Source organism: Heloderma suspectum, chromosome 1, assembly GCF_057233095.1.
Source record: "Heloderma suspectum isolate Gila_16-S chromosome 1, 16-S_ref, whole genome shotgun sequence".
Classification (NCBI taxonomy): Eukaryota; Metazoa; Chordata; class Lepidosauria; order Squamata; family Helodermatidae; genus Heloderma; species Heloderma suspectum.
Window position 1 is genome coordinate 977,814 of NC_139458.1, and position 141,283 is coordinate 1,119,096.

The following is a 141,283-nucleotide window of genomic DNA, read 5'->3' on the forward strand; positions in this document are numbered from 1 at the left end:
TGCCCTTGGAAAAGTTTCTGGAAGGGACCCCCCTCTGCAGCACCTGGAGCCTGGGGAGAGCAGCAGGGCTGCCGAAGTGGCTGCTGCTGTGGCTGCTGGAGGAGGAGGTAGGAGGAGCGGCTTCTTTGCCGGCGGGAGGGGCCCCGCTGCTTGGAGGAGGGACGGGGGGTGCAGGACAGCACGGCGGACGCCCAGGGGGCCTGGGGTGCCCTGGGGCGCCCCTGGAGCCGTGTGAGGTGGGGCTGGAGCCGGTGAGCCTGCTGATGGGCAGCACCGGGAGGCAGGGGCCGGGGCTGCTTCTGCCGCTGCCGGCGGTAACGAGGCAGCTGGGGCTGTGCCGGCCCTGGCTGCAGCGGGAGCCGAGCGAGGGGCTGATCCTGGAGGAGCAGCTGAGGGGCTTGGAGAGCGGAGCGTGGAGGGGCAGCTGGCGGGCTTGCAGCGGTCCGGGAGGCGCGCTGCCTACCTCGCGCTGTATGAGCGGGCGCGGCCGTGGGCGGAGGGCGCCGAGAGAGGGGAGCGGCTGCAGAAGCTGGTGGGCCAGATGGCCGCCCTGCAGGAGCGCCTGGCGGAGCTGGAGGGGATGACGGAGGCGGAGCGGCGGGCCCACGGGCTGCAGGGTTTCAGGCGGGAGACGTCTGTGCTCTGGCGGTCCCTGCGCGACCTGGAGCGGCGCTGCGACACCCTCGCGCTCCGCTTCGGCGTGCGGCGCCACTGGGGGGCAGAGGGGGACGCCTGGGTGCAGTGGAGGGCCCCGGGTGGGAGACAGAGAGGGCCTGGTCCTGTCAGAGGGCGGCACCAGCCTCGCGGCGGTGGCGCAGCCTCGGTCCCGGGGAAATGGTGTGAGGGACAGGTACGGCCCACGAAGGCGCTTACCCTGGGAGAGCAGCTCAGGGGACGGCAGCAGCGAGCAGAGCAGCCGCAGCAGCAGCCCGGAGCACGGCAGTGGGGAGCCGGGCGAAGAGTTCATGGGCGGCCGCGTCGACGCAGACTTCCTCCGCCAGCAGTTCGGGACGGACTTTGGGTCGTCGGTGGAGGACACAGACATGAGCCGGGGCCTGCCGGCGCCCCACTCCTCCTCCGGAGGCAGCGGGGGCGGCTCGCGCAAGTTCCGGATCCTCCAGCGGTGGACGGAAGCTCTCCACACACTGCTGGCCAGGGTCCACGAGCTCTTGGTGCCGGCAACTTTTGACCAACATGACCTGCTGCGCCTCTGGGGCTACGTGGTCGCCCGCATCGCCCTCCCCATGGTGCCGACCAACGACCTGTCTAAGTACAGCCAGAGCAAAGTCTGGGACTTCTTCACCCAGACCTTTCGCCCTCTATGGGATACCCTAGCCGGACGTTGCTGAGGGCTCATGGAGAACCAACTCGCCCTCATGCACTCCCTGGTGCTGGCTGCGCTGCGCCGCCTCCTGGTGGGGCGCAGGCCTCGTGGCGCGCCCGTTGACTTCCCGGCCTGGCTGGAGGCGGGCAGCCTGGTGCGCACATTCCAGGATATCCACCGGACATGGGTCGTCGCCCCGAGCGACGTGCCAGTACTCCTCCTGGCCAGGACTGAGGACTGGTCCTCCTTCGTGCCACAGGCGGACTTCCGTGAGTGGCTGGAGACCGTCATCGGCCTCATGCGACAGCGGCAGCGCATCGAGAAGCAGCGGCAGGTGGACGAGGGAGCAACGGCCGGCCGCGCGGCAGAGCGGAGGTCAATGGCAGCGGCGCCGGGCAGAGCGGCGGCAGAGCGTGGCAGTCGAGGGCGACATGACGCGGAGCGTCCAGTGACGGCACGGGTGGCGCGACCGACGGGGACAGTGCCGCGGGCGGCCCAATCGGAGGTGCCGCCCATGGCGGCCGGTGAGTCTCTGGGCTCCGGGGAGCGGGAGGATGACCTGGGAGGTCCAGGCGGCAGCGGCGGAGAGTGCGGCGGGCCGGTGGGCCCTTTCAAAGCCCCGGGAAGGCCGCCCTCAGCCACGGGTTCGAGGAAACGAGGGGAGACGCGCCTCGGCAGCGCTGGCTCTGCAGCGGAGGAGGACTCAGCCAAGAAGCGGCCCAGGAAGGGTCCTGGGCAGGCCTCCGGGTCAGGAGCGAGCAGCGGGGCCGGAGTCACAGGGGCACGGCAAGTGGGACGGGCTGCCTCAGACATGGAATAGGAGCAGGAGGGGGGGCTCCAGGGAGAGGCCGGTCTGTCCCCAGGTACTGCCGTACCTGTCGCTGTGCCTCCCGCAGGAGCTCGGAACGGCGGCAGAGATGGCGGCGCCAGGCGGGACCCCGCGACCCCGAAGGACGAGGCCACGGCCGGGACGGCAGCATTGGCAGCCCAGCGGGAACAGCGGACGGTGGCGAACGGCGGGACGCGCTCCTACGCCTCGGTGGCCAGCAAAGCGCGTGCAGAGTAAAGCGCGTACTTCTACCTGGGGGCGGAGAGGGGCATCACACAGTACAGCGGCCAGCCGCCGGCGTGCTTCCAGTGCGGCTCCTACGGCCACCGGCAGCGGAACTGCACCACGCCGCTGTGCTCGCGGTGCGGCGTCCGTGGACACGCAACGGCCGCCTGCCAGGTCAGCATCCGCTGCAACCTGTGCGAGGAGCCCGGGCACACCTACTTTTGGTGTCCGCGTGCCCAGTACAACTGGGAGGACGAGGAGTGGTGGGGTGTGGCGAGCAGGGCCATCCAGGCGGGGCGGGAGCGTGCAGAGGCACAGGCCTGGCACCAGGCGCAACAGAGACGGCGGGAAGGGGAGGAGCAAAGTGTGGGGCCGGGGGCTCTGGACAGGGCCCGCGCCCAAGAGTCAGAGGACTGGGGGAGCGCTGGCAGCCAGGGGGAGGAGGGCGCCGACTGGCGGACGGTCACCCGCCGGCCGGCGGGAAAAAAAGGGAGGACCCCGGATGCCGGGGTCGCAGGCGCCACGCCACGGGCTACAGGCGAGCGTGAGCTGGAGCACTTCCTGGCAGAGGCCGGACTGGCGGACAAGGCACGCGAGGCCCCTAACGTGCTCGACTTCTTCCCAGTAGGCTGCCGGAAGGGGTACATGGGCAGCTATCCGCCCGTCGGGGACGGCGCCGCCGCACGCTACACGTTCTACCACCCGTGCTTTGCCAGCCGTGTGGACCGGGTACGCGCACCGGAGAGTGTCCACGTACGGCGCTGCGCCGTGACCATCACCCCGTGGTCCGACCACGGGATACTGCGCCTAGAGCTGGCTGTGGGCGAAGTCTTCCCGAGGGGGCGGCCCCTTTGGCGGCTGCGCCCGGAGGCGCTTCAGCGGGAGGAGTGCCACGCGCTGGTAGCGACCACGCTGGTGCGCCTGCTGTCGCTGCGCACGGCGGGCCTGTACCGGGATGCGGCCCCACTGGAGTGGTGGGAGCGAGTCAAGCGAGAGGTGCGGCAGTGGTGCCGGTGGCAGGAGCGGGCGGCCTACTCCGCAGAGATGTGCCACTACCACGAGGCCGTCTACCACTTCCTACAGTGCCACGTGCGTGCCGGGCGCGGCCAGCCTGTCGACACCAAGGTCCTGGCACAGGCGTGGGAGAGCATCGTGCACTACCAGCGTCAGCGCTGGGACCGGCGGCACCGGGCCAAGGTGAGCCGCACGCACGGTGGCAGCGTAGACGTCGACGAGTGGGCGAAGACCAGAGGCGGTGGCGCGAGCCCACCGGCGGCCATCCAGGGGCTGTGCAGGACAGAGGCGGATGGTGTCAGCACGAGCCCAGGAGAGGTGCTCCAGGTCGTTGAGGATTTCTATGGCGCCCTTTTCGCAAAGAAAACCCAGATCGCTGCCAACCAAAGCGAGGCCTTCCTGCACGCCATCGATGCGATGCCTGGCGATGGCGGGTGGCGGGGCTGGCGCAGCCTGTGTGAGGGCCTGAACGAGGAGGACGCACGCGGCCTGGTGGCACCCATCGCCGAGGAAGAGGTGGCGGCGGCCATCGCGCGCGGGCTCAGCTGCTCTGCGCCAGGCCCCGATGGCCTCGGCTGGGCCTTCTACAAGAAATTCCGCGCCTGGCTGGCGCACCCTCTGGCGGAAGTCTTCACGGCGTGCCTGGCACAGGACCGGACTAGTGTGACTTTCGGCGAGGGCACGCTTGTGCTCTTCCCCAAGCGCAGAGACCTGACGCTGCTCAAGAACTGGCGCCCCATCGTGCTGACCAACGTTGACTACCGCGTGCTGGCGGCGGTGCTCAGCGCACGGCTGGCGGCCGTGGCCGGGAAGATCGTGGTGCGTGCGCAGACCAGCGCAGTGCCGGGGCGCGCCATGCTGGACTCGCTCTGCACACTACGCGAAGTCTTCCAGCTAGCGCGCACGGGCCAGGGCTGCTGCTCCAGCTGGACCAGGAGAAGGCCTTCGACAACGTGCACCATGCCTTCCTGTGGGCGGCGCTGCGCTGGAAGGGCGTGCCCGAGACCTTTGTAGGCTACGTGCAGCTGCTGTACCACGGCGCAGCCATCGTCCCGCAGCTGAACAGGCACCGCGGCGCACCGATCCTCATCCACTCGGGCGTACGGCAGGGCTGCCCGCTCAGCGCGCTGCTCTATGTGCTGAGCCTGGACGCGGTGCTGTGTCGGCTGGAACTGGAGAAAGGCTTCACCGGCGTGCGCTTCCACCTGGCCACCCGGATGACAGCGGCCAGGGGGGCGGACTCAGTCAGGCAACTCGGCAAACAATGGCAGAAACTCCTATTCAGGAGTCGGAAATGCAGGCTTGTGCTGACTTAGCAGTAACCTCTGGGAGTGAAGAGGAAGAGGGTGAGGCAAAGGACTTATTAAGGAGGAAAAGCAGACTTTCCTCTGTGTCAGATGAAGGGGTGAGTGAACAATTTTTAGCAGCAGCTTTTGACACAGGTTTTGCTACTTGTGCAGAAAATAAATCCACAGAAGAAGAGGGAGATGGCGAGCAAATCACGCGACGAGACGCTTGAGAGGAGAGAGCTGCATCAACAGACAGAGAGGCCCGACTTGTTTTGCCGGGGGTGACTGCGACGGTGGCACCCCCGAAGAGCGGTGAGATGCCAGGGAAAGGGAAGAGAAAAGAAGCATGGGAGGATAAACAGTGTGGTTTTAAAATGCCTCAGACTGTTGCTAGTGTGGGAAATACAGGAAGCGCGACAGAGACAGAGCTGGAGGGAGGGAATTCTAGTGACAGCAGCCTAGAAAGAGGGCATACACCAGGCACCGTTAAGAAGAAACCCAGAAAAGATTCCTTAAATAAGGATCTCGAATGCTTAGAGGTGGATTTGGAAGAGGGAACACTGGGGATGGGGACATCTGAAGAATTAACAGAAGTAGAGTCAGGTGGACAGTGTGAGATTGAGGCAATAGAAAAGCTGATGGAAGGAATTTCAGAGGGAGAGGGAGAGATTGAAACAATGGAAACGATTGAGGATGGAGACCGGGTAGTGGATCTTCCTGTTATATCTGGGCAGACTACTGTTTCTTGTGATCTTCATTCCTCATCTAGAGATAAAGCAGCTTCTCCGTTGACAGAAGAAGAGGCACGCAAAAGAGTGGCCAGCAGGCAAAAGAAATTTTTGTCGGACATTGAAAAGGGGGCTAGGCCTAAAGCGCGACAGGAAGGGAACAATTGGTTGAGTCAATAAGAGGAGGCACTCGAGCGACAAACTGTAAGTACAGCTATTCTGCACGGAAACACTGCATCCACACCACCGCAGATACACCAATTAGAATTGTCTACGTCGAGTGCAACCCCATCATGAGCTGTGCTCGAGGCAGAGGATGGGCAACCGCGGGTGACGAGTCAGAACCAACCGAAATCTTATGTGGTAGCTGCTAGGGAAGAGGAGGGGGAGAACAAACAGGTAGAGCAAGAGAAACAAAGAGTCCCTGGCACAATCCCTAAGATAAGATGAGGATGAGGATTTCCTAGCTCAGGCAATCGAAGGGGCATCTGAGGAAGGTGACCCACAGAAGAGATACTTGGTTCTCTTTTGTTATGCGGGAAATGACCCGCAAGGAGAAGCAAGGTCGTGCATTGCAAAAAAACTCCTTAGAGACGCCTTGGATATAACCAGAAATGACATTCTGGCTGCTATTCAACTTCAAGGGTTGAGAGAAGTGGGTGTTTGCCTAGCATCAGAGAAAGCATATAGGCGGTTTTGGTTCAACTGCAGAGTAACGCAAAGGGTATTCCCGCAGTTGCTAAAGGATTTTGAGTTAGCGCCCTTGTTTAAGAAGGATACGAAGGTGCTCACCGTGATTTTTCGCACCACAGCTATACCGGCGCACAATGTCGCTCTATGGGTGTCCAAATACGCAACTATCCTAATGGGGCCAGACAAAAAGTATGATGGTGATGGATTTTGGAATGGAAAATATCAATGTATAGTGACTTTCAAGGATCAAGAAGAGCACCAAAATCAAGGGAAAATACCAAAGTATTTTTATTTAGGTTCAGAGCGTGGCATCACTAGGTACAGCGGCCAGCCCGCAGCCTGTTTTCAATGTGGGTCATATGAGCACAGACGCCGTACATGCACAACACACTTATGTGCCAGGTGTGGTAGTAGGGGACACCTAATGGTCAATTGCCATAGGGGTATACGCTGTAATCTCCGTGATGCAGTGGGGCATACCTATTTTTGGTGCCCCAAATCGCTTTATAACATTTTGGATGCACAGAAGTACCCGCATGGCCAAAAGAGGAATGCAAAGGGCGAGTGAGCGACACCAAGCAAATGAGCAAGGATCAGAGCCAGGGCGAGCAATCATATCACCCCTTTCGATAGACCTGGCCCCAGGCACTACCGATATAACTGAGGACAGGAGGAACAGTTTTAGGAAAGAGTAATGAAAGTAGGGACGGCAAACCTCGAAAGAGAACATGTTGAAGGAGAAGGAGAACGGAGGCATTCAAGACGAGGCTGGACAGCCACCTGTCAGGGATGCTCTGACTTGGATTCCTGCATTGAGCAGGGGGTTGGACTCGATGGCCTTGTAGGCCCCTTCCAACCCTACTATTCTATGATTCTATGAAGGTGAAGTGAGGTTAACAACCAGGCAAAATGTACAAGAACTCAATGATAGAGTAATGGAGGAAGTCTACATGTTGGCAAAAGTCAGCCAATTAGAACAAGCAGATTGGCCTATTATAGGCACTGAAAAAGCCAAGAAACAAAGGGCTGTGAAATCAAGGAAAAAGAAGCCAAGCAATGAGGGAATAAGTGAAGGGGTGGAAGGAGTGCCAGACCAGAGTCAGGACATGTTTGTAGTAACAGAAAAAGAACAGAATGTGGAAGCAGACGAAAGCCAAATTCAGGATACAAACAGAAAAAAAGAGAGTCAAACAGAAGGAGAAGGAAACACAGAAACTGGTGTAGATGTATCAAACAAAATACACCTCCGGATTTACCAGAGGAGGTAGAAAAGTTAGGAAATTAATTTTCCCCCCTTACAGGGGAGAGTGTCCAAGAGGTTCTGATAGTAAGTACCATGAAGAAAAATCAAAGAATTAGGGTGGTTGTTGTTTTCAAATTTAGTTGTTTCTTTAACATACAGTTAGTTATTTTGAAATAAATACAGAAACAAATAAATACTCTTTAACTTAGATAAATAGAGTTATTAGGTTATTTTATATATTATAATATAATTTAAAAAGGTCAAAATCAATATTTCTTCTTGGAATGTAAATGGATTAAAATCAAAAAAGAGGCAAGAAGAAATTCTTCCCTTCCTCATTAGAATAGACCATGACATTTGCATACTCCAAGAAACCCATTTCAGTATGAGCAAGAGCGCAGTAAGGCCCAAAGGTCATGGACAGCTGGGCCATCACTATGGTCTTATGGAGAGGAAGATACAGCTGGAGTAGCTGTGTTAAAAGTTGAAAGAGGATTTAACCATCAACCAAGTTATTGAAGGCATACCAGGAAGGCTGTTAGTAGTTGATTTTACAATCCAACAATTGTTACATACAGGAAACATGGAAAATGGGCTTTTTCGGCTATGTGCTTTATATGCGCCAGTTTCTACAGCAGAAAGGAAAACGTTCTGGGGTTACACTGTAATACACGTAGGATCCACATTGTTGCAGGAGATTTTAATAATAGGGCAAAAGTATCAGACAGATTGGTTTATGTTAGGAAAAGTGGAATGCCAAAAAAGACCAAAGAGCATTTTAATCCTTTAACCCCTGAAGAAAAACAATTAGAACAATTTTTTGAACAATTAGAGTTGCTAGATAAAGCTTTGGAAATAGACAACAGCCTGGATTTCCCCCCCGTTTATTGTAGAAAAGCTTATTTAGATAATTATAGGACAATGGATGGGGCAAATTTTACTTTTTATCATTCCCATTTTGCTAGTTGCATAGATAGAATACGAGCACCTAAACCATTAAAAACAGAGCAGTCTAGAATCATCATAACCCCATGGTCTGACCATGGCATCCTAAGTATGCAATTATCTATAGGGCAAGTTTTCCAAAGGGGAAAACCTTTATGGCGACTTCAACTAAAGCTTTTTGATATGGTTGCTTGTAAGACGTTGATAGCATCGTTATTAGCTGGCCATTTAATTCTTTTCGACCTCTACCCAGAGGATCCACCTTTGTGGTGGGAACGACTCAAGAAGATACTTAGGAAGAAATGTTCTAACCATGAATTCAATATTTACCATCGGGAGGTTCAGAATTATCACACTGCTATTTATCGGTTTGTAAGGTGCCACGCTAAAGTAAATGAAGGGCTGCCTTACAATGAAAATACTCTGAAAACATCAAGGGAGGTGATAGCGAATAATTACCAAAAAATCCAAAGAGATAAAAGGAACGCTTCAAAAAATTTTAGGAATAAAGGATCCATTTTGGATGTAGATGAATGGGCCAAAACAAAAACACCAAAACCCTCCATAGAATTTAAAGGGCTGAGAGCGAACATAGAAGAGAAAATAAAATTTCATCCTAAAGAAATGTTATGGGTGATGGAAGATTATTACGAACAACTTTATTCAGCCAAAAATATAACACAAGGAGAGATTAAACATTTCTTACAGTCCATCCCTAAAGAATGTTTCAGTGCTATTTATGATGGTCTAAACTCAGAAGACTCCCAAATGTTAGTGGCGCCAATTACCGAAGATGAAGTGAGTAAGGCTATCGTTAAAGGGAAAAGTACATCTGCCCCGGGGCCTGATGGTCTAGGCTGGAACTTCTATAAGACCTTTAAAAAATGGATAGTTCCCCCTTTAACACAAGTATTTAACTTTTTGTTACTTCAAAAGAATTTAAGTAGCTCTTTCTATGAGGCTGTTTTGATTTTCTTTCCTAAGGAAGGCGATTTGACATTACCAAGCAGTTGGAGGCCGATCACACTCACAAATATCGATTATAGAATTCTAGCCAAAGTCCTCAGTGAATGTTTAACAAAACTAGCAAAGAAAATAGTAATTGGGACTCAAACTAGTGTGGTGCCTGGAAGATCCATGGTGGACTCGCTGTGCCTCTTCCGTGAGATTTTCAATCTTGCTGATAAAGGTCAATGGAGAGGAAAAGTAGTCCAACTCGATCAGGTCAAAGGATTCGATCGTGTCCATCATGCATACTTATGGGAAGTACTAGAATGGCAAGGTATACCAGGAGAGTATATAACCCACTTAAAAACTATGTATAAGTTTGCAAATATAGTACCACAAATTAATGGCCATAGAGGGAAGAAGATCTTTCTTAGATCAGGTGTAAGACAAGGATGCCCCATAAGCCCAATCCTGTACGTTTTAGCAATCAATGCCGTTTTATGTAAAATTGAAATCAATTGGAAAATACAAGGTTTAAAGTTACCTGTATCGCCCACACGATGTAGTCAGGCAAAACATATAGTGCATGCGGACGACATCTCTGTACTTATCCAATGGGACGAAGAGTTAATTAGACTCAAAGAAATTTTTGAATGGTTTGGCAGTGCCTCAGGCGCCTGTTTAAATTTGAAAAAAGTTGTGTCATTTCCCTCCTTTGCTTGGAAAGAAGGTTGCTCATCTAATGCTCCACTGGAAAGAGCATTAGTAAACGAAAGCACAGATTCAGAATGTCAAGAGGATAAATTAGAAGCGGTAAAAATTTTGGGAATATATTTTTCAATCCAGAAGATGGGGTGGGAGAAAAATTGGTATTTATGGGTAGAATTGGTTAAGGAAAAAATTAATATTTGGTCTAAATGGAAACTGCAAACGTATAAAAAAGTTATACATAGAATCATAGAGTGGTAGGGTTGGAAGGGGCCTTCAAGGCCATCGGGTCCAACCCCTGGCTCAATGCAGGAATCCAAGTCAGAGCATCCCTGACAGATGGCTGTCCAGCCTCGTCTTGAACGCCTCCAGTGTGGGAGAGCCCCCCACCTCCCTGGGTAATTGGTTCCATTGTCGTATTGCTCTAACAGTCAGGAGGTTTTTCCTGATGTTCAGCCGGAATCTGGCTTCCTGTCGCTTGAGCCCATTATTCTGTGTCCTGCACTCTGGGATGATGGAGAAGAGATCCTGGCCTTCCTCTCTTTGACAACCTTTCAAGGACTTGAAGAGCGCTATCGTATCTCCCCTCAGTCTTCTCTTCTCAAGGCTAAACATGCCCAGTTCTTTCAGTCTCTCCTCATAGCGCTTTGTTTCCAGTCACCTGATCATCTTTGTTGCCCTCCTCTGAACCCTCTCCAGTTTGTCTGCATCCTTCTTAAAGTGTGGTGGACTGCCCAGGACTGCCCAGCAGCAAAGGAACTGTGGAAAGCGATGTTGAGAGTCCTGCATTGGCCAGATCTGGGAGAACAACACTGGGAGACGATCGTGTCAGGGAAAGAGCCAGAGAATGTCGTCAACGGTCCCTTAAAAGGTGTAAATAGGAAAAGAAAATATAATCAGAAAGGAGTAATAGGCAAAGTGTTTTGGGAAGTGCCTCGGTCTACCGTAAGAATTGTTAATTTGTTTGTGTTATTGGCTTTGACATTACAAAGGCGAAGAGAGATTTCCACCCAGAATCTGGAAAACGTAGACACTTCCGTTAGGTTTGTGGAAAATAAAATAAGAGGGTTTTATAAGTATGAAAAAGGAAAATTACCTCCACAGATATGGAGGAGATTTTGGCCATGGGTAGCTAATGCTATACCACCTATAACGTGAAGAAGTGAGTTGGCTGAAAACTTTTGAATTTTATGTATATTAGGTATTTTAAGATGCATAACACTTTCTTTCTTTCTTTCTTTCTTTCTTTCTTTCTTTCTTTCTTTCTCTCTCTCTCTCTCTCTCTCTCTCTCACTCTGATGGAACAATTGATGGTAAAACAAGAAAACATGACATAATAGAAGATGGATGATAGTTTCTACTCTGTATTAGCGATGAAACCTTGGTTATGTACAATATAACAAACTATAGCGGATGGGTGTAACAAATTTAATGTTGGAATTTTATGAGTAGAATGGTTTTAATAAAAGTAAAACATTCCTAAAAAAAAATAAATTTATAACCCCAACCCTAACCCCCTAACCCTGACCCCAACCCCAAACCTAACCCCCTAACCCTAACCCCCTCATGCTAACCCTAGCCCCCTAACCCAACCCTAACCCCCTGACCCTAACCCAACCCTAACCCTAGTCTCAAACTGCCTTATTCCAGAAGGGAAGGGAATCAAACATTTTCTGTAGCGCATACAGAGTCCTGGGGGCTGTGCTGCCCTCCAGAGCCAACTGTGAAGACAGCTCAAGGCTCCCACGCTGTCGCAGCCACAAGCAGTGTCTTGGGCCTCCTGCCGCCTTGAGCAGTCCAGCTGCTGCTGTTTATGCCCTTGTGAGGGAGACTGTGGCGAAGCTCTCCCAACTCGGTTGTTCTCCTCGCGCAGGCAGCGTGTGCCTGGGTCGAATGCCACTGTGACGCAGCAGCCGTGGCCCTGTGCCAGCTGACCTGATCTGTCAGCCCCTATTGGCCTCGAGCATCTCCCCAAGTTGGTGTTGCCCTGTGTGTTTGCATTGTCTGAGAGCTGGCAGGTAGCCTTGTCCCAGGGGACTGAGGAGGAATAGCTCTCACCACCCAGAGGTGCAAAAACTAATGTCTCTTTCAGATTCTCAGGACCAACAAGGTTGTACAGCCCTCAGAATATGGGAGTGCAGACATCTTGTTGGAAAGTGGCACATCTCACAGTACCCATCCCCAAGCCTTTCTGCAGGTGGGGCATCCCAAGCAGTGATTCTGCTGTGTCTGCTCTCAACTGGCATCTTTCCCATGTTGGGAATGGCCTGTTTGAAGGGGCTGTAAACTGAGTCCTCTTGCTGCCAGGGAGATGGGAAGAATGAGAATGCCTCTCGAGCTCATAATCTAGCGAGGGTCAGCTTAGCTCGGGAAGCTCTGTGTAGGAATAGGCCACATGACCCTTCCCTGGTCCCAGGCAGGCACACACCTCACGTTCCTGTTAGTCTCGTCTTCCTTGGATGCTGCCACTACCAGCTAACAGTGTTGATGGCTCCGCCTGCGTAAAATGCCAAATTCCTCCAGTCCTGGAGCACCTTCGGCCATGAATTCCAATGAATAGAATGAACCCAGAACTCTCACGTGCACACGCACACAAGTTGTTCTTGGCACCACTTGTTGCTAAACGATCAAAAGTGGGTCAGGCCCTAGCTGCATACTGGACTGTGTTCTTTCTCTGAAGATTTTGCCTCAGAGCTTACAAATGTAGCTGTAGAAGAAAAATCTGATGACTGAACTAACATTTCTTTAAAAAAAAAAAACAGGGCTTGTGCCTCACAAAACATTGAGCTTTGGAATTGGGGAAAATAAAGCCATTTTCATAACCTTTCCTAAGGCATCTGTATCAGTGCTGGGTCTGCCTGGCCTACCACCTTCCCTGGATGCTTTCAACAGCTGGTCCATGTTACAGAGTGTTGATGGTTCACTCAATGCTTTCTGCCAGAATGTGCTCAAAGGACTGTAGACATTCCCCTGACAGTTTGCTAACAAAGGCTAACGGCCTTGTAGGAGGTGAGGCATAGAAGACTTGCTTGAGTGGGGCTCAGATTGTCTACTTTCTCCACTCAGTTTTATACGCTCTCTTTTAAAATGGATTTTTAAAAATTTGAAAACGGGAGAGGCTTTGATCAGTTTCCATGTTCCAAGGAATTTGGGATTTGATCTCTATATGCCCACAGAGGTCTTATTAACCCTCTGCTGCCCCTCACCTTCCATTCTCATTCATTTGCACTTTCTAGCTTAATCAAAACCTTTTGAAGAGATCCCAACCCCCAAACCGAAAGCATTCACAGCCTTCACCAACTTGGTGCCCTCCAGATGTTGTGGACTATAACTCCCAGGATTCCTGACCAGTGGCTAGTGGGAGTTGAAGTCTAAAATGTTTGGAGAACACCAGAGTGTGAAAATCTGCTCTCTACAGCAGAGTAGCAGGCTGCTAGTCTTCCCATGCTGTTAAATTCACACCTAGGGGTGGGACAGCTGTGCAAAGATGTTACTGTCCAAACCCTTCCGATGCACTTTTTGGGAGCATGTACAAGATCAGCCCAACCTGGAGTGGCAGAAGTGAGGCTCACTACAGGGGAACTGCACATATGCCAGAGGTGCTACGATTGTGGTCCACGAGGGCTTCTGTCACTTTATTCTGCTGAACTGACTGCATTTTCTGCTACTCCAGGCACCATCTGCTGTCCTCCCTGGAGTTACACTGTTTCTCAGCTAAACTGAGCCATCAGTGCCACACTTAGTTTGATCAGGTCTTAAGAACGTAAGAGCCCTGCTGGATCAGACACAGGGGCCATCTAGTCCAGCATTCTGTTCACACAATGGCCAACCAGCTGTCGACCAGGAACTCACAAGCACAACAGCACCCTCCTGCCCCCCTTTTAAAGCGCCCTCCTGTTTAACCCCCATTTAAAGCCATCCAAATTGGTGGCAATCACTACATCCTGTGGTAGCGAATTCCATAGTTTAACTTAGAGAGCAATCCCATGGCCACTAAATGCTGACAGCCATAAGTTTTTTCGGTTTATGGGAACTGAGCTCGAAGATGGCACTCCAAGAGCAGTTCCCATAAACTGCGCCCCACCCCCTCGTAGCCGGTGTGATTCTCGCTGCAATCAGAAACAGAGCGTGGAGAGGGTGAGGAGGGGGCGGTCCTGGGGGCAGGGAGGGGAGGAGATTGCGGAGGCCGCTTTAGACGGCATCCTATGCGGTCTTGAGGCCTGTTCCCGAAACCATGCCTAGATGGGTGAAACTGCCCGTCTACGCAAAGAAGCAGGGTGGCTGGAGCACGGAGGAGACGGTTCCCTCCGTGCTCCAGCCAACCTCTCTCATTGCTGCCAACTTCTCTTATTGGGGTTGTGCCCTTAAAAACTGAGGTACAAAATATACTTTTAAAGATTACAGAAGCCCCTTACAGATGCTCTTTATTTGTTAAGTATAATAGACAGAATTACACAATCTGAAGTTCTGTGTTTTAAACAGGTGAAAGGACAATCCGTCACAAACACTAGTAGCCACAATGCATGTGACTCACAGTTCCGCTGCGGCTCTGCGCTGCCGCCTGTGCAACCCCCCTTCCTCCTCCTCCTGAAGGGGAAGGGGGTCACTGAGTGGCTACAACAGCAGCCCTGGGAGGGGCCACATGCGACACAGCCTTCTGGCTCCGTTCCGCAGACATGTGCTCCAGCCGTTCTGTGTAAAAGCCGTTGAAGTCCAATCTAGGAAAGAGGAAGAAGACGTATGGGCTGAGAGACCTTGACAAGGGGGTCCCCAACCCTGAGAGACCCCCCAGGCCATCATCTGGTTTCCCCCTGTGGCCCCTCCACTGTCTTCGGGAAGCCCACAAGCAGGACAAGTGGGCATTCGCCCCTCCCCCTCTTGATCCTGCGACTAGAGTTGGCATACAGCCATTCTGACTTGCTTGACGGACCCTGCCCCCACCCCCAAGCGACTCAGGCTCAAAGACGGAGGAGGAAGAATCTCTCCTCACCTGTAGATGATGTTGATCATGCTGTGCTCACAGTCATTGGTGCTGTAAATGCTCAGCTTGTCCAGGAGGTCCAGGAGATGTGCTGAGAAGTTGCTGTCAAACTTGTTTATTGTTGCCTCGAAGCCAGAGGTGACATGCAGCGAATCCGCATGCTCTGCTAAAAGCTGCAGAACCAGAGCACAGAACATTTCTAAAAAGAACAGTCACTCTTGTGCTCCCTGAGTCGCTGAGGCAGGGGAAGTTCTCCCAGGCCAGGGCGCAGAAGGAGCCCTGCCGGGATTTGTTGTGTGTTGCTTCAGGCAGGGTTTCCCAGAAAGGCCATTTTTAAGCCACCAAAGGCAAGAGAGTGCATGAATGCTCTGGAAGAGTCCTGGAACTTGCACCCCCTGATGAGGGCAGCCTACTTGCACAACGCCACCACGGGGAAAGTGGTCTGCACTTGCACAAGATCCTTTCCCTCAAGTGACTGGGCTACGGGGCCAAAGCTCCATTGGCTCTGATATTCCTGACTGATGTGCTACAAATTTTATTTATGAAATTTCTTAATCGCCAATCTGGCTGGTCACCCAGCCACTCTGGGCGAAGTGCAATCATACAACAACTAGTTCCCCTCTACTCAGCACTGGTTAGGCCTCATCGGGAGTACTGTGTCCAGTTCTGGGCACCACACTTTAAGAAGGATGCAGACAAACTGGAGAGGGTTCAGAGGAGGGCAACAAAGATGATCAGGGGATTGGAAACAAAGCCCTCTGAGGAGAGACTGAAAGAACTGGGCATGTTTAGCCTTGAGAAGAGAAGACTGAGGGGAGATATGATAGCACTCTTCAAGTACTTGAAAGGTTATCACAGAGAAGAAGGCCAGGATCTCTTCTTGATCATCCCAGAGTGCAGGACACGGAATAATGGGCTTAAGTGACAGGAAGCCAGATTCCGGCTGAACATCAGGAAAAACCTCCTGACTGTTAGAGCAATACGACAATGGAACCAATTACCTAGAGAGGTGGTGGGCTCTCTCACACTGGAGGCATTCAAGACAAGCCACCTGTCAGGGATGCTCTGACTTGGATTCCTGCATTGAGCAGGGGGTTGGACTCGATGGCCTTGTAGGCCCCTTCCAACCCTACTATTCTATGATTCTATGAACAGTTTAAAATAATAAAATTCCACATTAAAACATTGTATTTCTAAAAATACCCTAACTCACCCCAAATGCCTGCCTGAACAACCATGTTTTCAATGCATGGCAGAAGCGCATTAAAGAGGGGGCATGGCGGAGTTCCCTAGGGAGGGAGTTCCACAGAGTGGGGGCCACCACAGAGAAGGCCCTCTCCCTCGTCCCCACCAGCCTAGCTGTCCTGGCTGATGGGACAGAGAGAAGGCCATCTGAGGCTGATCTCGTTGAGCAGCCTGTCTGGTGCTGCTGGAGGCGCTCCTTGAGATAGGCTGGGCCAGAACCATATAGGGTTTTAAAGGTCAAAACCAACACCTTGAATTTGGCCCAGGAAACAACTGGTAGCCAGTGCAACTCCTTCAGCACCAGAGTGATGTGATCATGCCAGTGGCTGCCTTTAATCAGGTGAGTCGCCGCATTCTGCACCAGCTGCAGCTTCCAAACCATCTTCAAGAGTAACCTCTCATAGAGTGCATTACAGTAGTCTAGACGAGAGGAGACCAGGGGTTGGTATAGCGCTGTCTGGCTCACGGCTGACACCTGAGCCTCCGTGGACTGCTGGGAGTCCAAAATGATCCCCAGGCTGCGGACCTGGTCTTTCAAGGGTAGCCATACCCCATTCAACACCAGGTCAACATCCCCCAGCCTCCTCTTGTCTCCCACCAAAAGTACCTCGGTCTTGTCAGGGTTCAGCTTCAGCTTATTCCTCCCCATCCAGCCACTCACCATCTCCAGACATTTGGACAGGGATTCTACGGCCAACCTCGGTGAAGATTTGAACGAGAGGTAGAGCTGCGTGTCATCCGCATGTTGAGGACACCGCACCCCAAACCTCCTGATGATAGCCCCCAGCGGCTTCACATAGATGTTAAATAGCATCGGGGAGAGGATGGAACCTTGTGGCACCCCACACATGAGTGGCCACGGGTCCGAAACCTCCTCTCCCAGTGCTACCCTCTGGTATCTGCTGGAAAGGAAGGACTGGAACCACGGTAATACGGTGGCTCCAATGCCCATCCTCTCCAGGCGGTCCAGGATACTGTGGTCAACAGTATCAAAAGCCGCTGAGAGTTCAAGGAGAACAAGGAAGGAGCATTCACTCCTATCCAAAGCCCTCCTTGTATCATCCACCAAGGTGACCAAGGCCGTTTCTGTACCATGCCCAGGCCTGAAGCCTGACTGAAGTGGATCTAGACAATCGGCTTCTTCCAAGTGTGCCTTCTACCGCATCGCCACCACCCGCTCAATCACCTTGCCCCAAAACGGCAGATTCGAAACTGGGCAAAAGTTGTTCAGAACTTGGGGATCCAAGGAGGGCTTCTTTAAGAGCGGTCTTATCACTGCCTCGAGGGCTGATGGCATCACTCCCTCCTCAAAGGAGGAGTTCATCACCACCCTGATCCCCTCACCCAGCCTCCCTCTGCAGCTCATAATGAGACAAGATGGGCAGGGATCAAGCAAGCAGGTGGCCAACTTTACAGGTGAAAGCACCTTGTCCACTTCATCAGACCGAAGAAGCTGGGATCGATCCTACAAAACCGGTTTTACAGAGATTGGGCAGCTTCACTGGTTCTACGGGAGGTCTGTGAACAGCAAGGGAAGGAGGGAGGGAGGAGCTTAGAGCCCCCAACATACCCTGTTGGCGAGCTGCTTCCGTGTCGATTCCTCCACCCGCTCCTGCTCCGTTGGGGGGCCCCTCATGGTCCCGTGCTCCACGGTCAGGCGTCCCAGTTCGCTGTCCAACTTCATGCTGTGGGAGAATCGCTGGCGGGCAGGAGAAAAATGGATAAGCACAGAGCAGCCCTCGTCAACCTGGTGCCCTCCACATGTGTTTGGACTACAGCTCCCAGAATTCCTGAGCAGTGGCCACGGTTGCTGTGGCGGATAGGAGCTGTAGGCCAAACAGGAGGGCACCGAGTTGGGGGTGGCTGGCAGAGCTCGTCAAAGTGCACCCACGTGTGCAGGCCTCTTGTACCCGGAGGCCAGGCGAGGAAAGGCGGCCAGCAGCCCTGGGCCCAGCCCTCGGGGCGGGGGATGCAGTCCCACCTGCATGCAGTTGGTGAACATGACACAGACAGACATCATCTTGGAGAAGATCTTCAGCAGCTCCGGATTGGTGAGCATGCAGTCCTTCAGGCAGTTGTCCAGAAAGCTCGTGTGGTGGCTCAAGACATCATCTATGTTGGAGGCCTGTTCAGCAAGAGAAAACACTGTCCAGCACGCCCACCCCACCGTGCAGGGGCCTGCTACACCCGCACCAGCGCTGGCAAACGGCCCTCCAGCCTCTGCCCTGAATGCCTCTGGCTAAGGGGAGCCCTCTGCCTCCAGAGGCAGTCAAGAGGCCTCCGGCGTTTCCGCTCAAGGTGAGCTGAAGCGGCTTCCCTGCCACTCCCGCCCATCAGCCCAGACCTGCCCTCTGGAGCGATGGAGACGGTCCCATGCCGAAGAGCAGACCTGGCACAGCCCAGGAGATGCGCTCAAAGCTGGGCCTCACAGATTTAAGCAGCTGGTAGCCGAGCAAAGTGAGACCGATGCTGGTGCCCCATCAACATGCGCCCCAGGAGCACCTGGGCAAGAAAAGCAGCGCGGCTGTCTGGGGCAAGACCAGGGCCCAGCGGCTGCTGACACCATCAGAGGCAGAAGACCACACAGATTCAACACTGGAGGCGTTCAAGAGGAGGCTGGACAGCCACCTGTCAGGGATGCGCTGACTTGGATTCCTGCACTGAGCGGGGGTTGGACTCGATGGCCTTGTAGGCCCCTTCCAGCCCTACTATTCTATGAAGACGCTTAAGACGAGGGCATCGTGATTGGACACCGCTGTCCTTGGTATTTCAGCTCCTCAACTGGTCGCCAGAGGCAACCAGGAATGCCATCCGGCGGGGCGGGGCGGGGCAGACCGCTCTGTTCCTCCTTTGTCCATTTGCTCAGGTTCTGCATTGGCTGCCGAGCAGGGCAAAGGCTCGAAGCGGTCTGGCCACCCCAGGCCCTCTGAAGCCTCTGATCAGCTGTGAGGTGGGGGAGGCTCCCAAAGGCCCTGCCGCTGCGAAAACCAGCTGCGGGGGACCAGGCCCTGCGGAGCACGGACGAGGCCCGGGGAGGAGTGCAGGCATCGGGGCGGAGTCTGAGGAGGAGGCAGAGCGTGCCACCCTCTACGCCAGCGGCGGGCAACTCTAATTAATTAATCCATTCATTCATTCCATTTCTGTACCACCCAAGGGCCAAAGCTCCCCTCCAGATGATTTGCCTATAACTTCCATGAACCCTCACTGCTGGCCAGGACTGATGGGAGCTGTAGACCAAAACATCTGGAGGGCCACACGTTGCCCCCCCCACTCTGCTCCCTGCTCCCCACTGAGTCGCTGTGCTGTCCAGCCCAGGAATCAAAAGGCTGGTGACCGAGTCACAGGTCGCTCTCTTCCTCCACAGCGCTCTTATGCTGAATATGCAAGGAGGCAAAGCCGCTTATAACAGGACGCAGGACACTGGGCAGAGAACACGCGGAGGGCTCCACACCTCTGCTGCCAGCCTGCTGAACCATTGTGCTGGCCTGCTGTTTACTCACAAGAGGGGCTGGCAAAGGAGGGAAGGAAAGCTGCCTTCACCTTCTTCCATGCCCTCCCATGAGTTAAAAGCAGGCAAGGAAAGATTCTTGCAAGACAGTAACTTTCCTGGGCTTATTTCACTATTGAGTTACCAAGTATAAAGAGGTGCAGTCTTACTTTCATACCTCAAGAAAGTCAGTAAAAGCAACTCTGAAGCGCAAGCCTCCTGGGGAACTGCTTGTGCGACCATGTCTGGGCTGGTGGCCTTCCGAGGACAGCCCCCTGGCAGCCTCAGGGCGAAGGGCACACGAGGCTCGGAAGTCCGGCTCCCTCTGCCGTGACAGGGGGCTCTTTGGCCGTTCCTGGGTGAGAGGATGATGGAGCCAAGCCATCGCGGTCTCCTCAAATGAAAGCTAACGCGGCCAGCTAACACAGGGCGGGTGGGCAGGGGGCCTCCTGCTCAGTAGCGCAAGTTACATTCTGGGCATATGCACAATCTCTAGCGGAAGGCCGCGTTTCATAAGCTCAAATCTATCTAATCTACTTATTTATTGCATTTCTATACAGCCCAAGAGCTGAAGCTCTCTGGACACTCAGCGCAGATGGTGCAGGCAAGAGCTGCTCCCCCCACCCCAGCTGCCTGACTCAGCAGAAGCACCAGGCTGCCCTGAGCGCAGTGCCCAGACTGACCGACTTCAGGTTCTTCTCCAGGACATGCCACGTTGGCTCCATCACCTCAAACATCATGTAGTACTGAATATTCTGCACAAAATTGAGCATGCGCTGACGGAGAGTGAAAGCGCCGGCAAACCTGAAAGAGAGGGATGGGAGCAGACAGCTCAGGGGGGGTGGGGGGCGCAGAGCAGCAAGTGCATCGTAGGATGCCATTGCTGCTGTGGGCAGCAGCTACTGGCCGCAAGAGAGGCTCGGGGGCAGAAGAATGCTCCCCAGGGCGTTGAATGAGCTTCCGCTGTTTATCGGTGCAAACTAAGAGCAGTCTGCAATGTATTCTTGCACTGGAGCTCTGGGGGAACCACCACAGGCCTCCCGCCACTACTTTATGGCTGACAAGTTCTGGGAACAAGACTACAGGGGACTGATTCAAAGCCCCTGGCGGCCATGCTGAGCCTGCACATACACACATACCTGTGGGAGGGATGATTTGGCCCAGATTAGAGCCCTAGTGTCAGGTGTCGGACTGGAGTGAAGCTTTGGATCTGGTAACTAATCCTTTGGGGGGGGGGGTGGAGGTGGGAAAGGGCTGGAGAAGCAGTCACCCAAGACAAGGATTTCAATGTCCTTTCCCATCGCTTTTTTACCCGCTCTCAAGTCTGGCAGGAAAATCAGCTCTTCCTGCTAGCAAGGGGCAGCTTCCTTTCCCCCAGGAGCTGGGAGGATGCCTGGGCAGGAGGGAGCGCCAGGCGACCTCGCCCAGACTCAAACACAAGGCCAGAAGCAGCTTCTTCAGACGGTGGAAACGCTGACTTCTCACTCACCATTTCGAGGAATGAAGCGAGTACTGCTTGGCCGTTTTGCTGCTGATCCAGACGTTGCACAGCTGCCGCTCCACGTGCTTGCAGTAAAACATGTGTCTGAAGAGCATCTGGTACCGTGTTAAGGCCTTCCTACAAGGCAAGCACAAGCTTCCTGAGCTGTATGAGCCACAGACAGAAGGGGCTTCAGCGGGCGGCCAAATGGCATTTTCTGGGCTGGCCTGAGGTGGGCAAGTCAGGGCCCCAAGTGTGTGGTCCACATGCCAGAGGCTGCAGAAGCACTGAGGGACTCCTACGTCTTCCCCCTTCACCATGGCCCAGACCATCAAACGGCCATGGAATTCTATTGACGACAATGCCCCGAGTCTGAATAAGCACAGTGCGGCCTGGCGGGGGGCCCTCCCCTCCGGCCCACCTGTTGATGATGAGAGACAACGGCCATTTCACGATGTAATCGAAGGAAAATGCCTCCAGGCCACTGAGCGCGAGCTCTGTGGGGTCAGCACTGATGACGGCCTTCTCCTGTTTCGTCTCAATGGCCAGAACACGCAAGAGCTGCGTAATGAGGTCATGGGGCATCAGATCAATCTGGAAAGAGACAGTGAGAGGAACGGGAGGAGCCTGAAGCGAAAGCAGAGGCTGGCAAACCGAAGATCTGAAGACAAACGCCATTCATTGTCATTTATTTAATTTATGCCCTGCCTTCCTACCCAGAAATGGTGCTCAAGGCAGCAAATTTACAGTATGCAAACCCTCAGCCAACAAAAATTGCCATGAATAGCCACAAAAATCTTGATGGCTCTTCTGGTTGTGTGGACAAGGGCGAGAAATGCAGTTCTTATAGTGGCTGAAGTGTTTTCATATTGGCCTCTCAGCAGGGGCTGGGTTTTCCATGTTTGGCTGGCCTCGTGGGCAAAGCTGAAGCACCCTGGCTCTGTCTTTCAGCATCTTTTGCAACAGAGCTGGAGGACAAGGACACAGGCTGGCTGTGCCTAAAGAGGGGGGCCCTGACCATTGTGGCACCCACCTCGTGCAGTGCCCTACTAAACGAGACCCAGCAGACTCCCACAGTGCATTCTTCGGGGTGGTTGGCTACACATGGCAATTTAAGGTGGCTTTTGGCCATCTGTCCTCTTGACTTATATTGTTAATGCTGCTCCCTCTATGACTGCTGATTTATGGATCGTTCTTTTGTGGTTTTCTTAGCTTGTTATGTTAAAACAGTTTCCTTTATGATTTTTGTTTTAGAAATTGTCCCTCTTGTATTGTAGGACGATTTATCTTGGAGACATACAGCCTTCAATTCCTTTTTTTAAAGGTAGGGCATACACTTTAAAAACAGACAAATATATACGTTTTGGGTCATAAAATGTCATCATTGATAGCAATTATGTAGGTAGTTTTGAGTTTTCCCACTTATGCAAGACATAATGGTTTAAATCAATATGCCAAGTATAAATTGGTTGTTCCGAATGCCGCTCGTCCCCGCAGAGCCCCAGCCTGCTCCCCAGGAGGGAAGGAGGCTTGCCCACTGCAGCTGTGCATGGCGCCTCTGAGTGGTGGAGACAGACAAGGACTCCTAGTCCCCCTCTGTGCATCAGGCACCTGCTCTTTGGTGCTCTTTCCTGGGTTTTTAGAGCCCCAGGCCTCTGTTTCAGGCGGCAGAGATGGGCTTACCTTTAAGTCATCTTTGAACGGGTCCGTGTTAGCCGTGCTCATTCGCAAGGCTAACTCAAGCAGAGCTTCCAGTCTGGGAGGAATGATGTCATCCACTGGTTTTTTCAGCTCCTCTTCAGTGAGGTCCATGAAGTGGACATAGAAGTCGCCTTGGTCCATAAGGAAGTAATGCTTGATGGACCTGCTCCCCAAACGACACAAATTAACTTGCTGCCACAGGGACACAGGGCACCCAGGAGCCCTCCCCTGCTCCCCCTCCAGCCCACCTCCTCGCCCTCATTTGCAGTCAACAACAGTGGAACACCAGGCAGAACAGAGCCTGTGGAGCAGGAGACACGGCCGCAGCTGATCAGGCTCAGCTTGAAGCTTATACTTTTATGTCTCCTGAAGGAAGCAGCCAATGTCTTGATGCACCAGCTGAATCACAGAATAGGAGGGTTGGAAGGGCCCTATAAGTCCGCCGAGTCCAACCCGCTGCTCACTGCAGGAATCCAAGTCACAGCATCCCCAACAGATGGCTGTCCAGCCTCGTCTTGAAGGCCTCCAATGTGGGAGTGTCCACCACCTCCCTAGGTAATTGGTTCCATTGTCATATTGCTCGAACAGTCAGGAAGTTTTTCCTGATGTTCAGCCGGAATCTGGCTTCCTGTCACTTGAGCCCATTATTCTGTGTCCTGCACTCTGGGATGATCGAGAAGAGATCCTGCCCTTCTTCTCTGTGACAACCTTTCAAGACTTGAAGAGTGCTATCCTATCTCCCCTCAGTCTTCTCTTCTCAAGGCTAAACAGGCCCAGTTCTTTCAGTCTCTCTTCATAGGGCTTTGTTTCCAGTCCCCTGATCATCTTTGTTGCCTTCCTCTGAACCCTCTCCAGTTTGTCTGCATCCTTCTTAAAGTGTGGTGCCCAGAACTGGACACAGTACTCCAGATGAGGTCTAACCAGTGCTGAGTAGAGGGGAACTAGAACTTCCCGGGTTTTGGAAGCTATGCTTCTATGAATGCAGCCCAAAAGAGCATTCGCCTTTTTTATAGCCACGTCACGTTGTTGGCTCATCTTCAGCTTGTGATCGACAACAATTCCAAGATCCTGTGGTTGAGCCACGTATCCCCCATCTTGTAACTGTGCATTTGGTTTCTTTTTCCTAGGTGCAGAACTTGGCATTGATCCCTATGAAATGTCATTCTGTTGTTTTATGCTCAGTGCTCCAGTCTATCCAGATCACTTTAAATTTTGTTTCTTTCTTCCAAAGTATTAGCTATCCTGCCCAATTTTCTGTCATCTGCAAATTTTATCAGCACTCCCTGCACCTCCTTCTCCAAGTCATTAATACAAATGTTGAAGAGCACTGGGCCCAGGACTGAGCCCAGCGGTACCCCGCTCGTTACCTCTCCCCAGTTTGAGAAGGTCCCATTGAGAAGCACTCTTTGAGTCCGATTCTGTGGCCAACTGTGGATCCAACGGATCCTTGTTTCATCTAGGCCACTTTGAGGTGGTTTGCTCATCAGGATATCAGGGGGGACTTTGTCGAAAGCTTTGCTGAAGTCATGGTATATGATGTCTACAGCATTCCCACGGTTTACAAGGGAGGTTACTTGATCAAAAAATGAGATCAGATTCGTCTGGCAAATCCATGTTGGCTTTGAGTAATCACTGCATTGTTTTCAAGGTGCGAACATGCCCAGATCAGGATATCATGGGACACTTTGTCAAAAGCTTTGCTGAAGTCGAGGTATATTATGTCCACAGCATTCCCACAGTCCTGTGGACATAATACACCTCGACTTCAGCAAAGCTGAAGGTCTGAAAATTCAGACCTTTTAGGTGGGCAGTAGTAGAAGCAGAGAGTTGGAAGGGACCTTGAAGGTCTTCTGGTCCAAGCCCCTGCCAATGCAGGCCCTGCAAAGCTCTGCTTCTGTGAAGCCCATGAAATGGACACAGACATCACCCTGGTCCATGAGGAAGGAATGCCTGATGGGCCTCCTCACCACTATCATGCCTCCCCATCAAGTTCTTTCTTCTCCAGGCAAAACAGACCTGGGTCTTCCAACTGTTCCTCAGACAACTTGGTTTCCAGACCCTTCCCCATCTCGCTTGCCTTCCTTTGCCAACTGCCTTATCCAGGCCCTCTCCCTTCCATGGGTTACTGTCATGGGAGGAGGAAGGGGTGAGTGGGGAGGAGCTGGCTGGCCGGCCGGCCCCACTCCTGTCATCATTGCCTTCTGCGTGTGAGGAAGGCGAGCGTCTGCAGCAGGGATGTTGCTCTGCTCATGGAGGCCTCCCCAGGCGATGCAGTTCCCAGAAAGACTGGGGCTCTAAACGGCCTGGGGAGCCTCCACCACAAGAAAACATCCCCCCTCCCCGACATCTGCAGTAGGTATGGGCACAGAGACATGGAAGAGCAACAGCAAGATGAGGCAGTGGGAAATGCTGAGGTGAAGAAAAATGGAGTAGAGGATACTCCTTGGAAAAGGGTGACAATTAGGAGAAGAAGAACCAGACGCCACTCTGCACCAGTGGAAGCAGTGGAGCTGTGGAACCGATTCCAGGTACTTGCAGATGAGACTGGAGGACAGCCTGCAGAGGAAGAATCACAGGGGAACCTGCAAGAGAGTGAGCAAGAGGCTGAAGGTCAGTCAAACAGAGGCGATGAAACCCAGGCCTACAACAAGAAGAGAAGAGTGGTAGTAGTGGGAGATTCCTTGCTGCGTGGGATCGAGACCTAAGTATGTCGCGAAGACCCATGGACTTGCCAGGTATGTTGTCTCCTGGGAGGACAGATTAGAGACGTGACTGAAAGGTTGCCTGCACTCATAAAGCCCACTGACAGGCATCCCTTTCTTCTCATCCATGTGGGAACAAATGATACCGCCAAGCGGAGCTACGAAGAAATCACGTCAGACTTTGAAGCTTTGGAAGGAAACTCAAGAACTTTGGGGCCCAGATAGTTTTCTCATCCATCTTTCCAGTAGTTAGAAGAGGGATAGAAAGGGAACGAAAAATACTCCGGATGAATGACTGGCTACGAATGTGGTGCCGACGAGAGATTTGGATTCTGGGACCACGGCCTATACTTCCTGGAAGATGGGCTGTTGGCAAGGGACGGGTTGCACCTCACAAAGGATGGGAAGAATGTGTTTGGCCATAGCATAAAGAACTTCATCAGGAGGGCTTTAAACTGAATCCTATGGGGAAGGGAGATGTAATGTTGGGGGTAACAACAGACGTAGGCACATGCACTGCAACGGAGAGAACAGCTCTGATAGCGTCCAATAATAGTCTTCAGACACATATAGGAAGAAAGCCAGACTATGAAGCACATGGTCTTCAATGTCTATATACTAATGCCCAGAGTATGGGAAACAAACAGAACGAACTTGAACTCTTAATACACGAGGGAAATTATGACTTGATAGGTATAACTGAGACTTGGTGGGATGACTCTCATGACTGCAATACAGCAATTGAAGGATATAACTTGTTCAAAAAGAACAGGAGGAACAGAAAGGGAAGTGGGGTTGCACTGTATGTGAAAAATACATATCTCTGCACAGAAATACAGGAGGAGGAGCTTGGTAGCCCTGTCGAGAGCATCTGGATCAAAATAAATGGAGCAAAGAATAAAAGGAACCTGGTGGTCGGAGTCTACTACCGGCCACCCAACCAAGGAGAAGACGAGGATGAAACTTTTGAAAAGCAAATAGCCAGCGTTTTAAGGTAGCATGATGTAGTAGTAATGGGGGACTTCAATTTCCCCGATATTTGTTGGGAGACAAATTCTGCAAAACATGGCCCCTCCAGGAAATTCCTGACTTGTGTGGCGGATAACTTCCTCCTACAGAAAGTAGAGGAAGGAACTAGAGGATCGGCTCTCCTTGACTTGATCCTAACCAACAGAGATGACTTAGTGGATAAAGTAGCAGTTGCAGGAACTCTGGGGGAAAGCGACCATGTTGTACTTGAGTTCTTGGTTCTAAGGGAAGCAAAAGCCGAGTGTAGTCAAATGCATACCCTGGATTTTAGGAAAGCTGATTTTCATAAACTCAGAACAATGATCAGTAAGGTCCCATGGCAAGTGACGCTAACAAGAAAAGGAGTCCAAGATGGGTGGGAGCTTTTAAAAAAGGAAATTCTCAGGGCACAATTACAAACAATTCCAACAAGAAGAAAAGTGGAAGACAACAGAAGCCAATACGGCTTCACAAAAAGCTTAGGGATGACCTGAAAACAAAAAAGGACACATAGAGGAAGTGGAAAAAAGGCCAAGTAACAAAGGAAGACTACAGGCAGGTAGCACAGAATTGCAGGGATGGTGTCATCCTAGAGTAATAAAGGAACTGGCAGAAGAACTCTCAGAACCACTGTCTATTCTCTTTGAGAAATCATGGAGGACGGGGGAAGTGCCAGATGACTGGAGGAGGGCTAATGTGGTCCCTATCTTCAAAAAGGGTAAAAAGGAGGAACCTGGGAACTACAGACCAGTCAGTCTGACATCAATCCCTGGGAAAATTCTGGAGCAGTTGATAAAGCAATCCATCTGGAAGCACCTTGACAACAATGCCGTGATTACTCAAAGCCAACATGGATTTGTCAAGTACAAGTCCTGCCAGACGAATCTGACATTTTTTGATCAAGTCACCTCCCTTGTGGATTGTGGGAATGCTGTAGACATCATATACCTCGACTTCAGCAAAGCTTTCGACAAAGTGCCCCATGATCTCCTGATGAGCAAACCACCTCAAAGTGGGCTAGATGAAACAATGATCTGGTGGATCCACAGTTGGCTACAGAATCGGACTCAAAGAGCACTTATCAATGGGACCTTCTCAAACTGGGGAGAGGTAACGAGCGGGGTACTGCAGGGCTCAGTCCTGGGCCCAGTGCTCTTCAACATTATTATTAATGACTTGGAGGAGGAGGTGCAGGGAATGCTGATCAAATTTGCAGATGACACAAAATTGGGTGGGATAGCTAATACTTTGGAAGACAGAAACAAAATTCAAAGTGATCTGGATAGACTGGAGCACTGGGCAGAAACAACAGAATGACATTTCATAGGGATAAATACCAAGTTCTGCACCTAGGAAAAAGAAACCAAATGCACAGTTACAAGATGGGGGATACCTGGCTCAACAACATGACAAGCGAGAAGCATCTCGGAATTGTTGTCGATCACAAGCTGAATATGAGCCAACAATGTGATGTGGCTGCAAAAAAGGCCAATGCTATATTGGGCTGCATTCATAGAAGCATAGCTTCCAAATCCGAGAAGTACTAGTTCCCCTCTACTCCGCACTGGTTAGGCCTCATCTGGAGTACTGTGTCCAGTTCTGGGCACCACACTTTAAGAAGGATGCAGACGAACTGGAGAGGATTCAGAGGAAGGCAACAAAGATGATCAGGGGACTGGAAACAAAGCCCTATGAAGAGAGACTGAAAGAACTGGGCCTGTTTAGCCTTGAGAAGAGAAGACTGAGGGGAGATATGATAGCACTCTTCAAGTACTTGAAAGGTTGTCACAGAGAGGAAAGCCAGGATCTCTTCTCCATCATCCCAGAGTGCAGGACACGGAATAATGGGCTCAAGTGACAGGAAGCCAGATTCCGGCAGAACTTCAGGAAAAACCTCCTGAGTGTTAGAGCAATATGACAATGGAAGCAATTACCTGGGGAGGTGGTGGGCTCTCCCCCGCTGGAGGCGTTCAAGATGAGGCTGGACAGCCGCTTGTCAGGGATGCTCTGACTTGGATTCCTGCAATGAGCAGGGGGTTGGACTCGATGGCTTTGTAGGCCTCTTCCAGCCCTACTAGTCTATGATTCCATGATTCTATGGTAGAGGAAGCCTGCAAAGTGTGAGGCATAACGGCTAGGGAGGGCTCCTGTCCTCTGTCAAAGGTGGCACTCAGAACTGGACACAAGACCCCAGAGGCCTGACCAGCCCAGAAGAGCGTGCAAGCCACACTGCAAACAGCTCTGTCCTCAAGTCTTCCCAGGAACGAAGTAAACCTTAAGCGGGCCACAAGTCCTTTTTCTTCCATTAGGAAATCAAGCAGGACTTTGCTGGCATAGTTATAGGCCTTCTCTATTTGCTCCACATATTCACGCTCCTTCAAAGTATAGATGACCTCCTTTGCCAAAGGGCAAGTCACATCATGGCCACACTCCCGGACGACGTTTAAATATTTCCCTAGAGAAAAGGGAAGGAAAGGACTGTTAAGACTAACACAGATTCAATCCAGACTCTGCACACTACAAGACATGGTCTGATCTGCCTGGCAGCCTGCAGATGCAACCCTTGGGAGCTTGGTCTGTGCGCAAAGGCTTTTAAGAACCTGCAAATAAGATAAATAGTTTCCCCCAAAGGGCGTGTATATCTGCCTGAGCACCAAAGTGGTACAGCGGTTCACCTGCTAGGTGAGGATATGGAGAGGCCCCACTGGATAGGAGTCTCCACTCCTCAGCCATGAAGCCCCCCGGGTGGCCGGGCACTCTCCCTCAGCCTGGCCCGCCTCTCCGGGGCTCTTCCCAGGATAAAAACAAGGTGGGGGAGGGAGACACACATATGCCGCCCAGTGATCCTAGGAGGAAGGTTGGCAGGAACATGGAAAATAAGTAAGCCACCTCCCCATGCCGTATGCTGATCCTCGGAGAAAAACCTGCCCCTCTCCCACCCACACAACCCCCCAACGCCCAGGCAGGGCTCAGCCTGTAGAGGACGAGGAGACTGCTCCTCAGAGGAAGCAGCAAAATGAGGGAAAGCTCCTGGCGGGACACGGGGAGCCCCCTTCTCTCTCTCTCTTGCCGCCGCCCCCTTTTCTGTTCATTGACAGGCAGCTGCTCACCTGTGCTTAGAATCTTGTCTGCAATCTTCTGGAGGAAGGAGGGAATCTGTTGTTGAACAACGGTGTATCTCTGGTCCCAGTATTTATCGTTATAATCCTCCTGGATCTTCTCCTTCTGCAGCTCATGTTCTTCCACCATGAATTCACTGTGGAATTAAAACCAATGAGAGTCTGGGGGAGACAGAGAGTGGCTATGGGGTGGGGAGGTGGCCGCAGGACAGTGGGGGGGCTGGTTCTCCAGCAGGCCTTTAATCTGTTGCTCTGGTTATTAAGTGAACATTTTTAATGCTTAGTATTGTATTGTGTTGCTGTTTTTATTGTTTGTTGTTGCTACCTTACTGTTTGTTTCTCTACGGCGGTAAACTGCCCCAAGCGTGTTCGTTATCACAGAATCATAGAATAGTAGGGTTGGAAGGGGCCTACAAGGCCGTCGAGACCAACCCCCTGCTCAGTGCAGAATGTCAATCAATGCTCAATATCACCAGCGTGGACAATGCTGCCTGGTCTTCCAAAAAGGCTACGCAGGTTCCTCTGACATGGCCTTCCCCCACCTGGTGCCATCCAGGTGTTTTGGGCAACAACTCCCAGCATCCCTGACCACTGGCTCTGTGGGCTGGGGCTGATGGGTGTCAAAGTCCAAAGCATCTGGAAGGTGCCCGGCTGGGGAAGGCTGAACAAGCTCACAAGCTGAGCCAAGAGGGAAAGTGAGCCGGATGGCTCCGCATACCTATAGGGATCATGGATGATGCCTCTATAAATCCACTTCTCCAGAACCTCGAAGTACGGGACGCTGGCAGCCTTAGTTAAGTAGAGGCAGAGCTCCTGGGCTTGGCTGTCCCCGGTGTAGTTGAAGGTCTTGTCATGGAGCAGGCTGAGGGTTGATCCTCCCACACACTCGCCTTTGTCTACGGACGTGGCTGGAACAAAAGGCAAACGGTGGAGGATCCCCTGCCATCATCCACTGCAGCAACAGGCAGATGGACTTTCCATCCCTCCCCTGTACACCTGGACTCACTTGGTGCCCTTTCTCCTGGGACACCCATGTCACCCAACACAGCCATGATAAAACACCCCCTGGGCTCAGCAAGTCTCTGGAGATGCAACAGGGGAAACCATTTTAAACTATGGCTTGAAAAGACCTTTTAGACCCCACTGAAGGTGTCCTAACCACGACCCATTTTGCAGGCAGAACTGAAGCCAGTCAACCTGGTGCTATCAGGGCACAGATATCAATACAAGAATAAAAAACCAAGGTAGCTTCCTTCAGGAAGCCTACAATACACGGCAAACATTTAACAGCTCCATCTTAGTTCCAGCAAGCTACTAGAGACAGAGGTTTGGCCACTGGGTGAGTTTTAAGAATTCAACACAGGTTTGAGACACAGAAGCTGCAGCCAGCCAGCCCAAGGGCTGCTTGGACTCTTTGGGCCTGGAGAAGTGTCACTTTCTTCCCACAACAGAAATCTTCTGGCATCTCTCCTTTCTGTTGATGAAGAGGCAGCCCAGCACCTCTGCCTTCATCATGCTCAAAGCCACGCAGAAAAAGCAGGGCAGGTACTGCCACCCGCCCCTTAGTAACCTCTCCCTGGCAAGTCCAACAGCTCGCTGGACCCCCCCCCCCTTTCTTCCTTCATTATTCACATTTTTCTGGGAGGCCCAGACAGCTTTTACCCACCTCTCCTACCTTTTCATGGAATCCAAGAGTTGGAAGGGGTCTTGGAGATCATCTAGTCCAAACCCCTGCTCATGAACCCACCATCTCGCGAGGCAGAGTCTGTTCCACTGCGGAACAGCCTTCGCCGTAAGAAAGTCTCTCTGAATGTTTAGACAAAATCTACTATCCACACCTTCTCTACATTGCTCCTCTGCAACTTCCCTGCACTGGAATTTCCCCAAATGAACTACCAGTTATACGCATGTGGACAGGGGAGATGCAGCAGACATTGTTTACTTGGACTTCCAAAAGGCTTTTGAAAAACTCCCTCACCAAAGATTCCTGAGCAAACTTAGCAGTCATGGAATAAGAGGAAAGGTGGTTAAAGAACAGAAAGCAGAGATTAAGAATAAATGGCAAATTCTCCCAATGGAGGGAAGTAAATAGTGGGTTCCCACAGGGATCTGGATGGGGACCAATGCTTTTCAACTTGTTCATAAATGATCTGGAATTAAGAGTGAGCAGTGAAGTGGCCACGTTTGCTGATGATACCATTTAGGATGGTTAAAACAAAAAGGGGTAGTGAGGACCTCTAAAAGGATCTCTCCAAACTGGGAGAATGGGCATTTAATTGGCAAATGCTGTTCAATGTAAGCAAGTGTAAAGTGATGCATGTCGGGCCAAAACCCACCAATTTCATGAATACGCTGATGGGATCTGAGCTGAGATACTGGAGGCAACATATAGCCATCAGGACCAGCACCCACGGATAGACTTCTCCTCCCCCATGAATCTATCTAGCCCCCTTTTAAAGCCATCCAAAATAGTGGCCATCATTGTGGTAGCAAACTCCGCAGTCTGACTACGTGCTGTGTGAAGGAGTTCATTTTACCTGTCTTGACCCCCCACCCGTCCTGGTCAACCAGACTTTTAAACGACTTCAGTTCTGGCTCTAGGGGAGCGGAGGCAACTAAATGCGCAGACCGCTGCCCGCCCTGCAGACCTGCGGAGTGTCCAGCCGCCGGCTGGCGTTTGGGCCTCCTGGAGCATTGGGACGAGAGAAGGGCCACTCACCGAGAGAAGCCAGGATCTCCATGGTCCTCATGGTGGGCTGGATGTAGAACCAGAGCTTCTGCAGGGACAGGAGCCCTTGGCGCTGGAGGTGCTCCAGCTGGGTGATCAGGATCATGTACTCTTTGATGAGGGTCCTCATGGCTGCAGCCAGGGCATGATTCACCTGCCCGTACTCAAAAGAGGATTTCTCCTCTATGAACCTGGGAAGACACAGCAGCAGAATGGCTCTGCAAGCTCCGTTCCACAGCTGGGCGTGTCTAGCCCCTGAACGAAGGTACCGGCAGGAAAGGCGTGAAGGGAGACGGTCATCTTGAAAATGCAGTTCAAAATGGGAGAGGGAAGGCAGGGAGAGGGAGACCCCCTGGCAAGGCTGTCTCCTGTGCAAGCCTCACACTGCTGATGTGCCACACAGAAATCCAAGAGAAACACACAGGGGAAACACATTCGCCAACCAACCCGAATGGCAGGACCCGAAAGGCCTTGAGCCGCTAGCCAGCCATTCTGGGGCAGCCCCTGGCTGTCCTGGTGCCGCCACCAGGTGGGGCAAGCTCCAGCTGCCCACCACAAGGCACTCAAGGGGCAAACCACACCTGTGTCACGCACAGCTGCGGGTGCACAAGAAACCCCGCTTGGTTCACGCTTCAACGCGAAATGACCAAATCTGCACTTCCCGAGGCTGAACGTCAACCAGAACGTAGTTAGATGTCGGAATCCACACTTTTAAAAAGTTTGCTAAGCAGTTTGCAAAAGCAACAGGTGTACAAAAAATGCATACATTTGAAGCAGTGCATATACAAATGTGTATGTTTGGGGAAATATGCACAAAACCACTGTACTCAAAGGGAAAACTGCTTGCAAAAATGTGTACATTTGAGAAGTGCACAAAAATGCATCCATTTGAAAAAAAAAGTAGAAAAATTGGTATATTTTGGAAAACGTTCATGGAAGTGTATGAATATCTGTGCAGACCAAAATGTATTGCACAATCTGACGAGGACAGAAAGAATGTAAGCACTGGAGAAATGAGAACCAGGGCAAAATCAACAGGTTTGCTTGCCCGTACACACAGCTCACCCAGGGTAAACCCAGAGTGCTGGCTGGTACCTGGTCACTATGGAGTAACTTGCAGCCACAGGGAGGATCCTGGTGACCAGCTCTTTGACTGACATGTCCAAGTTTGGGTCCACTAAAAAAGCGCGGTTTTCTCTGCCCACCAGCGGCTGTGCAGTGATGTATCTGCCATCCACCCCAATCAAAACATACAGCAAGTCCTCCACGACTGCAGACTCCTGAGCTGCCAGCGGTAACGTTCCTAGTGGGGAAACCCAAGAGGGAAAAAACACACACAATATTTTGGGGGCAATCACACACAAAAAGGGTTGGAGGTTCTTCTGGGAGACCAATTTCGGGACCAAAGGGCAGGCTGCAATTTTAAATAACAGCAGTCTTCCCGCTGTCTGCATTTGTATGAGCAATGCAATGTGCACAGGTGCAGCCATGCCCACGGTCCTCGCTGGCCAAAATCTGCATGCTGCCAGCTCAGGCAGCGATCTTCACTGCCAGTGAAGGGCCCCGGTGCGACACGGAGACCCGCTGCTGCTGAGCTGCAGGTCAGACTGCACACAAAAAACCCAGTTTGTGAGACAGACCATCCAGTCTTTTCTTGTGATGCCCACCTATAGTAATACCCACCTATAGCCACAGTTGTATCTGTGCTTAAAGTGGAGCTGGTGAGAAAGTCCCCAATAAGAGCTGGTCTCTCATATACCCAGGCAGGAAATGATGGAATGGGCTGTCCAGAATGCTTCTTGTTCTGCTTTTCTCTGAGTGTCTTTCGCACAAGTTCCACAGGCTGCCAAATGAAAGAGAGACACATGTGACCCACGAGTGAAATGCATGCCCTGAACCCACATGCAGCAAAGGGAGGAGACAGACAGGCCGTCTCTCACTGCAGGATGAAACCTTTGCAGCAGCAAGTTCCCTGGAAGGCAAAAACTGACTTCTGCCCAAATCCAGACAGGGCAGCGGAATCCTCATTCAGCAGAAGCAGAAGGGCCGCACCCACCCCATACGCACTGCCCTCACAGTCCAGTGTCCTCAAGTGTTTCACACAGAAGCGAAGAGCTGGAAGGAAGCACGCAATGTGCCCTAAACCTCCACTCCCACCAGATCAGTCTGCCTGATCCAGATTGCCACAAGGGGAGGGGGTCAAGCAACAGAAGGGAGGAGATCTATAGCCGAATCAAAGGGAGAGACATGAACACTTAAGTCCATTGTCTGCCCAAACAACTGAGAAACTGAATGAGAGAATCCTCAAGATATAAAAGAGGGAGATATGCAAGATATGGGGACACCAACTCGTACAACTCGTATATGCTAAGTTATGAATGTTGCATTGTATGCCGTTAAGGCAATAAAATGAGTTCAGGTTTGATAAGTATTATTACATATATGTCAATTTTCGCAAAATTTCCATTTCAGCAGAGGGGGAGGAAGAACGAAACCCCCATGGCTTCAAAATTTCTTGACATTTTACATCTCCAGGGAGAGGCATGATGCAACTACCCACTGGGACCATAAATGTCAACCCCACACACACTCGGGGGGAGGATGGAATCAGAAATGCTTCCGGTGCAAATCAAAAGGCCTGAGAGAAGAGATACCTGCTGTGTGCTGGAGCTGGTTGTCACTGTGCCCAGCTGCTTCCGTAACTCCTCAAGCTCCTGAACAGTCATTTTGGGAGTCGCCGAAGGGATGGAGAAAGTGATGCTGCTGCTGTTAGCAGCAGAGTTTGCAGCAAGTTCTGCCCTTTCCTTGGCATTTTGCTGCAAATACTGGAGGGTCTGGAAAAAAGCCCCAACAAAAAGCAGAACTGAGAAACTGCAGCCGAGGCCCCAAAGATGCTCTCCCACATGGAAGATTTCCTCCACGAACCAACATGGCTCAGGGCCTGAGGTCCCCTTCTGCGTCCAGGCACTCATTTGCAAAGTGTGTGTTGCGGGCAGGAAGGACGGGGGGGGGGGGGGGAGGCGAGATGTTGCACACAGCCTACAAGCTCCAAGTACCCTGAGCCCTCTTAAGTGTCACTGTGTGCCAAGAGTAGCTGCCCGTGCCAGGGCTTTCGTTCCGTTGGCCCTGCAGACTCTCTGGCTTCCAGTGAAAACGGGCTGTGAGACGGCATCTCCAGCTCAAAGGATTTCAGGCAGGTGCAAGGCTGGGGAAGAGGTCTTTATATCTGAGACCCTGGGGAGCACTGGCAGTGGGCTGGACACCAATGGTTTGCATGTTCCCACCAACACACAAATGCTGGTGGGAACACGTTCCCCCCCTGCCTCCCCCGGATGCGTTTCCTGTGGAATCCAGTGCAATTCCATTCTATCCCTGTTCCCGCCACCCTGCAGACCCTGCAGTGCCTCCATGAACAGAACGCTGGGCTAGATGGATTTTGGTCTGATATAGCACGGCTCATCCTATGTTCTTAAATATAGAATGTCTCTGAGCATATGCAGAATGCTTTGCTTTCACCATGGAGGGAGCAATCCTATGGCCGCTAGGCAGCGGCTAGACGGCCATAGGATATCGTGTTATCCGGGAACTGACCTTCCCCAACTTCCGTGCTCTCTTGGAGGCAGCGTGGAACATCCCCGGCCTCCGCACTCACAAGAGGAGCGCGGAGCAGCTGAAAAGGGGCGTGGCTGGGGGCGTTCTGGGGAAGGCGGAAACGCCTGTACAACACATCGTATGTGTCAGACTGCAGCCTCCTTCCCCGCTCTGTGCTCCCGCGGCTAGACAGCCTCAATCCGCTGTCCAGCCAAAAAGGCAGGACGGGAGAAGCACGGAGGGAACAATCCCCTCCGTGCTTCTCCTGCCGTGCTTTGGATAGGCGTCACCTCTGAGTTTGGAAGCGGCAGCCTATCTGGATAGGATTGTGCCCTAAGCACTTATATTCCGCCCCATCAATCCACAATCCCTCCTCATTCTACCATCATCCAGCAATTCTTCATAAACACAGATGTCTTCATAAAAATAGATGTCTCCTCTACCTCCTCCTTGTTATGCACAAACTCTCACTGTATCTTCCTCCCTAAAACTTCATTTGTGCCAAGACTTCGCCAGGATTCAGCCAAGGAATCTGTTTTCAAAACTAGGACTAAGTTATGGAGAAACTGTAAGCATGTACTAAGTGCCTTTCCCTTACCACTGAAGCTAGAGCTCATGCAAAATGAAAAAACAAATATAAATGACAAAACATGCATAGGACTGGAGTAAAAAGGTAGTCAGTTCATTAGACTGGAATTGGGTGTGCAGAGTATTAAGCCTGCAATACCATGCACATAACTCAGAACTTATTTCTGAATAAACATGCAGAAGATCAAAAGGAACCTGTGCTGGAATCCTGTGCACATTTTCCTGGGGGTAAGCCTCATTAAACACAATGGGGCTTACTTCTAAGTAGGCATACATAGGATTGTATGTTGTTGTTGTTCAGTCGTTCAGTCGTGTCCGACTCTTCGTGACCCCATGGACCATAGCACGCCAGGCCTTCCTGTCCTGCGCTCTCTCCCGGAGCGTGCTCAAGTTCATATTCATTGCATCCGTGATGCTATCTAGCCATCTCATCCTCTGCCGTCCCCTTCTCCTTTGGCCTTCAGTCTTTCCCAGCATCAGGGTCTTTTCCAGAGAGTTTTCTCTTCGCATTAGGTGGCCAAAATATTGGAGCTTCAGCTTCAGTATCTGTCCTTCCAATGAGCACTCAGGGTTGATTTCCTTTAGGATGGACTGATTTGACCTCCTTGCAGTCCAGGGGACTCGTAAGAGTCTTCTCCAGCACCACAGTTCGAAAGCATCAATTCTTCGGCGCTCAGCCTTCCTTATAGTCCAGCTCTCACAGCCATACATTACTACTGGGAAAACCATAGCTTTGATTAGACGGACCTTTGTCGGCAAGGTGATGTCTCTGCTTCTTACTATGCTGTCTAGGTTTGCCATAGCTTTCCTCCCAAGGAGCAAGCGTCTTTTAATTTCAGGGCTACAGTCACCATCTGCGGTGATCTTGGAGCCCAAGAAAGTAAAATCTGTCACTGCTTCCATTTCTTCCCCTTCTATATGCCAGGAAGTGATGGGGCCAGATGCCATGATCTTCGTTTTTTTAATGTTGAGTTTCAAACCAGCTTTTGCACTCTCCTCTTTCACCCTCAACAAGAGGCTCTTGAGATCCTCTTCGCTTTCTGCCATTAGGGTGGTATCGTCTGCATATCGGAGGTTGTTGATAATTCTCCCGGCAATCTTAATTCCGACCTCTGATTCATCCAACCCGGCATTTCTCATGATGTACTCTGCATATAAGTTAAATAAGCAGGGTGACAATATGCAGCCTTGTCGTACTCCTTTCCCAATTTTGAACCAATCGGTTGTTCCATGTCTGGTTCTTACTGTTGCTTCTTGACCCTCGTACAGGTTTCTCAGCAGACAGGTAAGGTGGTCTGGTACTCCCATCACTTTAAGAATTTGCCACAGTTTGTTGTGATCCACACAATCAAAGGCTTTAGCGTAGTCAATGAAGCAGAAATAGACATTTTTCTGGAATTCTCTTGCTTTCTCCATGATGCAGCGAATGTTGGCGATTTGATCTCTAGTTCCTCTGCCTCTTCGAAACCCAGCTTGTACTTCCGGTAGTTCTCGGTTTGCATACTGCTGAAGCCTAGCTTGTAGGATTTTGAGCATCACCTTGCTGGCATGTGAAATGAGCGCAATTGTGCGGTAGTTTGAACACTCTTTGGCGTTGCCCTTCTTTGGAATTGGAATGTAAACTGACCTTTTCCAGTCTTGTGGCCACTGTTGAGTGTTCCAGATTTGTTGGCATATTGAATGCAGCACTTTAACAGCATCATCTTTTAGGATTTTAAATAGCTCGGCTGGAATACTGTCATCTCCGCTAGCTTTGTTGTTACTAATGCTTCCTAAGGCCCACTTGACTTCACTCTCGAGGATGTCCGGCTCAAGTTCAGTGACCGCACTATCATGGCTATCAGGGACATTCAGATCTTTCCTGTATAGTTCTTCTGTGTATTCTTGCCACCTCTTCTTAATCTCATCTGCTTCTGTTAGGTCCCTGCCTTCTTTGTCCTTTATCATGCCCGTCTTTGCACAAAACGTTCCCTTGAGATCTCCAATTTTCTTGAAGAGATCTCTAGTCTTTCCCATTCTGTTGTTTTCCTCGATTTCTTTGCATTGTTCATTTAAGAAGGCCTTCTTGTCTCTCCTTGCTATTCTCTGGAACTCTGCATTCAGTTGGGTATATCTTCCCCTTTCTCCCTTGCTTTTCGCTTCCCTTCTTTCCTCAGCTACTTGTAAAGCCTCATCAGACAGCCACTTTGCTTTCTTGCATTTCCTTTTCTTTGGGATGGATTTCGTTGCTGCCTCCTGAACAATGTTACGGACCTCCGTCCATAGTTCCTCAGGCACTCTGTCTATCAGGTCTAATCCCTGAAATCTATTCCTCACCTCCACTGTATATTCATCAGGGATATGATTTAGGTCATACCTGAACGGTTTAGTGGTTTTCCCGACGTTCTTCAATTTAAGCCGAAATTTTGCAAGAAGCAGCTCATGATCTGAGCCACAGTCAGCTCCAGGTCTTGTTTTTGCTGACTGTATGGAGCTTCTCCATCTTTGGCTGCAAAGGACATAATCAATCTGATTTCGATATTGACCATCTGGTGACGTCCATGTGTAGAGTCGCCTCTTATGCTGTTGGAAAAGAGTGTTTGCTATGATCAGCGTGTTCTCTTGGCAAAACTCTATTAGCTTTTGTCCTGCTTCATTTTGTACACCAAGGCCATGCCTGCCTGTTATCCCGGTGATTTCTTGACTTCCTACTTTAGCATTCCAATCCCCTATGATGAAGAGGACATCTTTTTTTGGTGTTAGTTCTAGAAGGTGTTGTAGGTCTTCATAGAACCGATCAACCTCAGCTTCTTCGGCATCAGTGGTTGGGGCATAGACTTGAATTACTGTGATGTTGAATGGTTTGCCTTGGATTCGTACTGAGATCATTCTATCATTTTTAAGATTGTACCCCAGTACTGCTTTTCCCACCCTTTTGTTGACTATGAGTGCTACTCCATTTCTTCTAAGGGATTCTTGCCCACAATAGTAGATATGATGGTCACCTGAATTAAATTCGCCCATGCCTGTCCATTTTAGTTCGCTGATTCCCAAGATGTCGATGTTCAATCTTGCCATCTCATGTTTGACCACCTCCAGCTTACCTTGATTCATTGATCTGACATTCCAGGTTCCTAAACAATATTGTTCTTTGCAGCATCGGATTTTCTTTTCACCACCAGACACATCCACAGCTGAGTGTCCTTTCGGGTTTGGCCCAGCCGCTTCACTCTTTCTGGCGCTACTTAGAAATACCCTCTGCTCTTCCCCAGTAGCATATTGGACACCTTCTGACCTGAGGGGCTCATCTTCCGGCGTCATCTCTTTTAGCCTTGTGATACGTTCCATGGGGTTTTCTTGGCAAGAATACTGGAGTGGGTTGCCATTTCCTTCTCCAGTGGACCACATTTTGTCAGAACTCTCTGCCATGACCTGTCCGTCTTGGGTGGCCCTGCACGGCATAGCTTATGGCTTCACTGAGTTACGCAAGCCCCTTCGCCACAACAAGGCAGTGATCCATGAAGGGGGATGATTGTATGAGTGAGCAGTATTTCTCTCCCCTGCACTTCCAGCCCACCCCTCTTATTTTTATTAAAGCTTTCTGTTCATAGGCACATAGGAAGCTGCCTTATATTGAGTCAGAATGTTGGTCCATTTAGCCCCGTACTGTAGACACCGATTGGAAGCATCTCTCCATGGTTTCAGGCAGTATTCTTTCCTAGTCCTACCTGGAGATAATGGGGATTGAACCTGGGACCTTGTGCATGCCATGCATGTGCTCTACCACTGAGCTAGAGCCCTTCCTATTGCTAGTTAATGACAACTGACAAAAAACAACAACCCCAGATGTGTTCCTCTGCAACTCTGATAACCCACTTTTCTCAAAGACTTGGAGGAGGAGGAGAAAAACCAACTCTCATCTGTTTGTATGAAGTCAAATACAGTTAAAAACTTCTCTTGCCTACCAAAGAGAATTCTCTTTGAGATTTCCCCAAGGTATGTTCTGGGTGGAATAAAGAAAAGATAGAAAGACAAGGAGAGAGGAGAGAAAAAGAGGTAAAGAAGAATGGTGATTGGAAATGGAAGTGAGAGAGAAAGAATTCCCCAAGCCAAGTGTCTCCTTTCAGAGAGGCAGCACTTCAGAGGAATTTAGGAGGCTGTGCAGGGTTTGTAAGGCCTGCACAAATTAACTATATGAAGTGAGGTGGCTGACAGCTTTTTCTTTCTTTTTCAAACTGTAAAACCTATTGAAAACAATGCCGTGATGACTCAAAGCCAACATGGATTTGTCAAAAACAAGTCCTGCCAGACGAATCTGATCTCATTTTTTGATCAAGTCACCTCCCTTGTGGACCGTGGGAATGCTGTGGACATAATATACCTCGACTTCAGCAAAGTTTCGACAAAGTGCCCCACGATATCCTGATGAGCAAACTAGCTCAAAGTGGGCTAGATGAAACAATGATCCGGTGGATCCATAGTTGGCTACAGAATCGGACTCAAAGAGTGCTTCTCAATGGGACCTTCTCAAACTGGGGAGAGGTAACGAGTGGGGTACCGCAGGGCTGTCCTGGGCCCAGTGCTCTTCCACATTTGTATTAATGACTTGGAGGAGGAGGTGCAGGGAATGCTGATCAGATTTGCAGATGACACAAAATTGGGTGGGATAGCTAATACTTTGGAAGACAGAAACAAAATTTAAAGTGATCTGGATAGACTGGAGCACTGGGCAGAAAACAACAGAATGACATTTCATAGGGATCAATGCCAAGTTCTGCACCTAGGAAAAAGAAACCAAATGCGCAGTTACAAGATGGGGGATATGTGGCTCAACAACACAACAAGTGAGAAGGATCTTGGAATTGTTGTCAATCACAAGCTGAATATGAGTCAACAATGTGATGTGGCTGCAAAAAACGCAAATGCTCTTTTGGGCTGCATTCATAGAAGGATAGCTTCCAAATCCCGGGAAGTACTAGTTCCCCTCTACTCAGCACTGGTTAGGCCTCAGCTGGAGTACTGTGTCCAGTTCTGGGCACCACACTTTAAGAAGGAGGCAGACAAACTGGAGAGGGTTCAGAGGAGGGCAACAAAGATTGTTTCCCGCCTCCCAGCTGGGCAGAGCAGAGCAAGCTGCTCCAGCTGGTCCAGGGACTACAGAAGCAAGCAAGCTCCCAGAGAGCGAACGACCAGAGCGAGCGAACAGAGGGAGCAAACAGAAGTTGGCCAAGGGAGTTCGGCAGGGGAGGTCAAGGGGGAGGCACCTAACATTTTTTCATTTTTTCCCATTTTTTATTTTATTTTATTTTTTAACTAACTTTTTTTCATTTATTTGTCATGTAACACACACTTCCACACCAGTGGGACTCTGCTTTTAACCTCTACTGAGTAGAGGAGCAGGCACAGGCTAGTCTAGAACAATCACAAAGCTAGACACAAAAAGGGAAAAGAGGCTATGGAAGGACAAGACTCTCCAGTGATGGTGACCTGCAAGGTGTGTGTAATGTTTGTTTTCTTGCCTGAGAACAACATGGCCTACAGCTGCAACAAGTGCAAGTTGATCACGCTGCTGGAGGAAAAAGTAAGTGGACTGGAGCGGCGACTGTCGACCCTCCGGGGAATAAGAGAACACGAAGAGTTCTTGGACAGAATGGGGGAACTACAGCAGCAAAGGGAAGACCAGAAGCTTGAGGAGCAACAGCAAGATGAGGCAGTGGGGAATGCTGAGGTGAAGAAAAATGGAGTAGAGGATACTCCTTGGAAAAGGGTGACAGTTAGGAGAAGAAGAACTAGACGCCACTCTGCACCATTGGAAGCAGTGGAGCTGTGGAACCGATTCCAGGTACTTGTGGATGAGACTGCAGCACAGCCTGCAGAGGAAGAATCACAGGGGAACCTACATGAGAGTGAGCAAGAGGCTGAAGGTCAGTCAAACAGAGGTGAGGAAACCCAGGCCTACAACAAGAAGAGAAGAGTGGTAGTAGTGGGAGACTCCTTGCTGCATGGGATCGAGACCCAAGTATGGTGCGAAGACCCGTAGACTCGCCAGGTATGTTGTCTCCCGGGAGCACAGATTAGAGACGTGACTGAAAGGTTGCCTGCACTCATAAAGCCCACTGACAGGGATTCCTTTCTTCTCATCCATGTGGGAACAAATGATACCGCCAAGCGGAGCTACAAAGAGATCACGTCAGACTTTGAAGATTTGGGAAGGAAACTCAAGAACTTTGGGGCCCAGATAGTTTTCTCATCCATCCTTCCAGTAGTTAGAAGAGGGATAGAAAGAGAACGAAAAATACTCCAGGTGAATGACTGGCTACGAATGTGGTGCCGATGAAAGGTTTGGATTCTGGGACCACGGCCTATACTTCCTGGAAGATGGGCTGTTGGCAAGGGACGGGTTGCACCTCACAAAGGATGGAAAGAATGTGTTTGGCCACAGCATGAACTTCATCAGGAGGGCTTTAAACTGAATCCTATGGGGAAGGGAGATGTAATGTTGAGGGTAACAATGGACGTGGGTGCATGCACTGCAACGGAGAGAACAGCTGTGATAGCGCCCAATAATAGTCTTCAGACGCATGTAGGAAGAAAGCCAGACTATGAAGCACATGGTCTTCGATGTCTATATACTAATGCCCAGAGTATGGGAAACAAACAGAACGAACTTGAACTCTTAATACACGAGGGAAATTATGACTTGATAGGTGTAACTGAGACTTGGTGGGATGACTCTCATGACTGCAATACAGCAATTGAAGGATATAACTTGTTCAAAAAGAACAGGAGGAACAGAAAGGGAAGTGGGGCTGCACTGTATGTGAAAAATACATATCTTTGCACTGAAATACAGGAGGATGAGCTCGGTAGCCCCATCGAGAGCATCTGGGTCGAAATAAATGGAGCAAAGAATAAAAGGAACCTGGTAGTCGGAATCTACTACCGGCCACCCAACCAAGGAGAAGACGAAGATGAAACTTTTGAAAAGCAAATAGCCAATGTTTTAAGGAAGCATGATGTAGTAGTAATGGGGGACTTCAATTTCCCCGATATTTGTTGGGAGACAAATTCTGCAAAACACGGCCCCTCCAGGAAATTCCTGACTTGTGTGGCGGATAACTTCCTCCTACAGAAAGCAGAGGAAGGAACTAGAGGATTTGGCTATCCTTGACTTGATCCTAACCAACACAGATGACTTAGTGGATAAAGTAGCAGTTACAGGAACTCTGGGGGAAGCGACCATGTTGTACTTGAGTTCTTGGTTCTAAGGGAAGCAAAAGCTGAGTGTAGTCAAATGCGTACCCTGGATTTTAGGAAAGCTGATTTTAATAAACTCAGAACAATGATCAGTAACATCCCATGGCAAGCGACGCTAACGAGAAAAGGAGTCCAAGATGGGTGGGAGCTTTTAAAAAAGGAAATTCTCACGGCACAATTACAAACCATTCCAAGAAGAAGAAAAGGTGGAAGACAACAGAAGAAGCCAATATGGCTTCACAAAAAGCTTAGGGATGACCTGAAAACAAAAAAGGACACATACAGGAAGTGGAAAGAAGGCCAAGTAACAAAGGAAGAGTACAGGCAGGTAGCACAGAATTGCAGGGATGGTGTCAGGAAGGCTAAAGCTGAGAACGACCTGAGGTTAGCGAGGGATACTAAAAACAACAAAAAGGATTTCTTCAGCTACATGCACAGTAAAAGGCAGAGAAAAGAAATGGTTGTTCAGCTATTAAATAAGGATGGCAAAACGATAACAGATGACAAAGAAAAGGCAGAGGTGCTCAATTCTTGGAATTGTTGTCGATCACAAGCTGAAGATGAGCCAACAATGTGATGTGGCTGCAAAAAAGGCCAATGCTATATTGGGCTGCATTCATAGAAGAATCGCTTCCAAATCCCCCGAAGTACTAGTTCCCCTCTACTCAGCACTGGTTAGGCCTCATCTGGAGTACTGTGTCCAGTTCTGGGCACCACACTTTAAGAAGGATGCAGACAAACTGGAGAGGGTTCAGAGGAGGGCAACAAAGATGATCAGGGGACTGGAAACAAAGCCCTATGAAGAGAGACTGAAAGAACTGGGCATGTTTAGCCTTGAGAAGAGAAGACTGAGGAGAGATATGATAGCACTCTTCAAGTACTTGAAAGGTTGTCCCAGAGAGGAAGGCCAGGATCTCTTCTCCATCATGCCAGAGTGCAGGACACGGAATAATGGGCTCAAGTTATAGGAAGCCAGATTCCGGCTGAACATCAGGAAAAACATCCTGACTCTTAGAGCAATACGACAATGGAACTAATTACCTAGGGAGGTGGTGGGCTCTACCACACCAGAGGAGTTCAAGACGAGGCTGGACAGCCATCTGTCAGGGATGCTCCGACTTGGATTCCTGCATTGAGCAGGGGGTTGGACTCGATGGCCTTGTAGGCCCCTTCCAACCCTACTATTCTATGATGCTATGATTCTAAAAGCCCCAGCATTTCCTCGATCATGATGTCACATAGTCCTAACCTTCCTTTTGGAATAATCTTGATGCCTGCAGCTATTTACAAGAAGTGAAGGGGGAGAAAGCCGTTTGTGGAGACTGACTGAATCTTTTGCTGCGCCGAAGCTACTTTTCTGCAGAAGCCAAAGGTTCCAGTTTGGGGCAGTAAACTGAGATGCTGTGTGAAATATCCGTATTTCACATGGAGTTCTTCCTGGCCTTCCCTCTTCTTCACAAAGTCATTGCAAGCAAGCCCCCAGCAATGGGCATGTAAGAGCAAAAAAGTAGAGGGAGAGAGGAAAAACAATGAGGGAAGGAAAGGTGGCAGTCAGTGGTGGCCAGTGACTCCAGTTCTGGAGGGGCAGTTATTCCATTCAGGGTTTTAGTTACAAGCAGCCAAAACTCCAAAGGTGATATCCAAGGTGCTGAACTCATTTTGGGGATAAGGTTCAGCACCTCAGATAGCACCTTTAGAGTTTTGGCTGCTTGTAACAAAAACCCTGAATGGAATAACTGTCCCTCTGGAATTGGGGTCACCAGCCGCCACTGGTGGCAGTCTAACTGCAAGGCTACTGTGCTCAGGGGGAAGAAGCTCACTTGTATTACCAGAAATGATGGCAATTGGGGCTGCTCAGAAGACCCGGGGTCCAGGTGGCCCCCCTAGAACTCCCATGTGTCCATTGCAACCTCACCACTTGCTCAGGTTATACTTGAAGTTGGGATTTTTTTTGCCCCATTGTGTGTCACCTTACACTTCTTGCACTGAGCCACCTTTGCCAACTGGATGCCCATTCTGCCGGCTTGGAGAGGTCCTTTTGGGGCTCCTCACAATCCTGTTTGGTTTAAAGCACCAGCAAATGTGCACACCAACAGTGTGCCACCTCACTGCTCACCCTGGATTATTTATACAAAAGTCCAAAAGCCCTACTAAGAGGGCGAACCAGGCGGAGGGCCCCCAAAGGGGAAGGCTGTTGCTGGTGGGCTTCTTCCCGGGACAAGTGTGGCATATGCCTTGGTTCAGAGATTCTCTCAAACTATATTGTCAGTATGCTGGCAACCACTGATCACCTGTCTACTGTGTGTACAGTCAGATTTCTCAGTACTTTACTCTTGATATGAGTGATACAGAATCCTTTTTCTTAAGACACACTCTCTCAGACAAGATTTGTCTTTTTGTCTTTTACTACAAAGTATTTGTATAACAGTACTAAATACAAGAGCTTATGCATGCATAAACCCAAATGCACGAAACATCTAACATCATTCTTAAACCAGGCTTCTAAGCAACGTCAAGTAAATTTGCTAGTTCCCAATGATAATACCAAGCTTACCAGGTTGATTCTACAGGCAACGTGTTGGGGAAAGCTGATCCTAAAGGACAGCTTCCACTACAGCGTGTTCTGAGCCTCCTTTATATACTTTTTGGATGCTATAAAATATGTCCAAACTATTTTTTACTACAGTTTGGAATTCTTGGATAAGAAATATAAAGATAACCTTTCTACTCTAAATCTTCGTATGTCTAAATAAGTGTATCGCATTTTGACATTTCTTATCAAGATTAATGTCCACACCAACATACTTATCGAAACATTTTAGCTTTTTCCAACACATTACAGGTATGTTTTTGACACAAACAGATTTACTTGACATCCTCCTGTCTTGTGAGCTTGATTTTCTTACATATTTATGGCCTCCAGTGAGGCCTCTTGGTCACTTATCTGATGGCCCACCTGACCTAATAACCTTATGAGATTCGACTACGTTAAAGTCATAAACCTAAATTTAACACTGACGCCTCCTCACCTGGATTCCTTTCTAAACAGTAAGCGGATCTAATGATCTATTTCTAATAGGCTGGTACAACTGCCTCTCATCTGGCAAACCTCAGAGACAAGGCATTTTAGTCACTCTTGGGTGAGAAGCCCACCCTGAGCGGCGTGAGGCGCTGGCGCCCCCCCCCCCACCCTGAGCGGCGTGAGGCGCTGGCGCCCCCCCCCCACCCTGAGCGGCGTGAGGCGCTGGCGCCCCCCCCCCACCCTGAGCGGCGTGAGGCGCTGGCGCCCCCCCCCCACCCTGAGCGGCGTGAGGCGCTGGCGCCCCCCCCCCCACCCTGAGCGGCGTGAGGCGCTGGCGCCCCCCCCCCCACCCTGAGCGGCGTGAGGCGCTGGCGCCCCCCCCCCACCCTGAGCGGCGTGAGGCGCTGGCGCCCCCCCCCCACCCTGAGCGGCGTGAGGCGCTGGCGCCCCCCCCCCACCCTGAGCGGCGTGAGGCGCTGGCGCCCCCCCCCCACCCTGAGCGGCGTGAGGCGCTGGCGCCCCCCCCCCACCCTGAGCGGCGTGAGGCGCTGGCGCCCCCCCCCCACCCTGAGCGGCGTGAGGCGCTGGCGCCCCCCCCCCACCCTGAGCGGCGTGAGGCGCTGGCGCCCCCCCCCCACCCTGAGCGGCGTGAGGCGCTGGCGCCCCCCCCCCACCCTGAGCGGCGTGAGGCGCTGGCGCCCCCCCCCCACCCTGAGCGGCGTGAGGCGCTGGCGCCCCCCCCCCACCCTGAGCGGCGTGAGGCGCTGGCGCCCCCTTCTTAACTCCAGAACGGCCTTGGAGGCGTTTGCTTATGGAGCTTCCCGCCAAGCACGGAAGGCCGCGCCGCGCCGCCCCGCCCCGCGCGGGCGCCCACCTCCTTGTCCTCCGCGAGCTTGGCCAGCAGGTGCACCAGCGGGTCCAGGTGCCGCGTGTTCCTGGATTTCAGCTCGTCGTACTTGTTTAGGAAGTCCTCCGGAGTCCGAGAGAATTCTGCGATCTTGACCTGCGAAGCGCAGCGCGGCGCGGCGTTAGGGGGCGGGCGGGGCCCCGGCCACGGCTCCCCGCTGGGGCGCCGGGGCGCACGCCTGCGCCGCTGCGGCCTCCCGCGCCCCGGATCGGGCCGGGCGGCCGCCCCCCCCGCCCCCGCCCCCGCCCCCGCCCCCGCCCCGGGCGCTACCTTGGCGGCGAGGGCGGAGGCGGTGGTGGTGAGGTAGGGCGCGCGGTTCTTCTGGAGCAGCTCGGTGTAGCCCTCGGCCCCCTCGCCGCCGCCGCCCCGCACCCGCAGCAGGCTCAGCAGCTCGCTCACGTCGTGGTGGATGCGGAACTCGCTCATCGCGCCGCTGCCGGGGCTGCGGGCCGGCGGGGCGGGGCGGGGCTGCGGGCCGGCGGGGCGGAGGGGCGGGGCGGAGGGGCGGGGCGGGGCCCCCTGCGCCGCCGCGCCCCGCCCACGCGCCCGGCCGGCCGGCGCGGAAGCGGAAGCGGGCGGCGCGGCGCGATGGCGGCGGGAGCGCCCTTCCGCTTCCTCCCGGCGCGGCGGCGCCTCCCCGCCGACCACCCCTTCTTCGAGGTGGGCGCGACCCCCGGCGAGGCGGCCCGCGGCCCCGCCCGAGGCGGGCGCGGCGAGCGCTGCTGACGCCTCCTCTTCTCCCCTAGGACGGCGACGTCCACCGGCACCTGCGCCTGCGGGACGCGCTGGCGAGCGCCGCGGAGGGCCCCGCCCGGCCCCGGTAAGGCCCCCGGCGCCCCCCCGCCCCCGCGGCGGCGCTGCCTGAGAGCCCCGGGCGGGCCCAGAAGGCGCCGCAGCCTCCGGCGCTGCGCGCGCGCCCGCGGCCTTCCCGCGCCGGCCCCCGGGGAGGACGTTCCGGCGGCCCGCGCGCCCGGGAGCCCTCCCGCCGGCGACGGACCCCGCCCCCCGGCAGCCCCCCCGCGGTCCGGACGGAAGCAGCAAAGGGCGGGCGGGGCGGAAGGGCGCGCCAAAGAGGCGCGGGGCCCGGCTCAGCCTCGAGCCGCGGCCGGCTTCCTTTGCTTCCTTTCAGCACCTCCGAGGTTTTCTGCCATGCCGCTGGGTGCCGCCAGGCTTTTGACACCTTGGAGGGCTACGAGCATCACTACAGCATGCTGCACAGGAACGTTTGTTCTGCTTGCCAGCGACCCTTCCCTTCAGCCCATTTGCTCGATGTCCACATTCTGGAGTGGCACGACTCCCTCTTCCAGATAATGGCGGAGAAGCACACCATGGTAAGCTGCGGCGAGGCCCGGCATGGGCAGCCCACCGTTCAGCCACTCAGCTCAAACATGGCTCTGAGGCTGTTCAGAATTGCGGCTTACTCTGACGTAGGCAAGAACGTCACCATCATAACCGCCCAGATAAGTTGCAGTTTCATGTGGATGACCTGCACAGTTTCATGTGGATGACCTGCAGCCTTGGCCCAGTAGTACAAAGGAGCTCGTGTCTGCTTATTTATTTATTTATTTATTAAATTTCTTAATTGCCCACCTAGTGATGTACAATGGTACAATTTAAAACAGTAAAATTATACATTAAAACATTATTTAAAAATACCCTAAACCACCCCAAATGCCTGCCTGAACAACCACGTTTTCAAGCATGGCAGAAGCTCATTAAAGAGGGGGCATGGCGGAGTTCCCTAGGGAGGGAGTTCCACAGAGTGGGGGCCACCACAGAAAAGGCCCTCTCCCTCGTCCCCACCAGTCTAGCTTTCCTGGCTGATGGGACAGAGGGAACGCCATCTGAGGCTGATCTTGTTAAGCGGCCTGTCTGGTGCTGCTGGAGGCGCTCCTTGAGATAGGCTGGGCCGGAACCATATAGGGTTTTAAAGGCCAAAACAAAACACCTTGAACTTGGCCCGGGAAACAACTGGTAGCGAGTGCAACTCCTTCAGCACCGGAGTGATGTGATCACGCCGGCAACTGCCTTTAATCAGGAGAGCCGCCGCATTCTGCACCAGCTGCAGCTTCCGAACTATCTTCAAGGGTAACCCCATGTAGAGCGCATTACAGTAGTCTAGACAAGAGGAGACCAGGCCATGCACTATCGATGATAGGAGATGGTCGGGAAGGTAGGGGCGCAGCCGCCATATCATATGGAGTTGGTACAACGCTGTCTGGCTCACAGCTAACACCTGAGCCTCCGTGGACAACTGGGAGTCCAAAATGATCCCCAGGCTGCGGACCTGGTCTTTCAAGGGTAGCCATACCCCATTCAATACCAGGTCAACATCCCCCAGCCTCCTCTTGTCTCCCACCAGAAGTACCTCGGTCTTGTCAGGGTTCAGCTTCAGCTTATTCCTCCCCATCCAGCCACTCACCATCTCCAGACATTTGGACAGGGATTCTACGGCCAACCTCGGTGAAGATTTGAACGAGAGGTAGAGCTGCGTGTCATCTGCATGTTGAGGACACTGCACCCCAAACCTCCTGATGATAGCCCCCAGCGGCTTCACAGAGATGTTAAATAGCATCGGGGAGAGGATGGAACTCTGTGGCATCCCACAAGTGAGCGGCCATGGGTCCGAAACCTCCTCTCCCAGTGCTACCCTCTGGTACCTGCTGGAGAGGAAGGACCAGAACGACCATAATACGATGTCTCCAATGCCCATCCTCTCCCGGTGGTCCAAGAGGATACCATGGGGAATGGTATCAGAAGCCGCTGAGAGATTGAGGAGAACAAGGAAGGAGCGTTTACCCCTATCCAAAGCCCTCCTCATCCACCAAAGCGACCAAGGCCGTTTCTGTCCCATGCCCAAGCCTGAAGCCCAACTGAAATGGATCTAGACAATCGGCTTCTTCCAAGTGTGCCTTCAACAGCATCGCCACCACCCGCTCAATGATCGTGCCCCAAAATGGCAGATTCAAGACTGGGCAAAAGTTGTTCAGAACTTGGGGATCCAAGGAGGGCTTCTTTAAGAGTGGTCTTATCATTGCTTCCTTGAGGGCTGATGGCATCACTCCCTCCTCAAGGGAGACATTAACCACCACCCTGATCCCCTCACCCAATCTCTCTCTGCAGCTCATAATGAGCCAAAATGGGCAAGGATCAAGTAAGCAGGTGGTCGGCCTTACAGATGAAAGCACCTTGTCCACTTCGTCAGGAGGAAGAAGCTGGAACCGATCCCACAAAACCGGTTTGCCGCAGGCCACCTCTCGCTCACTAACTTTATCCATGGCGCACGGAATAACACTCCTAATTCAATCAATTTTATCTGCAAAGTGCCTTGCCGAGGCCTCACGGGAGGCCTGCTTCATTGCTCTCTCTCTCTCTCTCTCTCTCTCTGTGCACTGAATGTAATAAAATTGCCTTCAACTTTAGCTGAGTCCTGACAAGGTGGAGGCACGGTGGGTAGGTGGATCTTATGTCCAAGAATTAGGTGTATGTCGTGCTTTAGATGGGGCCGCACTCCCCCTGAAACAGCCAGTGTGTAGCTTGAGGGTACTCCTGTATTCAGCACTGCCACTTGAGGCTCGGGTGGCCTCAGTGCCTTTAACCAGCTTTGGCTAGTTAGCCAGCTATGACTGTTCTGGAGCAGGGACATAAGAACATAAGAAGAGCCCTGCTGGATCAGACCAAGGGTCCATCTAGGCCAGCATTCTGTTCACACAGTGGCCAACCAGCTGTTGACCAGGAACCCACAAGCAGGACACAAGTGCAACAGTGCCCTGCCACCCATGTTCCCCAGCAACTGATGTAAATAGGCATCCTACCTATGATAGTCTGGCTATGGTGATCCATGTTCCGGTAACCTCCTAGTTGGACCACTATAATGTGTTTTACTTAGGGCTGCCTTTGAAGACGACCTGGAATCTTAGAATAGTGCAGAATGTGGCTGCCAGAATTTTGGCTGGTACAGCCAGATGATAGTGTAATATACTGATGCTTAAGGAATTATACTGGCTGCCTATTTGCTTCTGAGCCCAGTTCAAGGTGCTGGTGCTGACCTTTAAAGCCCTAAATGGCTTGGGGCCCAAATACCTGAAGGAGTGTCGCTTCCTATATCAAGTGAAGACACTCCTTCAGGTATTTGGGTCCCAAGCCATTTGGATTCCTGCACTGAGCAGGGGGTTGGACTCGATGGCCTTGTAGGCCCCTTCCAACCCTACTATTCTATGATTCTATTCTAACCTGCCATTTCTGAAGAAGGCTTTTCTCCAGGTTCCTTTGTTAGGGAATGCTGGTTGTATAGGAACTAGGCAAAGGGCCTTTTTTGTGGTGGCGCCCCAGCTCTGGAATGGCCTGTCCTTTGAAGCTCATCTGACACCAACATTGTCATTTCAGTGCCAGGTTCAACCTTATTTGCCCGGACATTGTAAGTTTTATGCTGGCTTGTTTACTTTGCTCTGCTGTTCTTATGGTTTTGATTTGCTTTTATTCTGATGTTTTATGATTTTATTGTACTGTGGCATATGTGATTTTTGTGCCTCTTATATACTTGTAAAGGGTGAAAGGTGGGTTAAAACTAATTTAAATAAATAAACTCAGTCCCACTCGTAGGTTCTCCTCACCCAGTGTTGTTTTGTTGGACTCCCTCAGAGGCCATTCCTAGCCCTGCTGCTTGAGTTTCTTCTCGCTGGAGTTGCAGAGCTTGAGCCTGAGGCCTTATACAGGCAAAGCCTGCTTCCTACATACCATGAGACTGTGGCCCCTCCTCATGAAAGACACCCAGCACTGACCATGCCGCCTTGCTCTTTCTCATCCCCTTTTCTAGTACCAGTGTTTGGTAGAGAGCTGTCCACAGAGGTTCAGGAGCAGCAAAGACCGCAGAGATCACTTAGTCAGAGTTCACCGGTACCCATCTGATTTTCGCTTTGATAGACCCCTGAAATCGAAAAGGTAAATACTTGAGTAGTTGTAGCAGCATGGACATGAATGATGAGTTGTTTTGGCAATTCTGTGTGGAGATATAGACAAGTCTTGCATACATTTGTCAGAACAGCAGCTCCTCGCTGCTGCTACGCCTGCTTTGTGCCTTTATCCTGTCCACATTCCTCCAAGTAGGTCAGGGCAGCAGACAGGGTTCTCCCCACCCCCATTTTGTCCTTGCAACAACCCTGTGAGGTGGGTTAGCCTGGCCCATGTTAATTTCATGGCTGAGTAGGGATTTGAAACCAGGCCAAAGTCCAACAATAACCACTGTAGCACACTGGCTTATGTCTGCATATTCTTATAAGATGGGACTGGGCAACTTGTGGCCCTCCAGATGTCCCACCATCCCTCAGTATTAGCTGTGCTGGCTGGTGCTGATGGGAGTGGCAGGCCAAAACATCTGAAGGGCCGCAGGTTGCCCACCTGTGCTGTAAAAAATGGAAAGGCAGTTTTTAGGAGAAGCTAAAAAGGAAGTGCCGGGACTGCCGGGATGTGCAAGAAGGAAGGGAGGCTTTTGGTGCCTTTTCAGAATGTTTTTGTTAAGTGTTTCCAGTACTCTCACCCTGGGCTATGTTTCTGCAATAGCACAAAAGAAATGAGGCCTCTGTCCAGGGAGAGCAGCGTGCCCATGGATATGAACGTGGAGGACTGTGAAAAGTCGGCAGTGGACGCCATGGAAGTAGGGCCTAGTGAGAGTGCAGTGGAGAGCATCCCCCTGCCTGGGATGGAGAGCGCTTTGGACTGCCCAGCATCTGAGAGACAACTCTCTAGATCCAGGTGGGTGCCTTTTGCCCGCTCAGACAAGTCAGGACCACCTGCCTGTCTCAAAATCTCACTGTGCCATCCCATTGCTGCTGCCTCATGGGAACTCATAGACTTGTTTCTCTCTTGACGAATAGAATCTATGATTCTATGATTCTCTGTCCAAAATTAGAATACTTTCTTGCAGTGATGGGCACAAGGTTATGTGCATCGTGAGTCTGCTATTTGCACAGTGTGCCTTTGTTTCAGAGCAAACTGTCAAGAGCAAATTGATATCACTTAACCAGTGATCCTGTCCAAAAATCTTGAGAATAGCTACTTCTCATCTTTCACAGAAAGCTGTACAAATGCCACTGTAGGGGACAAATGCTGGGGAGCTAGCTGCCCATTAGTTGGCTTACACTGGTGCATCATGGCAGTAGCATGAGCTGTCTGCCTTCTGCCCCCCAGCCCAGCCCACGAGGAGCTGAAGCCCACATATATAATGCTGTTCATTTCAGAGCAGTTGGTCCTAGCCTTGCACTCTGCCCATCACAACCACATTTTAAAAGAAACGATTTTCCTCTTTGTAGGTGTGTGCATGCCCTGGTGGGGGGAGGGGGCTTCCACACACACCCCATGCCTATTAATTTCATTATGATGTGCAGCTGGGCTTCACAGTAAAAGCCAAGAACTGCTCAGCCTCTACTCAGCACCGGTTAGGCCTCATCTGGAGTACTGTGTCCAGTTCTGGGTAACACACTTTAAGAAGGATGCAGACAAACTGGAGAGGGTTCAGAGGAGGACAACAAAGATGATCAGGGGACTGGAAACAAAGCCATTGAGGAGAAACCGAAAGAACTGGGCATGTTTAGCCTTGAGAAGAGACGACTGAGGGGAGACAGGATAGCGCTCTTCAAGTTCTCGAAAGGCTGTCACAGAGAGGAAGGCCAGGATCTCTTCTCAATTATCCCAGAATGCAGGACACGGAATAATGGGCTCAAGTGACAGGAAGCCAGATTCCGGCTGAACATCAGGAAAAACGTCCTGACTGTTAGAGCAATACGACAATGGAACCAATTACCCAGGGAGGTGGGGGGCTCTCCCACACTGGAGGCGTTCAAGACGAGGCTGGACAGCCACCTGTCAGGGATGCTCTGACTTGGATTCCTGCGCTGAGCAGGGGGTTGGACTCGATGGCCTTGGAGGCCCCTTCCAACCCTACAGTTGTATGATTCTAGCCTCTTCAATATTGTTCACACACATTTGCATAATATTGTTAGTGAACTTTTATAACGGAGTAGAATTCAACTTGTGAAACAACAAAAGTGTGAACTATCGTAAAACCTCTTTGGTAGAGAGTGAGATTTATCAATAACTGCCTCATCTGGGCTTAATTGGCATAATTTAATGTTTTGAATGCTTGGCCACATTTACCTAGCCAATTCATCAGCGTATTTTTGTTTTTTACCAATTAAATTACCAACCCTACAATGTCATAGATACTTATGGTAGCAGAAGTTCAATCCACAAGTATCAGAAATCGCTTAAGGAAAGGGCTGCATCCCCTGTTGAGCTGATCTGCTCCAACAGGAAGTAGTAACCGTTTTTAAACATTGCTCGGCCTGCACCCACGGGGCATGCACCCTCACATGGGTAGTCTGAAATGGTGATACTCCAATTAACGTTCTTTGGACATCTGAGAAACTCTAGCAATGCTGTGCAGCTTCTAATCCAACAGGGCTTGTTTGCGTTGTCTTCCAGAATCCCTCCCACCGTTTGTTTTGGGCAAGGGGCCACCCGTGGCTTCAAAGGCAGAAAAAAGAAGGCCTGAGAGGAGCAGTGTGCAGCCCATCAGGAACCCTTGGAGAGAAGTAACAAAGTACATGAGGACTACTGCAGAGAGAGATTTGCCTGGGGCAGGGGGCGTGGACTGTCCTTTGACCCTGAACAGAGGCAAAGCGGGCCCCAGTCTGGGAATGAGCCCCTTCCCTCCCTAATGGAGGCATGTGAATAGGGCACATGGGAGTAAGCCCCTTTGAGCTCAGTGGGACTTACTTCTGAGTAGGCATCTAAGTGATGATTCTGTAGGTCTCCTACCCATGGTTGCTACATTTCCTGTCAGACTAATCAACTTCAAACGTTCCTGAAAACAAGGAACAGCTGATGAACATAAGAGGCAAATTCCCATAGGATACATACAGACAGAGGGAGGGAAAGGGGGTTCTGTTCCCCTCTGAACTGAATGGAGAGAACTGTTATTTAAAATATTTTTGTATTGCCCAAAAGCAGATTGTTGTTGTTGTTCAGTCGTGTCCGACTCTTCGTGACCCCACGGACCATGGCACGCCAGGCCTTCCTGTCCTGCGCTCTCTCCCAGAGTGCGCTCAAGTCCATATTCATTACATCGGTGATGCTATCTAGCCATCTCATCCTCTGCCATCCCCAGGCTAAAACTTGTTCAATTAAATCAGCAGAAGCTAACAAAATGCCTGGGTAAATAAAGATGTTTTCCCCAGTGACTGAAGGATAGCAGTGTTGGTACCAGCTGAGCCTGTTTGGAAAGGAGTCGCTAAGCACCGTCAGTGTCCCTGGTGCTTTACACCAGGGGTGGGCAGACTTCAAGCTTTAGTATCTCCCTCCCCCCAAGCCAGTACAGCAGAGGTGGGCAATTTGTGGCCCCCAAGATGCTTTGTTCTACAATTCCCATCAGCCCCAGCCAGCATAGCCAATGATGGATGATGGGAGTTGTAGGCCAAAACACTTGGAGGGCCACAGGTTGCCCACCCCTGGTGGTTGTTGTTCAGTCGTTAAGTCGTGTCCGACTCTTCGTGACCTCATGGACCATAGCACGCCAGGCCTTCCTGTCCTCCGCTCTCTCCCGGAGCATGCTCAAGTTCATATTCGTTGCATTGGTGATGCTATCTAGCCATCTCATCCTCTGCCGTCCCCTTCTCCTTTTGCCTTCAAGCTTTCCCAGCATCAGGGTCTTTTCCAGGGAGTTCTCTCTTTGCATTAGGTGGCCAAAATATTGGAGCTTCAGCTTCAGTATCTGTCCTTCCAATGAGCACTCAGGGTTGATTTCCTTTAGGATTGACTGATTTGACCTCCTTGCACTCCAGGGGACTCGTAAGAGTCTTCTCCAGCACCAGAGTTCGAAGGCAGCAATTCTTCGGCACTCAGCCTTCCTTATAGTCCAGCTCTCGCAGCCATACGTCGCTACTGGGAAAACCATAGCTTCGATTATGCGGACCTTTGTCGGCAAGGTGATGTCTCTGCTTACTATGCTGTCTAGGTTCGCCATAGCTTTCCTCCCAAGGAGCAAGCGTCTTTTAATTTCATGGCTACAGTCACCGTCTGCGGTGATCTTGGAGCCCAAGAAAATAAAATCTGTCACTGCTTCCATTTCCTCCCCTTCTATATGCCAGGAAGGGATGGGGCCAGATGCCATGATCTTCTTTTTTTTAATGTTGAGTTTCAAACCAGCTTTTGCACTCTCCACTGTCACCCTCAACAAGAGGCTCTTTAGATCCTCTTCGCTTTCTGCCATTAGGGTGGTATTGTCTGCATATCTGAGGTTGTTGATAATTATCCCGGCAATCTTACTTCCGACCTGTGATTCATCCAACCCGGCATTTGTCATGATGTACTCTGCATATAAGTTAAATAAGCAAGGCGACAATATGCAGCCTTGTCGTACTCCTTTCCCAATTTGGAACCAATCAGTTGTTCCATGTCTGGTTCTTACTGTTGCTTCTTGACCCTCATACAGGTTTCTCAAGAGACAGGTAAGGTGGTCTGGTACTCCCATCTCTTTAAGAATTTGCCACAGTTTGTTGTGATCCACACAATCAAAGGCTTTAGCGTAGTCAATTAAGCCGAAACAGACGTTTTTCTGGAATTCTCTTTCTCCATGATCCAGCGAATGTTGGCAATTTGATCTCTAGTTCCTCTGCCTCTTCGGAACCCAGCTTGTACTTCCGGTAGTTCTCGGTTCACATACTGCTAAAGCCTAGCTTGTAGGATTTTGAGCATCACCTTGCTGGCATGTGAAATGAGCGCAATTGTACGGTAGTTTGAACACTCTTTGGCATTGCCCTTCTTTGGAATTGGAATGTAAACTGACCTTTTCCAGTCTTGTGGCCACTGCTGAATCTGTTTCCCGCCTCCCAGCTGACCAGAGCAGAGCAAGCTGCTCCAGCTGGTCCAGGGGCTACAGAAGCACACAAGCTCCCAGAGAGCGAGCAAAGAGCAAGCGAACAGGAGTTGGCCATGGGAGTTCAGCAGGGGAGGTCAAGGGGGAGGCACCTAACTTTTTTTTTTTTAATTTTTAATTTTTTTAACTAACTTTTTTCCATTTATTTGTCTTGTAACACACACTTTCACACCAGTGGGCCTCTGCTTTTAACCTCCACTGAGTAGAGGAGCAGGCACAGGCTAGTCTAGAACAATCACAAAGCTAGACACAAAAAGCTACTTCAATGTTGGAATGGTTTCAACCATTCTTGTTGGAATGGTTGAAACCATTCCAACAAGAAGAAAAGGTGGAAGACAACAGAAGAAGCCAATGTGGCTTCACAAAATGCTTAGGGATGACGGGAAAACAAAAAAGGACACATATAGGAAGTGGAAAGAAGGCCAAGTAACAAAGGAAGAGTACAGGCAGGTAGCCCAGAATTGCAGGGATGGCGTCAGGAAGGCTAAAGCTGAGAACGAGCTGAGGTTAGCAAGGGATGCTAAAAACAACAAAAAGGCATTCTTCAGCTACGTGCATAGTAAAAGGCAGAGGAAAGAAATGGTGGTTCAGCTATTAAATAAGGATGGCAAAACGATAATAGATGACAAAGAAAAGGCAGAGGTGCTCAATTCCTACTTTGGCTCAGTCTTCTCCCAAAAGAGGGTCTATGACCCCCCTGGCAAAGGCAAAGTACAGGCTGAAGGGGCAGGATTGCAGCTTGAGATTGATAGGCATATGGAACACCTAATGACTTGGAATGAGTTCAAATCTCCAGGGCCAGATGAACTACATCCTAGAGTAATAAAGGAACTGTCAGAAGAGCTCTCAGAACCGCTGTGAATTCTCTTTGAGAAATCATGGAGGACGGGGGAAGTGCCAGATGACTGGAGGAGGGCTAATGACTGGAGGAGGGCTAATGTTGTCCCTCTCTTCAAAAAGGGTAAAAAGGAGGAACCTGGGAACTACAGACCAGTCAGTCTGACATCAATCCCTGGGAAAATTCTGGAGCAGATCATAAAGCAATCCATCTGGAAGCACTTTGACAACAATGCCGTGATTACTCAAAGCCAACATGGATTTGTCAAGAACAAGTCCTGCCAGACGAATCTGATCTCATTTTTTGATCAAGTCACCTCCCTTGTGGATTGTGGGAATGCTGTAGACATCATATACCTCGACTTCAGCAAAGCTTTTGACAAAGTGCCCCATGATAACCTGATGGGCAAACTAGCTCAAAGTGGCCTAGATGAAACAATGATCCGGTGGATCCACAGTTGGCTACAGAATCGGACTCAAAGAGTGCTTCTCAATGGGACCTTCTCAAACTGGGGAGAGGTAACGAGTGGGGTACCGCAGCGCTCAGTCCTGGGCCCAGCGCTCTTCAACATTGTTATTAATGACTTGGAGGAGGTGGTGCAGGGAATGCTGATCAGATTTGCAGATGACACAAAATTGGGCAGGATAGCTAATACTTTGGAAGACAGAGACAAAATTCAAAGTGATCTGGATAGACTGGAACGCTGGGCAGAAAACAACAGAATGACATTTAATAGGGACAAATGCCAAGTTCTGCACCTAGGAGAAAGAAATCAAATGCACAGTTACAAGATGGGGGATACGTGGCTCAACCACACGACAAGCGAGAAGGATCTTGGAATTGTTGTCGATCACAAGCTGAAGATGAGCCAACCATGTGATGTGCCTGCAAAAAAGGCGAATGCTCTTTTGGGCTGCATTCATAGAAGCATAGCTTCCAAATCCCGGGAAGTACTAGTTCCCCTCTACTCAGCACTGGTAAGGCCTCATCTGGAGTACTGTGTCCAGTTCTGGGTACCACACTTTAAGAAGGATGCAGACAAACTGGAGAGGGTTCAGAGGAGGGCAACAAAGATGATCAGGGGACTGGAAACAAAGCCCTATGAAGAGAGACTGAAAGAACTGGGCATGTTTAGCCTTGAGAAGAGAAGACTGAGGGGAGAGATGATAGCACTCTTCAAGTACTTGAAAGGTTGTCACAGAGAAGAAGGCCAGGATCTCTTCTTGATTATCCCAGAGTGCAGGACACGGAATAATGGGCTCAAGTTACAGGAAGCCAGATTCCGACTGAACATCAGGAAAAACTTCCTGAGTGTCAGAGCAATACGGCAATGGAACCAATTACCTGGGGAGGTGGTGGGCTCTCCCACACTGGAGGCCTTCAAGACGAGGCTGGACAGCCATTTGTCAGGGATGCTCTGACTTGGATTCCTGCATTGAGTGGGGGGTTGGACTCAATGGGCTTGTAGGCCCCTTCCAACCCTACTATTCTATGATTCTATGTTCCAAATTTGTTGGCATATTGAGTTCAAGTGCCAAATTTGTTGGCATATTGAGACTTCAACAGCATCATCTTTTAGGATTTTAAATAGCTCAGCTGGAAGACTGTCATCTCCGCTAGCTTTGTTGTTACTAATGCTTCCTAAGGCCCATTTGACTTCAGTCTCGAGGATGTCCGGCTCAGGTTCAGTGACCACACTATCATGGCTATCAGGGACATTCAGATCTTTCCTGTATAGTTCTTCTGTGTATTCTTTCCACCTCTTCTTAATCTCATCTGCTTCTGTTAGGTCCCTGCCTTCTTTGTCCTTTATCATGCCCGTCTTTGCACAAAACGTTCCCTTGAGATCTCCGATTTTCTTGAAAAGATCTCTAGTCTTTCCCATTCTATTGTTTTCCTCAGTTTCTTTGCAGTGTTCATTTAAGAAGGCCTTCTTGTCTCTCCTTGCTATTCTCTGGAACTCTGCATTCAGTTGGATATATCTTCCCCTTTCTCCTTTGCTTTTCGCTTCCCTTCTTTCCTCAGCTACTTGTAAAGCCTCATCAGACAGCCACTTGGCTTTCTTGCATTTCTTTCTTTGGGATGGATTGAGTTGCTGCCTCCTGAACAATGTTACGGACCTCCGTCCATAGTTTCTCAGGCACTCTGTCTATCAGGTCTAATCCCTGAAATCTATTCCTCACCTCCACTGTATATTTATAAGGGATATGATTTAGGTCGTACCTGAATGGTTTAGTGGTTTTCCCTACGTTCTTCAATTTAAGCTGAAATTTTGCAACAAGAAGCTCATGATCTGAGCCACAGTCAGCTCCAGGTCTTGTTTTTCTGACTGTATAGAGCTTCTCCATCTTTGGCTGCAAAGGACATAATCAATCTGATTTCGATATTGACCATCTGGTGATGTTCATGTGTAGAGTCGCCTCTTGTGCTGTTGGAAAAGAGTGTTTGCTACGATCAGCGTGTTCTCTTGACAGAACTCTATTAGCCTTTGTCCTGCTTCATTTTATACACCAAGCCATGCTTGCCTGTTATCCCAGTTATTTCTTGACTTCCTACTTTAGCATTCCAATCCCCTATGATGAAGAGGATGTCTTTTTTTGGTGTTAGTTCTAGAAGGTGTTGTAGGTCTTCATAGAACCGATCAACCTCAGCTTCTTCGGCATCAGTGGTTGGGGCATAGACTTGAATTACTGTGATGTGGAATGGTTTGCCTTGGATTCATACTGAGATCATTTGATCGTTTTTGAGATTGTACCCCAGTACTGCTTTTCCCACACTTTTGTTGACTATGAGTGCTACCTCATTTCTTCTCAGGGATTCTTGCCCACAGTAGTAGATATGATGGTCACCTGAATTAACTTCGCCCATGCTTGCCCATTTTAGTTCACTGATTCCCAAGATGTCGATGTTCAGTCTTGCCATCTCATGTTTGACCACCTCCAGCTTACCTTGATTCATTGATCTGACATTCCAGGTTCCTAAACAATATTGTTCTTTACAGCATCGGATTTTCTTTTCACCACCAGACACATCCACAGCTGAGTGTCCTTTCGGCTTTGGCCCAGCCGCTTCACTCTTTCTGGCGCTACTTGGAAATACCCTCTGCTCTTCCCCAGTAGTATATTGGACACCTTCTGACCTGAGGGGCTCATCTTCCGGCGTCATCTCTTTTAGCCTTGTGATACGTTCCATGGGGTTTTCTTGGCAAGAATACTGGAGTGGGTTGCCATTTCCTTCTCCAGTGGACCACATTTTGTCAGAACTCTCCGCCATGACCTGTCCCTCTTGGGTGGCCCTGCATGGCATAGCTTATGGCTTCACTGAGTTACACAAGCCCCTTCGCCACAACAAGGCAGTGATCCATGAAGGGGTCCCACCCCTGGACCACAGCACAATGTGTGTATCAAACACCCTCGAGCAGTAGAAAACAGCAGTTTGCACATAAAGAGTGAGTGTATTCAATTGGTGAAAAGAACAGTGAAACCAGAAAGGCCAGGAGACAATATGCAGTACCCATTTTACCACACCATCTTAAACTTCTGTGGGCTCCTCGATCCCCAAGAGTCCTGGACCCCAGGCATTCTGGCTGGCTGCAAGTGAGTGGAGGGATGCGGGGGTGTGGAAATGTGGGCTCCACCAAGACCAGCCCTCACTCCTCAAAGCCTCTCCACAGAGGGCCAAATAGTTTCAGGCTTCAAGTTCTGAAAAACTGCTGCCCGCTCTCCTGCATCTTCTGTAGCAGTAGAGGGTGGGAGGTGGCCCATCTAGCCCACGGAAGCTGGAGCCCCCTTGGCAAGCCCAGCCCCTGTCCTGGGGAGAGGAATCCCATATTCTCAGATGTCCAAGGTGCCCTGGGGCGTCCTCCACACTGGGCTGGAGCTGTAGACCCCAAGCGTGTGGTTCCCACAACAGGGCTGCCGACTGCAAGTGCCTCCCGAGGATGTGGGCAGTTTGGAGGCCAGGGCTCTGCGGCCTGCGCAGGATCAGACAGCCGCGGTGAGAGCTGACAGAAGACCAGGAAGCCGCCTCACCGTGCCAAGGGCCTCCCTCGTTGGAGGTGCAGCAGGCAAGGGCAACAATGGAGGCGGCCCCTTCTCGTGGTGCTGCCCCAGTCGTGGGATGCCCTCCCTCGGAGGAGGCCTGCCCCTCCACGACGTTCTATTTGGGGCCGTGTTTAGGTGCCTTTATTCCCCCAGGCACTTCCCTGGGAGGCGTGCCTGGGGGGGCTTGCGCTCGCCGGCACCGGGTTCTCCCCTTCCCCGGCAATCCGCTCTGGAGGGCCCCAAGCCTACGGAGCAGGTTTTGGGGGCGCAGCGGCGGGGAACCTCCCCGCCTTCCCGTTCCACCGCCAGAGGTTGTGGCGTCGTCCGCCGGAGGAGCCGCCTGGACTTGGGGCTGCGATTCATCGCTGCCTCGGGGCTAATCGAAGGGCCCTATGCGGCTTGGCGGGCACTGGGGCGGCGTTGCTCGGAAGGCGGCTGGGTGGGTGGAGCGGTGCGTTGAGCGGCGGGAGGCCGCGCAGAGAGAGGCGGCCCCCGTCGCGCGGAGCGTGCGGGGGCTGCCTCGGAAGGAGGGGCGGCGGGCGCGCGGCGGACTGAAGGCAGGCGGGCGGCGACGCTGCTCTGGGCGCCCGGCCAGCGGGGAGCTCGCCCGACCCGGCGGCGAGGGCCGCGCGCGAGGCCGGCGGGGCGCTGCTGCGCGCCGGCGGCCTCCCGCTCTCTGGGGCGACGCGGGCGCGGCCCCTCCGCACCTGGCACGCCCGCCTGCGCGCGCCGTGGCGGAGGCGGCGGGCGCCACCGAGGAGCCCGGCCGCCTGGCAGGCAGCTGCCGCCGCCCTTCCGCCCGCCCCGCTCCCGGCCGCCAGGCGAGTCTCGCTCGGGCGCGCCGCCGCCGCCGGCAGTCCTAGTGTGCGAAGAGCCCCGCGCCCGGCCTGCTCCGCTCCGCTCCGCGGGGTGGTTCCGAGGACGAGAGGCGGGGAGGGAGCGGCAGAAGCGAGGCGCGCCCCTTGCCCGCGACGAGCGCTCGTTGCGCTGGCTCGGGGTGCCCCCGTGCCCGCCCTCCTGCAGGCGGGGGGCGGCGGCGGAGGAGCCGAGCCGGGCTGGGAGCGCAGCCCGGCTGCCCGGCGGGCGGGGCTCGCCGCGCGCCCGCCTCCCCTCTCGCCCTCGCGCGCAGCCGCCGCGCCCCCTCCTCAAGGCAGGCGCCCGCCCCGCTGCCCTTCGGACGGCGTCTGCGGCTGGCTCCGCGCGTCCCTCGCCCTTCCGCCGCTGCCTCGGAGCGGAGAGGAAAGGTGAGTCATGGCGGGGCAGCTCCGGCCCGGCCCACTGGAAGCAGGAGGACGGCGGCTGAGGAGGCCGCCCGAGTTCGCCCGCCCTTCCCTTCCCTTCCCTTCCCTTGCCCGCTCGGCCGGCCCGAGTTCGCCGAGGGCCCCGCTGGGCGCAGCCGTGCCGGGGCAGGAGCGCCGCTCGCGGGAGAGCCCCGTCAGCTCTGGTGGCGACTGACCGAGGAAGGCGAGGGGGAGGCTCGAGGGAAATGTCGGCCGCTGTAAAAAAGGCAACCCCGCGTTAGGTGTGATTAGGAGAGGGACTGAGAACAGAGCTGCCGATATCATGCTGCCCCTATGCAAATCTGTGGCGCGGCCACGCTTGGAGGACTGTGTACGGGAGAGGTCACCGCACCTGCAGAAAGGGTATTGTAGAGCTGGAAGAGGCGCAGAAAAGGGCCACTAAGACGAACAAGGGCATCTCCCCTGCGAGGGAAGGTTACAACAGCTGGGATTGTTTAGCCTGGTAAAAAGGAGGGCAAGAGGTCTACAAAATGATAAGGAGTGTGGAGAGGGAGACATTTTTCTCCCTCTCTCCAAATACTAGAACCCAACAGGGTCATCCCATGAAGCTGAATGGCTATGCAATTCACTTCCAAGGCTGTCCATGGCTATCAGTCCTGATGGCTGAAGCGGAGGAGGAAGTTCATGCTGGCAGAACCTCGGAGGAGAAGGGGGTCTCTGCGCAGGCCTGATCTGAGGCTTCTTGGCAAGAACACGGAGAGGGAGACCTTTCCAGCTCAGGATGCGGCACAAAGATTTCACTGACCGGTCCGACTTTGCTAGGATGGGCCCCCCCCTGTTGCCTACCATCCTAAAGCACAGCAGATTTTTTTTGGGGGGGGGGGAGATTATGGGCAGGTAATTAACCCCAGATGGTGACTGTAGCCATGAAATTAAAAGACGCTTGCTCCTTGGGAGGAAAGCTATGGCCAACCTAGACAGCATAGTGAGAAGCAGAGACATCACCTTGCCGACAAAGGTCCGTCTAATCAAAGCTATGGTTTTCCCAGTAGTAATGTATGGCTGTGAGAGCTGGACTGTAAGGAAGGCTGAGCACAGGATAATTGATGCTTTTGAACTGTGGTGCTGGAGAAGACTCTTACGAGTCCCCTGGACTGCAAGGAGGTCAAATCAGTCCATCCTAAAGGAAATCAACCCTGAGTGCTCATTGGAAGGACAGATAATGAAGCTGAAGCTCCAATATTTTGGCCACCTAATGCGAAGAGAAAACTCCCTGGAAAAGACCCTGATGCTGGGAAAGATTGAAGGCAGAAGGAGAAGGGGACGGCAGAGGCTGAGATGACTAGATAGCATCACGGATGCAATGAATATGGACTTGAGCACGCTCCGGGAGAGAGCGCAGGACAGGAAGGCCTGGCGTGCTATGGTCCATGGGGTCACGAAGAGTCCGACACGACTGAACAACAACAACAATTCACCCCAGTACAAAACAAGATGAGTTTGCAGAAGAAAGAGGGACCAGATGAGAAGGGGGGCGGGAAGCTAAGCTTAGAGAAAGGCATTCAGACTCCAAAGCCTTTGATTTTGATGGGGGCACTTAAAACTCTCAGATACCCCTGCCCTACCCTCAGGATCTGGGGAAAGTGGAGGAGCAGGGGGGATCGGTGAGGACTAGGCTTTTCTCCTGCAATTGCGGGTCTCTCTCACAGAATTTTACCGGGGGGGGGGGATGTGTTCCAGATGTAGCTTTCTCGTGTTTCCCCACCGCTACTTCTGTCTGCAATGTTGAATGCTAGACAATGTTGCCTGAGCAGAACTTTTCCTCCTCTGGAATGAAGAGTCAAAATGGCATCTCTCTGTTCTGAACTGGTGTTCATTTTTAAATATGATGGAAAGAGATGGAGTCTGGAGGCAGAAAAATTGTGTCTCCACCCCACCACACCCTGCATATGTGCAGCCTGACGCGACTGACCAGCATCATGTTACTTCATGGCAGGGCCAGTGTTGGGGTGAGAGGTTTATAGGGGGTTTTAAAACATGGAAATTGACTTCTTTACGTATGCTGTGCTGTGGAAAAAGCAGTGGATGCCAAAGTGCATAGGGGGAGAATATCCACAGGAGATCTCGGTACTCGGAACAGAAGGGTACTGCAGGGGGTGCCCAAGGGGTGCTTCAGCCTGCTAAAAAATCTTCAGGAATGGACCCAGGTGGGGACTGGTCTGTGTATCTGTGTATGTGAAAATAATGCCCCCTGCATCTCACCGGCTGCTCTCCATTTCCATTTCCAGTCTGCATCTCTGTGGACTTGTGGCCTTCCCCTGAAATCTGCGATGCATAATTGTCCATGTAATGAATGAATAAGAACAGAATCCCAAGTGAGAGAGGATGCTGTGGGGTCCACAATGCAAGATCTTTCCCTGGGGGGAGGGGCATTGCCTGCCTGCCCTCCTCTGTGGCTTGCAGAGAACTGGGCAGGTGAGGGGTGGAGCATGGGGGAGGGAGCACATGAGCCTACCGCCCACCTGGCCAGTGAGCTGGCACTGTTTGTGCCGTGGAAAGAGGTGGTGGCCACAGGCAGCTGTTTCTTGGCCTCCATTTCTAGCAGACACATGGAGGGAGGCTTTGAGCAAACAGGTCACTGCTGGCCCCTCTGGGGAAAGCCACCTGGCAGGCGTGCAGTAGGCAAGCAGAACGCATCAGGGAAGGGCGGGTGATGCTTCTCCCAACATGGCTGAGTGTGTGTGCTGTGCCACCACCACTGTTGCCTCTTCCAAGTCCAGAAATACTGGGCTGGGGGAAGTATGTCGACACTACAGAAGAACGACCGGGATGTGACCCAGACTCCACCTTGAGCAAATCTGAGATGCGTGTTTGTTCATCTCCTTCATGCCTCTGGGGCAAACAGATTGTTCCCTCCCGGCCATAAGGGCAACAAACGAACAAAGCTCAAAGGTAGCCCAGTGGCACAATCCCATGAACTGCTCCCAAATGGAAACCGATGACGGAAGAACTGCAAACTGTCTTCCCGTCAGGAGAGGATTCCGCAGGCCCAGCACCAGAGACAGCCATGGGAGACCTTTTAACTTTGGGGAAAGATCCTTTCTCCACATGTGAGAGAAAGACAAACAAGCTGTGGGAATGCTGTGGACATAATATACCTTGACTTCAGCAAAGCTTTCGACAAAGTGCCCCATGATATCCTGATGAGCAAACTAGCTCAAAGTGGGCTAGATGAAACAACAATCAGATGGATCCACAGTTGGCTACAGAATTGGACTCAAAGAGTGTTTATCAATGGGATCTCCACAAATTGGGGAGAGGTAATGAGCGGGGTACCGCAGGGCTCAGTCCTGGGCCCAGTGCTCTTCAACATTTTTATTAATGACTTGGAGGAGAAGGTGCAGGGAATGCTGATCAAATTTGCAAATGACACAAAATTGGGCGGGATAACTAATACCTTGGAAGACAGGAACAAAATTCAAAGTGATCTTGATAGACTGGAGCGCTGGGCAGAAAACAACAGAATGACATTTAATAGCGATAAATGCCAAGTTCTGCACCTAGGAAAAAGAAACCAAATGCACAGTTACAAGATGGGGGATACGTGGCTCAACAACACTACAAGCGAGAAGGATCTTAGAATAGTTGTAGATCACAAGCTGAATATGAGCCAACCATGTGATGTGGCTGCAAAAAAGGCTAATGCTATTTTGGCCTGCATTAATAGAAGCATGGGGAGCTGGGGTGGCAACGGCCGACAGGAAGCTCTGGCGTGGGCTGGTCCATGAAGTCACGAGGAGACGGAAGCGACTGGATGAATCAACAACAACAACAATAGAAGCATAGCTTCCAAATCCCCTGAAGTACTAGTCCCCCTCTACTCAGCACTGGTTAGGCCTCATATGGAGTACTGTGTCCGGTTCTGGGCACCACACTTTAAGAAGGATGCAGACAAGCTGGAGAGGGTTCAGAGGAGGGCAACAAAGATGATCAGGGGACTGGAAACAAAGCCCTATGAAGAGAGACTGAAAGAACTGGGCATGTTTAGCCTTGAGAAGAGAAGACTGAGGGGAGATATGATAGCACTCTTCAAGTACTTGAAAGGCTGTCACAGAGAGGAAGGCCAGGATCTCTTCTCGATCATCCCAGAGTGCAGGACACGGAATAATGGGTTCAAGTGACAGGAAGCCAGATTCCGGCTGAACATCAGGAAAAACGTCCTGACTGTTAGAGCAATACGACAATGGAACCAATTACCCAGGGAGGTGGTGGGCTCTCCCACACTGGAGGCCTTCAAGACGAGGCCAGACAGCCACCTGTCAGGGATGCTCTGACTTGGATTCCTGCATTGAGCAGGGGGTTGGACTTAATGGTCTTGTAGGCCTCTTCCAGCCCTACTGTTCTATGATTCCTCCCTAAACAGCTGAAGAGAGACTCTTGCAAGGGAGCTGGAAATCCTTTTAAATACATTTTCCATATTCAAATATATCTCCCTGCCCCACATCCTTTTTTCTAGCCAAACATATCATTTTCAAGACCTGGACTTCCCCTCTGACTGGTTCATGTATATGTCATACTGGGAATAATCCATGCACAATTCCTTGGCCATCAAACAGTGCCCAAAGGCTAAATACCATGGGCGAGCCACTGGCCATCATTTATTCAGCTGTTCCCATCAAGGGGAGTTCATTAGAGGAACGTTCTGAGAGCGGAATTTATTTGTATTTGTTTATTTAAGATAGTTCTTGGCTGCCTTTCAGAGCAGAAGCCCTCACAAGGTGGCTTGCAACAATAAAATACATAAAAACAGTTAAAATATTAAAAGTGTTAAAAACATAAAAACAAAGCCAACAATGAAAACAAACAACAAAATGTCTGCTTGCATTTCTTTTGTGCTAGTTTGTGTTCCTTTTTGTTTTCCTCAGTAGGGCCAGCCTTCTGTTTTCTGAAGGAAACCTTCTTTTCTATAATAGCTTCACACCTGTGAGGCCGAAGCATTTGTTTTTTAAAAATGAAAATAAATTCTTTGGATGCAGAGCCCCCTTGGAATACTCATAGCCTCCTGTGTGCGTGCTGCTCCTGGAATCGCACCCTCTCCCTGGAAGTGGTGACAGGTTGCTTGTTGAATTCCCAATGAGGAGCGGGGGTCCTGACAGCCATTGTCTAACCTGCATTTTCTGTTTTGTTTCAACCCAGAGATGCTTTCTTAGTGACAAGAAGAATGGCCAAATGAGACACCTTCAAAAAGTAGGGAAGAAAATACTTAGGCAGAACAGGGGTTGGATGTGATTATGGGTAATATGTCAGCCCTACGTTTCTTGATGTAGGGGAGTGGAGAAGGGCAGCAGTGATGCCTGAGAGATTGCCTCCTAGCAACCTCACTCCTTTTTTGAGATTTCATGTCAACTTTGCTTGGGACACGTCTGCCCTGGAGGTTGTGTTACAGAGCATAGAGTTGCAGGGAAACAGAAGCGAATAAACCAATTGTCTTAATCCGGTTAGCGGTTATGATCTAATAGTCTGCATCTCTGGCTAGGAATCAATGTGTCTGTGGTTCAGTGACAAAAGCACTCCATATGCCCCCCTCACATTTAATTAGCATTCAAGGATGCAGAGATGTGGTCTGATGCAGGAGCTCCCCTTGGCAAAGCAACAGCCAAGGCAGAAATAAGAATTGGAAGTACTCTTTAAAGAATGCTTATCTATTTGTTTATTATATTTTTAATCTGCCCCAATATCGAGCGTTGTATGATCCGCTCTTCAACTATTCTGTAGTCACTACAATTGTGAGAGCTTGATGCTGGTTGATGTGAGTTACAGGACAACTAGTGAGCACGAGTGTGTTGTGTGAATCCCTCGAAAAAGGTGCAGCTGCCAGAGGGATCGTTTGGTGATGGGTCCACCTCAGTCTCCGCTGCTTCCCAAGTCCTCTCGCTATTCCCACTAACTCAACGCACACATGCCCCGTTGCTCGCCCCACCTGACAGCTTTGCTCTCTTTCTGCGGCAGCCCAGGACCTCTGCTGAGCACAGCATGGAGGATTCGCCGGCGAGGGCCTCGAGTGCTGCCATGGGGCTCACCTCTCTGGTGGCAGCCTCGCAAATCTTGGGCCTTGCAGTGATCACCATGACGGGGGCCTGGATGGGCCAATATCGGGGTGGCATTGCTTGGGACAGCGCAAAACTTCAGCTCAACGTCCACCCCCTGTGCATGGTCATCGGGATGGTTTTTCTGCAAGGAGATGGTAAGAATGCTAAAAGGCCAGGGGGGGGGGCTGGCTGGGGGAGGGGCAGAGGGAGGGAACTGTCATTTAGAAGGCCACTGAGATTTGCCTTCCAGGCAAGGTGGGAGCACAATCAGGCATGGCTTCCCATGACTCCATCTCCACTTTTGGTGAGTGGGATGAATTGTCTGTGCCCTGTCCTCCCCGCAGAAAAGAGAGGGGATTGAGGAGGAGGCATGGAATGCCTTAGCCAGCCCAGCCAAGGGTGGCGGCTAGGCTCACTACGTGTCCCACGTCAACACTGACATTAAATCCGATAACATCGTGCAGACTTGGGCTTTTCTGGAAATTAGTTTCTGGCTTAAGACATGAGATTCGTTCCAGGGCTTTTGGTCAGTTTTCCCCCCATTTAAACTTTGAAGATCCACGTAGCTCCCAGGGCAGGGGATTTGCAGAGGGCGCAACACACCCCTCCAGGAACAAGGGTTTGAGCCCTTCTGTACCTGCATAGGAAAAAGGGGAGGGGTTTAGGAGGTGGAAATCCAGCTCCATCCGTTCCTAACACCACCTTCTGAGACTGTAGTTCTCTGCACTCTTACCCAGAAGTAAGCTCCAGTGAACTCAAGGAGAGCTTGCTCCTGAGTAAACATGCACAGAGTCAGCCTGCATAACACATTAAGCATTTGCCAGCTGTAATGCAACTTTTGCAGTTCTGACTGAAAGCTCAAGTGTTTCGGAAAGGAAGCATTACCATTTCAAAATGGTAATTTCAAAACTTGTGAGGTTTTTAGCTGCAGATCCAGCTAAGAGCTCGATCAAAGAAAGAGAAGCACCCAGCCCCACATTATTCCCTTCCTTATTCCCTCTTATTTTTGTTTTGGTTTGTTTATAGTATTGGCTATAGCATCTTGTCCCCCACTGTTCAGGCCGTTGGCTTGAAACATTAGGGCTGAAGGTGTTTGCCGAGTCCGAACAGCCCAAGCAAACCTGAGAGAGAAAGCACATTCATGCTCGATCCAGCTCCACCCTCCCCCAGCCCCAAGCTTTTTAGCCTGGAATTCCTGCGTGCTCCTCTTGTTTAGCCTTGGTGAGATACCATACGAGCGTCTTCCTATGGGGCGACCTGCTGGACACCTCCACACCTTTTGAATTTGATCAGCCGGTGACCGCAGTCGATATCAGACTTCACAGCCTGCCTGGACCTGGTCGTTGCATTGCCTGGCTCACATCGGCTTGAGGGGAGGTGCCGTGGCCAGGGGCAACAGTGTCCGTGGGCTCTTGTCCTGACCCTTTGGATGCCCCTTTTGGGGAGCTCCACTGGAGCTGCCTTGCAGAGACTCCTCTGGGCAGACCCCTAGAGCAGCCTCCTCTTTCTCAGCAGACCCCTCCCTCCTGCTCTTGGCAGCTGCTCTCCCCTGCCCCCCCCCCCCCGCTGTTGACAGCAAGCAATGCCAGGAGGAGCGAAGCAGCGGGCAGTTGGCCGGAGCGGCGGCTGGCCTCCCATGCGCCGGAGTGCCGGCTGGCCCTGCTCTGGCTGGGGCATGCAAAAGCCGTCCTCTCTCCCGCTGTCTGTGTCTCCCTTCCAGCCCTCCTGGTCTACCGCGTCTTCAGGAATGAGAGCAAGCGCTCCACCAAGGTCCTGCACGGGCTGCTTCATGCTCTTGCGCTGGTCATCGCGCTGGTTGGTGAGTCCCAAGGGGGCTGGTGGGAGTGCTCCCCCTTCTGAGCCTTGGCCCTGCCCCCAAAGGTTGCCCCACGGGAAGCACCCTGGAGGCCCCATCAGGGGCACCAGGCTCAGGAGGGTGCTGGGCAAGGCTTCCCTGGTCCCTCGAGAGCTCCTCTTTCTGTGGGAAGCCTCAGGTCAGCAGAGAGCCCCCACCCCCGTGCCTGTCACCCATGCACAGCTGGGCCCGGCAGATCCTGGGGCCAAGAGGGCTGTCCGGGCTGATGCCACTTGCCAGTGCTCCGGTTTCTTTTCTTTTTGTAAAGCCGAAATTCACTAGGGGGATGGGTGGGCTGCCGAGCAACGCACCGGGCAAGGGGCTGGTCTCCCAGAGGCATTCTGGGGAGAGGCGAGGAAGGTGGCAGGCGGCTTCCCTTCGCAGCCATCCACCACCCGAGAGTGGAAGGAATGGAGAGGAAAGGGAAGGAGCCCCCCCCCCCCCCGGCCTGCTGCTGCCACCTGCTAAGCTCATTGTGGGGAGTCCACCAGCGCAGTGCAGGGAGGGCTCTGGCGGCTGACCAACGGGCTTGCACACCTGGCTGGAAAAGGTGCTGGTTGCCGCTAGCAGGGCCTTCCCCCCAACTGCCACCCACGTGTCTCCGTGTGCTCCTTCCCGCAGGTGATCCCGGTCGGGTTGCACTGGCCCATCACCCTTCTGCAAGGCGCTCTCTGGAGCAGGCTGCTCTTGCTCCTGCTCGCCGGGGGGGGGGGGGGCATCTCCCTGAGGCATCTCCCTGTCTCTTCTGCCCCCAGGTTTGATTGCCGTCTTTCAGTACCACCAGAAGCAGGGCTTCCCGGATATGTACAGTCTGCACAGCTGGTGTGGCATCGTTGCCTTCGGCATCTACTTCATACAGGTGAGGCAGAGGAGGAGACACGGGGGAACGTGTGCTTGGCTTTGCCCGCCTTCTCCCAGAATGCATCTGTGAGACAACGGCCTAAGAAAAATGGGGCGGGGGTGTGTGACAGGCATATTGATAAGGAAGAGACATTCTGAGGGCTCCGTTGGGAGCAACTCACTTTGCGCTGCAGCTCCCCAGCTTGCTCCAGCACCCAGCCTGCTCCAGGGGCCCTGGAGATGGCTTGCATGGCCCAGGGGCCTGCGGGCCTCTCTTGACACAAAGGGAGGCCATCCTTGCGCATGCTGGACCCTGGGGGATTGGGCTCTTCCTGCAGCCATCCATGCCACAGATGGGCCCTTCTCAGGAAAGGGCTCAATGGAAATGTTTTTCCATTGAATGTTTTTATGTGGCTGCTACTTATACGTTCTGTTGGGTGAGAGCAAGGAGCGCCTGAGGAAGGTGCTTGAGCAGGTGGTTGCCAGTCAACTCCAGGCAGGCTTGGATGAAACAGATATAGTTCCATTTCAAATAGTTCCATTTCAGTCTGGCTTCAAGCCTGGTTTTGGAGCAGGAACTGCCTTGGTTGCCTTGTGGGATGACCTTTGCCAGGAGAGGGACAGGTGTGTGTGACCCTGTAGATTCTCTTGGACCATCGACCATGGTATCCTTCTGGATAGGTTGTCCGGGCTGGGAGTTGGGGGCAGTGCACTGCAATGGTTCCACTCCTAATTGGATGGCTGATTCCAGAAGGTGGTGCTGGGAGACGGTTGCTCGTCCCCTGGCAGTTAAGCCAAGGGGTGCCACAGGGCTGTATTTTATTCCCCATCCAGTTTAACAACTACATGAAACTGCTGGGAGAGATTATCTGGAAATATGGATTGAAGTGTCACACTCAGCTCTGTCTCTCCTTTTCATCAAACCCAGCAGAGGCAGTGGGCATTCTGAAGCAATGCCTCAGTGCAGTTACAGACTGGATGAGGGCAAATAAACTGAGCATCAAACCAGGCAAGATGGAGGTACTGTTAGTGGGTGGTTATCTGCCTGGCTAAGTGATGCTCAACCTGTTTTGGAGGGGGGTGCCCTCCTCCTAAAGGATCAGTTTCAGAGGTTGGGGGTGCTCTTGGACCCAGCATTGTCACTAGAGGCACAGATGGACTTGGTGGCATGGAGCACCTTTTTATCAGCTTAGGCTGATATGCCAACTGTATTGTTATCTGGACAGAGACAGCCTAGCCACAGTTAGCTATGCTTTGATAACACTTCAGCTGGATTACTGCAATGCTGGATTACTGTTCTGCGTGGGGCTGCCTTTGAAAACGGTCCGTAAACTTCAATTGGTCCAAAATAGCGTAGTGATATTGTTAACAGGGACTGGTAAGTGTGCCCATATTATGACAGTACTTTTCCATTTCCATGGGCTGCCAGTCCATTTCCAGGCCTGATTCAAAGTGTGGCTATTAACATTCAAAGCCCTAAATGGCTTGGGGCAAGGTTACCTGAAGGACCATCTCCTCCCATATATATCTGCCTTGACCCTAAGATCAATTTCAGCAGCCCTTCTCCAGAAGCCCCCACCAAAGGAAGTGAGGTGGGTGGCTATTAGGAAGAGGGCCTTTTCTGCTGTGGCACCCAGGTTGTGGAATGAACTTCACAGAGAGGCTCACCTGGCACCTACGTTGTGCTCTTTTTGACACCAGGCGGAGGCCTTTATTTGCCCAGCATTTTAGTTTTTTCAGTTTCTGTTTTAAATCTGGAACTGTATTTTAAATGTTTGCGCTGCAGCTAAGGTTCTATTTGGTTATTATTTTTATTTTTATACTGTAGTTTTAAAACTTTTAAATGTTTACATTGTATCTTATCATCCTGTATTTTATAGTTTTAATTGTTGTGAACCACCCAGAGAGCTGCACCTATTGAGCAGTATAGAATTGTAATAAATAAATAAAAGGTTGGAGGGGAGTCTATGAGTGATTTTTGAGGTCTGCTTTCTCTTCCTCCCCAGTGGCTGCTTGGCTTGTGCTTCTTCCTCTTCCCTGGTGCCTCTTTCACTCTCCGCAGCAGATACAAGCCTCAGCATGTCTTTTTTGGTGCCTTCCTCCTCATCATTTCTATTGCCACGGCCCTGCTGGGAATCCTGGAGCTGCTGCTCTTCAAAATAAGGCAAGTGATGGCATTTATATATATATGTGCCTGGTTTGTGTTGGAATCAGTTTGTTCACTGGAAGACTGCTCTTTCTCGCTTTGGATTTTTCCTAGGAAACCCTAAATTCTGGGCTCAGGGTAGAGTTGAGGGACAGAGTTGAAAATACATCCCAGCTTAGGCCCTGAACCAGAGGGAAGTCTGCTCAGCAGAGCTTCTATGAGTTTGACAAGTCATTGGGCTCTCTCCAAGATCCCAGCCCCTTCTTCAGGGCCTGGAACCTCCCAGGCCTCTGTTCTTGGGCCCAGGAACCTAAGCTCATTCAGGGTGCAGGGTGGGGAGGGTTCAGCACTGTCCCTCCCTCCTTCTACAAACCACCTAATCGTCGCCAGAGTGTTCCTTCTTCTCCACTGTTCCCAGTTCTGTGCCTGGTCCCTTGCGATGGGTGAATGTGGGGGTGGCGGAGAGCAAGCGCGCCGATGCCAACATTGCCCTTTGCTCTTGCAGGGACACCTACAGCTCTTTTGTCCCCGAAGGAGTCCTCGCCAACCTCTTGGGCCTCCTGCTGGTGGCTTTCGGGGCAGTTGTGGGCTACATCTTGACCCGGGACGAGTGGCGGAGGCCCCCCTTGTCTGAGGAGCTGGCTTTGTCTACAGATTTCAAAAACCTCACGGAAGAAGGGAGCCCAGCAAGCTCCCACTGATGCCTACCCCCCCCATGCATCAAGGATCAGCCTCCCCGTGTGGTGTCCAGCTTGTCCTGTGGCGGCCTCAGACATCTGCGAGCTGCAGCCCCACTTGTGCATTGTTCAGTCGTCTCACAGCTTATCTTCTGCATCCTTGCCATGTCCTTCAGCAGCCACTGCAAGTGCCACATTATGAGCAGAGATCTCTGGTGCCCGTGTGGCGCCAGAACCGTTTGTGTGAGGTGGGGTGGGGGTGGGGGAGATTCGGTGCCGTGTTCCCTGCGGGGTAAAAGGGTTGCGAGAATTCTGCTAGAGGTCCCAGTTTCCTCTTCTCCTTCTCAACCTTTAGCTCAGGCATGGGCAGCGTGTGGCCCTCTGGATGTTTGGCCTTCAACACCCATGATCCTTCACCATTGGCTATGCTGGCTAGGTCTGATGGGAATTGTAGGTCAAGCCACCTGGAGGCCTTGTAGGCCCCTTCCGACCCTACTATTCTACTATTCTATGAGGGCAACAAGTGGCCCAGCACGGCTTTAGCTGGTCAGTCACCGTGGGGAGATTGGCAAGACTTTCCTGGGGTTGCTCCACAAGGAGGAATCGTAAAATGGCCCAGGTGTTACGAGGGCAGCAACCTAGAAGGCTCAAGAACAAATGAAATGATGGATGGCTGTTGACATCTCCCTCCCCAATCATCTGCCCAATGGCTTTCAGTAATGCTGGACCCCTGTAGAGCCTCCATCTGTTTCCACAGCAGTATTCAAACTCAACGTTTGGGAAGACCAAGGCAACAGTGCTTCTTTTGCAATGCAACATCTCCTCTTTTTCTTTTGCAATGAATCGCCTCCTCTTCCTCTGCCCGCAGAGATGCCTGGCCTTTCCACCTCCATTCCCTGGGCACTCAGATACTACTTGGGTTTTCAGAAAGCCCAGACATTGGGGAGCCTCCATCCTGTTCCCTGGGGCTTGGGTGAAGGCCTTTCCTCTGAGAGCTTTTCATGGTGCTTTTATGGGCAGGAAAGCTTTGCTGTCTCTGTGGCTCAGCTGTGTAAGAGCTGGTAATTCTGTCTTCATTCCATGTGGATGTTCCTCCCCCACTCCCTTCCCCCAAGCAAACTACTCTAGAGTTTGAAAAAACACTGTTTGAGAATGAAAGTTGGAGAACATGAAACTTTACTTCTGGGCTCTTGTGCTACGGAAGTTTTTGGACTGACACAGTGCATCAAGCATAAGAAGGGGATACTGCTCACCTCCCTTTATTGAGTTGTTATTATAAGATATGTTAGCCAAAGGATGAGAAGTGCTTTGAACATGGATGTCCTTTATGTGAATTTTTTTATTTTCCTGAGGACGCCTTGAGTTTGGTTATGACTCCATTTGATTCTGCAAGCACCATAAGGTGTACACCAAAAAATAGCAAAGTCAGAGGAGCAATAATCCAGTTCTTATAATGAAGATACTGACCTAAATATTGCCTTAATACACGGAACTCACTCTTGTCCTGGCCAGTATATATTGTGTTTGGTGTGTGAGCTGGATTCCAATAAATATTTGCAGCAAAACAAAAAAAAAATGGTTCTTGACTTTTTTGCAGCTAAAATGACCTCCCAGGCCGTTGTGTCCACCTTTGTGGTTCCAGGAGTCCACATCCAAGGCTGTTTCTGCAAAAGAGAGGCTGCTGAGGTTGACTACACTTCCCAGCAGCCTCTGCTGCCTCCTGGTGTGCTGCTGCCGGCCTCATATCGGGCTGTGTGGAGGGAGGGAGCAGAGCTGGCCATGGGCTGCTGCTGCAACATTTCCTGTGGGGTGGCCAGCGGAAAGGGGCAGCAGGCACATGGCATCCGGACACAGCAGCAGAGGCTGTTGGGAACTCTAGTCTTCTTGGCAGAGCATTAGGCAGGGAGTGGGTGGGCATGAAGACTTCATCTCCCAGGGGACCCTGTGGCCTCCCTGAGGCTCGAGGCCATGGACAAGGTGCTTGGTCCTATTTGGCTGGCCATCCTATGCTCGCCCCTCCTAGCGGACCACATTTAATTGAGAGGGGATGCCCAGCCAGGTCCAGTGTAGGGATGTGAAAACCCATCCCAACTTGGGTTCTCCAGGTGCCCGCAGAAGCGTGGGCCCCGCTTGCCCCGACCCGTGCTCGGGCCGCCCATGAGCTTGGCAAGTTGCCTGGATTCACCGTGATCCCATCTGGTGAGCGCTCGCCATTTGCCCGGCTTTGTTGTCTGCGCAAAAAGGAAGTTTAAAAAATGCACAGATTTAAATATGCGCAGTTTGGGGGCCAGGAAAGCTTAATGTATGCAGTCTTAGAGACATCATGCCTCTAGATCCATTTCAGTCTGGCTTCAGGCGTGGTTTTGCAATAGAAAGGGCCTTGGTTGCCTTGACCGTCTCTCGGAGAGGGACAGGGAGTGAATCCCTGTTGATGCTCTTGGACCTCTCTGCGGCTTTCTGTCCTGTCAGCCATGGCATCCTTCCAATAGGCTGTCTGAGCTGGGGTGGGGGCTCTGCATTGCTGTGGCACCACACATGCCTGGATGGCCGATTCCAGAAGGCGGGGCTGGGAGATGATTGGTCCTGTGGCTGTACTGCTATAGGGCTCCTCAGCACTCTGTTTTATCCCCCATGTTTTTCAGCATCTACATGAAACTGCTGGGAGAGATTATCCTGGGATCTGGGCTGAGGCATCTCCAACACCTTTTTTGTCTAATACAGGTGAGGCAGTTCATGCTCTGAACCATTACATAGGCAGGGTAAAAGGCAAATAAACTGAGACTGTGTCCAAGCAAGACAGAGATACTAATTGTGGGTGATTCTTCTGTCCGGTTAGGTGGTGTTCACTCCATTCTAGAGTGTCATCCCCATAAAGGATCAGGTGAAGAAGAGATTTTTTTATAAGCTCATGGAGCCATCATACAATATGGCTGGGATCTCAAACCGCGACTAGCTGAAAATATAAGATAACACATAATACAAACAGGCCATGCTGAACTTTGCATCCATCCAAAGCTCACTCCGTTCTGGTCACCACACTACTTGCAGAGCTGGAAAAGGAGCAGAAAAGGGCAAGCAGTGATCAAGGGGCTGGAACAACTCCCCTGTGAGGAAAGGTTATGAAGTTTAGTGGCTTTTTAGGGTGGAGAGGATAGAGGTGAATAAAATTATGCATGGTGTGGAGAGAATGGAAAGGAAGAATTATTTTCCTCATAATACTAGAACCCAAGGGGGTCATCCCATGAAGCTGAATGGTGGGAAATTTGGGACAGATAAAAGGAAGGACTTCTTTACACAGCATGTTGTTAAAACTATGGAATTCAGTTCCACAAGATGGAGTGCTGGCCAACATCCACCCATTCCCCTCTTGTGATTATTACCACGACTGGGATTCCTGCACTGAGCACGGGGTTGGACTTGATGTAACATATTTAATACGTTACATAGAGGTTTAATTTTAATATGTTACATATGTTACCTAGAGTAATAAAGGAACTGGCAGAAGAACTCTCAGAACCACTGTCTATTCTCTTTGAGAAATCATGGAGGACGGGGGAAGTGCCAGATGACTGGAGGAGGGCTAATGTGGTCCCTATCTTCAAAGAGGGTAAAAAGGAGGAATCTGGGAACTACAGACCAGTCAGTCTGACATCAATCCCTGGGGAAATTCTGGAGCAGATGATCAAGCAATCAGTCTGTAAGCACCTTGAAAACAATGTGGTGATTACTCAAAGCCAACATGGATTTGTCAAAAACAAGTCCTGCCAGACGAATCTGATCTCATTTTTTGATCAAGTCACCTCCCTTGTGGATTGTGGGAATGCTGTCGACATCATATACCTCGACTTCAGCAAAGCTTTCGACAAAGTGCCCCATGATATCCTGATGGGCAAACTAGCTCAAAGTGGCCTAGATGAAAAAATGATCCGGTGGATCCACAGTTGGCTACAGAATGGGACTCAAAGAGTGCTTCTCAATGGGACCTTCTCAAACTGGGGAGAGGTAACGAGTGGGGTACCGCAGGGCTCAGTCCTGGGCCCAGTGCTCTTCAACATTTTTATTAATGACGTGGAGGAGGTGGTGCAGGGAATGCTGATCAGATTTACAGATGACACAAAATTGGGTGGGATAGCTAATACTTTGCAAGACAGAGACAAAATTCAAAGTGATCTGGATAGACTGGAACGTTGGGCAGAAAACAACAGAATGACATATAATAGGGATCAATGCCAAGTTCTGCACCTAGGAAAAAGAAACCAAATGCACAGTTACAAGATGGATACTTGGCTCAACAACACGACAAGCGAGAAGGATCTTGGAATTGTTGTCGATCACAAGCTGAAGATGAGCCAACAATGTGATGTGGCTGCAAAAAAGGCCGATGCTCTTTTGGGCTGCATTCATAGAAGCATAGCTTCCAAATCCCGGGAAGTACTAGTTCCCCTCTACTCCGCACTGGTTAGGCCTCATCTGGAGTACTGTGTCCAGTTCTGGGCACCACACTTTAAGAAGGATGCAAACAAACTGGAGAGGGTTCAGAGGAGGGCAACGAAGATGATTAGGGGACTGGAAACAAAGCCCTATGAAGAGAGACTGAAAGCACTGGGCATGTTTAGCCTTGAGAAGAGAAGACTGAGGGGAGATATGATAGCGCTCTTCAAGTACTTGAAAGGTTGTCACAGAGAGGAAGGCCAGGATCTCTTCTCCATCATCCCAGAGTGCAGGACACGGAATAATGGACTCAAGTGACAGGAAGCCAGATTCCGGCTGAACATCAGGAAAAACTTCCTGACTGTTAGAGCAATACGACAATGGAACCAATGACCTAGGGAGGTGGTGGGCTCTCCCACACTGGAGGCCTTCAAGATGAGGCTGGACAGCCATCTGTCAGGAATGCTGACTTGGATTCCTGCATTGAGTGGGGGGTTGGACTCGATGGCCTTGTAGGCCTTTTCCAACCCTACTATTGTATGATTCTATGCCTTGGTGCAAGCTCACAACCCCTTTTGGTTTTAACCACCCTAAATGATTTGGAGTCCTCAGCAAACTTGGCCTATTCACTGCTCACTCCTAATTCCAGATCTTTTATGAACAAGATGAAAAGCCCTGGTCCCAATACAGATCGCTGTGGGACCCCAGTGTCCTTTGCCAGTTACACCAGCTGCACCCCTCCTAGAAAATAAAAGTATTGGCATTCTCATCCACACCTACATCACTGCTCAGTGGTTACTGCAGTGGCTTTTTTTATGTGGGACTGCCCTTGAAGACCGTTTGTAAGCCATAGCTGGTACAGATGCAGAATGTCCCTTCCTGCCTCCTGACTTGTTTAGAGAGGCAGACTAGATGGTCTTATAGGCCCCTTCCAACTCTAGTGTTCTACTATTCTATGATATCCCACTGTATTTGCTGCCAGTTCACTTCAGTGTTCATGTAAGATGCTGGCTTTCAGCTGTTTAAGTCCTTTATGGCTTTGGATCTAGATGTCTCAGAAAGCACCACTCCATATGAGCTCTCCGGCCCATTAAGGTCTGCAGGGAGTCCCTATGGTGCAGAAAATACTGCAACTTTGGGACAGAGCAGGGCCTTTTCCACACTTGCCCTGAGTGCCACACATGATATTATGGGTTTTTCAGCAGCACCAGCCCTGAGTTCCCATAAATGCCTTCTTTTCTCTTGAATCTTTACTGTGTTGGTTCTGATTGAGCATTTCAGTGATCGACGTGTCAGATGTAGTTTTGTGGTTAAAGATCTAGTTAAAGTTTGGGGGTCTTTGTACATATTTTGAGGAATGTCTTGTCAGCTCACATCCCTGTTCTATGGCTCTACTCCTGGGTTTCTGACCATTTGTTACCTGTACTTGGGAAGTCCTGGCAGTGGCCTGGTGTGCTGCCCTTTCGTCTTCAGTGCCAGATACCATGTTGCAAGGGAGCCCTCCAAGCCCTCTGGCTGGTACATCGCCCAGTGATGCCCAGAAAGTGATCCCTAGAAACAGGAGCATCGCTAGGCGCATAAAAGATTCAGGGCCCAGGCCCATAGAACATATATCAGCATAATATCTGCATCTGCTGATTTATATTAATATATGCATATGAAGAAATGATTACAAGGATTTATTTAAATTTTACAGGAGGCAAAGCGAGCCAATTAATTTCTCATCCAAATAATCACAAATAAAATTCATTCTTCATTTAATTTGCATTCTGCCCCAGATCATCCCAAACGTACAGAAAAAAATATTTTTCTTAGCTTAATTGCCATGCAGCTGAATATTATTTGGGGAGGGTGTGTTGCAGCAGATGGAATGGGGAGAATTAAGCCTGCCCTCTCCCACTGCAATCTGGCAATGGAGTAGAGGGAAAACCCCTTCCGTTGGCACCAGCGGTTACTCAGGGCTCTGTTGGAGAGATCCAGGGTGCTGGGACATAGATTTGGGTCCTGGGCCCCAGGCAGCCACACCAAGCAGCACCTCTGCCCAGAAAGCCGGCTGCACATCGACTCCCAGTTCGGCTTGCAGTGGCTGGGCAAGGGCTGTGGGACACGTTGGCAGCAGCCCTTCACGGTCAAGAGCTGAGAAGGCTCCCAGCCAGTGGCTCCCATAAATGCAACATGTTTCAGAATGTGGCCGCAGTGAGATCTCTTGGGCCGCACATCAATCACAGCCCCTCAGCTAACATTTATGCCCAACACGAGGGGTGGCCTTATTCGGTTATAAATCTTACACCTTCTGCTACTGCTTTAGCCATAATCAAGCAAGGCTTTAATGGCAATTGTATCACAAAATGAAACTCCTGACATACCATTACCCTCACTCTTGATTATCTTAAAGCACCTTGAACATCTTAGCACTGATAAATTGTGGGCCTTGACTTCCCTAATTCAATGATAATAGAACCATTTTTTAAAACGCTGCTCCTGAATTTTGAAACATTCTTTGCTCTAACAATTCATTCCCTTGAATGATTTTCCTTCATTAATTTCAAACATAAATTACATTTGAATCACTCTACTGGGTAAAATGCACTTGGATATGATATTTATAGTGCACGTGGACTGCTGTATATAAACACATTCATCAGCTTTTCTGTTTTCACCTAGCTGATCACGTGTCACATGTGTATCTCATTTCACTCCCCCCTCCAAGGAATTCAGGGTACTGTGCATGGTGTGTGTGTGTGTGTGGGGGGGCGTTACCCCACATATATCCCCCCAAACAAACCTTTGCAATGGGGAGGCCAGGAGTGGGTCACCAGCCCAAGGCCACCCAGTGAGCTTCAAGGCTGAGGGGGGATTTGAATCTGGGTCTTCTGGTCTACATCCAACACTCCAGCCACTACACCATGTCAGTCCTCAGTGATGTTATCATGATGAGGCTGGTGAACTGGAGGCTCAGATTCAGGTAACCGTCGGAGGCCTTTTTTCTGCGTCTACCCTCATAGAACGCTTCTGTGTTGCTGGAGGAATTTGTCACTGCTGATATTTGCCTCTCGGAATGGCATTTAGGGTGGAGGCCTGAGCCGTTAAGAGAGGACGGTGAGAGAACAGTGTGGCCGCTGGAGCCGGGTGGGGCGGTGTCCCTGAGCAGCCTCTGTCCAGAGAGCAGCGCCAGGCAGGCTCTCGTCTGCACCTCCCTCTCTGCGGGCAGATTGCTCAAGTGCCACACGGGGGGGGCGGGCGTGAGCCTGCCTGCCTGCCAGTTCTGTCCTTGGGCTCGTTAGGCACAGATCAGATGCCAGATGAACATGGGACGAGAGCTCCGCATTTTCATTTAGCTGGTTGAATAAATGGGTTGCGCTGTGGTTTGTTTCCCATGACAGTCATTGAGCTGATTTTATTATTTATTTATTTATTGCATTTATATCCCGCCTTTTTTCCTCCAAGGAACTCAAGGCAGCGTACATGATCCTCCTCCTTCCTCCATTTCATCCTCACAACAACAACCCTGTGAGGTGGGTTGGGCTGAGAGTCTGTGACTGGCCAAAGTCACCCAGTAAGCTTCCATGGCCGAGTGGGGGCTAGAACCCGGATCTCCCGGCTCCCAGTCCAGCACTCTCGCCATTTCAGGCCTTCCCATCTCTTGCCTGCCTGCCTGTGGTGCACTGCATTCAGGGGATCCCTTCACCAGCCTAAAATCCCGCATTTAAAATGGGGCTTTCCACTCCGGTTTTAAATGCAGGATCACAACCGAGTCCCTTTACACGCGCTTCCTTCTATGTTCTGACAAAATGTGGTCCACTGGAGAAGGAAATGGCAACCCACTCCAGTATTCTTGCCAAGAAAACCCCATGGAACGTATCACAAGGCTAAACGAGATGACGCCGGAAGATGAGCCCCTCAGGTCGGAAGGTGTCCAATATGCTACTGGGGAAGAGCAGAGGGTATTTCCAAGTAGCGCCAGAAAGAGTGAAGCGGCTGGGCCAAACCCGAAAGGACACTCAGCTGTGGATGTGTCTGGTGGTGAAAAGAAAATCCGATGCTGTAAAGAACAATATTGTTTAGGAACCTGGAATGTAAGATCAATGAATCAAGGTAAGCTGGAGGTGGTCAAACATGAGATGGCAAGATTGAACATCGACATCTTGGGAATCAGCAAACTGAAATGGACAAGCATGGGCGAATTTAATTCAGGTGACCATCATATCTACTACTGTGGGCAAGAATCCCTTAGAAGAAATGGAGTAGCACTCATAGTCAACAAAAGGGTGGGAAAAGCAGTACTGGGGTACAATCTTAAAAATGATAGAATGATCTCAGTACGAATCCAAGGCAAACCATTCAACATCACAGTAATTCAAGTCTATGCCCCAACCACTGAGGCCGAAGAAGCTGAGGTTGATCAGTTCTATGAAGACCTACAAAACCTTCTAGAACTAACACCAAAAAAAGACGTCCTCTTCATCATAGGGGATTGGAATGCTAAAGTAGGAAGTCAAGAAATCACCGGGATAACAGGCAGGCATGGCCTTGGTGTACAAAATGAAGCAGGACAAAAGCTAATAGAGTTTTGCCAAGAGAACACGCTGATCGTAGCAAACACTCTTTTCCAACAGCACAAGAGGCGACTCTACACATGGACGTCACCAGATGGTCAATATCGAAATCAGATTGATTATGTCCTTTGCAGCCAAAGATGGAGAAGCTCCATACAGTCAGTAAAAACAAGACCTGGTGCTGACTGTGGCTCAGATCATGAGCTGCTTCTTGCAAAATTTCGGCTGAAATTGAAGAACGTCGGGAAAACCACTAAACCGTTCAGGTATGACCTAAATCATATCCCTTATGAATATACAGTGGAGGTGAGGAATAGATTTCAGGGATTAGACTTGGTAGACAGAGTGCCTGAGGAACTATGGACGGAGGTCCGTAACATTGTTCAGGAGGCAGCAACGAAATCCATCCCAAAGAAAAAGAAATGCAAGAAAGCCAAGTGGCTGTCTGATGAGGCTTTACAAGTAGCTGAGGAAAGAAGGGAAGCGAAAAGCAAGGGAGAAAGGGGAAGATATGCCCAACTGAATGCAGAGTTCCAGAGAATAGCAAGGAGAGACAAGAAGGCCTTCTTAAGTGAACAATGCAAAGAAATCGAGGAAAACAACAGAATGGGAAAGACTAGAGATCTCTTCAAGAAAATTGGAGATCTCAAGGGAACGTTTTGTGCAAAGATGGGCATGATAAAGGACAAAGAAGGCAGGGACCTAACAGAAGCAGATGAGATTAAGAAGAGGTGGCAAGAATACACAGAAGAACTATACAGGAAAGATCTGAATGTCCCTGATAGCCATGATAGTGCGGTCACTGAACTTGAGCCGGACATCCTCGAGAGTGAAGTCAAGTGGGCCTTAGGAAGCATTAGTAACAATAAAGCTAGCGGAGATGACAGTATTCCAGCCGAGCTATTTAAAATCCTAAAAGATGATGCTGTTAAAGTGCTGCATTCAATATGCCAACAAATCTGGAACACTCAACAGTGGCCACAAGACTGGAAAAGGTCAGTTTACATTCCAATTCCAAAGAAGGGCAACGCCAAAGAGTGTTCAAACTACCGCACAATTGCGCTCATTTCACATGCCAGCAAGGTGATGCTCAAAATCCTACAAGCTAGGCTTCAGCAGTATGCGAACCGAGAACTACCGGAAGTACAAGCTGGGTTTCGAAGAGGCAGAGGAACTAGAGATCAAATCGCCAACATTCTCTGCATCATGGAGAAAGCAAGAGAATTCCAGAAAAACGTCTATTTCTGCTTCATTGACTACGCTAAAGCCTTTGATTGTGTGGATCACAACAAACTGTGGCAAATTCTTAAAGTGATGGGAGTACCAGACCACCTGACCTGTCTCCTGAGAAACCTGTACGAGGGTCAAGAAGCAACAGTAAGAACCAGACATGGAACAACCGATTGGTTCAAAATTGGGAAAGGAGTACGACAAGGCTGCATATTGTCACCCTGCTTATTTAACTTATATGCAGAGTACATCATGAGAAACGCCGGGTTGGATGAATCAGAGGTCGGAATTAAGATTGCCGGGAGAATTATCAACAACCTCCGATATGCAGACGATACCACCCTAATGGCAGAAAGCGGAGAGGATCTCAAGTCCTCTTGTTGAGGGTGAAAGAGGAAAGTGCAAAAGCTGGTTTGAAACTCAACATTAAAAAAACTAAGATCATGGCATCTGGCCCCATCACTTCCTGGCATATAGAAGGGGAGGAAATGGAAGCAGTGACAGATTTTACTTTCTTGGGCTCCAAGATCACCGCAGACGGTGACTGTAGCCATGAAATTAAAAGACGCTTGCTCCTTGGGAGGAAAGCTATGGCCAACCTAGACAGCATAGTAAGAAGCAGAGACATCACCTTGCCAACAAAGGTCCGTCTAATCAAAGCTATGGTTTTCCCAGTAGTAATGTATGGCTGTGAGAGCTGGACTATAAGGAAGGCTGAGCGCCGAAGAATCGATGCTTTCGAACTGTGGTGCTGGAGAAGACTCTTGCGAGTCCCCTGGACTGCAAGGAGGTCAAATCAGTCCATCCTAAAGGAAATCAACCCTGAGTGCTCATTGGAAGGACAGATCCTGAAGCTGAAGCTCCAATATTTTGGCCACCTAACGCGAAGAGAAAACTCCCTGGAAAAGACCCTGATGCTGGGAAAGACTGAAGGCAAAAGGAGAAGGGGACAGCAGAGGATGAGATGGCTGGATAGCATCATTGGGAGGGATAGCTAATACTTTGGAAGACAGAAACAAAATTCAAAGTGATCTGGATAGACTGGAGTGCTGGGCAGAAAACAACAGAATGGCATTTAATAGGGACAAATGCCAAGTTCTGCACCTAGGAAAAAGAAACCAAATGCACAGTTACAAGATAGGGGATACGTGGCTCAACCACACTACGAGCGAGAAGGATCTTGGAATTGTCGTCGATCACAAGCTGAATATGAGCCAACAATGTGATGTGGCTGCAAAAAAGGCAAATGCTATTTTGGGCTGCATTAATAGAAGCATCGCTTCCAAATCCCGGGAAGTACTAGTTCCCCTCTACTCAGCACTGGTTAGGCCTCATCTGGAGTGCTGTGTCCAGTTCTGGGCACCACACTTTAAGAAGGATGCAGACAAGCTGGAGAGGGTTCAGAGGAGGGTAACAAAGATGATCAGGGGACTGGAAACAAAGCCCTGTGAGGAGAGACTGAAAGAACTGGGCATGTTTAGCCTTGAGAAGAGAAGACTGAGGGGAGATAGGATAGCACTCTTCAAGTCCTTGAAAGGCTGTCACAGAGAAGAAGGCCAGGATCTCTTCTCCATCATCCCAGAGTGCAGGACACGGAATAATGGGCTCAAGTTACAGGAAACCAGATTCCGGCTGAACATCAGGAAAAACTTCCTGAGTGTCAGAGCAATACGGCAATGGAACCAATTCCCCAGGGAGGTGGTGGGCTCTCCCACACTGGAGGCCTTCAAGACGAGGCTGGACAGCCATCTGTCAGGGATGCTCTGACTCGGATTCCTGCACTGAGCAGGGGGTTGGACTCGATGGCCTTGTAGGCCCCTTCCAGCCCTACTATTCTGTGATTCTATGATTCTATCACCGATGCAGTGAATATGGACTTGAGCACGCTCCGGGAGAGCGCAGGACAGGAAGGCCTGGCGTGCGATGGTCCATGGGGCACGAAGAGTCGGACACGACTGAACGACTGAACAACAGCCTTCTATGTAGCGGGCCGTTCCCGCAGCGTCGTGTCTCCGCGAAGAGGCACCGCACACGCTCCAGAAAGTGAAACGGGGCCACGCATCGACGCCAACGGCGGCCTTCCGCCCGCGACCCGAGGCGGGCGGCCCGGCTGCGCCCTCCCTGCCCTCCAGCTCGGCGATTCCACACTTGGCCCGCCGGGCAGCAGATCCCTCCCGGCGGGAGGCGGGGACCCGGGGCGGGCCCTGCGTGGCCCCGCGGGCAGCCGAGCCTGCCTCCGACGCGGCCCGAGGCGCTGCGCGAGGGCGGCCCGCGGAGGCCGGCAGGGGGCGCGTTTCCTCGCCGATGCCGCGGGGCGCCCCCTAGCGGCGCCGCGCAGCAGCGCGCCTTCCCCCTCGGCGGATTTCGCGGGGAGAGGAGGACGAGGCGCGGGAGGCGACGCCTTCGGCAGCCCCGCCGGCCGCCGCGAGGGAGGCGCGCCGACAGCAGGCCGAGCGCTTGGCCCGGCAGCCCCGCAGGCCCGGGCCGTGCTCGCGGGGAAGGGGGTTCCGCGGAGGGGCGGCGGGGCGGGCAGCTGCCGGAGCTCGGGGCGCCGCTTGGACGCGGCAGCCCGCGGCCGCGCGGCGTTCCGGGGCGGGCGGCGCAGCCCCCCCTCCGCGGGCGAACTGGCGTCCGCGGCGCGCCGGGGGCCCCTCGCGCGGCTGAGCTCCGCAGGCGGGGGGCGCCCCGTCCTCAGCCCGGCGGCCGGCCGGCCGGGAGGCGCTCGCCGCGGGGGCCGAGCAAGGCGTCGCGGCGCGGGGAGCGCGCTCGGGGCGGCTTGGGCGGGGCAGCCTCGCCGCCCGCTCGCCGCTGCGCCGGCCTGGGGCGGGCGCTGCCCCGACGCCAGGGACGCGGGGCGGCGCGCGAGAGGCGCGCTGCACGCGCCAGCTCCGCGAGCGCCTGTCGGCCGCGGCCGCGGAAATCCACCGCGGAGGCGCCGCCCGGGGAGCGCGGCTCCCGCGGCGCGCTGAGCAGCATCTCCAGCGCCAGTCTCGGGGGGCCCCGAGCTGCGGGGGGGCTCTAAACCTGGGTGCGTGGCCGGGGGCAAGAGCCCAGATGTCGCCTGGGCCCCGGAGGAGGCCCGAGGACCGGGGCCGCCACGCCAGAGCCCCGCGCGGCAGCCCTCTGGGCAAGGTTTGCCTTGAGGCTCGCAGTTAGGCGTGACTGGCGTGCTTCCTTCTGGTCCGCCTGTGGGCGCCCGCGGGGTTTTTTCAGCTGCAGTAAGACCACGGTTCTGCAGAGGGTTTGTGATGCGTGCTGGCGTGGATTCCTGCGCTGAGCAGGGGCCGGACTCGGTGGCCTTGTAGGCCCCTTCCAGCCCTCCTGGCCTATGATTCTGTGATGGCGCGCAAGGCCTCCTCTGGGCTGCGCTTCCTCCTCGGGAGGGGCTGGGGCTGGGGGTGCTGCTGCGGCTGCACCGGATGTGGCCAAAACCATGCTGCTGCATTTCCAGACCAGCGGCACTGGCTCACGCATCTTCAGGAGGAGGGGGGGCCAGGGAGGGCTCAGGCGGGTCCCCTTTCCCTCTTGGCGGCCCTCGTGCCAGCAGCTGCCATGCAAGGCCTGGGCCAGCCCCGGGGACAGGGCGGTGCGGGCGACCCAAGCGGTCGCTCCCTTTCTGCCTTCGTCCTCCCCCCTCCCTCTGGGCTCTGTCTCACATGCTGTCAGACTTCGAGGGTCTTTCCGGACAAGGGGTTTGTTGTGCCATCCCACTGCCTCATTCATGGAATTGTGCTGGGGCATGTGTGTGTTCAGACATCGTTGTCATTGTTTTCCATTTTTAGCCATCCTTTGCTTCCCCACCGCTGCTTCTGCCACTTTTCTTCCCGGAAAAAAGATCTGTTAAGGCAGAAACTATGGAAGAGCTGCACAAGGCCTTTGGACTGAGGGCTCCTTCATACCGAGCTTTTATGCTGGGATTGAGATGGCTCCTTCACTGAAGTTTGCGGGCTCTTTACATGCCACTGTGACCCTGCCGTGACCCTCCAGTCTCCTGCAGTAAATGCCCTTTATTCCATTTCTAAATAGATTGGAGATACTGAGCTATCACATTACCTCATTGTGTTCTGCTGCTTCATTTTCCTGTCAAAAGAGTAAAAGCTGCAATGAGAGGAGTGAGATCAAGGAAAGATAATGGCAGACTCAGATATGGGGAGCAGGAGGGGGAAGGGGGGGAAAAGGAAGCACATGAAAAAGGGAGTCGTCTGATCCTACATTTCAAACGGAAGCAGAAAGCCCCGCTTTGAATGCAGGGTTTTAGGCTGGTGTAGAGATGCCCTGTGAGTGACAGGAGCCCCCTGTCTGGAAGCACCCTGAGACTGTGAGTTCTTTGGGGCAGAGATCTATCCCTTTTCTCTACATTTCTCTTAAAGCGCCAGGTACACTTGTCAGCATCAACAATACAGGGGAGATGTTGCCAGCAACAAAGATTGGGTAGAACTAGCGTTTGGGCAGGTTTGAGGGCAGGAGTGAAGCCAACGATACAAATAATGAAAGTGTGTGTGTGTTGTTGTTGTTCAGTCGTTCAGTCGTGTCCGACTCTTCGTGACCCCATGGATCATAGCACGCCAGGCCTTCCTGTCCTGCACTCTCTCCCGGAGCGTGCTCAAGTTCATATTCATTGCATCCGTGATGCTATCCAGCCATCTCATCCTCTGCTGTCCCCTTCTCCTTTTGCCTTCAATCTTTCCCAGCATCAGGGCCTTTTCCAGAGAGTTTTCTCTTTGCATTAGGTGGCCAAAATATTTCAGCTTCAGCTTCAGGATCTGTCCTTCCAATGAGCACTCAGGGTTGATTTCCTTTAGGATTGACTGATCTGACCTCCTTGCAGTCCAGGGGAGTCGTAAGAGTCTTCTCCAGCACCACAGTTCGAAAGCATCGATTCTTCGGCGCTCAGCCTTCCTTATAGTCCAGCTCTCACAGCCATACGTTACTACTGGGAAAACCATAGCTTTGATTAGACGGACCTTTGTCGGCAAGGTGATGTCTCTGCTTCTTACTATGCTGTCTAGGTTGGCCATAACTTTCCTCCCAAGGAGCAAGCGTCTTTTAATTTCATGGCTACAGTCACCGTCTGCGGTGATCTTGGAGCCCAAGAAAGTAAAATCTGTCACTGCTTCCATTTCTTCCCCTTCTATATGCCAGGAAGTGATAGGGCCAGATGCCATGATCTTCGTTTTTTTAATGTTGAGTTTCAAACCAGCTTTTGCAATCCTCTTTCACCCTCAACAAGAGGCTCTTGAGATCCTCTTCGCTTTCTGCCATTAGGGTGGTATCGTCTGCATATCGGAGGTTGTTGATAATTCTCCCGGCAATCTTAATTCCGACCTCTGATTCATCCAACCCGGCATTTCTCATGATGTACTCTGCATATAAGTTAAATAAGCAGGGTGACAATATGCAGCCTTGTCGTACTCCTTTCCCAATTTTGAACCAATCGGTTGTTCCATGTGCGGTTCTTACTGTTGCTTCTTGACCCTTGTACAGGTCACTCAGGAGACAGGTAAGGTGGTCTGGTACTCCCATCTCTTTAAGAATTTGCCACAGTTAGTTGTGATCCGCACAATCAAAGGCTTTAGCGTAGTCAATGAAGCAGAAATAGACGTTTTTCTGGAATTCTCTTGCTTTCTCCATGATGCAGCGAATGTTGGCGATTTGATCTCTAGTTCCTCTGCCTCTTCGAAACCCAGCTTGTACTTCCGGTAGTTCTCGGTTCGCATACTGCTGAAGCCTAGCTTGTAGGATTTTGAGCATCACCTTGCTGGCATGTGAAATGAGCGCACTTGTGCAGTAGTTTGAACACTCTTTGGCGTTGCCCTTCTTTGGGATTGGGATGTAAACTGACCTTTTCCAGTCTTGTGGCCACTGTTGAGTGTTCCAAATTTGTTGGCATATTGAATGCAGCACTTTAACAGCATCATCTTTTAGGATTTTAAATAGCTCGGCTGGAATACTGTCAACTCCGCTAGCTTTGTTGTTACTAATGCTTCCTAAGGCCCACTTGACTTCACTCTCTAGGATGTCCGGCTCAAGTTCAGTGACTGCACTATCATGGCTATCAGGGACATTCAGATCTTTCCTGTATAGTTCTTCTGTGTATTCTTGCCACCTCTTCTTAATCTCATCTGCTTCTGTTAGGTCCCTGCCTTCTTTGTCCTTTATCATGCCCGTCTTTGCACAAAACGTTCCCTTGAGATCTCCGATTTTCTTGAAGAGATCTCTAGTCTTTCCCATTCTGTTGTTTTCCTCGATTTCTTTGCATTGTTCATTTAAGAAGGCCTTCTTGTCTCTCCTTGCTATTCTCTGAAACGCGGCATTCAGTTGGGTATATCTTCCCCTTTCTCCCTAGCTTTTCGCTTCCCTTCTTTCCTCAGCTACTTGTAAAGCCTCATCAGACAGCCACTTTGCTTTCTTGCATTTCTTTTTCTTTGGGATGGATTGAGTTGCTGCCTCCTGAACAATGTTACGGACCTCCGTCCATAGTTCCTCAGGCACTCTGTCTATCAGGTCTAATTCCTGAAATCTATTCCTCACCTCCACTGTATATTCATAAGGGATATGATTTAGGTCATACCTGAATGGTTTAGTAGTTTTCCACACGTTCTTCAATTTCAGCTGAAATTTTGCAAGAAGCAGCTCATGATCTGAGCCACAGTCAGCTCCAGGTCTTGTTTTTACTGACTGTATGGAGCTTCTCCATCTTTGGCTGCAAAGGACATAATCTGGTTTCGATATTGACCATCTGGTGATGTCCATGTGTAGAGTCGTCTCTTGTGCTGTTGGAAAAGAGTGTTTGCTATGATCAGCGTGTTCTCTTGGCAAAACTCTATTAGCTTTTGCCCTGCTTCATTTTGTACACCAGGGCCATGCCTGCCTGTTATCCCGGTGATTTCTTGACTTCCTACTTTAGCATTCCAATCCCCTATGATGAAGAGGACATCTTTTTTGGGTGTTAGTTCTAGAAGGTGTTGTAGGTCTTCATAGAACCGATCAACCTCAGCTTCTTCGGCCTCAGTGGTTGGGGCATAGACTTGAATTACTGTGATGTTGAATGGTTTGCCTTGGATTCGTACTGAGATCATTCTATCATTTTTGAGATTGTACCCCAGTACTGCTTTTCCCACCCTTTTGTTGACTATGAGTGCTACTCCATTTCTTCTAAGGGATTCTTGCCCACAATAGTAGATATGATGGTCACCTGAATTAAATTTGCCCATGCCTGTCCATTTTAGTTCGCTGATTCCCAAGATGTCGATGTTCAATCTTGCCATCTCATGTTTGACCACCTCCAGCTTACCTTGATTCATTGATCTGACATTCCAGGTTCCTAAACAATATTGTTCTTTACAACATCGGATTTTCTTTTCACCACCAGACACATAGAATCATAGAATAGTAGGGTTGGAAGGGGCCTTCAAGGCCATCAAGTCCAACCCCCTGCTCAATGCAGGAATCCAAGTCAGAGCATCCCTGACAAATGGCTGTCCAGCCTCGTCTTGAAGGCCTCCAGTGTGGGACAGCCTACCACCTCCCCAGGTAATTGGTTCCATTGTCGTATTGCTCTGACACTCAGGAAGTTTTTTCTGATGTTCAGTCGGAATCTGGCTTCCTGTAACTTGAGCCCATTATTCCGTGTCCTGCACTCTGGGATGATCAAGAAGAGATCCTGGCCTCCTTCTCTGTGACAACCTTTCAAGTACTTGAAGAGTGCTATCATATCTCCCCTCAGTCTTCTCTTCTCAAGGCTAAACATGCCCAGTTCTTTCAGTCTCTCTTCATAGGGCTTTGTTTCCAGTCCCCTGATCATCTTTGTTGCCCTCCTTTGAACCCTCTCCAGTTTGTCTGCATCCTTCTTAAAGTGTGGTGCCCAGAACTGGACACAGTACTCCAGATGAGGCCTAACCAGTGCTGAGTAGAGGGGAACTAGTACTTCCCGGGATTTGGAAGCGATGCTTCTATGAATGCACATCCACAGCTGAGTGTCCTTTCGGCTTTGGCCCAGCCGCTTCACTCTTTCTGGCGCTACTTGAAAATGAGGGGCTCATCTTGCGGCGTCATCTCTTTTAGCCTTGTGATACGTTCCATGGGGTTTTCTTGGCAAGAATACTGGAGTGGGTTGCCATTTCCTTCTCCAGTGGACCACATTTTGTCAGAACTCTCTGCCACGACCTGTCCATCTTGGGTGGCCCTGCACGGCATAGCTTATGGCTTCACTGAGTTACGCAAGCCCCTTTGCCACAACAAGGCAGTGATCCATGAAGGGGTTGTGTGGGGGGGAGGGGGGGCTAATGAGAGCACATGTTAAACTTTTATTGATGGGTGGGAGCACCTCCCTCTTTCTAATCAGGAACCATCTTCATTTGAACTTAACCAACCCTGGGACATGACTGTCCACACAGATGGAAGGGAAAGGCCTTGCACACCACCAACCTCACCTCAGGTTTTAACTGGTGGGTACAGTTTATTTATTTGTCTTACTGCTGGATTTTATTTGATCTGCTTTCATGTTTTGATTAGAATTTAGAATTTTATCTTTATTGTTGTTAGCCGCCTTGACCACCAGTTGTAATGGAGAGGTGGGATAGCGATCCATCGATCGATCCATCAGAGGAATGAATATAGAAATGTGCCTTGTCTGGCCTCGGAAGGTAACACTTTTAGCCATTAGAAGTTCTCTCATGCTTTGGAGGCAAATGTATATTACATAAAAAGCAAATAGTATTTCATGTTTGACCAGAGTTTTTCTTGAACATTGTTTTCTTAAGAGTGAAGGCCTTAATTATGTTGGTGGATTTGGAATGTTTTATTTATTTAAAACATTTATATACTGCCTTTTCCAGGTTCAAGGCAGTATGCATACCATGCCGCAAAAATATAAAACTAGTTAAAACAGTAAACAATAACAATGCTTATTGTAGTGCAACGTTGCAACAAAACAGCAAATTCAGCAGCCAGAACTAGCAGCTCAGAGGTGAAGCAGAAACCCCGACAAAGCTGCTCCGATGCTTCCCTGTCTTCCTTCTCACGGAATAGTAGCAGTAGTAGGGTTGGGAGGGGCCTACAAGGCCATCAAGTCCAACCCCCTGCTCAATGCAGGAATCCAAGTCACAGCATCCCTGAAAAATGGCTGTCCAGCCTCGTCTTGAAGGCCTCCAGTGTGGGAGAGCCCACCACCTCCCCAGGTAATTGGTTCCATTGTCGTATTGCTCTAACAGTCAGGAAGTTTTTCCTGATGTTCAGCCGGAATCTGGCTTCCTGTCACTTGAGCCCATTATTCCGTGTCCTGCACTCTGAGATGACAGAGAAGAGATCCTGGCCTTCCTCTCTGTGACAACTTTTCAAGTCCTTGAAGAGCGCTGTCATCTCTCCCCTCGGTCTTCTCTTCTCAAGGCTAAACATGCCCAGTCCTTTCAGTCTCTCTTCATAGGGCTTTGTTTCCAGTCCCTTGATCATCTTTGTTGCCCTCCTCTGAACCCTCTCCAGTTTTTCTGCATCCTTCTTAAAGTGTGGTGCCTAGAACTGGCACATTTGGGAATTTGAGAAACTGCTGTGGGCACTACCACAAAATGGCTCCCATGGAGGATTTAGTTAGTCACATAATGGTTGCCATGGAGCTGGCTAATCAAACGAGGTGGTGGTGGGAGAAAAAGCAAGGCTGGGGGCCAGGATGGAGCGGGAAACAGCAAGGCAGAGCAGGAGAGGAGAGAGAAAGAATAGGCTAGAGTCTGGGAGTGAAGTGAAACAGCAAGAAAACAGAGTGAGTGGGAGAGAAAGAGCAGGGCTGGGGGCTAGGGAGGGAGAGAAAGAAGAACAGTAGGGATGGGGAAGGGATCCACAGTTGGCTACAAAGTTGGACTCAAAGAGTGCTTATCAGTGGAATCTGGGGAAGGGAGAGAAAGGGCAAGGATGGGTTGGAAGAGAGAAATAGCAAAGCTAGATGCTGGGAATGGAGAGATGGAGAGCAAAGGGGAAAGGTCTGTGTGGACAGAAGAAGACTGGGTGGGACCAGGAAGACTGGGTGGGGCCAGGAAGATTGGGTGGGGCTCACCCCAGGAGCCACCCCAGACCCACCCCAGACCCACCCCAGGAGCCTGAAAGGCGTTTCATGCAATTACGTAAACATGTGTATTGTTTTTCATAAACGTAACTGTGCAAAGCAAAACAGAACAGCAACACTTAGTAACAGGAGCACACTGGGTGAATTGGAGAAGGTGGGTCTTCATAAAATGTATTGCTATATCTTACTCATGTTCACCAACTGCATTTTATGCTCTTTTCTTGTTTCAGGTAATATCGTCTCTTCTGAAAGAACGACGGTCTGCTGGTTGTCGTGATTCAGACCAGCCTTTGTTCACAAAAGAAATAAACAGATGCCACTGCTGGGCCTGGAGATCCTGGCAGCTCATCTGCTCTGCTCCCTGCTCTGGCGCCGCCAAATGCCAGGTCAGTCCAGAATGAGGCTGTGCTCGCAGAATCAGAGAACAGTAGGTTTGCAAGGGGCCTAAGGCCATCGAGTCCAACCCGCTGCTCAATGCAGGAATCCAAGTCAGAGCATCCCTGACAAATGGCTGTCCATCCTCGTCTTGAAGGCCTCCAGCGTGGGAGAGCCCACCACCTCCCCAGGTAAGTGGTTCCATTGTCGTATTGCTCTTACAGTCAGGAAGTTTTTCCTGTTGTTCAGCCGGAATCTGGCTTCCTGTAACTTGAGCCCATTATTCCGTGTCCTGCACTCTGGGATGATGGAGAAGAGATCCTGGCCTTCTTCTCTGTGACAACCTTTCAAGGACTTGAAGAGCGCTATCATATCTCCCCTCAGTCTTCTCTTCTCAAGGCGAAACATGCCCAGTTCTTTCAGTCTGTCTTCATAGGGCTTTGTTTCCAGTCCCCTGATCATCTTTGTTGCCCTCCTCTGAACCCTCTCCAGCTTGTCTGCATCCTTCTTAAAGTGTGGTGCCCAGAACTGGACATAGTACTCCAGATGAGGTCTAACCAGTGCTGAGTAGAGGGGAACTAGAACTTCCCGGGTTTTGGAAGCTATGCTTCTATGAATGCAGCCCAAAAGAGCATTGGCCTTTTTTGCAGCCACATCACATTGTTGGCTCATATTCAGCTTGTGATCGACAACAATTCCAAGATCCTTCTCGCTTGTAGTGTTGTTGAGCCACGTATCGCCCATCTTGTAACTGTGCATTTGGTTTCTTTTTCCTAGGTGCAGAACTTGGCATTTATCCCTATTAAATGTCATTCTGTTGTTTTCTGCCCAGCAGAAAAATCGTCCATGATCTAACTGCGCATGAGAGACCCAGTCTGGTGTGCATTACTGAGACCTGTGCGGATGAGGTGGGAGGGCCTACTCCCATACAGCTGTGCCCGCCTGGGTATCCAGTGCACCATCAGGGAAGACCCGGGGGGCAGGGAAGGGGTTGCTGCAATCCATCAGATGTCCATCTCCATCATCAGGAAGTCGTTCTGCCCAGGAGCTCGACTAGAGGGCCTGCATCTGGTGCCAGGCCACAGACAGACTGGGGGTGCTGCTGGTGTACCACCCAACCTGCTGCCCAGCAGCCTCCCTGACCAAGCTAGCCAAGGCGGCCTCAAGTGTGGTGTCCTTGGTGGTCCTTGGTGACCTCAGCATCCTCAGTGACTTATGGCCTCCATGGCAAGCATGGGGCTGTCTCAAATTGTCACCAGCCCAGTGCACAGAGAAAGACACACCTTGGATTTAGTCTTTGTGCCGACTGATATGATTGGTAGTATGCTGTGGGGGTGGGGGGTGGAGGTGTGGGGGGGTAAGAGTAACCCCATTGACATGGTCATTTCATTTTATTTCTATACCGCCACATAGCTGAAGCTCTCTGGGTGGTGCACAAAAATTAAAAAAACATTACATATATTATATAAAATGTAAAACCATTTGTGTAATGACATAGAACAAATAGCACACACAAGAACAACATATATCTAAAACAATTTTAAAAAATCAGCCAGAGGTACTCCTTATATGCTGCCAAAGGCCTGGGAGAAGAGGGCAGTTTTAACCTGGTGCTGAAAAGATGACAATATCAGTGCCAGGTGAGCCTCCTCAGGGAGATTATTCCATAAATGGGGGGCCACCACTGAGGAAGAATTACACGGGAGCCTGTATGAGAGCGAGCAAGAAGCGGATGGTCAGTCAAGCAGAGGCAATGAAACCAAGGCCTACAACACGAAGAGAAGAGTAGTAGTTGTAGGGGACTCCTTGCTGCGTGGGATTGAAGCCCAAGTATGATGCAAAGACCCATGGACTCGCCAGGTGTGCTGTCTCCTGGGAGGATGGATTAGAGACGTGACTGAAGGGTTGCCTGCACTCATAAAGCCCACTGACAGGTATCCCTTCTCATCCACGTGGGAACAAATGATACTGCAAAGCGAAGACATCATGTCAGACTTCGAAGCTTTGGGAAGGAAACTCAAGAACTTTGGGGCCCAGATAGTTTTCTCATCCATCCTTCCAGTAGTTAGAAGAGAGATAGAAAGGGAAAGGAAAATACTCCAGGTGAATGACTGGCTACAAAGGTGGTGCCAACATGAGAGATTTGGATTCTGCGACCACGGGCTATACTTCCTGGAAGATGGACTGTTCGCAAGAGAGAGGTTGCACCTCACAAAGGCTGGGAAGAATGTGTTTGGCCACAGCATGAAGAACAGTTTCCTGACAGTTAGAGCAATAGGGCAGTGGAACCAATTACCTAGGGAGGTGGTAGGCTCTCCCACGCTGGAAGCGTTCAAGACGAGGCTGGAGAGCCATCAGTCAGGGATGCTCTGACTTGGATTCCTGCATTGAGCGGGGGGTTGGACTCGATGGCCTTGGAGGCCCTTTCCAACCCTACTATTCTATGATTCTATGAACTTCATCAGGGTTCTTCATTAACCCTAACCCCTCTACTCAGCACTGGTTAGGCCTCATCTGGAGTACTGTGTCCCGTTCTGGGCACCACACTTTAAGAAGGATGCAGACAAACTGGAGAGGGTTCAGAGGAGGGCAACAAAGATGATCAGGGAACTGGAAACAAAGCCCTATGAGGAGAGACTGAAAGAACTGGGCATGTTTAGCCTTGAGAAGAGAAGACTGAGGGGAGATATGATAGCGCTCTTCAAGGACCTGAAAGGTGGTCACAGAAAGGAAGGCCAGGATCTCTTCTCCATCATCCCAGAGTGCAGGACACAGAATAATGGGCTCAAGTTACAGGAAGCCAGATTCCAGCTGAACATCAGGAAAAACTTCCTGACTGTTAGAGCAATATGACAATGGAACCAATTACCTAGGGAGGTAGTGGGCTCTCCCACATTGGAGGCCTTCAAAATGAGGCTGGACAGCCATCTGTCAGGGATGCTCTGACTTGGATTCCTGCATTGAGCAGGGGGTTGGACTTGATGGCCTTGTAGGCCCCTTCCAATCCTACCATTCTATGATTCTAGGAGGGCTTGAAACTGAATCCTATGGAGAAGGGAGACGTAAAGTTTGGGGGTAACAATGGACGTAGGCGCATGCACTGCAACGGAGAGAACAGCTCTGATAGCACCCAATAATAGTCTTCAGACACATGTAGGAAGAAAGCCAGACTATGAAGCACATGGTCTTCGATGTCGATATACTAATGCCCAGAGTATGGGAAACAAACAGAACGAACTTGAACTCTTAATACAGGAGGGAAATTATGACTTGATAGGTATAACTGAGACTTGGTGGGATGACTCTCATGACTGAAATACAGCAATTGAAGGATATAACTTGTTCAAAAAGAACAGGAGGAACAGAAAGGGAGGTGGGGTTGCATTGTATGTGAAATATATATATCTCTGCATAGAGATACAGGAGGATGAACTTGGTAGCCCCATCGAGAGCATCTGGATTAAAATAAATGGAACAAAAAATAAAAGGAACCTGGTGGTCAGAGTCTACTACCGGCCACCCAACAAAGGAGAAGATGAGGATGAAACTTTTGAAAAGCAAATAGCCAGTGTTTTAAGGAAGCATGATGTAGTAGTAATGGGGGACTTCACTTTCCCTGATTTTTTGTTGGGAGACAAATTCTGCAAAACATGGCCCCTCCAGGAAATTCCTGACTTGTGTGGTGGATAACTTCCTCCTACAGAAAGTAGAGGAAGGAACTGGAGGATCGGCTATCCTTGACTTGATCCTAACCAAAAGAGATGACTTAGTGGATAAAGTAGCAGTTACAGGAACTCTGGGGGAAAGCGACCATGTTGTACTTGAGTTCTTGGTTTGTAAGGGAAGCAAAAGCCGAGTGTAGTCAAACGCGTACCCTGGATTTTAGGAAAACTGATTTTCATAAACTCAGAACAATGATCAGTAAGGTCCCATGGCAAGCGTCGCTAACGAGAAAAGGAGTCCAAGATGGGTGGGAGCTTTTAAAAAAGAAATTCTCACGGCACAATTACAAACCATGCCAACAAGAAGAAAAGGTGGAAGACAACAGAAGAAGCCAATGTGGCTTCACAAAAAGCTTAGGGATGACCTGAAAACAAAAAAGGACACAAACATGAAGTGGAAGGGAGGCCAAGCAACAGTGGAAGGGTACAGGCAGGTAGTACAGAATTGCAAGGATGGTGTCAGGAAGGCTAAAGCTGAGAACGAGCTGAGGTTAGCGAGGGATGCTAAAAACAACAAAAAGGCTTTCTTCAGCTACGTGCATAGTAAAAGGCAGAGGTGGTTCAGCTATTAAATAAGGATGGCAAAACGATAACAGATGACAAAGAAAAGGCAGAGGTGCTCAATTCCTACTTTGGTTCAGTCTTCTCCCAAAAGAGGGTCTATGACCCTCCTGGCAAAGGTGAAGTACAGGCTGAAGGGGCAGGATTGTAGCTTGAGATCAATAGGCATATGGTCAAGGAACACCTAATTACTTTGAATGAGTTCAAATCTCCAGGGCCAGATGAGCTGCACCCTAGAGTCATAAAGGAACTGGCAGAAGAACTCTCAGAACCGCAGTCTATTCTCTTTGAGAAATCATGGAGGATGAGGGAAGTGCCAGATGACTGGAGGAGGGCTAATGACTGGAGTAGGGCTAATGTTGTCCCTATCTTCAAAAAGGGTAAAAAGGAGGAACCTGGGAACTACAGACCACTCAGTCTGACATCAATCCCTGGGAAAATTCTGGAGCAGATCATAAAGCAATCCATCTGGAAGCACCTTGACAACAATGCCGTGATTACTCGAAGCCAACATGGATTTGTCAAAAACAAGTCCTGCCAGACAAATCTGATCTCATTTTTTGATCAAGTCACCTCCCTTGTAGACCGTGGGAATGCTGTAGACATCATATACCTCGGCAAAGCTTTCGACAAAGTGCCCCATGATCTCCTGATGAGCAAACGAGCTCAAAGTGGGCTAGATGAAACAAAGATCCGGTGAATCCACAGTTGGCTACAGAATGGGACTCAAAGAGTGCTTATCAGTGGGACCTTCTCAAACTGGGGAGAGGTAATGAGCGGGGTACCGCAGGGCTCAGTCCTGGGCCCAGTGCTCTTCAACATTTGTATGACTTGGAGGAGGAGGTGCAGGGAATGCTGATAAAATTTGCAGATGACACAAAATAGGGCGGGATAGCTAATACTTTGGAAGACAGAAACAAAATTCAAAGTGATCTGGATCAAAGAGCACTGGGCAGAAAACAACAGAATGACATTTAATAGGGATAAATGCCAAGTTCTGCACCTAGGAGAAAGAAACCAAATGCACAGTTACAAGATGGGGCATACGTGGCTCAACAACACGACAAGCGAGAAGGATCTTGGAATTGTTGTCGATCACAAGCTGAATATGAGCCAACAGTGTGATGTGACTGCAAAAAAGGCAAATGCTCTTTTGGGCTGCATTCATAGAAGGATAGCTTCCAAATCCCAGGAAGTACTAGTTTCCCTCTACTCCGCACTGGTTAGGCCTCATCTGGAGTACTGTGTCCAGTACTGGGCACCACACTTAAAGTAGGATGCAGACAAACTGGAGAGGGTTCAGAGGAGGGCAACAGAGATGATCAGGGGACTGGAAACAAAGCCCTATGAGGAGAGACTGAAAGAACTGGGCATGTTTTGCCTTGAGAAGAGAAGACCGAGGGGAGATATGATAGCACTCTTCAAGTACTTGAAAGGTTGTCACAGAGAGGAAGGCCAGGATCTCTTCTCGATCACCCCAGAGTGCAGGACACGGAATAATGGACTGAAGTGACAGGAAGCCAGATTCCGGCTGAACATCAGGAAAGACTTCCTGACTGTTAGAGCAATACGACAATGGAGCCAATTACCTAGGGAGGTGGTGGGCTCTCCCACACTGGAGGCATTCAAGACGAGGCTGGACAGCCATCTGTCAGGGATGCTCTGACTTGGATTCCTGCATTGAGCAGGGGGTTGGACTCGATGGTCTTGTAGGCCCCTTCCAACCTTACTATTCTATGATTCTATGATTTACTTCTCTGTCTCTACTAACCTTAGGGGACGCGGTGGCTTAGCGTTTAAGACGCTGAACTGCAGACCGGAAGGTCGGCAGGACAGCAGTTCGAGACCCGAGTGCTGCGTGACGGAGTGAGCTCCCGTCTTCAGTCCCAGCTCCTGCCAACCTAGCAGCTCGAAAGCAAGAAATTGCAAGTAGATAAATAGGTACCGCTTCGGCGGGAAAGGTAACAGCGTTCCGTGCACCTCGGTGTTCAGTCATGCCGGCCACATGGCCACGGAAGCGTCTTTGGACTGCGCTGGCTCTTTGGCTTAGAAATGGAGATGAGCACCCTAGAGTCAGACACAACTGGTTGGGGACACCTTTACACCTTTTACTCTACTAACCTGTGAAGTGATGGGATGGCTGTTAAGCTCCTTCTCTGGGAAAGGGGAGACAGAGGGGAGGAAAGGGGGCGGGGTTGCTCTTCTAATCAGAAAGGACAGAAAGAATCCATTTCCCTCTCTGTGTAATCTATGGATTTGGGTTGTTCTTTTTATCCCTCCTCTTAGGATTTAGTAATCAAAATAAAACAAGTTCTTTCTCTGAGATTGCATATCCAGGGTTGGAAAATGGATTTTTAGGTGTCAGACTTTAAGGGCATAAAGAAGGCTATGGGTTCTTCTTTCCTTCCTGGTCTGAGGAAAGGGGGCAGGGAGTTGATGGGTAATATTTTTGCATATCTCTGGCTTTCACAGGTCCAGGTGCACAAGATAGCCAGAGGGATTTTGCTGACTGTCTTAACCAAAGGCTACAAAAGACTCATGTAGGCATGCCTGCTTACACAATATTGGGTTCTCAAGGTCTCACGGGTTTAAAAGATGTTGAATTCTTTATTTTCCCTTCTATTTGGCTTAAATAAGAAGGCTCGAAAATATTTCATGGAGGGGGCTTCTGTGGTTGTAGTTGTGAGGCAAGATCTGAAATATGCAAGTGTTAAGACTGAGGGATTAAGGCAATCAGAACATAATGGATGGCCAGAAAGTCTTCAGCTCCGCTTGGGCCATACAAAGCCCCAATAGCCTATGGAACCTGCATTTCTGCTCTTCTCCAAGACCGAAGAACTCTACACCCCGTCCAGGTACAGGCTTTGTTGTTGTTGTTGTTGTTCAGTCGTTCAGCCGTGTCCGACTCTTCGTGACCCCATGGACCATAGCACGCCAGGCCTTCCTGTCCTGCACTCTCTCCCGGAGGGTGCTCAAGTTCATATTCATTGCATCCGTGATGCTATCTAGCCATCTCATCCTCTGCCGTCCCCTTCTTCTTTTGCCTTCAGTCTTTCCCAGCATCAGGGTCTTTTCCAGGGAGTTTTCTCTTCGCGTTAGGTGGCCAAAATATTGGAGCTTCAGCTTCAGGATCTGTCCTTCCAATGAGCACTCAGGGTTGATTTCCTTTAGGATGGACTGATTTGACCTCCTTGCAGTCCAGGGGACTCGCAAGAGTCTTCTCCAGCACCACAGTTCGAAAGCATCGATTCTTCGGCGCTCAGCCTTCCTTATAGTCCAGCTCTCACAGCCATACATTACTACTGGGAAAACCATAGCTTTGATTAGACGGACCTTTGTCGGCAAGGTGATGTCTCTGCTTCTTACTATGCTGTCTAGGTTGGCCATAGCTTTCCTCCCAAGGAGCAAGCGTCTTTTAATTTCATGGCTACAGTCACCGTCTGCGGTGATCTTGGAGCCCAAGAAAGTAAAATCTGTCACTGCTTCCATTTCCTCCCCTTCTATATGCCAGGAAGTGATGGGGCCAGATGCCATGATCTTCGTTTTGTTAATGTTGAGTTTCAAACCAGCTTTTGCACTCTCCTCTTTCACCCTCAACAAGAGGCTCTTTAGATCCTCTCCGCTTTCTGCCATTAGGGTGGTATCGTCTGCATATCGGAGGTTGTTGATAATTCTCCCAGCAATCTTAATTCCGACCTCTGATTCATCCAACCTGGCATTTCTCATGATGTACTCTGCATATAAGTTAAATAAGCAGGGTGACAATATGCAGCCTTGTCGTACTCCTTTCCCAATTTTGAACCAGTCGGTTGTTCCATGTCTGGTTCTTACTGTTGCTTCTTGACCCTCGTACAGGTTTCTCAGGAGACAGGTAAGGTGGTCTGGTACTCCCATCACTTTAAGAATTTGCCACAGTTTGTTGTGATCCACACAATCAAAGGCTTTAGCGTAGTCAATGAAGCAGAAATAGACGTTTTTCTGGAATTCTCTTGCTTTCTCCATGATGCAGTGAATGTTGGCGATTTGATCTCTAGTTCCTCTGCCTCTTCTAAATCCAGCTTGTACTTCCGGTAGTTCTCGGTTCGCATACTGCTGAAGCCTAGCTTGTAGGATTTTGAGCATCACCTTGCTGGCATGTGAAATGAGTGCAATGGTGCGGTAGTTTGAACACTCTTTGGCGTTGCCCTTCTTTGGAATTGGAATGTAAACTGACCTTTTCCAGTCTTGTGGCCACTGTTGAGTGTTCCAGATTTGTTGGCATATTGAATGCAGCACTTTAACAGCATCATCTTTTAGGATTTTAAATAGCTCGGCTGGAATACTGTCATCTCCGCTAGCTTTGTTGTTACTAATGCTTCCTAAGGCCCACTTGACTTCACTCTCGAGGATGTCCGGCTCAAGTTCAGTGACCGCACTATCATGGCTATCAGGGACATTCAGATCTTTCCTGTATAGTTCTTCTGTGTATTCTTTCCACCTCTTCTTAATCTCATCTGCTTCTGTTAGGTCCCTGCCTTCTTTGTCCTTTATCATGCCCGTCTTTGCACAAAACGTTCCCTTGAGATCTCCAATTTTCTTGAAGAGATCTCTAGTCTTTCCCATTCTGTTGTTTTCCTCGATTTCTTTGCATTGTTCATTTAAGAAGGCCTTCTTGTCTCTCCTTGCTATTCTCTGGAACTCTGCATTCAGTTGGGTATATCTTCCCCTTTCTCCCTTGCTTTTCGCTTCCCTTCTTTCGTGAGCTACTTGTAAAGCCTCATCAGACAGCCGCTTTGCTTTCTTGCATTTCTTTTTCTTTGGGATGGATTTTGTTGCTGCCTCCTGAACAATGTGACGGACCTCCGTCCATAGTTCCTCAGGCACTCTGTCTATCAGGTCTAATCCCTGAAATCTATTCCTCACCTCCACTGTATATTAATCAGGGATATGATTTAGGTCATACGTGAACGGTTTAGTGGTTTTCCCGACGTTCTTCAATTTCAGCCGAAATTTTGCAAGAAGCAGCTCATGATCTGAGCCACAGTCAGCTCCAGGTCTTGTTTTTACTGACTGTATGGAGCTTCTCCATCTTTGGCTGCAAAGGACATAATCAATCTGATTTCCATATTGACCATCTGGTGACGTCCATGTGTAGAGTCGCCTCTTGTGCTGTTGGAAAAGTGTGTTTGCTATGATCAGCGTGTTCTCTTGGCAAAACTCTATTAGCTTTTGTCCTGCTTCATTTTGTACACCAAGGCCATGCCTGCCTGTTATCCCGGTGATTTCTTGACTTCCTACTTTAGCATTCCAATCCCCTATGATGAAGAGGACATCTTTTTTGGGTGTTAAGTCTAGAAGGTGTTGTAGGTCTTCATAGAACCGATCAACCTCAGCTTCTTCAGCCTCAGTGGTTGGGGCATAGACTTGAATTACTGTGATGTTGAATGGTTTGTCTTGGATTCGTACTGAGATCATTCTATCATTTTTAAGATTGTACCCCAGTACTGCTTTTCCCACCCTTTTGTTGACTATGAGTGCTACTCCATTTCTTCTAAGGGATTCTTGCCCACAATAGTAGATATGATGGTCACCTGAATTAAATTTGCCCATGCCTGTCCATTTTAGTTCGCTGATTCCCAAGATGTCGATGTTCAATCTTGCCATCTCATGTTTGACCACCTCCAGCTTACCTTGATTCATTGATCTGACATTCCAGGTTCCTAAACAATATTGTTCTTTACAGCATCGGATTTTCTTTTCACCACCAGACACATCCACAGCTGAGTGTCCTTTCGGGTTTGGCCCAGCCGCTTCACTCTTTCTGGCGCTACTTGGAAATACCCTCTGCTCTTCCCCAGTAGCATATTGGACACCTTCCGACCTGAGGGGCTCATCTTCCGGCGTCATCTCTTTTAGCCTTGTGATACGTTCCATGGGGTTTTCTTGGCAAGAATACTGGAGTGGGTTGCCATTTCCTTCTCCAGTGGACCACATTTTGTCAGAACTCTCTGCCATGACCTGTCCGTCTTGGGTGGCCCTGCACAGCATAGCTTATGGCTTCACTGAGTTACGCAAGCCCCTTTGCCACAACAAGGCAGTGATCCGTGAAGGGGAGGTACAGGCTCCTTCTTCCCAAACCAGCAAAATTTGGGGGTGTTTTGTAACAGCACAGTGCCCATTAGTTTGTGATTTAATTGTTCAGCTGTCCCAAAAAGCATCTCTGTTGCAGGTCTGGATTGCTGGATGAGTAGTGTTGCTCAGGTCCCTTTTGGAGTTCAAGTGCTGGGAACAAGAGGGCTTATAAGGAAGCCATGGAATGGAATGGGAGTAAAACTTTGGTTCACAAGCTGGCCTGTCTTTCCTTGAGAGCAGAAAGCTTTGTTGCCTGGGGTCTGAGATGCAGGCTGTCCTGCTGACAAAGCAGTAGTCAAGCTGTAGTACAATAGGCCACTATGCGAAGAAGCAATGTTTGTTACTCCTCAGGGCTAGCAGCTCCAGGGGTCTGGAATGTTCCCAATACCCTGATAAGGCCTAAGGTAACATCAGCTGCCTAAAACTATGGTAAAACACTGTTTACAGGTTTCTGCCCACCAGTATTTCTTTCAGAACTACTGAAAGAAATACTGAACTAAATCCAGAACTAAATATCTAGTTGACAACTGAAAAGAAGGAAAAAGGCCAATCAGAAGGCAAGAACGTGTAGGGAGTAAATGAATCAAAAAGTGACTGAACCCTAGGAGGACTTTAGTTTTTAGTTCTTTCTGTTGTTCGTTCTGTTTTGCATCGCTCTAGCTATTGCGAGCACATTTTTGCTAGTTTAGGGGCCTTTGGGACATAGTTTCCATGTTTGCCTTCTTTTTGAGATGACAGGAAATGTTTTACATGGACTCTGTATCTTCTTCAGTTTTTAAGCCTGCGTGACCACCAGCCACATCCTTCGGGCGGGGATGACACTGAGCAGCTTGAGTCAGTCTTTCCTCACTGTTTATTATTTATTTATTTATTGCATTTCTATCCCGCCTTTTCCCCTCCAGCAAGGAACCCACGGTGGCATATATAACCCTCCTCCTCTCCATTTCATCCTCACCAGAACAGCCCGGTGAGGTAGGCTAGGCTGAGCGTCTGTGACTGGCTCAAAGTCACCTAGGGAGCTTCCATGGCTGAGTGGGAACTAGAACCTGGATCTCTGAGCTCCCAGTCTGAACACTTTAGCCACTACACCACACTGGCTCTAATTTATTTTACTCACTGATGAGGCTCAGACTTCATCACCTTTCCCCATTTTAAAACATTCTCTCTACTTTGTACCTGGATTAATTTTTTCCAGCTAGACTTTGCTGAGTTCTGCATCTTGGACCCTGGGAGAAGTCTCTTTCAAACTTTCTCTGGGTCATAGAATCATAGAACAGTAGGGTTGGAAGGGGCCTACAAGGCCATTGAGTCCAACCCTCTGTTCAATGCAGGAATCCAAGTCAGAGCATCCCTGACAGATGGCTGTCCAGGCTCGTCTTGAAGGCCTCCAGTGTGGGAGAGCCACATCCACCCCAGGTAAGTTCCGTCCCGGGGGGATTCCGTGTGGGGGCAGGAGGCTGTTCCGCCATGGACTCTGGGGGGCCGGATTCTAAAGAATCCTGCCTCACTGGAATCCGTGGCGGAATTCTCTGCCATCCCTAATCCTTCAGTTGCTGTATTCCAGTCATGGGAGTCATCCCACCAAGTCTCAGTTACATCTATCAAGTCATAATTTCCCTCCTGTATTAATGTAGCAGCCATATCAGGGGTCAGACTAAGTAGCCTCATGCAGTCTCATGCTTCATGTTCTTGCTGAGCTCTTTCACCCTTAAATATATTGTAAGCTGACGAGACACAGGAATTCCTTATCTTGTCAAAGGTCATACAATTGTATATCTTGTTCTCTGCTGTTCTCTTCTGTTCTCTCCTTATCATGGCTACCCTATAACCCAGTTCTTGTATTATAAACAATGGTGCTAGGAGAAGAAATGTTGAGGACTGCAACCCCACGCGGGAGGGGGAGGAGGAGCCATTTCATATGTGTCACAATGTCTATAAAACCAATGTGCTGATGTATTTCGGGGCTTCTGGCTCTTTGGAAATGATTCCAGCCTTAAGCCTGCACATTAAGTAAAGAATCTCTTTTTCCTTTACTCCGTGGTCTCTCTGACTCTGGGTTCTGCAACATTAAGAGTTCAAGTTCATTCTGTTTGTTTCCCGTGTAGATGGGGCCTTGGACCCAGCATTGCTCCAGGAGAGCGAGGTGTCTGTTCTAGCAAGGAGTGCCTTTGCTCAACTTCAAATGGTTCACCAGCTGCTGTCCTTCCTGGGGAAGGTGGTTCTGGCCACTGTGATCCATGCCTTGCTTACCTTCCGTTTAGACTATTCCTGCAGTGCTCTCTACAATGCTCAGCTTAGGCTGGTATACCAACTACGCTTTTATCTGGACACAGAGAGCCTAGCAAAAGTTACTCATGCTCTGAAAACTTCTCGACTGGATTACTGCAATGCGTTATACGTGGGGCTGCCTTTGAAAACTGTCCAGAAAGTTCAGCTAGTCCAAAATAGGGCAGCAAGAGTGTTAACAAGGACTGGCCAACAAACTCATACTATGCCAGTACTCTTCCAGCTGCACTGGCTGCCAGTCCATTTCCGGGCCCGATTCAAAGTGCTGGGATTAACTTTCAAAGCCCTTAATGGCTTGGGGGCAGGTTATCTGAAGGATTGCCTCCTCCCATATGTGCATGCCCGGACCTTAAGATCATCCTCAGCGGCCCTTCTCCATGAGCCCCTGCCAAAGGAAGTGAGGCGGGTGGCTACCAGGAAGAGGGCCTTTTCTGCTGTGGCACCCCGACTGTGGAATGAGCTCCCTAGTGAGGTTTGCCTGGCACCTACGTTGTATTCCTTCCGGTGCCAGGTGAAGACCTTTTTATTTTCCCAGGCATTTATCATTTTAGCTTTCTAGTCTTTTAGCTTTGCTGTTTTAAATCTGTATTTTAAATCTCTGCATTGCTGCTAGGTTTTATTCTGGTTGTATTGTTATATGTGGTTTTAATGCCTTTATATTTTATATGGTTTTATTATGTGCTTTTTGGTTTTATTTTTTGTGAACTGCCCAGAGAGCTTCAGCTATTGGGCGGTATAGAAATGAAATAAATAAAAATAAATAAAATACATGATGCTGTCCTTGAAAAATGTGGCAGTCAAACTATTGTCTGGTGTGTGCTTTTGAGACCTTATTCATTCATTCATTCCATTTTATACTTCTCAATAGCCATAGCTCTCAGTTTGGCTATTTTTATGTTTATGTTGTAGTTTTAAGCTTTTAACTTTTAAATTACATTTTATTGTCATGCATTTCATGGTTTTAATTGTTGTGAACCGCCCAGAGATCGTATAACCCCAGTCTTAAACCAGCTTCACTGGCTTCTGAGCCCAAGCCAAGGTGCTGCTTTTCGCCTATAAAGCCATAAGTGGTTTGGGGCCAGAATATCTGAAGAAGAGCCCCCTCCCATAATTTGAGGTCTTCATCAGAGGCCCTGTTTTGTGTCCCACTACCAAGAGAAGTGAGGTTGGTGGGTGCAGGAGACAGGGCCTTTTCTGTCCCCTGACTGCTGAGCTCCCTTCCGAGTGAGGTCAGGTTGGTTCCACCCCTGTTGAGCTTTAGAAAGGCATTGAAAACTGTATTGTTTCGCCAGGCCTTCAGCTTTTAAAACTGTATTTGGCCTGTTTTTAAATAATGTTCTGTTTTTGTTTTTATGAACTAATTTTACTGTACTTTGCTTTGAGAGCCATGTTGGGCACAAAGGCAATATAGAAATAATTTTAATAAATAAGAAATAAAATAAAAATCAAGAACAGCTCAGCATTTGTTTGGGGGATTTGTAAGGAAGGAGTTCTGAGATGCTGCCTCGCCAACCCAGCTGGCACGAAGGCAGCTCTTTCTCTCCCTCTGTCCTCGCAGCCCTCCGCCCCACCTCCTTGGTGCTTCCTGCATGGTCGTGGGCCCTGGCTGTTCCCTTGCGATGCTTTGATTCTGGTGCTTGTGGCTTCCATCACTCTGCCATAAACCTGCCCAGCTGGAAATGGCTGCTCATCAGGCGTGCTGCGTGCAGCCTGGACTGGCCATTTCCAGGAACGATGCCTCTCCTCCTCCCGCTTCTTTCCTCTTTGCCTACCAGAGCGATCCCAGGGGGGCCATCTGCTCGCTGGCAAGAGATCCGCATGTGTGTTCCAGCCATTGCCCAGTTCTCCTCCAATAGCTGTCCTCATAAATGCCAGCCTGGCTCAAGTGATGAGTGCAGTCTCATCTGTGCAAAGGGGTGTGGGATTGGAGAGCCACACACTCTATGGAAAGGCGTCTCCATGGATACTAATTGTGAGGGATGTTTTCAGGCCTCCCCACGTTGTTAAGGTCCAATAACAAATTACGGTGTCATTGCTTCCAAGCCCTGACCAGAGCAGACTGGGAGGGAAACCATCTCTCAGGGCGAATCAAAAGAGGGAGCCAGAAACACACTCCTCTTCGACGATCGTGTTAGCGAGACTGGGCTATGCTCCGTGTCTAGTAGGTCAACTAAATCTGTACCATATCAGAAGGAGAGGAAATCAAACCCCAGCTGGCCTGAAAACAGGCTGAATCCCCTTGGCAGCATAGCCATAAGGTGAGTGGGAGATGCTTCCAGAATCCTCTTCTGATTTCTGGATGGGCTGATCTGGTGTCAAAGTGGGAATGGTGCATTAGGAAGTCATATTCCTAAAAGAATATTCGTATTCTTTGTATTTAAATTCTGACTTTTGTGCGTGGCATATGCAGTTTGCCACAGCTTTGAATTCCTCCCATTTATTTCCATCCCCCTCTGCTATATTACCAATGCACACATATGCCTTGGTTAAACACTACAACAAAACAATCCTGAAATGGTCAGATATGTGACTTTATCCAGATTCCTTTTGTGTGGCATTCTATTTATTAAACTATTTATTAAATTTCTTAATCTCCCATCTGGCCGATCACCCGCATTATGCAGGAATGCCTATGTGCAACAGTGAAACAACACATAGACAAGTGCTTGATGCAATCAAAGAATCGAGAATCACAGAGTTATAAGGGGCCTGGGAAGTCATCTGGCCCAGCTTGTCCTGGAGGGGAGGCCGCTTGCAGCCTTCCAGATGTTTTGGCCTACAGACAACTTCCATCAGCCCCAACCAGCACAGCCACTGGGGAGGGATGATGGGAGCTGCAGGCAAAAACCTCTGAAGAGCCAGACGTTGCCCACCCCTGCGCTGCAGGAAGCGGCAGAAGTGTCCCTGGCAGCCTCGGCTGAAGGAGGGGAACCAGGCACTGCCCGGGCCAGCTGGTTCCCCTGTCTTCCAGCTTTTAGCGATGTTTCCCCTCATGCTTAACTGGAATCGGTTGCCCTGCAGTTTCCATCCATTGGTTCTAGTCCTGCCCTCTGGAGCAAGTCTGCCCCATCTTCTGCATGGCAGCCTTTCGGATATTGGAAAACTGCGTTCATGCCTTCCCTTGATCCTCCCTTCTCCAGGCTGCAGCTTTTCCAACTGTGCCTCATAGGAGTTGGCTCTGGACCCCCCACCCTCCTGACTGCCTTCCTCACTCCTCTGCTCCCACCTTTGGCTTCTAGCAACGCTGACCCATCTCCCAAGAGCTGTTCATGGCAAAGAGATGTTGTGCAGCTCTTCAGGGTGTGTGTGTGTAGGGGGGAATGACTCGCCAATGCATATCAGCCCGCCACCCCTGTTGGCACAGCACGTGCCGGCCAGGCCCCGCGTCCTCCAGGTGCAGAATCCACAGCGCCTTCAGACAAGTGGCAGGAGACTTGAGGGCAGGGCCGGTGGAGGTGGTGTCGCTTCGCAGAAGACTGCACTAAAGCCCTCCAAGGCCATGCCCCACCCCCAGTGAAGCAGGGGTGCCCTGATCAGAGATGAATGCAGGGCCTTCCTTAACACGGAGCCTCTGGTGAGTGGCAGCACCGTCGCAAACACTCCGCCTCGAGAAACCTTCCCACCTCGGCGTTTAGAGATCCCTGTGGGCCCACAGGCAACAGTGGCCCTGACAAAAAGCCTCCATCTCTGAAAAGGGCAGCTGCTCCCTGCCCAGGCCTGGGCCCACTTTCTGGGACCTCAGATGCAGGTTCCGTCCCAGATAAGGCGGGTGGGGGAGCAAAGACATTGGATTTGATACTGGGAGGGCTGCACACAGCCAATAGGACCAAGGCAACTGAACTTTCACTGGGTCTCAGCCTTGAGTTCCACGAGGGCAGCTTCTGCTGCACGACCTTTTGCAGCTCATCCTCTCACCTGCAGCAGCCATGATGTCCTCACTGGTAAATTCTCCCAGTGGAGGGAAGTAAATAGTGGGATCCCACAGGGATCTGTATTGGGACCAGGGCTTTTCAACTTGTTCATAAAAGGTCTGGAGTTAGGAGTGAGCAGTGCAGTGGCCAAGTTTGCCGATGACAGCAAATTATTTAGGGTGGCTAAAACAAAAAGGGATTGTGAGGAGCTCCAGAAGGACCTCTCCAGACAAGAATGGGCATCCAAATGGCAACGCGGTTCAGTGGAAGCAAGTGTGAAGTGATGCACATTGGAGCAAAAAATCCCAACTTCAAGTATAACCTGATGGGATCTGAGCTGGCAGTGACTGACCAAGAAAGAGATCTTGGGGTTGTGGTGGACAGCTCGATGAAAATGTCGACCCAGTGTGCAGTAAAAAAAGACAAATTGCAAATAAAACTGCCAATGTGCCCTTAAACAAAACTATGGTGCGACCACACTGACAACGTTTCTACACGAGCAATTCAATGCACCCTTGTGATTGGCCACTTAGGACGCTGTTGACATCTAGGTCCCCTCCTGTGCTTTTTTTGGTTTACTTTGTTGTAACCCCCCAATCAGCATAAAAAAAACCACAGTTCAATACAGGGCATACCACTATTTTTCAACTGCTAGATGGTGCTGTTTTCATTGAAAATATAGAAATATTTAACATAGGCTAGAACGGCGAAAAATAGGGAATGCAAATGGCAGCCGCCGTAGCCGCCACCATTTGCGTACACTGGGTTTGGGGGGGGTAGCCATGATAGGCTACATAAATACTTACGTAGCCTATCACAGGTGCAAGGACGCCAATGGCGGCCGCAGCAGCCTGGCCGCGGCCAGCCAGGAGACCAGCCGCCAGAGCTGCCGCTGCCGCCGCATCCGCCCCAGGTAAGTTCCATCCTGGGGGATTCCAGGGGGGGGGGCAGGAGGCCATTCCACCATGGATTCCGTAGCGGAATTCTCTGCCATCCCTAGCTCTGGCTCTGGGAAGGCTGCTGAGGAAGAGTGTTTTGCCAGGCGTTTTGCCACGTTCCTCAATGAAGGGGCCAATCCTCACTGTGCTACTGAAATGGAAGCAAAATACTCCAGGGGCTCCCGGATTTTCCTTTAATGTAGAGGCACCCTTAGAATACTGTGTCCATTTCTGGGCACCACACCTAAAAAAAGATACTGTTCTGGAAAAAGTGCACAAAAGGGCAACTAAAATGATTGCGGGGCTGGAGCATCTCCCATGTGAGAGAAGGTTACAACAGCTGGGATTGTTTAGCCTGGAAAAAAGGAAGGTGAGGGGAGACATGATAAGAGGTCTACAAAATGATGCACGGGGTGGAGAATGTGGAGAGGGAAACCTTTTTCTCCCTCTCACATAAGACTAGAACCCAACAGGGTCATCCCATGAAGCTGATAGGTGGGAGATTCAGGAGAGATAAAAGGAAGTACTTCTTCACACAACACATAGTTAAACTATGGAATGCACTACCACAAGACTTAGGGTGTCATCGCACAGGGCTTTTATCCTGCGACTGAGATTGGTCACTCGCAGAGGTCTGTGGGTCCTGTACATGACATTGTCAACCTCCAGCGTGTCAGGATCTACTTGACCTGGGAAGCTCTGCAGCTCTACTTGGTGGCCAGATACAGAAGGCAGCCTGGTCCACACTACAGTACTTGCAGGATTAAGCACTGGGCCTGCAGGTTCTCACAGGTCCTCTAACACACAGCAGTTGGGAGCCTCAGGAAGCCCTTTAAAGGGTTTCCTGTTCCCTCCAAGCTTTGCCAAAGCAACATGTGTCTTTGTGGTGGCAGCATTGTGCCTTTGCCTCCTGTTCCTGATCTCGCCACGCCTTGCTGATACGCGACCCTTGCCTGTTCCAACCGCTCCTTTGCCTCTGGCCCTGCAGCACCTTGCTGGTGATTGCCCTTAGCCTGCCCTGGACACTGCTCTTGCTTCTGGCCCTGCCACACCTCATTTGTACCTGACCTTTGCCTGCTCTGGACCCTGCTGTCACCACTGGCGCTGCCACGCCTCGTCAGTGCCTGACCCTTATCCGGAGGACCTTGGTTCGCCACCCACCTCCATCACCCCTGGCCTCAGCGTTCCAGTCGAGGACACTTGCCGCTCACATCCCGGACCTGACACAGCTCCTCTCTCATCCTTTCCAAGCAATTTCGAGGGGTTAATTTGAAACAGAAATAAACAGATGTTTCTGATTTTTCCATGGAAAAAACCCCCGATAAGAAGAGCTAGTCCACTGCACCATCTTGTGGCTGCATAAATTAAACATATAGAAACATATAGAACTCCTGGATAAAGGGAGAAAATGGAAGGGGGGAACACAGCGCATCATGATCCTGCAAAGTGAACGGAGGCAGAAAGTCCAGGTACAGTCGTGGGATTTCTGCATCGCGTGATGCCACCTGTAGCGATGGCCTTCAAACTGGCTGACTTTAAAAGGATGTTAGACAAATTCCTGGAGGAGAAGGCTATCCATGGCTCCTAGTCCTGAGGGCTATGTGCTCCCTCCAGGACCAGAGGCAGTGAGCCTATTATACACCAGTTGCTGGGGAACATGGGTGTGTGTGTAGGGGGATGCTGTTGCACCTATGCGCTGCTTGTGGGTTCCAGTTGACAGCTGGTTGGCCACTGTGTGAACAGAATGCTGGACTAGATGGACCCCGCTTGGTCTGATTCAGCAGGGCTGTTCTCATGATAATAAAATAGCTCAGTATAAGAACAGCAGTATAAATAAACTCATATGCTGCAAATAGAATGAACACTACAGTTCCCATTTTCCCCAAACCTCTCATCACTTTTCCTCCTGCTCCGCCAGCTAATTGACCTAGCCCTCTTCCCCTGCATCTTTCCCATCTCCATGGCATCCAGCAACTGGCATCAGTCCCTCCTGTGCCCATGCACCTGTTTGCTGCCACTGTCCCACATCATCCACCACCCTGGTAGTCCATTGTTCTTGCCTCCCCCCCCCCCCAGGCCCTGAATCTCTGCTCCAAAGTCCAGCTCAAGTGGTGCCACTGGTCAATGCAAAATCTATAGGCCTCTATTCAGTCTTCCTTCTCCTTGATCTTCTGCTGCCTTCAGTACCTTTGCTCATCCTCTCCCGTGCTTTCTCCACAAGTGGGTTTCACAACTATCCTTCCCTCAGTATGGAGAGTAGCCAGAATTGTTCTTGCTCTTGTGATAGGATTTTAAAGAGAAAGAGCAGATATTTTCTTCCACTATTTATTGATTGATTGATTGATTGATTGATTGCATTTATACCCCGCCTTTCTCCCTCTCGCAAGGAACTCAAGGCGGCTCAATTTCATATGACATTCACTCCTCCCCCAAAAGGAAATCTACAATTTTACCACCAAACGCCCTCTGCTTGTGCCCTTTTGAAATCTCCACAATGCAGGTCCAAAGGCAGAGAAGGAGTCTGAGAGTGCGTGCTTTGCCTCAAGCAGACAATGGGAGCCTGTCTCCCCCACATTTCTTTGTTCAAGAAAGAAGCAAGATATTTCTGTCATGCAAAGCTCCGGCTGGCCTTCCGTGCCCTCCGGTGTGGCTTCAGAAGAGCCCAAGCACCTGCCCAGCGCAGTTGAGGCTTTCATGCGCTGGGAACCTCCAGCCCCCAGGTTTGGCGCTTCGGAGCTGATGGCATTGGAGGGGCCAGAATCATGGATCACAGAATCATAGAGTAATAGGGCTGGAAGGGGCCTACAAGGCCATCGAGTCCAACCCCCTGCTCAGTGCAGGAATCCAAGTCAGAGCATCCCTGGCAGGTGGCTGTCCAGCCTCGTCTTGAACGCCCCCAGTGTGGGAGAGCCCACCACCTCCCTAGGTCATGGGTTCCATTGTCGTATTGCTCTAACAGTCAGGATGTTTTTCCTGATGTTCAGCCGGAATCCGGCTTCCTGTCACTTGAGCCCATTATTCCGTGTCCTGCACTCTGGCATGATGGAGAAGAGATCCTGGCCTTCCACTCTGGGACAACCTTTCAAGTACTTGAACAGCGCTATCCTGTCTCCCCTCAGTCTTCTCTTCTCAAGGCGAAACATGCCCAGTTCTTTCAGTCTCTCTTCATAGGGCTTTGTTGCCAGTCCCCTAATCATCTTCGTTGCCCTCCTCTGAACCCTCTCCAGTTTGCCTGCATCCTTATTAAAGTGCAGTGCCCAGAACTGGACTCAGTACACCAGATGAGGCCTAACCAGTGCAGAGTAGAGGGGAACTAGTACTTCCCAGGATTTGGAAGCTATGCTTCTATTAATGCAGCCCAAAAGAGCATTTGCCTTTTTTGCAGCCACATCACATTGTTGGCTCATATTCGGCTTGTGATCTACAGCAGTTCCAAGATCCTTCTCGCTTGTATTGTTGTTGAGCCACGTATCCCCCATCTTGTAACTGTGCATTTGGTTTCTTTTTCCTAGGGGCAGAACTTGGCATTTATCCTTATTAAATGTCATTCTGTTGTTTTCTGTCCAGCGCTCCGGTCTATCAAGATCACTTGGAATTTTGTTTCTGTCTTCCAAGGTATTAGCTATCCCACCCAATATTGTGTCATCTGAAAATCTGTTTAGCATTCCCTGCACCTCCTCCTCCAAGTCATTAATAAAAATGTTGAAAAGCACTGGGCCCAGGACTGAGCCCTGCGGTACCCTGTTCCTTACCTCTCCCCAGTTTGCGGAGATCCCATTGATAAGCACTCTTTGAGTCCGATTCTGTAACCAACTGTGGATCCACCGGATTGTTGTTTCATCTAGCCCACTTTGAGCTAGTTTGCTCATCAGGATATCATGGGGCACTTTGCCAAAAGCTTTGCTGAGGTCGAGGTATGTTATGTCCACAGAATTCCCATAGTCCACAAGGGAGGTTACCTGATCAAAGAATGAGATCAGATTCATCTGGCACGATTTGTTCTTGACAAATCCATGTTGACTTCTAGTAATCACTGCATTGTTTTCAAGGTGCTTACAGACTGATTGCTTTATAGTTTGTTCCAGAATTCCCAGAGATCAGTGTCAGACTGACTGGTCTGTAGTTCCCAGGTTCCTCCTTTTTACCCTTTTTTGAAGATAGGGACATCCTTAGCCCTCCTCCAGTCAGCTGGCACTTCCCCCGTCCTCCATGATTTCTCAAAGATGCTAGACAGCGGTTCTGAGAGTTCTTGTGCCAGTTCCTTTATTACTCTAGGATACAGTTCATCTGGCCCTGGAAGTCTGAACGCATTCAAAGTAATTAGGTGTTCCTTGACCATATGCCTATCAATCCCAAGCTGAAATCCTGCCCCTGACTCGTGAGCAGTTGAAGGAGGGAGGGAAAAAGGCACCTGCTGGAGGGACAGGTCAGGCAGTGCCCTGGGACTGCCTGTCACATGAAGAAGTCCGACAGTGTGCCTATGTGCCTGGGGTTGGAGCCTTCTGCACTGGAGAAGCAGAGGACACTGCTGAGAGCGAAGGCAATGCTGCCCTGCTCCTCCCCACAGGGCCCTCAGCAAAGATCCCCAAGATCCCTGGCACAGGAGGAGTGAGCAGTGGAGAAGAAGGCAAGCCAGCCTCAATTGCTTCTGCAGCCGATGTTGGAAGCAGCAGATGTTTTCCCCAGAGTGCAAAGCTGGGCAACCCTTTCCGTCCTGCAGCTGGCATCTCCCCAGAAGCCCTTCTCAGCAAGAAGTTACCTTGGTGTCTTGCATAGTCTCACCTGTAATCTAGCCAGTTATTACTTTAATTTCTTTCTCTTCTTTTAGACTTCAGATGAAACTGCCAGGGTTTTTTGTTGTCAAGAAACACTTCCCTTTTTTCCTGTGTTTCTGTTGGCTCAGGGACTGGGCAGGTTCCTGAAACCTTGAAAAACACCGGGCTTTGGGGCTGCCTGCAAAGTTCCCCTAAAGCAGCACTTTGGGCTCAGAACGTGGATGAATGTGAGTGAAACAGTTTTAGTTCTCACTCGATTTGCATCCCTGTTCAACAAGAAGTTCTCCCCTGGTGAAAATGAACATTTAGACACAGAAACCGAAACACACAAAAATGTGTCTCATTCAAGGCAGGTATTCAGCACAGCAGAACTGGAGGACAGGTTTGGACTCACATTCCAAGTTCCCAGGCAGGGTGGAACTGCAGATGAAATGAAGGTTGGATGTGCAAACTGGCCCCCAAATCCTGTCGTCCCCCCCGCCGCACAGTTGGGAGCCCTACCTGGCCTCAATGCCCAGTGGCTGCTGAGAAGCCCCTCCCCTGGCCTTTCTTTAGGGGGCAGGTACACAGCTCCCTCGGCCTTTACTTGACCATCATTTCCCCCCTGGCCCTGGGGCCGGCGGTGGCTCCCCTTGACCCTGTTTTCACCCTTTCTAGATGTGACCACCAGCCCAGACCTGCCCCACTTGCCCCACAGAGGGGACTCTTCTGCTGCCTCGTGAGCTGGACAGGCTCCAGCCTATGTCTGTCCTCTTCTGCCAGGGCCCCTTCTCACGGCTCCTTCCTGCCCACAATGTCCTCCTGCTCCCTTCTTCCACTATTTTTGCAGCGCCCGCCAAAGGGACCGCCTTGCAGAGTCCTTGTGTCGGCCTCTTTCCTTCCGCTGCTCCAGTACAGCAGGCAGGGATTACAAGGGGCTCCATCTCCGTCACTCTAAAGAGAGATTTATTGTCAGCTGCCAGATGCTTCAGGTCTGATTTGGAGGAGTCAAGCAGTTTGTGCTACACTTTCCTCAACCACATTGAAGCTGTGCTCAGCTGTGCCTCTAAGACTTTAATTGCACTGCTACCCTTCACGATCCAGGCAGCCTATAGCGTGGTGAATGTCCTGCATTACGGTGTCTGTTATAAGCCTCGTGAAGGTGTTCTGCCATTTCATCTTTAATTTAAACTGGTTCATATCAAGGTAAGTAACAGCTTTTCAGAGCCGTTGCCTTCCACTTACAGAGTTTGCGTCTGTCACGCAAAGACATCCTTGCCCAGAGGTGTCGGACAGTCTGGGCTGCATTATGGCTGAGATCCCAGTGGCCCTCTCCCACCCAAGGAGCTTGTATTGCCTGGTGTGGTAACCATAATGGCAACGCTAAGCCTGCCTAACTATGGAGAGGTCATTGGCTTCATTATTGGGCCTCCTCTCTGGTTTGCTGGAGTCACTAATGGGGTGAGCTGAATGACACAGCTCATGTTCCCTTTTAGAGTTCATGTGCTCTTGGATTTCGTTTCTTTCTTTCCAGGAAAATTTGCAAATGGATATTTTCTGTGTGACCGGACGCAAACTGCACATCCAACCATTAGCACCTGGACATCTATCTAGCAGGTGGTTCAGCAGATGATGACAACTGGCTGCCCCCCCTTAAGCATCTTCAACAAGTCATATAATCAAGGCAGTGAAGCCTTATGGGTCAGGGCTTCAAGCCATGTGAGTCAGGAGGGGTGGATTCTCATGCACGCAAGCTACTCAGCAGCCCCTCTGGGCTGAGATGGGTGTGTGTGTCTCCATGGTTGATTTGCAGCAAGCTGGCTCCATTTTGAGATCGTTCAGGGCACATGATGTCATGGCTGTCCCACAGCCACCCTGGAGCTTTTCCTGGAAAAAACGGATTTCCTGAGACTACTTTAAGTCCAATTCTTTCCCTTAAGTCAGGTACGCTGTGGTATAGTTGTTGTGTGCTCCAACCCCCGCATTTACCTCTGGTTTGCTAGCCCTGCCCACAGGTGTGCCTTTCACTGTGACCCCGGTCAAGGGGTGTTTCCTATCCCTGTATTTCCCATCCCTGTTTTTCCCAGCATAAGCCAATTAGTGTCTACTCAGAAGCAGCTCCCATTGTGGTCAATGAGGCTTTTCCCCTGAATGCACATTTCAGAATTTACAGAAATCCCCCTCAATCAAAGTAGCACATTTTAAAGCACAAACTCCCTAAAGGCTGTAAAGTGCTATCTCAAAGCTGCGATTCGCCATTGTTTGGTTTATTACCATTCAGAATTAACTAATTCACATCTTCAACTTTTCACTGCATCAGGTTAGAAAGGGTGCTGGCTGGTTTCCCATCCCTGTGTTTCCCTTCCCTGTCTTTCCTAGCACAAACATTTGTGTGTCTACTCAGAGGTAACTCCCACTGTGGTCAATGAGGCTTGTTCCTGAAATGTGCACTCCAGAAGTTACCGAGATTCCCATGCATCGAAATAACACATTTAGGAGCCTCAGTGTCAAAACTGCATGTCTTTGATGTTTGCTTCCTTGCTTTTCAGAAGTAATTAATTTGCAGCTTTGATCCTTTGCAGAATCGGGAGCTTCAGTTGAAAGGAGAAAGGGGATTAGAAAGGGGGCTGGTTGGCGCCACGGTGCTTCAAGTATTCAGAGTAGGGATGTACGAAACGACTTACCTGTTTCGTTTCGTGACATCCGCGGTGGGGGGGAGGTGCTCCGTCCCTCCCCCCGAAATCCTCGCCAGCCGGCTCTGCTCCACGGCGACATCTGGCTGCTGCTGGGCTGTGCAGGGACGCAAATGGCAGCCGCCGTAGCCGCCGCCATATGCGTCCCTTTTTTTCGCTGTGATAGGCTACGTAAATATTTACGTAGCCTTTCACAGCGAAAAAAAGGGAACGCAAATGGCGGCGGCTACCATGGCTGCCATTTGCATCCCTTTTTCCCCCCGTGATAGGCTACATAAATATTTATGTAGCCTATCATGGCATCCTGTCAGGAGTGCCCTAGTGGCCTCTTTCAGTAGACTCCAATAGCCAACTCAAGACACAATCGAAAGGATTCTTTTTAAGGCTTTAATCCTTTTACAGCTTAATGACTCTTTCACATCCTATCACCAGTGACTAAGCAATGAACAGTGCAGTAGCCTATGCTCTGCGTAGGCAGTTGGTCCCCGTTTGAAGGAGAATCACTTGAAGACCCTGAACTTATGGGCTAGGGAGAGATCCTCCCTCTTTCCCTTGGGTCCTTGGGACGCGGCCGTTGCTTGTGTGCCAAACGGGCGCTACACCTCCTTTCCGCGCCCTCCATCACTCGTTGCTCCCTGCGTCTGTGCCGAGCGTCTAGCAAGCCCAGTTCCCGCACTCTCTCACTGCCCGGGTCACTATCTATCTCAGGAATGGCGGCAGGAGGAATCTCTGCCAGCTGCTGTGCCTGTGAGGGATGAGCTGGCTCCTCTCCCACAGATTGCTGATCCTCCTCAGAATCAGAACTGCTCTGTGGTTGTATCGGCTCAGTTTCCACCCTGACACCTCCGCAGGGACACAAATGGCGTCCCTGTGTTAGCCATGGTAGGCCACGTAAGTATTTACGTAGCCTATCATGGGAAAAATCATGAAGCGAATGGTGGCTGCAGATGCGGCTGCCATTCGCAAAGCAGCGCGAACGACACCAAGTAGGCGCCCCATTTCGCGCGCTTTTTGCAGGGTGATGGGGCGGGGGAGCTTCGTTCTGCCACGGACTTTGGGGGGGCCGAATGCACTGGAATTCGGCCTCACTGAGATCCGTGGTGGAATTCTCTACCATCCTTAATTCAGAGGGTTAACTCTCCTAAAGGCTGTGAAGCACTATGTTGAAGCTGCTTTCTCAGCTGTAAGGGAGTAAGTAATGCGAAGCTTTGCAGCCATGTCAGCTGTAAGGAAGGACGGGGGAAGCCTCTCACACTGGTTGAGCAGCCCCTGCTAGTCTGAGGACATTCACTCCAATCCCCCCACCCCACCTGGAAGTATGTTCTGGTGAAGGGACTTAGAACGGTGCGGTGCGCTCATTCATGGAGCACTCCAGACCAGGGGCTGGGGGGCACGGGCAGGAGGGTGCTCTGGCACTCACGTCCGGCTCATGGGTTTCTCACTGGGCCTCTGGCTGGCCACTATGGGAACAGAATGCTGGACTAGAGAGGCCCCACTGGGTCTGATCCAGCTTCAGGGCTCTCCTTGTGTGCCAGAAAACACCCTCCTTGAACCCATCAGATGTGGGGAACACCCAGTATCTTGAATGCTTTGCACTGATGCTGCACACGGTTAACCTCAGTGATGCCGGGAACCCCTTCTGTACCCTCCAATGTGCTTTTCACATACAACTGAACAGGGAATATTGATTTGCTTATTTAATCTTCAAATGTCAGCCTGCTTTTTATGCCCCTCCCTCTGATAAAAAGTCACTTCCATCAGCATCCTTCTTTGCTTTGCAGAATTCTACATGCTACAAATAGCACAGTTCACTCTGATCTCCTGCTGGAGGTGAGCGGGGGAGGAGGACTCATCTCTCCAGGGGGGCTCCTTTGCATCAGTGAGCTCACGGGAATTGCAGCCTGGTGGGTGGTGAAATTAGCCCAGTAAATCCAAGCTGGCTGCTGGGCAGGTGGGCCTCACTGGAGAGAGAGAGAGAGAGATCCTGGTTAGTTATTAATTAGCCAACTAAATACAGAGAACTGGAGACAGGGCGGGGGGGGGGCGGTGAAGTGCCTTTATTCATCTGATACTGTAAAAGGAATGAACAAGCAAGCACTAATGGGGTTTCCTGGCCATTTCACACACATGTCCAGCAGGCACGGGCTCTTCCCGATCTTCTCTGCTACTAGAGCAGAGGAACAGCCACTGCACTGATGGTGGGATGTTGGGTGGTGCAGAGAGCAGCCGAATGAAAACTGGCCAGGGCGACTCAGCAGGGGCCTTTCCTCAATTCTAGGCATGATGACTCAGAAGTAAGTCCCACTGCGTTCCATGCTGCTTACTCCCAGGTCTTCCAGCAGGCGCTGTCTCTCCTGTTTGCCCACCTGCCAATGGAAGACAGGAATGATTGCTGGGAAAGGGTGTGCAGGAACTATGGGGCCGGGTGGGGATGTGGGGGGAAGAAATTCGCCTGGTTTGCAATTTAATGTGAACACACCTAATTTTGCGCTTTTGAGCCAATGTGCAGACCAACACTCAGTTATCCTTTGAAATGCTTCTCCAAATTTTGCAGTGGAGTTCTCCAATTAAAAAATGTGTACAGAAAATTATCTTTTAATGGTAATTATAGATAAATATGATATGATAGCGCTCTTCAAGTACTTGAAAGGTTGTCACAGAGAGGAAGGCCAGGATCTCTTCTCCATCATGCCAGAGTGCAGGACACGGAACAATGGGCTCAAGTGACAGGAAGCTGGATTCTGGTTGAACATCAGGAAAAACTTCCTGACTGTTGGAGCAATACAACAATGGAATTGATTCCCTAGGGCGGTGGTGGGCTCTCCCACCCTGGAGGCATTCAAGACAAGGCTGGACAGCCATTTGTCAGGGATGCTCTGACTTGGATTCCTGCATTGAGCAGGGGGTTGGACTCGATGGCCTTGTAGGCCCCTTCCAACCCTACTATTCTATGATTCTATGATAATCATGGTATCCAATTTGTGACAAATCTGAGTGACTTTATCTTCAAAGTGCTGCGCAAACCTGTCACAGTGTGCAACCTTAGAGTAATAAAGGAACTGGCAGAAGAACTCTCAGAACCACTGTCTATTCTCTTTGAGGAATCATGGAGGACAGGTGAAGCGCCAGATGACTGGAGGAGGGCGAATGTGGTCCCTATCTTCAAAGAGGGTAAAAAGGAGGAACCTGGGAACTACAAACCAGTCAGTCTGACATCAATCCCTGGGAAAATTCTGGAGCAGATGATCATAGAATCATAGAATAGTAGGGTTGGAAGGGGCCTACAAGGCCATCGAGTCCAACCCCCTGCTCAATGCAGGAATCCAAGTCAGAGCATCCCTGACAAATGGCTGTCCAGCCTCGTCTTGAAGGCCTCCAGTGTGGGAGAGCCCACCACCTCCCCAGGTAATTGGTTCCATTGCCGTATTGCTCTGACACTCAGGAAGTTTTTCCTGATGTTCAGTCGGAATCTGGCTTCCTGTAACTTGAGCCCATTATTCCGTGTCCTGCACTCTGGGATGATCAAGAAGAGATCCTGGCCTTCCTCTCTGTGACAGCCTTTCAAGTACTTGAAGAGCGCTATCATATCTCCCCTCAGTCTTCTCTTCTCAAGGCTAAACATGCCCAGTTCTTTCAGTCTCTCTTCATAGGGCTTTGTTTCCAGTCCCCTGATCATCTTTGTTGCCCTCCTTTGAACCCTCTCCAGCTTGTCTGCATCCTTCTTAAAGTGTGGTGCCCAGAACTGGACACAGTACTCCAGATGAGGCCTAACCAGTGCTGAGTAGAGGGGAACTAGCACTTCCCGGGATTTGGAAGCGATGCTTCTATGAATGCAGCCCAAAATAGCATTTGCCTTTTTTGCAGCCACATCACATTGTTGGCTCATATTCAGCTTGTGATCGACGACAATTCCAAGATCCTTCTCGCTCGTAGTGTGGTTGAGCCACGTATCCCCCATCTTGTAACTGTGCATTTGGTTTCTTTTTCCTAGGTGCAGAACTTGGCATTTGTCCCTATTAAATGCCATTCTGTTGTTTTCTGCCCAGCACTCCAGTCTATCCAGATCACTTTGAATTTTGTTTCTGTCTTCCAAAGTATTAGCTATCCCTCCCAATTTTGTGTCATCTGCAAATTTGATCAGCATTCCCTGCACCTCCTCCTCCAAGTCATTAATACAAATGTTGAAGAGCACTGGGCCCAGGACTGAGCCCTGCGGTACCCCACTCGTTACCTCTCCCCAGCTTGAGAAGGTCCCATTGAGAAGCACTCTTTGAGTCCGATTCTGTAGCCAACTGTGGATCCACATGATCGTTGTTTCATCTAGCCCACTTCGAGCTAGTTTGCTCATCAGGAGATCATGGGGCACTTTGTCGAAAGCTTTGCTGAAGTCGAGGTATATGATGTCTACAGCATTCCCACGGTCTACAAGGGAGGTGACTTGATCAAAAAATGAGATCAGATTTGTCTGGCAGGACTTGTTTTTGACAAATCCATGTTGGCTTCGAGTAATCACGGCATTGTTGTCAAGGTGCTTCCAGATGGATTGCTTTATGATCTGCTCCAGAATTTTCCCAGGGATTGATGTCAGACTGACTGGTCTGTAGTTCCCAGGTTCCTCCTTTTTACCCTTTTTGAAGATAGGGACAACGTTAGCCCTCCTCCAGTCATCTGGCACTTCCCCCGTCCTCCATGATTTCTCAAAGAGAATAGACAGCGGTTCTGAGAGTTCTTCTGCCAGTTCCTTTATGACTCTAGGATGCAGTTCATCTGGCCCTGGAGATTTGAACTCATTCAAAGTAATGAGGTGTTCCTTGACCATATGCCTGTCGATCTCAAGCTGCAATCCTGCCCCTTCAGCCTGTACTTCGCCTTTGCCAGGGGGGTCATAGACCCTCTTTTGGGAGAAGACTGAGCCAAAGTAGGAATTGAGCACCTCTGCCTTTTCTTTGTCCTCTGTTATCATTTTGCCATCCTTATTTAATAGCTGAACAACCATTTCTTTCCTCTGCCTTTTACTATGCACGTAGCTGAAGAAAGCCTTTTTGTTGTTTTTAGCATCCCTCGCTAACCTCACCTCGTTCTCCGCTTTAGCCTTCCTGACGCCATCCCTGCAATTCTGTGCTACCTGCCTGTACTCTTCCTTTGTTACTTGGCCTTCTTTCCACTTCCTATATGTGTCCTTTTTTGTTTTCAGGTCATCCCTAAGCTTTTTGTGAAGCCACATTGGCTTCTTCTGTTGTCTTCCACCTTTTCTTCTTGTTGGAATTGTTTGTGATTGTGCCTTGAGAATTTCCTTTTTTAAAAGTTCCCACCCATCTTGGACTCCTTTTCTCGCTAGCATTGCTTGCCATGGGACCTTACTGATCATTGTTCTGAGTTTATTAAAATCAGCTTTCCTAAAATCCAGGGTACGCGTTTGAGTACACTCGGCTTTTGCTTCCCTTAGAACCAAGAACTCAAGTACAACATGGTCGCTTTCCCCCAGAGTTCCTGTAACTGCTACTTTATCCACTAAGTCATCTCTGTTGGTTAGGATCAAGTCAAGGATAGCCGATCTTCTAGTTCCTTCCTCTACTTTCTGTAGGAGGAAGTTATCCGCCACACAAGTCAGGAATTTCCTGGAGGGGCCATGTTTTGCAGAATTTGTCTCCCAACAAATATCGGGGAAATTGAAGTCCCCCATTACTACTACATCATGCTTCCTTAAAACATTGGCTATTTGCTTTTCAAAAGTTTCATCCTTGTCTTCTCCTTGATTGGGTGGCCGGTAGTAGACTCCGACCACCAGGTTCCTTTTATTCTTTGCTCCATTTATTTCAACCCAGATGCTCTCGATGGGGCTACCAAGCTCCTCCTCCTGTATTTCTGTGCAGAGATATGTATTTTTCACATACAGTGCAACCCCGCCTCCCTTTCTGTTCCTCCTGTTCTTTTTGAACAAGTTATATCCTTCAATTGCTGTATTCCAGTCATGAGAGTCATCCCACCAAGTCTCAGTTATACCTATCAAGTCATAATTTCCCTCCTGTATTAAGAGTTCAAGTTCGTTCTGTTTGTTTCCCATACTCTGGGCATTAGTATATAGACATCGAAGACCATGTGCTTCATAGTCTGGCTTTCTTCCTACCTGTGTCTGAAGACTATTATTGGACGCTATCAGAGCTGTTCTCTCCATTGCAGTGCATGCGCCTACGTCCATTGTTACCCCCAACATTACATCTCCCTTCCCCGTAGGATTCAGTTTAAAGCCCTCCTGATGAAGTTCTTCATGCTGTGACCAAACACATTCTTCCCAGCCTTTGTGAGGTGCAACCCATCCCTAGCCAACAGCCCATCTTCCAGGAAGTATAGCCCGTGGTCCCAGAATCCAAATCTCTCTCGTCGGCACCACCTTCGTAGCCAGTCATTCACCCGGAGTATTTTTCGTTCCCTTTCTATCCCTCTTCTAACTACTGGAAGGATGGATGAGAAAACTATCTGGGCCCCAAAGTTCTTGAGTTTCCTTCCCAAAGCTTCAAAGTCTGACGTGATCTCTTCGTAGCTCCGCTTGGCGGTATCATTTGTTCCCACATGGATGAGAAGAAAGGGATACCTGTCAGTGGGCTTTATGAGTGCAGGCAACCTTTCAGTCACGTCTCTAATCTGTCCTCCCGGGAGACTGAAGCGGGAAGCTTCAGTCTGTTTCCCGCCTCCCAGCTGAGCAGAGCAGAGCAGAGCAAGCTGCTCCAGCTGGTCCAGGGACTACAGAAGCAGGCAAGCTCCCAGAGAGCGAGCGAACAGAGCGAGCGAACAGGGGGAGCAAACAGGAGTTGGCCAGGGGAGTTCGGCAGGGGAGGTCAAGGGGGAGGCCCCTAACAATTTTATTTTATTTTATTTTATTTTTTCACTAACTTCCATTTATTTGTCTTGTAACACACACTTCCACACCAGTGGGACTCTGCTTTTAACCTCTACTGAGTAGAGGAGCAGGCACAGGCTAGTCTAGAACAATCACAAAGCTAGACACAAAAAGGGAGAAGAGGCTATGGAAGGACAAGACTCTCCAGTGGTGGTGACCTGCAAGGTGTGTGCAATGTTTGTTTTCTTGCCTGAGAACAACATGGCCTACACCTGCAACAAGTGCAAGTTGATCACGCTGCTGGAGGAAAAAGTAAGCGGACTGGAGCGGCGACTGTCGACCCTCCGGGGAATAAGAGAAGAGTTCTTGGACAGAATGGGGGAACTACAGCAGCAAAGGGCAGACCAGAAGCTTGAAGAGCAACAGCAAGATGAGGCAGTGGGAAATGCTGAGGTGAAGAAAAATGGAGTAGAGGATACTCCTTGGAAAAGGGTGACAGTTAGGAGAAGAAGAACTAGACGCCACTCTGCACCAGTGGAAGCGGTGGAGCTGTGGAACCGATTCCAGGTACTTGCAGATGAGACTGGAGGACAGCCTGCAGAGGAAGAATCACAGGGGAACCTGCATGAGAGTGAGCAAGAGGCTGAAGGTCAGTCAAACAGAGGCGATGAAACCCAGGCCTACAAGAAGAAGAAGAGAAGAGTGGTAGTAGTGGGAGACTCCTTGCTGCGTGGGATCGAGACCCAAGTATGTCGCGAAGACCCGTGGACTCGCCAGTTATGTTGTCTCCCGGGAGGACAGATTAGAGACGTGACTGAAAGGTTGCCTGCACTCATAAAGCCCACTGACAGGTATCCCTTTCTTCTCATCCATGTGGGAACAAATGATACCGCCAAGCGGAGCTACGAAGAGATCACGTCAGACTTTGAAGCTTTGGGAAGGAAACTCAAGAACTTTGGGGCCCAGATAGTTTTCTCATCCATCCTTCCAGTAGTTAGAAGAGGGATAGAAAGGGAACGAAAAATACTCCGGGTGAATGACTGGCTACGAAGGTGGTGCCGACGAGAGAGATTTGGATTCTGGGACCACGGGCTATACTTCCTGGAAGATGGGCTGTTGGCTAGGGATGGGTTGCACCTCACAAAGGCTGGGAAGAATGTGTTTGGCCACAGCATGAAGAACTTCATCAGGAGGGCTTTAAACTGAATCCTACGGGGAAGGGAGATGTAATGTTGGGGGTAACAATGGACGTAGGCGCATGCACTGCAATGGAGAGAACAGCGCTGATAGCGCCCAATAATAGTCTTCAGACACATGTAGGAAGAAAGCCAGACTATGAAGCACATGGTCTTCGATGTCTATATACTAATGCCCAGAGTATGGGAAACAAACAGAACGAACTTGAACTCTTAATACAGGAGGGAAATTATGACTTGATAGGTATAACTGAGACTTGGTGGGATGACTCTCATGACTGGAATACAGCAGTTGAAGGATATAACTTGTTCAAAAAGAACAGGAGGAACAGAAAGGGAGGCGGGGTTGCACTGTATGTGAAAAATACATATCTCTGCACAGAAATACAGGAGGAGGAGCTTGGTAGCCCCATCGAGAGCATCTGGGTTGAAATAAATGGAGCAAAGAATAAAAGGAACCTGGTGGTCGGAGTCTACTACCGGCCACCCAATCAAGGAGAAGCCAAGGATGAAACTTTTGAAAAGCAAATAGCCAATGTTTTAAGGAAGCATGATGTAGTAGTAATGGGGGACTTCAATTTCCCCGATATTTGTTGGGAGACAAATTCTGCAAAACATGGCCCCTCCAGGAAATTCCTGACTTGTGTGGCGGATAACTTCCTCCTACAGAAAGTAGAGGAAGGAACTAGAGGATCGGCTATCCTTGACTTGATCCTAACCAACAGAGATGACTTAGTGGATAAAGTAGCAGTTACAGGAACTCTGGGGGAAAGCGACCATGTTGTACTTGAGTTCTTGGTTCTAAGGGAAGCAAAAGCCGAGTGTACTCAAACGCGTACCCTGGATTTTAGGAAAGCTGATTTTAATAAACTCAGAACAATGATCAGTAAGGTCCCATGGCAAGCAATGCTAGCGAGAAAAGGAGTCCAAGATGGGTGGGAACTTTTAAAAAAGGAAATTCTCAAGGCACAATCACAAACAATTCCAACAAGAAGAAAAGGTGGAAGACAACAGAAGAAGCCAATGTGGCTTCACAAAAAGCTTAGGGATGACCTGAAAACAAAAAAGGACACATATAGGAAGTGGAAAGAAGGCCAAGTAACAAAGGAAGAGTACAGGCAGGTAGCACAGAATTGCAGGGATGGCGTCAGGAAGGCTAAAGCGGAGAACGAGGTGAGGTTAGCGAGGGATGCTAAAAACAACAAAAAGGCTTTCTTCAGCTACGTGCATAGTAAAAGGCAGAGGAAAGAAATGGTTGTTCAGCTATTAAATAAGGATGGCAAAATGATAACAGAGGACAAAGAAAAGGCAGAGGTGCTCAATTCCTACTTTGGCTCAGTCTTCTCCCAAAAGAGGGTCTATGACCCCCCTGGCAAAGGCGAAGTACAGGCTGAAGGGGCAGGATTGCAGCTTGAGATCGACAGGCATATGGTCAAGGAACACCTCATTACTTTGAATGAGTTCAAATCTCCAGGGCCAGATGAACTGCATCCTAGAGTCATAAAGGAACTGGCAGAAGAGCTCTCAGAACCGCTGTCTATTCTCTTTGAGAAATCATGGAGGACCGGGGAAGTGCCAGATGACTGGAGGAGGGCTAACGTTGTCCCTATCTTCAAAAAGGGTAAAAAGGAGGAACCTGGGAACTACAGACCAGTCAGTCTGACATCAATCCCTGGGAAAATTCTGGAGCAGATCATAAAGCAATCCATCTGGAAGCACCTTGACAACAATGCAGTGATTACTCGAAGCCAACATGGATTTGTCAAAAACAAGTCCTGCCAGACAAATCTGATCTCATTTTTTGATCAAGTCACCTCCCTTGTAGACCGTGGGAATGCTGTAGACATCATATACCTCGACTTCAGCAAAGCTTTCGACAAAGTGCCCCATGATATCCTGATGAGCAAACTAGCTCGAAGTGGGCTAGATGAAACAACGATCATGTGGATCCACAGTTGGCTACAGAATCGGACTCAAAGAGTGCTTATCAATGGGACCTTCTCAAGCTGGGGAGAGGTAACGAGTGGGGTACCGCAGGGCTCAGTCCTGGGCCCAGTGCTCTTCAATATTTTTATTAATGACTTGGAGGAGGAGGTGCAGGGAATGCTGATCAAATTTGCAGATGACACAAAATTGGGAGGGATAGCTAATACTTTGGAAGACAGAAACAAAATTCAAAGTGATCTGGATAGACTGGAGTGCTGGGCAGAAAACAACAGAATGGCATTTAATAGGGACAAATGCCAAGTTCTGCACCTAGGAAAAAGAAACCAAATGCACAGTTACAAGATGGGGGATACGTGGCTCAACCACACTACGAGCGAGAAGGATCTTGGAATTGTCGTCGATCACAAGCTGAATATGAGCCAACAATGTGATGTGGCTGCAAAAAAGGCAAATGCTATTTTGGGCTGCATTCATAGAAGCATCGCTTCCAAATCCCGGGAAGTACTAGTTCCCCTCTACTCAGCACTGGTTAGGCCTCATCTGGAGTACTGTGTCCAGTTCTGGGCACCACACTTTAAGAAGGATGCAGACAAGCTGGAGAGGGTTCAAAGGAGGGCAACAAAGATGATCAGGGGACTGGAAACAAAGCCCTATGAAGAGAGACTGAAAGAACTGGGCATGTTTAGCCTTGAGAAGAGAAGACTGAGGGGAGATATGATAGCGCTCTTCAAGTACTTGAAAGGTTGTCACAGAGAAGAAGGCCAGGATCTCTTCTTGATTATCCCAGAGTGCAGGACACGGAATAATGGGCTCAAGTTACAGGAAGCCAGATTCCGACTGAACATCAGGAAAAACTTCCTGAGTGTCAGAGCAATACGGCAATGGAACCAATTACCTGGGGAGGTGGTGGGCTCTCCCACACTGGAGGCCTTCAAGACGAGGCTGGACAGCCATTTGTCAGGGATGCTCTGACTTGGATTCCTGCATTGAGCAGGGGGTTGGACTCGATGGCCTTGTAGGCCCCTTCCAACCCTACTATTCTATGATTCTATGATAACATACCTGGCGAGTCCACGGGTCTTCGCGACATACTTGGGTCTCGATCCCACGCAGCAAGGAGTCTCCCACTACTACCACTCTTCTCTTCTTCTTCTTGTAGGCCTGGGTTTCATCGCCTCTGTTTGACTGACCTTTAGCCTCTTGCTCACTCTCATGCAGGTTCCCCTGTGATTCTTCCTCTGCAGGCTGTCCTCCAGTCTCATCTGCAAGTACCTGGAATCGGTTCCACAGCTCCACCGCTTCCACTGGTGCAGAGTGTCGTCTAGTTCTTCTTCTCCTAACTGTCACCGTTTTCCAAGGAGTATCCTCTACTCCATTTTTCTTCACCTCAGCATTTCCCACTGCCTCATCTTGCTGTTGCTCTTCAAGCTTCTGGTCTGCCCTTTGCTGCTGTAGTTCCCCCATTCTGTCCAAGAACTCTTCGTGTTCTCTTATTCCCCGGAGGGTCGACAGTCGCCGCTCCAGTCCACTTACTTTTTCCTCCAGCAGCGTGATCAACTTGCACTTGTTGCAGGTGTAGGCCATGTTGTTCTCAGGCAAGAAAACAAACATTGCACACACCTTGCAGGTCACCACCACTGGAGAGTCTTGTCCTTCCATAGCCCCTTTTCCCTTTTTGTGTCTAGCTTTGTGATTGTTCTAGACTAGCCTGTGCCTGCTCCTCTACTCAGTAGAGGTTAAAAGCAGAGTCCCACTGGTGTGGAAGTGTGTGTTACAAGACAAATAAATGAAAAAAAGTTAGTAAAAAAAAATAAAATAAAATAAAATAAAAAATGTTAGGGGCCTCCCCCTTGACCTCCCCTGCCGAACTCCCCTGGCCAACTCCTGTTTGCTCCCCCTGTTTGCTCCCCCTGTCCGCTCGCTCTGGTCGCTCGCTCTCCGGGAGCTTGCCTGCTTCTGTAGTCCCTGGACCAGCTGGAGCAGCTTCCTCTGCTCTGCTCTGCTCAGCTGGGAGGCGGGAAACAGACTGAAGCTTCCCGCCCAGTCAGCTGCTGGGAGTACTCAGGCCACACCCCTCCAATTCAGTTGGAGCTCTCAGAAGCTCCTGGTGAGCTCACAGCCAGTCAGAAGGATAAAGGGCAGCGCCCTGGGCTTCCTGCAACCCACTTACCTCTTAGCCTCTGTCTCCTTTGTCTCCTTTGTCTCTTCAACCACTGCAACTCCCCTGGCCAACTCCTGTTTGCTCCCCCTGTTCGCTCGCTCTGTTCGCTCGCTCTCCGGGAGCTTGCCTGCTTCTGTAGTCCCTGGACCAGCTGGAGCAGCTTGCTCTGCTCTGCTCTGCTCAGCTGGGAGGCGGGAAACAGACTGAAGCTTCCCGCCCGTTATATCCTTCAACTGCTGTATTCCAGTCATGAGAGTCATCCCACCAAGTCTCAGTTATACCTATCAAGTCATAATTTCCCTCCTGTATTAAGAGTTCAAGTTCGTACTGTTTGTTTCCCATAATCTGGGCATTAGTATATAGACATCGAAGACCATGTGCTTCATAGTCTGGCTTTCTTCCTACCTGTGTCTGAAGACTATTATTGGGCGCTATCAGAGCTGTTCTCTCCATTGCAGTGCATGCGCCTACGTCCATTGTTACCCCCAACATTACATCTCCCTTCCCCGTAGGATTCAGTTTAAAGCCCTCCTGATGAAGTTCTTCATGCTGTGGCCAAACACATTCTTCCCAGCCTTTGTGAGGTGCAACCCATCCCTAGCCAACAGCCCATCTTCCAGGAAGTATAGCCCGTGGTCCCAGAATCCAAATCTCTCTCGTCGGCACCACCTTCGTAGCCAGTCATTCACCCAGAGTATTTTTCGTTCCCTTTCTATCCCTCTTCTAACTACTGGAAGGATGGATGAGAAAACTATCTGGGCCCCAAAGTTCTTGAGTTTCCTTCCCAAAGCTTCAAAGTCTGACGTGATCTCTTCGTAGCTCCGCTTGGCGGTATCATTTGTTCCCACATGGATGAGAAGAAAGGGATACCTGTCAGTGGGCTTTATGAGTGCAGGCAACCTTTCAGTCACGTCTCTAATCTGTCCTCCCGGGAGACAACATACCTGGCGAGTCCACGGGTCTTCGCGACATACTTGGGTCAAAAGGAATCCATCTGGAATCCATCTGATAAAGGAATCCATCTGGAAGCACCTTGAAAACAATGCAGTGATTACTCGAAGCCAACATGGATTTGTCAAAAACAAGTCCTGCCAGACGAATCTGATCTCATTTTTTTATCAAGTCACCTCCCTTGTGGACTGTGGGAATGCTGTAGACATCATATACCCCAACTTCAGCAAAGCTTTTGACAAAGTGCCCCATGATCTCCTGATGAGCAAACTAGCTCAAAGTGGGCTAGATGAAACAACGATCCGGTGGATCCACAGTTGGCTACAGAATTGGACTGAAAGAGTGCTTTTCCATGGGATCTTCTCCAACTGGAGAGAAGTAATAAGTGGGGTGCTGCAGGGCTCAGTCCTGGGCCCAGTGCTCTTCAACATTTTTATGAATGCCTTGGAGGAGGAGGTGCAGGGAATGCTGATCATATTTGCAGATGACACAAAATTGGGCAGGATATCTAATACTTTGGAAGACAGAAACTCCCACACTGGAAGCATTCAAGACGAGGCTGGACAGCCATCTGTCAGGGATGCTCTGACTTGGATTCCTGCACTAAGCAGGGGGTTGGACTTGATGGTCTTATAGGCCCCTTCCAACCCTACTATTCTATGAAGAATAGTAGGAGAAGACTAGTAGGAGAAGGAGAAGACAAGGATGAAACTTTTGAAAAGCAAATAGCCAATGTTTTAAGGAAGCATGATGTAGTAGTAATGGGGGACTTCAATTTCCCCGATATTTGTTGGGAGACAAATTCTGCAAAACATGGCCCCTCCAGGAAATTCCTGACTTGTGTGGCGGATAACTTCCTCCTACAGAAAGTAGAGGAAGGAACTAGAAGATCGGCTATCCTTGACTTGATCCTAACCAACAGAGATGACTTAGTGGATAAAGTAGCAGTTACAGGAACTCTGGGGGAAAGCGACCATGTTGTACTTGAGTTCTTGGTTCTAAGGGAAGCAAAAGCCGAGTGTAGTCAAACGCGTACCCTGGATTTTAGGAAAGCTGATTTTAATAAACTCAGAACAATGATCAGTAAGGTCCCATGGCAAGCAATGCTAGCGAGAAAAGGAGTCCAAGATGGGTGGGAACTTTTAAAAAAGGAAATTCTCAAGGCACAATCACAAACAATTCCAACAAGAAGAAAAGGTGGAAGACAACAGAAGAAGCCAATGTGGCTTCACAAAAAGCTTAGGGATGACCTGAAAACAAAAAAGGACACATATAGGAAGTGGAAAGAAGGCCAAGTAACAAAGGAAGAGTACAGGCAGATAGCCCAGAATTGCAGGGATGGCGTCAGGAAGGCTAAAGCGGAGAACGAGGTGAGGTTAGCGAGGGATGCTAAAAACAACAAAAAGGCTTTCTTCAGCTACGTGCATAGTAAAAGGCAGAGGAAAGAAATGGTTGTTCAGCTATTAAATAAGGATGGCAAAATGATAACAGAGGACAAAGAAAAGGCAGAGGTGCTCAATTCCTACTTTGGCTCAGTCTTCTCCCAAAAGAGGGTCTATGACCCCCCTGGCAAAGGCGAAGTACAGGCTGAAGGGGCAGGATTGCAGCTTGAGATCGACAGGCATATGGTCAAGGAACACCTCATTACTTTGAATGAGTTCAAATCTCCAGGGCCAGATGAACTGCATCCTAGAGTCATAAAGGAACTGGCAGAAGAACTCTCAGAACCGCTGTCTATTCTCTTTGAGAAATCATGGAGGACCGGGGAAGTGCCAGATGACTGGAGGAGGGCTAACGTTGTCCCTATCTTCAAAAAGGGTAAAAAGGAGGAACCTGGGAACTACAGACCAGTCAGTCTGACATCAATCCCTGGGAAAATTCTGGAGCAGATCATAGAATCATAGAATCATAGAATCATAGAATAGTAGGGTTGGAAGGGGCCTACAAGGCCATCGAGTCCAACCCCCTGCTCAATGCAGGAATCCAAGTCAGAGCATCCCCGACAAATGGCTGTCCAGCCTCGTCTTAAAGGCCTCCAGTGTGGGAGAGCCCACCACCTCCCCAGGTAATTGGTTCCATTGCCGTATTGCTCTGACACTCAGGAAGTTTTTCCTGATGTTCAGCCGGAATCTGGCTTCCTGTAACTTGAGCCCATTATTCCGTGTCCTGCACTCTGGGATGATCAAGAAGAGATCCTGGCCTTCTTCTCTGTGACAACCTTTCAAGTACTTGAAGAGTGCTATCATATCTCCCCTCAGTCTTCTCTTCTCAAGGCTAAACATGCCCAGTTCTTTCAGTCTCTCTTCATAGGGCTTTGTTTCCAGTCCCCTGATCATCTTTGTTGCCCTCCTTTGAACCCTCTCCAGCTTGTCTGCATCCTTCTTAAAGTGTGGTGCCCAGAACTGGACACAGTACTCCAGATGAGGCCTAACCAGTGCTGAGTAGAGGGGAACTAGTACTTCCCGGGATTTGGAAGCGATGCTTCTATGAATGCAGCCCAAAATAGCATTTGCCTTTTTTGCAGCCACATCACATTGTTGGCTCATATTCAGCTTGTGATCGACGACAATTCCAAGATCCTTCTCGCTCGTAGTGTGGTTGAGCCACGTATCCCCCATCTTGTAACTGTGCATTTGGTTTCTTTTTCCTAGGTGCAGAACTTGGCATTTGTCCCTATTAAATGCCATTCTGTTGTTTTCTGCCCAGCACTCCAGTCTATCCAGATCACTTTGAATTTTGTTTCTGTCTTCCAAAGTATTAGCTATCCCTCCCAATTTTGTGTCATCTGCAAATTTGATCAGCATTCCCTGCACCTCCTCCTCCAAGTCATTAATAAAAATGTTGAAGAGCACTGGGCCCAGGACTGAGCCCTGCGGTACCCCACTCGTTACCTCTCCCCAGCTTGAGAAGGTCCCATTGATAAGCACTCTTTGAGTCCGATTCTGTAGCCAACTGTGGATCCACATGATCGTTGTTTCATCTAGCCCACTTCGAGCAAGTTTGCTCATCAGGATATCATGGGGCACTTTGTCGAAAGCTTTGCTGAAGTCGAGGTATATGATGTCTACAGCATTCCCACGGTCTACAAGGGAGGTGACTTGATCAAAAAATGAGATCAGATTTGTCTGGCAGGACTTGTTTTTGACAAATCCATGTTGGCTTCGAGTAATCACGGCATTGTTGTCAAGGTGCTTCCAGATGGATTGCTTTATGATCTGCTCCAGAATTTTCCCAGGGATTGATGTCAGACTGACTGGTCTGTAGTTCCCAGGTTCCTCCTTTTTACCCTTTTTGAAGATAGGGACAACGTTAGCCCTCCTCCAGTCATCTGGCACTTCCCCGGTCCTCCATGATTTCTCAAAGAGAATAGACAGCGGTTCTGAGAGTTCTTCTGCCAGTTCCTTTATTACTCTAGGATGCAGTTCATCTGGCCCTGGAGATTTGAACTCATTCAAAGTAATGAGGTGTTCCTTGACCATATGCCTGTCGATCTCAAGCTGCAATCCTGCCCCTTCAGCCTGTACTTCGCCTTTGCCAGGGGGGTCATAGACCCTCTTTTGGGAGAAGACTGAGCCAAAGTAGGAATTGAGCACCTCTGCCTTTTCTTTGTCATCTGTTATCATTTTGCCATCCTTATTTAATAGCTGAACAACCATTTCTTTCCTCTGCCTTTTACTATGCACGTAGCTGAAGAAAGCCTTTTTGTTGTTTTTAGCATCCCTCGCTAACCTCACCTCGTTCTCCGCTTTAGCCTTCCTGACGCCATCCCTGCAATTCTGTGCTACCTGCCTGTACTCTTCCTTTGTTACTTGGCCTTCTTTCCACTTCCTATATGTGTCCTTTTTTGTTTTCAGGTCATCCCTAAGCTTTTTGTGAAGCCACATTGGCTTCTTCTGTTGTCTTCCACCTTTTCTTCTTGTTGGAATTGTTTGTGATTGTGCCTTGAGAATTTCCTTTTTTAAAAGTTCCCACCCATCTTGGACTCCTTTTCTCGCTAGCATTGTTTGCCATGGGACCTTACTGATCATTGTTCTGAGTTTATTAAAATCAGCTTTCCTAAAATCCAGGGTACGCGTTTGAGTACACTCGGCTTTTGCTTCCCTTAGAACCAAGAACTCAAGTACAACATGGTCGCTTTCCCCCAGAGTTCCTGTAACTGCTACTTTATCCACTAAGTCATCTCTGTTGGTTAGGATCAAGTCAAGGATAGCCGATCCTCTAGTTCCTTCCTCTACTTTCTGTAGGAGGAAGTTATCCGCCACACAAGTCAGGAATTTCCTGGAGGGGCCATGTTTTGCAGAATTTGTCTCCCAACAAATATCGGGGAAATTGAAGTCCCCCATTACTACTACATCATGCTTCCTTAAAACATTGGCTATTTGCTTTTCAAAAGTTTCATCCTTGGCTTCTCCTTGATTGGGTGGCCGGTAGTAGACTCCGACCACCAGGTTCCTTTTATTCTTTGCTCCATTTATTTCAACCCAGATGCTCTCGATGGGGCTACCAAGCTCCTCCTCCTGTATTTCTGTGCAGAGATATGTATTTTTCACATACAGTGCAACCCCGCCTCCCTTTCTGTTCCTCCTGTTCTTTTTGAACAAGTTATATCCTTCAACTGCTGTATTCCAGTCATGAGAGTCATCCCACCAAGTCTCAGTTATACCTATCAAGTCATAATTTCCCTCCTGTATTAAGAGTTCAAGTTCGTTCTGTTTGTTTCCCATACTCTGGGCATTAGTATATAGACATCGAAGACCATGTGCTTCATAGTCTGGCTTTCTTCCTACATGTGTCTGAAGACTATTATTGGGCGCTATCAGCGCTGTTCTCTCCATTGCAGTGCATGCGCCTACGTCCATTGTTACCCCCAACATTACATCTCCCTTCCCCGTAGGATTCAGTTTAAAGCCCTCCTGATGAAGTTCTTCATGCTGTGGCCAAACACATTCTTCCCAGCCTTTGTGAGGTGCAACCCATCCCTAGCCAACAGCCCATCTTCCAGGAAGTATAGCCCGTGGTCCCAGAATCCAAATCTTTCTCGTCGGCACCACCTTCGTAGCCAGTCATTCACCCGGAGTATTTTTCGTTCCCTTTCTATCCCTCTTCTAACTACTGGAAGGATGGATGAGAAAACTATCTGGGCCGCAAAGTTCTTGAGTTTCCTTCCCAAAGCTTCAAAGTCTGACGTGATCTCTTCGTAGCTCCGCTTGGCGGTATCATTTGTTCCCACATGGATGAGAAGAAAGGGATACCTGTCAGTAGGCTTTATGAGTGCAGGCAACCTTTCAGTCACGTCTCTAATCTGTCCTCCCGGGAGACAACATACCTGGCGAGTCCACGGGTCTTCGCGACATACTTGGGTCTCGATCCCACGCAGCAAGGAGTCTCCCACTACTACCACTCTTCTCTTCTTCTTCTTGTAGGCCTGGGTTTCATCGCCTCTGTTTGACTGACCTTTAGCCTCTTGCTCACTCTCATGCAGGTTCCCCTGTGATTCTTCCTCTGCAGGCTGTCCTCCAGTCTCATCTGCAAGTACCTGGAATCGGTTCCACAGCTCCACCGCTTCCACTGGTGCAGAGTGGCATCTAGTTCTTCTTCTCCTAACTGTCACCGTTTTCCAAGGAGTATCCTCTACTCCATTTTTCTTCTCCTCAGCATTTCCCACTTCTGCCTCATCTTGCTGTTGCTCTTCAAGCTTCTGGTCTGCCCTTTGCTGCTGTAGTTCCCCTGTAGTTCATAAAGCAATCCATCTGGAAGCACCTTGACAACAATGCCGTGATTACTCGAAGCCAACATGGATTTGTCAAAAACAAGTCCTGCCAGACAAATCTGATCTCATTTTTTGATCAAGTCACCTCCCTTGTAGACCGTGGGAATGCTGTAGACATCATATACCTCGACTTCAGCAAAGCTTTCGACAAAGTGCCCCATGATCTCCTGATGAGCAAACTAGCTCGAAGTGGGCTAGATGAAACAACGATCCGGTGGATCCACAGTTGGCTACAGAATCGGACTCAAAGAGTGCTTCTCAATGGGACCTTCTCAAGCTGGGGAGAGGTAACGAGTGGGGTACCGCAGGGCTCAGTCCTGGGCCCAGTGCTCTTCAACATTTGTATTAATGACTTGGAGGAGGAGGTGCAGGGAATGCTGATCAAATTTGCAGATGACACAAAATTGGGAGGGATAGCTAATACTTTGGAAGACAGAAACAAAATTCAAAGTGATCTGGATAGACTGGAGTGCTGGGCAGAAAACAACAGAATGGCATTTAATAGGGACAAATGCCAAGTTCTGCACCTAGGAAAAAGAAACCAAATGCACAGTTACAAGATGGGGGATACGTGGCTCAACCACACTACGAGCGAGAAGGATCTTGGAATTGTCGTCGATCACAAGCTGAATATGAGCCAACAATGTGATGTGGCTGCAAAAAAGGCAAATGCTATTTTGGGCTGCATTCATAGAAGCATCGCTTCCAAATCCCGGGAAGTGCTAGTTCCCCTCTACTCAGCACTGGTTAGGCCTCATCTGGAGTACTGTGTCCAGTTCTGGGCACCACACTTTAAGAAGGATGCAGACAAGCTGGAGAGGGTTCAAAGGAGGGCAACAAAGATGATCAGGGGACTGGAAACAAAGCCCTATGAAGAGAGACTGAAAGAACTGGGCATGTTTAGCCTTGAGAAGAGAAGACTGAGGGGAGATATGATAGCGCTCTTCAAGTACTTGAAAGGCTGTCACAGAGAGGAAGGCCAGGATCTCTTCTTGATCATCCCAGAGTGCAGGACACGGAATAATGGGCTCAAGTTACAGGAAGCCAGATTCCGACTGAACATCAGGAAAAACTTCCTGAGTGTCAGAGCAATACGGCAATGGAACCAATTACCTGGGGAGGTGGTGGGCTCTCCCACACTGGAGGCCTTCAAGACGAGGCTGGACAGCCATTTGTCAGGGATGCTCTGACTTGGATTCCTGCACTGAGCAGGGGGTTGGACTCGATGGCCTTGTAGGCCCCTTCCAACCCTACTATTCTATGATTCTATGATTCTATGATTCTATGAACCGAGGGTTCCAAAGTCTCTCTCTTTGGCCCAGAATGTAACAGGCTACGAACCACTCAGAAAAGCTCTGCTGGATGACACTGAGAAGATGCAATGCTGGTGGAAAAGA

At 50.2% G+C, this 141,283-nt stretch overlaps 3 protein-coding genes across 5 annotated transcripts; 2 read left to right on the top strand and 1 right to left on the bottom strand.

Annotated features, from left to right (window-relative positions):
* Positions 1-10,719: 10,719 nt before the first annotated feature.
* TUBGCP2 (tubulin gamma complex component 2) lies at positions 10,720-48,200 on the bottom strand. 2 transcript variants are annotated; one of them, XR_014787602.1, is made up of 18 exons: positions 48,012-48,200; positions 47,709-47,837; positions 35,052-35,231; positions 34,081-34,240; positions 33,493-33,700; positions 32,389-32,588; positions 30,388-30,577; positions 29,661-29,806; positions 28,825-29,005; positions 22,823-23,003; positions 21,561-21,733; positions 21,149-21,277; positions 20,343-20,463; positions 18,154-18,297; positions 17,743-17,871; positions 14,937-15,100; positions 14,481-14,664; positions 10,720-10,809 (listed from the first exon to the last, which is right to left on the bottom strand). XR_014787602.1 is itself a non-coding variant. In XM_084833302.1 (17 exons), the coding sequence occupies exons 1-17, from the start codon at positions 48,165-48,167 to the stop codon at positions 14,550-14,552; spliced, it is 2,706 nt and encodes a 901-aa protein (XP_084689428.1). In that variant the 5' UTR covers positions 48,168-48,200; the 3' UTR covers positions 14,354-14,549. The 2 variants fall into 2 exon arrangements, 1 of the variants encoding a protein (XP_084689428.1); XM_084833302.1 differs by lacking the exon at positions 10,720-10,809 and having other exon boundaries at positions 14,354-14,664.
* A 108-nt stretch (positions 48,201-48,308) lies between these two features.
* On the top strand, positions 48,309-57,591 carry ZNF511 (zinc finger protein 511). Of its 2 annotated transcripts, XM_084833332.1 has the most exons (6): positions 48,309-48,401; positions 48,488-48,561; positions 48,871-49,072; positions 52,558-52,682; positions 53,301-53,492; positions 55,221-57,591. In XM_084833332.1, exons 1-6 carry the CDS (start codon positions 48,330-48,332, stop codon positions 55,288-55,290), a joined length of 735 nt encoding a protein of 244 aa, XP_084689458.1. In that variant the 5' UTR covers positions 48,309-48,329; the 3' UTR covers positions 55,291-57,591. The 2 variants fall into 2 exon arrangements, with proteins under 2 accessions (XP_084689458.1, XP_084689467.1); XM_084833341.1 differs by lacking the exons at positions 52,558-52,682; positions 53,301-53,492; positions 55,221-57,591 and adding an exon at positions 50,865-51,234.
* Positions 57,592-63,572: 5,981 nt separating this feature from the next.
* Positions 63,573-76,963, top strand: CYB561 (cytochrome b561). The gene is made up of 6 exons (XM_084833320.1): positions 63,573-63,797; positions 69,804-70,038; positions 71,604-71,702; positions 72,494-72,597; positions 74,585-74,742; positions 75,230-76,963. Exons 2-6 carry the CDS (start codon positions 69,828-69,830, stop codon positions 75,423-75,425), a joined length of 768 nt encoding a protein of 255 aa, XP_084689446.1. The 5' UTR covers positions 63,573-63,797; positions 69,804-69,827; the 3' UTR covers positions 75,426-76,963.
* Positions 76,964-141,283: the final 64,320 nt, after the last annotated feature.

What these genes read in the sequence shown, in the direction of transcription:
- CYB561 (XM_084833320.1), top strand. Translation starts at nt 69,828, where the DNA reads ATGGAGGATTCGCCGGCGAGGGCCTCGAGTGCTGCCATGGGGCTCACC. An exon ending in GCTGGTCATCGCGCTGGTTG is followed by an intron (nt 71,703 to 72,493) that starts GTGAGTCCCAAG and finishes TTCTGCCCCCAG; the next exon opens with GTTTGATTGCCGTCTTTCAG. An exon ending in TCGGCATCTACTTCATACAG is followed by an intron (nt 72,598 to 74,584) that starts GTGAGGCAGAGG and finishes CTTCCTCCCCAG; the next exon opens with TGGCTGCTTGGCTTGTGCTT.
- ZNF511 (XM_084833332.1), top strand. Translation starts at nt 48,330, where the DNA reads ATGGCGGCGGGAGCGCCCTTCCGCTTCCTCCCGGCGCGGCGGCGCCTC. An exon ending in TGGCGGAGAAGCACACCATG is followed by an intron (nt 49,073 to 52,557) that starts GTAAGCTGCGGC and finishes CCCCTTTTCTAG; the next exon opens with TACCAGTGTTTGGTAGAGAG. An exon ending in AGACCCCTGAAATCGAAAAG is followed by an intron (nt 52,683 to 53,300) that starts GTAAATACTTGA and finishes TTTCTGCAATAG; the next exon opens with CACAAAAGAAATGAGGCCTC.
- TUBGCP2 (XM_084833302.1), bottom strand. Translation starts at nt 48,167, where the DNA reads ATGAGCGAGTTCCGCATCCACCACGACGTGAGCGAGCTGCTGAGCCTG. An exon ending in CCTCCGCCCTCGCCGCCAAG is followed by an intron (nt 47,838 to 48,011) that starts GTAGCGCCCGGG and finishes TGCGCTTCGCAG; the next exon opens with GTCAAGATCGCAGAATTCTC. An exon ending in AGTTACTCCATAGTGACCAG is followed by an intron (nt 32,589 to 33,492) that starts GTACCAGCCAGC and finishes GTGTCTTCCCAG; the next exon opens with GTTCATAGAGGAGAAATCCT.